The sequence below is a fragment of the Kryptolebias marmoratus genome, linkage group LG22 (genome assembly GCF_001649575.2).
Source record: "Kryptolebias marmoratus isolate JLee-2015 linkage group LG22, ASM164957v2, whole genome shotgun sequence".
Classification (NCBI taxonomy): Eukaryota; Metazoa; Chordata; class Actinopteri; order Cyprinodontiformes; family Rivulidae; genus Kryptolebias; species Kryptolebias marmoratus.
The window spans coordinates 6,972,735-7,097,655 of NC_051451.1; the positions used below are offsets into that span (position 1 = coordinate 6,972,735).

A 124,921-nucleotide genomic window follows, 5' to 3' on the forward strand; every position below is an offset into this window, starting at 1 on the left:
CACTCTTAAGCCTCCCTGGTAAGGTCTATTCGGGGGTTCTGGAGAGGAGGGTCCGTCGGATTGTCGAACCTCGGATTCAGGAAGAGCAGTGTGGTTTTCGTCCTGGCCGTGGAACACAGGACCAGCTCTATACCCTTAGCAGGGTCCTTGAGGGTGCATGGGAGTTCGCCCAACCAGTCTACATGTGTTTCGTGGACTTGGAGAAGGCGTTCAACCGTGTCCCTCGGGGAATCTTGTGGGGGGTACTCCGGGAGTATGGGGTACCAGGCCCTTTGATACGGGCTGTTAGGTCCCTATATGACCGGTGTCAGAGCTTGGTCCGCATTGCCGGCAGTAAGTCTGGGTCTCCCTGCTTAGGCTGCTGCCCCCGCGACCCGACCCCGGATAAGCAGAAGACAATGGATGGATGGATGGATGGATGTTTTGCTAGATTCAACAAGGGCCCAATGGGCCAGATACAGTCCTTTTTAAAATTTGATTGGCTCTCACAAAGTTGCCAAAGTTGGTGAGTCATTGTCCTTTGTCGACTTCCTGAATGAAGTGTTGTTACAGTAACAAAAAGTCTAAATAAAAGATGACTAAAAATAAGAAGTGGAAAACAAGCAAAAAACAACCTTTTTATCGAACATGTCTTTGTCCCTTACAGGTTATTTTGTTTATGTTTGCGATCACTGTTTATTATTTAAACAGTCAGCACATCAGCCACTACAACAGAACGATAAGTGGCTGTGTGGAGCTGACGACCAGTAAGCATTGCATTGGACCAAGATGCTTAGGGACTCCTGACTGAACTTTACAATGTGAAGAGTTGGAGTGAGAACATTTTTCAAGCTCTGAAAAGAAACTGACAAGAATCAGTTTGTGTACCCGGAAATTCAGCCAGGACACAGGAGTGGAGGAAAAACACCGACTTTATTACGTGACAGGGAGGACGAAACTCTTTGCAGCGGGAACTCCGGCCACCGCTCAGGGAGGTTAATGTGGTGGAGGGTGAAACCCCACAACCAGTGGGCAACGACAGCACAAAGTCCAGGACTCCACGAGCCCACCAGGTAAAGCTAAAAGTTAAGGTGTATGTGTGTTTCTTGACCCCACCCACTTGAGTCACCAAAATTAGCAGGGTTAAACTTTTTAAGCTTCTCAAACAGAGAGAATGATGGTGATGAAACATAAAGAGTAACTCCAGCACTTCAAAAACTGCCCCTTTAATAACCAATGTTACACCGATCGCCTCGGTGTGAGCTGTGTTGTGGCAGAAGCAGAGGAAGAGGAATCTAGCCTGAAAGAAGTGAATGAAGCAGAAGTGAGGAAACAGCAGAGAGTAACAAGTCTGAATAAAAGGGACAAACACTAAGCTGTGGAAGTGGGTGAAAAGAGAAGAACAAATCTTCTTAGTGCCCCTCCCCCCCTCAACGACCAGCTTTTCTGCCCTTAATATGATCCAAGCTGGTGATGATGTTAGCATCAGCCTGATACTCTAGTGTCATAATCTATCCTAAAATGTGCTTTGCTGTGAATAGAGGTCAGAACAGCTGCAGCTCACTGTGGTTGCCATGTTGAAGTTGTTGACTGAAAATGTTTTTACACTGTGGTGCTTTGTTGGGTGTCCAGCGTGCAGACACTGATTTTCCTGATTCTGACAGAAGTTTACCTTAAAGGCTTTTTGTTCTAACTTGTAAAAGTTGCGACTTTCTAAGGACAAGTCAAAGTGAAATATATTTCTGATAGATTTCTGCAGACCAAGTTCCCTGTCAGCGACAAAAAGTCTCCAGAGCTGTTAAAATGCCAGGTTTGTGTGATGTAAAAATGAAACTATGATAAATCATTTCAGACCTTTTTCCACATCCTGTACAATTCAACAAAAACAACAATATAAAAAGATGCTAATAATTAGCTTAATTGTTTAAACTAATAATTTGTATCTAGCACATTTTGATTTCATTCCAGCCTTCAGCCTTCATGGGATGGAATCTATCAGCAGCCACAACTTAATTCAGTAATGTTTCTTGACTTTTCTTTCCTGAAGTGCTCAAAATCTGTCAGAAACATCTGTGGAGTGATCTGAAGAAAGCTGTGCTCAAGAGACGCCCTCACAATCTATCAAATGCAGCTCTAGCCCATTGGCTAGGACATTCCAAAACTTTACTTTTCTTCTGTTGAAGACATTTGTTGTTGATTTGGATGCATGCTTGGAGCCATTGCTGTTTTAAAAAGTCACATTCCTCTACATCTTCAGCTTTCTAGCAAACAGCTGAAGGTTTAAGGCCAAAATAAACAGCTATTTAAACTGTTCAGGGTATGATGGAAGGTCGCAGGTTTGTCTCCCGACCTGGGGCTTCTCTCTGTGCATACATGGGCTTTCTCTTATCTTCTCTTAACATTTTTCTCAGTTGAATTGTTTAGAATGTCTGGCGCAGTAAAGGTGGGATTGTTTTTAAATATTTTATTATTTAATTTTTTTTTCACATTATAAAAATCTTGCATTTTAGAAGAGGTAGAGACTTTTCATACCCACTGTGTGTGGAGCAGAAAGAGTTATTTTAAATCTTTTGAATCAGCAACATTAACCTTGATTTCCTAACCTTGAATACAACAGAGTACTGAATTGGTAAACGGATCAAAAACAACAGAAACCAGCAGTTGTATTTGGTTATATTTTAATGAAGACATTCAGACAGCAGCAGAAGACGTTGAACAAGTTTTAAGAGATAAACACATTTTTAAAAGTTGAACTGCCTCCCTTTAAACTTGCTGCGTTCTGTTACAGCCATTAGGAAACAAAAGACAATCACAGGCTTTCCCAACAATCTGAACCCAGATCCAGGTGAAACATCAGGTGGAAATCAAACAGTGAAAAGGTCCACATTTCTCATATGATGCAAACAAACACAAAATACATTATTGCCAGCAAGAAGTAAACGTAAAAATTAGGGCAGAAATTGCATAAAGAAACCTGCATACAGAAATAAAGTTACAAAAAACAGACTATAAACCTATACATGTTGTATATGATGTATTTGATTCAACTTAAATACTTGGCTGTTCCAGGTTTAAAGGTAACGACGCTCAGTGTTACAGGAAGAAACAAAAGGAAGCTGCAAGACATCTAAAGCTGAAGCCAGAAAATCTACGACATAAATAGACATTCGAACACAATCAAAATAAATGCAAAATAAGAATCCTATGGATGTAACGCGTCAGCCTAATGCTGAAGACATAACAAAATAAAATGTTTTATTTTTAAATGCTGCAACCTCATGTAAACAATGGTTTGTGACCCACTAAACTGTGCAGTTTGCTCTCATGATCAAAACTCATCACTGTAGCTCGAGAGACTTTCTGTCAGGATGAAAAGTTTCCCCATTATTGCCTGCCAGCAATTATGTTCCACCTGTGACTGTGTGTTGCTATGTGTCCATTTGTCTGTTAACAAAATATCTCATGTACTCAAGTCAAGAGCACAGCTAAGTGACCCTTTAAAATACAAAACTTGCTATAACTCAGCCAATTTTACAGGTATTGGGCTAAAACCTGGTGTGGTTGTAGCTGGGAGTCATTTCCAACTGATACTTCGAGCACTGACTGATCCTGGAAAAAAATCTGTTTTTAAATCCTTGCCATTAGCTACAGTTGACAGACACATTCTCTGAACATTACACATTGCATGATACTTTCTCTTTAAAACTTTGGCATTAACTGTTGGCATCAACCCTGTCTGTTAGCAAAATGTCTCATAAACCACTAAACAAATTTGAATGAATCTCTCTGAAAGTGATTATTGGATGTACATCTACAACTGATTAACTTTGGAGTAAATCCAATTAAAGATGGCCACTACAGCTAATTGACCTTTGCCAAAATAAAGTCAGTTTTACAGATATTGAACGAATTTTGGTGTAGTAGACGCTGAGAGTCATCTTCGACACATACAGAGTGCTAAAACATCTTAGAAGACCTAGCAAGATTTCACAGAATCGCACGCGACTGACAGCATTTACAAGGTTTGACCTTGGAGCTTCGTTCCTCTTTAGCATGAAATAATCTTATATTAAAAGTCTGGCATGAAAGGTGGTGGGCAATATGGATTATTTTAAGGAATGCTAAATCATTAATTATAAGGGTGATGCAACAATGACCAAAACTTGGATGAATCTAAACAGCATCTCATTAAAACAACTCCTAAAGGCACCCTGTGGAGGTTTTGTAGCATCATGAAGTACATGAGCTGGTTTTTCTTTCTTCCAAATTAAGCAACAAGCAGACAAATGCACATGCACAAGGACATTTCTACTAAGACTTGGCAAGGTGTTGACATTAAAAACATCTCAGATAGTGAGAGGACAAAATTCTAGCTTCATTTTCCTCCTTTATATTAAGAAATGCAGAAACGAACAACAAAACGTCACATGGACCAATAAGTATAAAATATGGTACAGCAACACCATGGTAATGATTATCAGCAAAGCAGTAATTTTGACATCACTAATGTGGAAAAATAGGAGACAAATCAGCAAATTAGTCTTCACTGTGTGAGCTTTGGGGTCCACAAATCCACCATTTAAACAAGGAGCGGGAGCAGAAATGGCACATTTACAATCAAATCCCTTCCATGATATAAATAATTCTTTACAAACACAATAAATTTGGTCAATCAGCGAAAATCCCTCAACCCTGGGAAGGTGTGATGTCTGCCTGGTGCTTTCTCATTATGACAACAAAATGTCAAACTCCTCTCCTTCCGCACAGCGTCTCTTGTGCTTCCGCCCTTAACTGAGCGACAGCCTGCGTGGGTACCTCACTGGGACGTCACCCAATGATGTCGTAGAGTCTGCCGACCCGGCCGAGCCACTCGCGCAGCGCATGGCGCACGCGGGTGTCGGTCACGTGACAGGAGAGCTGAGTGAGGCAGGGGTAGAGCGCCGGCTGCAGCGCCAGGAACGAGGAGTCCGTCAGGAGGAGGACCTGATTCAGGAGAGTCAGGACCATGTTGGTCCAAGCCTGCAGGGGGGGGGGGAGAAAGGTTTAAACATCATTACACGATCAAACTGATCAATACCCATGCAAATATTATTTGTAGCACACTATTCCTGATTGATGGGTTTATTTAAATCTATGGGAGGAGATGCAAACTAAACTTGTAAAAAGAAAAAGGCAGTTTGAGACTTTAAAACTGTTTTTAGTAAACAAGAAAATTTCTGAAGAACTTCTGAAGTTACTACCCAACATACATCAACTTTCCTCTATAAAGATCAAAAGTATTTTTGAACTTACTTGTGTAATTTTTTAAGTCAACAAAATGCAGACATTTTGATGAGTAACATGTCAGAAACACGCAGGTCGTATAAATAAATCCACACATTTTTATGTCTACAGTGTTTTATGTAAAAGATATAACATGCTAAAAAAAGACCCTTCACTTCCAGTACTGAAGAGAAAATATTGGAGCTCCAATACAGTGGAAGTCTATGGGAGTTTGGTTGTGTGCAATCAGCATTCTGGAGGAACTAAGTCTTATAGCAGTGAGTAAATGAAGAAATAGTTTTGGAACATTTAGACAGCTCAAAAGTTAGTGCATGTGATATTACACCAAGTTAAACATTCTCAAAAATCATAAAACTTAAACTGTGGTTGTGTAAAAACTATAAAAGATAACAAAATGTTAGTTCAGTCATGTAAAGTTTAACTTTCTGTGACCTATTTAAACTTTGATCTTTCTGCTGTGAAGCATGTCGGAGCTGTGGAGCCTGAAAGACGGCTAGTTTTCTCACTTGTTTCAACAAAATCACCAAAATGTCTAAGAGGAAATTTTGTACAGTTTTTTGCAAATGTTATTTACAATTGACTGATATCAAAACTCAACGCACGCAGCACCTGATGGAGCTTTGATGGAAACAGAAGAATAATCATTGAGTAAGTTTGGTTTAAAGATGGACTGACACCTTTAAAAGCAAACTAACCTAAAATATAACCACAAAAGAAAATTTTCTGTATTGTTTATGGCTTAATATTTTTGTGACAAATTATTGTCCCTAGTTTATATTAAAACACTGTGGATTATTTTTTTACATACATGGATGCATCAAAAACCTAATACAAGTAGCGTAAAATATTCATTATATGTTAAGGGCGATAAAATGTAAGGTTAAATAATTGTAAATAAGATTTATAAAATCTTTGTATCCTGTTTGAAATGAAATTTCAATAAAAACTGTGATTATTTTTCTTCAAATTTTAAAACCATTTCTTTTTTTTGCCATTTCAGCAAAATATCTCAGTGCATGATACATGGGGTTAAAACCTAGATGTGACTATTTAGATATTTTCAAGAGTTAAGATTTACTTTTAGTTTTCTGCAATTAAAACATTAAACCTGGAGGTTTTATTATGGACAGATTTTCAGCGAAAGTTTTAGAAAACAACTATTCATTGTGCTCTCTACTTCTTTGTCATCTTATAAATACTTCCACTTTTCAAAAACAAAAACCTGACATGATTTTTTTGTTTTTTTCTTTTTTACACGCACCCAGACTGTTCTAGAGGAGGGGGTTCTAATTTATTTTTAAATGCATAACATTTCAAACAGATGGTTCTGAATTGATTTTCAATGTCAAAAATTGATTTTGTTACCAATAATTTAAATTTTCAAATCAGTGGAGTAGTTGCTGCACAGTGCTGTTTGTCCTTGTAGATTTGCCGTAGTTGAAACAAGCTGCAGTGTGTTGTTATATCTCTTTTCTACCCTGAATAATATATGTCTGTAAGTAATGGCTGAAGTTATGAAAAAATGATTGTCTTTAGTAAAAATATGAAATGTTTGATTTATGTAAATATGACCAGAGACAAACACAATGCTCATCACAATAACTTTTCTATTGTTTTTCAATATTAAGTTAGCAGCAGCCTGTCATTAATAGGGTTTCTCACATATGTTATAGTGCATTCATTGGACATGAAAATATATAAATTAGTGTTTATATATGTAAAAAAAGTCAGTTTTTTAAGGTTGTAAATTTGTATTTCTGTTTCTGTATTTCAGTTTTGCAGTGTTTTGGATAAACATCACAAACTTTCCAGCATACTTTTGGTGTTTATTTACAAAGGTGATGATCACAGATAATTGAGATGCATTGATAATAATTGTTTTATAATTGCACCACAGCCCTCTGAATTGTAATCAAATCAAACGGACATACCTGTATCTGAGCCTCGGAGTCCCTCAGAGAGATGCTGTGGGAGATGATGGTGGATCCCGACCGCGGCCTTTTCTCCTGCCTCAGCACTTCAGGGCCAGCGCTGACCGAGTGCCTCAGAGGGGGTCCCTGTTGGTCCACCAGCTGCTGGGGTCTTTGCAGCTCCACAGGACCCCTCCTCTCCCCTCCTCCTGTCGCCGCTCGGCCCTGCTCCTTCATGAACAGGTTGATGTGGCTCTGCTGCACCTGCTGCTGCTGCTGCTGTGGCTGTTTCCTGCGTTTGTACTCCATCATGAGCTTGCTGATGGTTTTGTCTGTGGCAATGGTGTACAGTTTGTTACCAGCACTTTCCCACCAATCCTTTCTCCTTCCAGGAGCAGCACTGCTGGGAGCTGCTCCTACTGAGTTTCCTGCAATGCTGGAATCCCTCTTTTCTCCTCCGATCTGGAAGTGATGGGGCAGGCTGCCTGTGAAGCTGTAAAAGACAGAAAAAACATCTGATTTGATCTTTATGAGACAAGTGTTTTCAGTGTTGCGCTGAAAGGCCAAATTGATAATTAATCATCATGATTACTTTAGACTGATCTCAGACCTGAATCTTGGACTGGGTGTGTCTCCTGGTGACGCTGAACTCAGGTCCACTCCCTGACCCCTATACCCGCCTTCTTCTGATGGAGTCCCCCTTGCTGAGAGCCCACCTGCAGAGGTCGGTGTGGAAGTCTCAGACTGAAAGAGGGGCAAGAAGAAGACATGATCTCCTCCTCCTCCTGCACTTCCTCCTCTCAGCAGCGATGTCTCCTCCAGCGTGCTCTCGAGGTCCCGGTGCATCTGGATGTAGCTGTTGCACAGATCCATGCACACCTTGTAGAGCCGTTTGACCAGCCAGGCCCAGTCGGCACTGCCCAGAGGCTGCACGCTGAGCAAGGGGACGGGAGTCTGCCATGGGTGACGCTTCTCCCGACCACGAGGGGGGCTCACCTACCAGAACAAACACAGATGTTCCATGTTAAACTGGAAAAAACAAGAATTCACTACATCAAGAAGCAGGAGAACTAACTGGGATCATTTTTTTAAATGATACTTTTTCCAGAAATAATTTCCTTTGATCTCTTGGGGTTTAAAAAAAAATCAAATGTTCAAAACAACTCATCATTTTTCTTGGTTTCCAAATGTTAAAGTTTATGAACAAATTGGTCATGTGCCTATACAGCACAGCAATTATAACCATCACAAATGTGTTTAAAACACAACCTCTCCACCACCATGGGCAATGTTCAGTAATGGTCAAAGAACATCGGGAACCAGATAGTAGATCTGCACAAGGCTAGAAAAGAGAGCCAAGATCGTCAGCCATAAGCTTGTTAGAAGGTGACACCTGCTGGTGGGATCATTGGGAAATAAAAGAAATATAAAATAATCATTGATCGCCCTCAGTCTAGAGCTCCATGAAGATCTTGCTTCATGGGGTGAACATGATGATGAGAAACGTGAGGCATCAGTCCATAACTACACAAGAAGAGATCATTAAAGGGATGGTCATTTTTGAAGTGATGTTTTGTCAAATAGTTATCAGTAGTTAGTACCTTATCAGCTGTGACATCAGTCATAGAATACAGGAGGTGGCCTGAAATCTTCCAGAGAAATGCTGAATATAACCCGAAGAACACTGTCCCCTCAGTCAAGCACAGAGGCAGACACATCCTGCATTGGGATGTTTTTTTCTGCTAAGGGTACAAGACAACTTCACACCCCTGAGGGGCCAATGCATGGGCCTACATATTGTACACTAAAGATGGGTCATGAATGGGGCTTCCAGCATGACAATGATCCAAAACATACCACCAAGGACACAAAGGAATGGCTAAAGTAGTACATTAAGGTCATGAAGTGACCTAGCCAGTCTCCAGACTTCAGTCCTTTAGAAAATCTGTGGAAGTAGTTGAAGCTTTACGTTGCCAAGCAGCAGCCAAGAAAATGAAAAGATTTAAAAAATTTCTAAAAGGAGGATTGTAACAAAACCCTCGTAGGATGTGAACAAACCTGGAGACCAACGACAATAAGCTTTTGCCATCTTGCTAGCAAGCTAGCAAAGGTTTCTCCGTCATGTAAAAGTATTAAGTCCTGTTTTGCTTGGGAATAAAATACTTATTTCATTCAATGACACAGAAATCAGTGTGTACTGTTTATGTAATGTGTTTTATCTGGATTTTTGGTTGATATTCTGTCTTCAACTAATAAGAATAAACTACCACAAAAATTAAAGACACCTTATTTCTTTGTAACTGAGCAAACATACAAAACAAGCGGTGGATCACTGCAATTTAACTGAGAACATCTTTGTTCTACAGGTTAAGATCTATGTGTTTGTGTCACCTGTGCTGTTTCTTCAAAGATATCTTCATCCTCAGAGGAGCCGGAGCCAGGATGTGAGGAGTCAGAGCTCCCCTCCTCTTCCTCATACAGGATCCTCTTCACCTGAACACAATGAAAGAATGTGAAAAGGAGTACTATTTTTAATACAAACAATGTGTTAGTAGACTTTTAAAAGTGTCAGCTAATTTGTTGCAAGGTCATCACCAAGATGCTTTTAAATTGTTAATGTATTTGACAAACGGGTGCCAAAGTATGCAGGAAATTAGACATTTTAATAGATGAGTTGAATTCATATTAATCTGTTATTTTTTTTCTGATGCGTATAATCCAAACGTGAAATACCTGCACTGACCTTCTTTCATTACACCTAACAAACACACAGAAATATCAAAGTAAAACTGGATTTTAACATTTGTAAGGTAAAAAAAGAGAGAAACCAAGTTTTTTAGCTACAAAAACTTGCACATGCTTGATTTTTACATCATATTTAATTGAATTGTGTTACCATCTCCAGCATAAAGAGACATTATTACATCAGAGAGACAAAAAAGCATCAGCGAGTGTTTACCTCTCCTCAGTGGCATAAAACAATGTTGATGCACTACATCTTAGAATTTACCATCTCAAAACCTTTATGTTTTAATGAACATGTACCAAACTATATGAACTGTTTTTCAAAAGTACTTTAAAAAATTCTACCTAGTCATCCTAACGATTTTATGTGCATGTTCCTTGACAACATCCTTTTTTTGTAAAGTTTTGCATTATTCTTAAAAAGGCCATAAATTTCTTTAAAAAAAAAATTATTCGATATTTTAAGTTTGTTGCAGCTTTTGCAACATGTAAAAAGCCTGCAAGGATACAAAGTCTTTTAAAGTCTGCACCATCAGGGGGTCATTCTTTTCCACATATCACAGTGCTCCTAAATGCCTCAAATTCAGTCCCGGATTTTCCTTTGGTTATATAATGACATCAGCATGCAAAAAGTTGGCATTATATCAGCCTTGTTTGGCCCAATCTCAGTGTGCTACTTCTGACCAATCTGTCAACCAATCAGACCATACTGGGCCTTTCAGGAGGGGAGAAGGTGGTTTAAAGAGACAGGAAGTAAAACAGAAAGTTTCAGGCTGAAAGTGACAAAAGGTGCTACAACGGTTAACAGCATCAAAAAAATAATGTGTTTTAATTAGACTTAATGTGATGGACCTATTGAGTGTAATATAGGCTTCTACACAAAAACTTTAAAAAATGGCTCCAGAACAATTTATCCGTCTGCCAGGTTTTTTTGTAGTTTTCCTCACTTCGTACTCTGACTTTGTGGGTACAAAAAAAAAGTTCTCTCTGTACCTGCCCCAACTCATTTCACAACCACTTTTGTCCACTTTGAATGTACATTGGCCCCGTTTACCCATCCTGGCAGCTACTTCAACAATGAGAATTTAACTTGGTAAGAAGACACTTTTGTTGAAGAAAAGCAGACTTGGACTATTTTTATTCTTAAAATTGTGAAATTATAATAAAGTTTATGTTTACCTGAAAACAGAAGGTTGTGATTTCTTTGCATTTCATATAAGCTCAATACATCTGCACTGAGAGTCTCTGCCTGACACGTGTAATTTTCACACCACGATTAAGCCATTGTGTGTCCCACAATGTAGATGACTGGCGCCTTTGCATGCATAAATGTATATCAGGATGTATGCATACGTTTTGTGCATGGGTGTACAGTAGTAGCTATTTTGTATGCAATTTGTACAAAATGACAACTGCTGGGTATAACTGAGGGTACAATCTGGCAGAGGTATGATTTGAGGAGCACTCAAAAAATGTAAATTGCCATCATTATTTAGAAAATAAAATAAAACTAAGTGCATATAAGATTACATACAGTACTGGTACACATTAAAGCATAAAAAACTTCCTATTTATCTTGTTTTATTTGTAAAGCAGTACTCCACAACAGATGTCTCTTCATTACAGAGAAACCAACTGAAATTTGTGTCCAACTAAATACAACCTAATTTAATTCAGTTCTATTTATTAGAAATAAATACAAATCATTCACACCACTTCACTTCAATCTAAAGTAATTAAGTAAACTTCAGCTCAATCCATTATAATAATGTTAGCATACAGTCCAAAAGCCAATTATTAGCTCTGTTAGTCAAGCTGAAGATCACGTTTTAAACACTTTATAGTCATATTAAAGGAATCAAATTTCCTTCACAAAACCTTTTTTTTAACACTTTTTTTTCCCATATGTTGTTTGGTGCTGCGAACTGTAGCTCATTAAACCTTTATGTTAAGTAGTCTTATCTGAGTTTCTTTGAAGACTTGAATTATGGCTGCTAAAAAACACTGACCTACAGCAGTTCAGTTTGTGCAGTGAAACAATAGGCTAAATATGTTAAAACACAAGTTTAGTTTAAAAGTGTGATTATTTAAACTAAAAGCAGAGTTTAATTTGACACAACAACATTATTCTAAAACCACTAAGACATTTTGTTGATTGGTTCCCACCTGCTGTGCTGTCATGCTTTCAGCCTGGCTCAGCGTGGCGCACAGTAATGCCTGGAAGTAAAGGTTGAAGCTCATGGCAGACTGACGGTACAGATTAGCTGCTCCACAAACACCTGACACTTTCATCAGCAGGTACTTCAGACCCGGACGAGTGTCAAAATCCCGCGCCGTCCTGCAGATAAGAGATCAACACACTGCAAACTAGTTGGCTAAAGCTTTTCAACATCAACATTACCCATCTGAATTTAGTTCTAAAGAAAACAGCTGGATCATGGATCCCTAGTGACCTGTAAGAGTCCAGCAGCAGATCCAAGATTATGGCTAAATTAGTCATAGAGATGTAGCGGAGGAAGCCAGCTGTGGGTCTGCTGGGGTCAGAGGTCACAGGTGTGATCCTCTCGTTAGCTTCAGGCTGCTTGACGAACTCTTCCAGCAGGATGTCGTAGAGATTTTGGAGCAGAACCTGGTGCGACAATAGGCTCACCACGATGGTCCGGAATGGGATTCTGCATGGAGGTTAAGATCACATTCAATCAGCATTTATCATAAAAATAAATAAAATAAAAAATATAATCTTTTAGCCTTGGTAATAATACACTAATACAATACTAATATTCCAAAAAGGTTTGGAAGTTTGCCCAACCAGTATACATGTGTTTTGTGGACTTGAAGAAGGCATTCAACTGTGTTCCCCGGGGTACCCTATGGCGGTGCTTCATGGGTATGAGATTGGGGTCTGTTGTTGTGGGCCATTCAGTCCCTATGCAAACAGTGCAAGAGTCTGGTTTGCATTGCCGGCAGTAAGTCGGACCTCTTTAGGGTGACAGTTGGACGTCACCAGGGCTGCCTGTTGTCACCGATTCTGTTCATGACTTTTATGGACAGAATTCTTTGGTGCAGCCAGGGAATGGAGTGCGGCCCAGTTCAGTGGCTTCGGGATTCCTTCTCTGGCATTTGCAGATGTGGTCCTGTTGGCGTCATTGTGCCGTGATCTCCAACTCTCACTGGATGTTTGTAGAAGAGTGTGAAGCAGCTAGGATGAAAATCAGCATCTCAAAATCTAAGACCATGGTTCCCAGTTGGAAAAGGGTGGACTCCTATCTTCAGATTGGGAATGAGGTTCTGCCTCAAGCAGAGGAGTTTAAGTATTTCAGAGTTTTGTTCCTGACTGAGGGAAGAATGGAGAGTAAAATTGACAGGCGGATCAGTGTGGCTTTGCAGTATTGCATACTTTGTACCAGTCTGTTGTGGTGAAGAGGGAGTTGAGCTGCAAGGCAAACCTCTTTGTTTACTGGTCGGTCTACCTTCCTACCCTCACCTATGATCTTGAACTTTGGGTAGTGACCGAAAGAATAAGATCTGGGATACAAGTGGTCAAAATGAATTTTCTCTGCAGGGTAGCTGGGATCTCACTTAGAGATAGGGTGAAAAGTTTGGTTATTCAGGAAGCACTCGGACCCCTGGAAGGGCTGGAAGAGGTGGCTATAGAAAGAGATGTCTGCGTCTCCCTGCTCAAGCTGCTGCTTCCGTGACCTGACTCCGGAACAAGAAGAAGATGATGGATGGATGGATGGATGGATGGATGGATGGATGGATGGATGGATGGAACAAATGATCATTAAAGTCAACATTTAATGCTGCAGGCAGGAAGCTACATGTAACACTTAGAACTATACAGTAAAATGTCTACAAAAAGGATTGTGTTGCAATGCAAAAACCAACAAACAATGTAATACATGTACAACGCCGCACAATGCTTCTTCCTTGTACAACTAAAGCAATGAAGCCTTACTGTACTTCCTTACAGTTTGAAAACAATGACTATTGTAAAACAATTTTATGGTGCTCCAGATATAAACTGAAGCAGCATGCAAAAGCTGCATCCATTCTTGTACAAGTACATCTACATATTATGGTTCCTACAAACAGTTTTTAGCACTATTAGTTTACAGACCCTTGGAGACTACTATCCAGGGCACTGATCTATTTCCTAGTACTAAAACCAAGTACACCAATTAAGAGGGACAGCTGCTGTGAATGAGAAGTGCTGGTAGTTACAACAGACTCATAGGCTATGTTGACACTGCAGACAAAAGCCTCCCAAATCCATTTTTTTGCCCATATGTAGCCCATATATGAATTTTTATGACAGTCTGAATATGACAATTTAGACTTTTTCATAAGCAACCCAGATCACGTTCATATATGGTACTAAACTGGATACGTATCTGATGTTTCTCAAAACAGTCTCAGTCTGAATGGTAATGTTGCTTTTTTCCTGGCAGCTGCATCTCTAACATCCTTCTACCAATATACCCACTATCCCTCCTCTGCACATGTCCAAACTATCTCAGTCTGGCCTCTCTAACTTTACCTCCCAGTCCTTCAACCTGTGCTGTACCTCTGATGACCTCATTCCTAATCCTATCCATCCTCATCACTCCCAAGGAGAACCTTAACATCTTCAGCTCTGCCACTTCCAGTTCTGTCTCCTGTCTTTTTGTCAGTCCCACTGTCTCTAAACCATACAACCATACAAATTTTCTCCATCCACCCCATCCTTCCTGGACTCTCTCCTTCACCTATTTACCACACTGTAAATACTTGAAGTCTTGCACCTTTGTGACCTCTGCTCCTTGTAGCCTCACCGTTTCACCTGCCTCTCTCTCATTCATACACATGTACTGTCTTGCTACAGCTGACTTTCTTTCCTCATCTTTCAAGTGCATACCTCCACCTCTCCAAGTTCTCTTCCATGTGTTCCCTGTTCTCTCCACAGATCACAATGTCATCTGCAAACATCATAGTCCATGGGGACTCCTGGCTGACCTCATATGTTAGTCTGTCCATCACCAGAGCAAACAAGAAGGGGCTCGGAGATGATTCTTGATGCACTCCCACCTCCACATTGAAGCTATCTGTCACTCCTACAGTGCACCTCACCACTGTCCTGCTGTCCTCATACATGTCCTGTTCCAGTCTAACATACTTCTCTGCCACTCCAGATTTCCTCATACAACTACAGCTCCACCCTCAGCACTCTGTCATTTGCTTTTTCTAAATCCACAAAAACACAATGAAGTTCTTTCTGACCCTCTCTGTACTTCTCAATCAGCATCCTCATAGAAAAGATGGCACCTGTGGTGCTCTTTCTTAGAATAAAACCACACTGCTGCTCACAAATAGTCACCTCTTGTCTAAGTCTAGCTTCAACAAATCTCTCCTAGATCTTCATTGTGTGGCTCATCAGCTTAATTCCCCTCTAGCTGCTACAACTCTGTACATCACACTTGTTCTTAAAATGGGCACCAGCACACTTCTCCTCCATTCCTCAGACATCTTCTCACTCTCAAAAATGCCATTAAATAATCGAGTTGAAAATCTCACTGCCATCTCTCCAAGACATTTTCATACCTCCACTGGTATGTCATCGGGTCCAACTACCTTCACCTTCTTCATCCTCTTCATAGCTTTCCAAACCTCATTCTCACTAATCTTTTCCACTTCCTTGTCCATAGTTTCTATGGCCTCTACTCTTCTTCCCCTTTCATTCATCAGCTACTCAGTGTACTCCTTTCATCTTCCGATCACTCATAACTCGCCTCTCTTGTTAGAGCATTACCATTTCTATCTTTAACAAGCCTATCGTGCTGCAGATCCTTTCCAGCCTGGTCCCTCTCTCTTGCCAGTCAATACAAGTCCTTCTCTCCTTCCTTAGTGTTCAGCCTCTTGTACAACTCATCATACACCTTCTGGTTTCCCTCTTTGCCCTGTGTTGCATCTCTCTATATTCACATCTACTCTCTTCAGTCCTCTCACTGTCCCATTTCTTCCTGGCTAACCTCTTCCTCTGGATAACTTCCTGCACTTCACTATTCTACCACCAGGTTTCCTTATCATCTTTTTTCTGTCGAGATGACATACCATGTACCTTCCCACCTGTCTCTCTAATCACTGTGGCTGTAGTAGCCCAGATATCTGGAAGGTCTTTCTTACCACACAGGACCTTTAACAGCTCCTTTCTGAACTCCTCACAACATTCTTCGTTCCTCAACTTTCACCACGTGGTCCTCTTCTCTGTCATTACTCTTTTCCTCATCTTCACCACAACAGTGGTGAATAGCTGTAGTTCTACTGCAGCAAATGGGGACCTCAATAAACAAATAAATGAAGAAACAAATACACAGTCATTGTACACACCACCATCTGATCTTGTCTGGCCACAGTCTCCCCTGCCACAATGTTATAGTACACAATCTCCATCAGGATACCTCTCATTCAGTTTACCTCAAAACAAGCATGGCAGACAATAATTTAGGTGGCTCTGATTGCACATCAACTTCAAAATTGATACAGACACACTTATATATGTAGTATCCACATTTCTTCCATAAACACAGCATTTTATGTGTGATGTCATGTCTTTTTCTGTGCATTTAGAACCATAGACTGTTTACACTAGATTCTGACAGTGGCATTTAAATTATAACGTGAATGACCACGGAACAAAATTGGATCTCAGCAAAAAATTGGAATTGACCATTAAGACCTGCAGTGTAAATGCAATGGTAGAAGCACTCAATTGCCTTTAATGATCAGAGGAAGCAGGGCAGGACAAAAATGTCTTACCCTGAAGAAATCTTTCTTACCCTAAGCAAGTCGCCTCACATACAGGTGCATAGCAATAAATTAGCATATTGATTAAAAAGATAATTCATTTCAGTAATTAAATTCAAAAAGTGAAACTTATAGGTTATATAGATTAATTCCACACAGTTCTAAATTTCAAGTAAACTTTGCATTTCATTTGGACATTAAGGTCCCAGAGTCTGAAGGAAAAATGTTGAGGCACAGAGTCCAAGCTGCTTGACGTCTAGTGATGAAGTTTTCACCCAATGAAGATTTGAGGAGCCATGTCATCTTCTATTGTTGGTTCAATGGGTTTTATCAAGTCCAAAGTCTGTGCAGCAGACTACCAGGACATTTTAGAGCACGTCATGCTTCCCTCTACTGATAAGCTTTATGGAGATGCTGATTTATTTTCCAGCAGGACTTGGCACCTGCCCTCACTGCCAAAAGGACCAATACCTGCTTTAATGATCCTTTTATCATGTCTGACCAACAAACTGGTCTGACCGAAACCTCACAGACAATCTTTTAGGTTTTGACAAGAGGAAGATGAGAGACACAGGACCCCAAACTGCAGACAAGTCAAAGGTCACAATCAAAGCAACCTGGGCTTCCAGAAGCCCTCAGGTCCACAGGCTGATGGCCTCTATGCCACGCCACATTGATGCAGGAAATCATGCAAAAGGAGCCCCAACCAAGTATGTAGTGCATACACTGTACATGATGTGAACACACTTTTCAGTAGACCATTTCTTTAAAGAAATCATTTTTATTGGTCTTGTGTATTTTTCTAATTTTCTGAGAAACTGAATTTTGGGGTTTGCACTAGCTGTAAGCAAACACCAAAAATACATCGCTCTGTGTGGAATGAATCTTTATAACAGTTTCACTTTTAAAAGTAATTGCTGAAATTAATTAATTTTTTAAAATTTTATTCTGATTTCCTGAGATGTACCTGGAAACCAAATATCAAATTATTTAAATTCTTTCTTCCTGTATACAATGTGTGTGCATCATAACTACAGTAGAACATAGATTCATGTTTATTTTTAAGTACTATGAGGTCAAATACACAAATATTTTGTAAATTTATCTTTCTGGTTTGTTCATATTCCATTCTAATTAAACACAACTGATTATTTGTGTATTTTCTCCACATTGTGCAGCTCTGTTGATGAATGACGCAGCGTGATTACGAACATGCTACAGATGGATGCTGCAAGTGAACATCTCTAACTCTAATAAATCTCACAGATACAATGTCAAAGATGTCACAAAAAGCCTTACCCAATTTTTCTGCAACACAGCAGCAGAAGGACAAACAAAGAGAGTGAATGAGACTTTATTCAGACTTTTTCTATAAAAAAAAAAAGTTTAGACTTATCTTGAACAAAAAAGAAAACAAATCTGAGACTAAAATCCTGACATAAATTAGACAATTTTATAAAGGAGCAGTGGAATGCAGGTTTAGTTTGAGGTTTGAGGATGAAATCACAAACATCAGCTATGATCATTCAGAGACAAAACCATGCAGCAGTGTGTGCTTTTGTGTTCACCTCTTCTGAGCGTGTCCATTGGACTGTTGGTCAGACGGCAGCTCGATGATGAGCACACAGGACTGGGCATGCTCAAAGCCTTCCTTGCTGTTGGGCGTCTTTGGAGAGCACTGGGTATCCAACATGAAGACCTGGGACAAACAGAGGAAAGAAAACATGTTAAACTTTTGACATTTTAGGTTATTAAAAGATAAAAAACAGTAAACATAATCAAACCGACACTAAATTCAGACTAACCTGCTGAGCCATGGCTTTGACCCGCCAGTACTCTGCTTCAGCTGATGGAGAGTGAGATGGAGCCGCCACCTTCACCTCACAGGCATCTCCAGAAAAACTGTCTGAACCACTATGAAAACACACTAGAAGGTTCTACAAAAAGAGGATAAAAAGAAAATACCCATTGTGTGTTCGACAAGATAAACCAACTATCTCAGATTCACTTTTAGAGGTCTAATGTAGATGTATAATCTTTTGCTCAAACCTCCCCTCCAAAAAAACAGTAACACTAATATTGTTAAATCATTTTTGTCACATATATGCACAAAAACTAATTTACTTGGATTTGTATATAATAAATACTATTAATAACAGGTTTATTATGTGTGTGTGTGTGTTTTCATTCCTACTGGTAATAATTGTTAAATAAACAGTTTTATATTTATACTGCGTTATCACATTCTTTACATGACAGTATCTATTTCAAACACAAAAATTGGTACAACTCAGCAATTTTTGTGTGGTAGTAGCTGAGAGTCATCCCCAACAATACCCCAAGTGCTAACAGATGCATTAAATCTTTGTTTAAAACTTTGACATGTGGTGTGGTAGTGCTTCTTTTATTAATTCTGCAGCTTTTCTCAGTCCAAATAAAATTTTCTTGATTTAGTTTCTGTTTGGAATAAAATTAGGCAGACAGATTTGTGTGAAATTTTGTCAAATGGTATACAATGACAAATCATTTGGCTGCTTTTCTTCAAAAATATTGAACAGATATGTGCAGAATAAGTTCCCCAATAGTTATTAGTCATCAAAGTCTTATAAATCTGGATATCTCATGTGATTATGCAATTTTTACCAAGAGTACCGTCAAAGGAATATAATATGCCCGTCAGTACAATCTGGGGAATAAAGGGTTGAAATTTTTGGTACTCGCATGTCAACCTGGAACACAGACAAGGTTTTAAACATAGGGGTCACCTTCTCGAGCACAGTCAGGGTTTTGTGACTTTGACCTTTGACCCTGTGACCTTGACATCAATAGGGATCATGCTCAACTCATGAGGTGTCCAGCTGTGCAGTTTGACATTCCTACGTTATACAACTGCAGAGTTAGAGCACAGGGTGACAGAAAAAGCAGCATAGCATCTATGCCATACTTATTATACATGAATGTAATGTTAGACACTGTTTTGTATATGTGGGGTTGGCAGAAAAGCTCATAGAAGGCTTCAGTGATTTTACTCAAAGTATTATAGATTAAAGTAGCGCACATTTTGGATCAGATGTGACCTGAGTGAGTTGGGTAGAAACAAAAGCAGTTTTTTTATAAACCCATTTGAAAGGTCACGTTTGTTTGTCTGAAGCATAAGCTACATATTAAGGATTGTATATGTAAGTGAAAGACTGACAGCAATCTCCAAACATGAAACATTTGTTCAAATTTCATTCCTACCCAAGTATAATGGCACATGGGCTTGTCTGAATGTATATATATATATATTTTTTAAAGTCAGCGCTTATGCTGAACATAATATTTAAACATAGCTGTTCCTGGATGAAAATGGAAAAAGAAAAAAACTGTGTATATCATTTAAATGTTTTTGAATTATTATGCTAATAATAATAATTATTATTTATTATCTAAGCACAAAGAGATACCACTGGTGCTCACAGGTCAATATGCAGCATTTGAGAAAAAGCACAGAATTTGTCGTGACCAAGGAAGTATTCAGTCGACTTACTGGATCCTACTTTTACACAAATGTAGCACAGTAGAATGGGTTTGATTACTTATACATTAAATTCAATTTATTCCTGTTGCTAGAAATGGTGGCTTCTTCAGAGATCAGTTGGCCACATTGAACACAGAAATAAAGTTACTAAAGACTTACTAAGAAACTTACAAAAGCTGATTAAAAATAAATGTTCCCCAATGAAAAATTGGAAAGACTTTGAAATCCCATCATCTACAGTTCGTAATATTATCAAAAGATTTCAAGAATCTACAGAAATCTCTGAGCTCCAAGGACAAAGCTGAAAGTCAGTATTAGATCTCATGATCTTTGGGCCCTCAGGGGCCGGTGAATTAAAAACAGGTCTGATTCTGTTCTGGACATCACTGCATGGACTCAGGAACACAAATCACTGACTGTAAACACAGTTCACTGTATCATCCACAAATGCTGCTTTAAGCTATATCATGCAATAAAGAATCTGGAATATAAGCTGTATGTGAACAGCATCCAGAGCTGCCAGTGATTTCTCTGGACCAAAACTTATTAAAATCTGAGGCAATAGACATTTTATTTTTTTATTTATTTATTTTTTGTACTACAACCACTTTATATTTAAGATGAACTTCAAATAAATTGTTTGATTAGTAACAACCCCATTTCTGAAAATGTTGGGACATTGTATAAAATGTAAATAAAACAGAATAAAATAATTTGCAACTCTCACAAATTTCAATTTTATCAGAGCAACACATTTTTTTTTTAAATTTGGGATGTTTCCCACATGAAGCATCGCCTCTTCTTTTAACATCAGTCTGTAAACATCTAGGAACTGAGGAGAGCAGCTGCTGGAGGTTTTGAGTAAATGTTCTCTCATTCTTGTCAAATAAAGAATTCTTGCTGTTCAAAAATCTTGGTTGTTCTTTCCCAATTTTTTTGTGTTTCATGATGGAAGAAATTCTACAAATTCTACAATTTGTATGGATGGAAGAATATATTGTTCTAAAACCTGTATATATAGTGCCTATATGGATCTTTTCTGCTTTTATTGCTGTCCTAAATCAATCTAGGTCAATAGAAATTGGCCTTCTTTACAAAAATATTAATAATAAAAAACTTTTTCAATGTCTAATGGCCCTTTTCCATGAGCTTAACTCAACATGAGTTCCGAGTCTTTCCATTTGATGGTCCCTCCCACTTTCAGCTCAGTTCTTGGAACCTATTTAGCTGAGGTTCCAAGCGAACTGCGTCAAACTAAAGATTTGACATCAACAGACTTCAAGTCATTGATTGACCAGAGAGTGACATAAATCACGAGAGTATCTACTTTACAAGAAATTCACCATTTTTTAAATGTGGCAACCACAGCATTAATTTTTGTAATTTACTTTAAAAGAAAAAAAACAACAACAACATATCCGTTAAAATGGCAACACGTAAACCAACACCATGGTGCTATGAGGAGGTGCAGATGCTTCTGTACTTTTTGGCTGACAACAGAATTCAGAGCGAGCTAGACCCAAATGGACTCGATTTTCCAGTTCTGACTGGCAGAGGGAGGGTAGCTTTGACTCGGCCACAGCATTTTGAAAACCATGGTAGAAAATGTTGAGTGTTTTGTGACTTTGTTTCACTTATTTACCCTTTGGTGGTAAGTTTTGGCCATGATGGCCCGCCCACATCAAGGCAGCATTCAGATATATAGAAAACTACCGAAATCACGTAGAACCGAGATGGGTTGAATTAGAGTCATGCTGAGACTGGATAATGGAAAAACAGCTAAAGCGAAATCAAATTTCTACAGAGTAATACTAATTAAATAAAAAATATGTAAGGTAAAATAGGTGGCTGTAAAAACTGTCACTCCCTTCAAAGTGAGTGTCCTAATTTAACTCACAGAAATGATAATTAAAATGTACAAGTCAAGGGATGAAAAAAAAAGATTTCTAAGGCCCTCAATTCCCCAGGAGTTCTATTAAATATATGATCAAGAAATGAAAGGAATATGGGACGTGTGTAAATCTACCAAGAGCAGGTTGTCCTCACAAACTGAGTGACCGCGCATGGCGCACAGACTTGAGCGAGTGGAGGAGGCATTTATTTTTGGTGCAGTATTCTTCCGTGAGTTTTGAACCATTTGAGTTTCTTTGTGATCTCTCATAGAGGGATCATATAAATGCTGGTACAGGTGAACCAGCTCTGCCAGAGCACCGAAATCGTTCATTTTGAATGAATCGCGGTGCACACGGTCCGCACGAAGTTACAAAAATTGGGAGGTGCACAACGATGTGCCGTATAGTCCAGTGCACTATATATATGACTAAAGTTTGAAAATGGACCATTCATTGACAGTACGCCTTATAATCCAGTACGCCCTATAGTGCAGAAAATATGGTAGTGAAATGGAAGCAATAAATGTACCTCAAAAGTTCATTGAAACTGTAAAGTATGATTTTAAGTACATTTGAAGGGTTACTTTGAACCACAAGTGATTTGTTAAATAAACAAGACAAAAACCTAAAACTATATGATGCTCTAATATATTATCCTAAGCACCACATGCAGAAAGTTCATATATTACATAAAGAAAGTTGCATATCTCATGCTAAGCATATATTGAGCATTTGAGCTATTTCAGATGGATGCTTTAAACCAGCAAAGTCCTTAAAAGTTGCAGAAAAAACAAGAAAATTGAATAAATCTTTCTTTTTCAAATGTTTTTTATTTTTTATTATTAGGTAAGTGCATAGTGAATATTACCCAGAAATTAAAATCATTCAAACTGTTAAGAACCCTGGAAAGAGAGCCTCAAAAATCTGTCAGTGGCTGCAGGACAGTCATTATTATCGTCTCTCTTTTAGTACCACACACACACACACACACACACACACAATTTAGGCATTAAAGCTGCTTAGCTGCAGTCCAGCAGAGCTACAGGAATACTCAACATGCACCAGCTAAACGCCTGATGAAGTCACCTCTATTAACCAGAGCCAGAGATGGGACTTTTTGTCTGAAAGGCTAAAATGGATCAGTGGTGGTTAGACTCCCGTTGAGGATGTTCTCTGTAAATCTACTGGAACACAGCAGGTGCCGTCATCAACAAATTAACACAAAGTCCTTGAAAAGGTGAGCAGGCTCGAACAACACATGCACAATGACTCAGGCACCTTCCGAAGTATCAGGTATGAGTCAGATTAAGCTTGTCCAAATGAAAAATCCATCCTTTTTTAATACTAACAGCAGCTGAGTTAAATCCTTGGTTCTTTCTAAAGGTGTCCTTTAAGTAGATACTGGGAGCAAACACCTACATTATTTTAGATTGAGTAATTATGAATAACAAATTTGTGTCTAGTTAGATGGCAGGAGAAGTAGCAAAAACAACAAATTTCTGATTTTTTCCTCTCTTTTCTCCAAAACACTTCTAATAAAACGTCAGTGTCTTAAAAGAGCGAAAACAAAATCCTAAACTTTGCTGTAAATTTTGATATTTTAAAGTCCTTTATTCAAAATAATCTACATGTTTTTAATCAAAGAAACATTTATTTTTGCTTCTTTTTATCTGATAACAAATCAGTTCATGTATTTTTCTCAAACAAAAGTACAAAAGTAGTCTTCTTGAGGGAATGCATATTTCCTGCTGTTTTCCAAAGTTTTAAACAAAGATGTGACTTATGTTAGCTTGAAGCATGTGTTGGGGATGAGTCTCAGCTACTACCACACCAAAACTTAGTGTCATATCTGTAAAACTGACAGAGTTATAGACATTTTTATGTTGGGTAAGTTGTTGCAGTCATCTTTAATCAGTTGCAGATGCACATTCAAGACTTACTTTTTGAAATGTACATTTAATGATTACTTTCTAAGAGTTTAATTAAAATCAGTCCACTGGTTCATAGAATATTTTGCCTACAGGGTGTGTAAGCAGAGTTATCATTGCATTAATACACATTCAACTTGACCAAATTGTAAACCTTAAACCAGCTGCTGTAAACTTTTTCTATTTCCCTTATATTCATTAAAGGCTTGATAAAACTGGGACCAAAAACTTTCAAGAAAAAGGTTTTAATCTCCCAGTTTGATCTGCTAATGAGAGAGAAAGAAGATAGAACAAAAACAAACAAAAAAAACTGACATAATGAGCAGATAAATCCTTGTTGCTCACAACTGCAGGAGTGTGTGAGAGAGAGTGTGTGCGAGAGTTTTCTACAGCCTGATGTGAAATGTCAGCTTGGTCACAGTATTACCAGTGAAGGTTTTTGTACAGTTTTCGGTTTGATGATGTGTGTGATGGTTCGTACCTTCACGGGCTCTAATGTAGCAGAGAAAGCATCCTGCAGAGCACAGCAGGCCAACCTCCACATTTCCTCTGTAAACACTGGACCTACGGTGACCAACACATACCTGCAGAGAAAACAGATAAAACACAGACTGATGTAAATAAAAAACCTTCTGTCACAGTCTGGGCATGCAGGATGATAACTTAAAACCATTTGAGCACCTTCCTTTCGAGATTTATCATTGAAATAAAAAGGTGCAAGCTCATGAACATATTTTTTCATTCTCTCAATTCTCTCATGACTTCAACAGCCTCTGTACATGTTTCTTATGCCAAAAATGATTAAAGTCAATTTTTAAAAGGACTTCTGTTCAGGAGGATAGTAAAACAAACTCAGCTCTCAGCGTGCTGAAACACACACAATGAGCAATCTGCAGTAAAAATAACTCTGGCTCCCTGTTTAATGTTTTTCCAAACCTGTACTCCAGTTTGTGCATAAAAAGTATTTTTAGTGCATGCTGTTTACTTATGAATTCTGCATCTCATTGCTGGTTTTATTGTTGAAAGCGAGTATTTCTGGGAGGCTACTTTAAGCCAGTATCTCACTGGGCTATGACTGTTGGCAGCTATTTAAGAGACAAAACTGTGAGAAAATATCCTAGTTTTCTCCTGGAATCTACTAGGAAGTTTGGGTCAAAATTTGCCAGGAGTACTCATAAGTACTGCAGAACTAGTGCACATCATTCTTGTGATAAAACTGTAAACTCTTGGTTGGGTAGTTATATTGGACAATTGAGAAATCTGGAACACAGAAATATGGGCTCTCCCCCCAAACCAACAATCATTTTGTCATCAGACATCCAGCAATATGGAGCTCAGAGAAACAGGACACAAGCTGCTGGATAAGGACCAGACTGACCTGCTAAAGATGCATCACATCCCCTCGCTGCTGCTGAGGTCGAGAATGGCCGGGTCACGTGGAGCTGATTTTGTTCGGTTGTTTCTAATCAGTAACAATTTAGTTTAAAAGGTTACCAACCACTCACAACGTTGTATCACATTTTCACAATTTGTAATCTACAGAAACTATACTGAGAAGAGTTTGAGATGGGTTCTAGAGGCCTTTGACAACTTTGTGACTATTCTGAAAAAAATTTTGTCTCAGTAATTTTCTTGAACATGTCCAAAATTCCAGCAAATTGAGAGCAAGGCCCTGTGACTCACATCTGGAAATTAAGAACCCCCATGAATGTTTCGAGACATCTTCCCTTGCCATCTGCAGTTTTTCCACTTACAGTCACAGCCCAGTCAGATACTAGCTTTTACTTGAGGATGCATGAGTCAAATGCTTCAACAAAGATGAACAGTAGAGATGCTTTGCCAAGATATGTTTTTCATTGGTATAAAAAAATAGATCCTGTCAATACAAAAGCAAACCAAACTTGATGGTTAACAGGTTTAATGGTTTTCATTCTCTAAGTTGTTCATCCACCCATCCACCCATCCATCCATCCATCCATCCACCCATCCACCCATCCATCCATCCATCCATCCAACCATCCATCCATCCATCCATCCATCCATCCAACCCTAACCCAACCAGAACATGAAGAAAATCCTTTTATCCCTCTTTCCAGAGACACTCTCCAGCTTCTCCTGTGGATCTCAAGGGGTTCTCAAACCAGAGAGGAAATACAATATTCCCAATCTAGTTCTGGGTCTCATCCCAGTGGGAGGAAAACCCCCAGAAACTCCAGAGGGAGGTGTCCAGAATGCCTCCTAATCAGATGCCCGAACCACCTCAGTTGATTCCTTTTAAAATGGAGGAGCAGCTCTAAGCTTCCTTCACTCCTCACTCTGTTTCTAAAGTCAAGATCTCACTGAGCTGCAAATGTTGGCAGTAGTTGACCAAGAGATTTTGTAAGGAATTCTCTAAAATGTCATGAAGCATTTTCAGGGATTTTCATACTTTGATACCAGTAAAAGGAGTTCTCCTTTGTCAAAAAGCATGTCCAAATCTGGAAACCACAACACTGACGAAAAATCATTTATAAACTGGTCCAAATCTGTTGATTTTCATTTCTTAAAATGTAAACGTGTGGGCAGCTACCACATTGGATACAAAACTGTATACAATATGGACGGACATGGACAACAAATTAACGTGCATTACCTAGAATCTAGTTTTGCAAGCTGTGCATGCAAAAATAAGGCATCATTTTCAAAAACCGGCCCCTCAAAATGCAGCCACACAAGTCACTGGTCAGATGGTTGCAAATACTGAGAAGTCAATAAGACTACAACTACAAATTTGCCTAATTTCTCGCAATTTGAGTTGACAACTAGTCTCCGACAGTCACAATCCATTGAAATACTACCTTAAGGCTCAACCTGTCATTTAAGGGGTAAGAACCTCAAGTTGGGACCCACTGATCAGGATTACCACTAAAGATCCTAGTATTTTACAGTATTTTTATGTTGTTATGTTGTTAATAAGCATTTCTAATTTTCCTCTATTTTTGGTTGGACGACACATTGAACACACTCACCTCTATAAAATTAGGCTTTAGAGAATTCAGTTATACAATTATTCACTGGGAGGTTATTACAGATACAACTTCAAAGCTTCCCAAAAGCATATTCAAGAACTTGAAATGTTTGACTGCTTGTTTTCCCCTCATGGAGAGGTGTTTGAAAGACAAAGGCTTGGTCACCTGATGCAGGAGCAGCCCACTCTGGAGATGGTCTCTGCAGGTTCAGACACACAGGCCACCAGCAGCTTGAAGAGATCCTTCAACATCAGGTTGATCAGTGACTCATAACCAATATCTGCAAAAACATCTCAGTTGGTAAACACATGGGAGAGGCTGCAATTCAATCTGCCTAAAGAGGAGGACAGGGAAACAACAAGTCATCAGTCATGCTCCATTTCGCCCTGATCAAGGTCTCATCACGCACGAGAAAATCTGTAACAGTTCATCAGATCTGTGACAGCCCGGGATGAGTTTGGATTATCAAAGCACAGCTGCAAAATAAAAACCAAACAATCTTCAAACTGAGGGTTCAAGCAGATTTTAGCTTCACGAACCTGCTTTTGCTTATCATTGATTAAAGACAAAGTTATCTGTCCAGACTTTCAGACACTAAACTCTCATCTTCAATGTTATTACATAAGAAGTGGAAAAAGATTAAACGATGTTAAAGATGAAAAAGAACCCACAAACCTGACCTGTGATCAAAACTGATCTACAATCACACATGTGGTGTTTTACCTGAGTGTATGAAATTGTTGACATGCTCCACCACCAACTCACACGACAGGCCTATAGCGTGCTTAAAGTTTGCCGCCGCCACGTCCCAGTATGAGTGGTCGCCATGACTACGCTGGAGCCAGAGTGACATCACAGGAAGCAGCAGCTGGATGACAGCGAAAATGGCGAATCCCGGACCTCGAGAATTCAAGGAAAATTGACTGATTATTCTTAAAAATTAAGAACAAAACACAATAATACAGGCCTCAGGAAGTGAGGTAAAAAAGTCAAAATGTGGGTTTTCAAGAGAAGGGAGCTCAGGACAAGTACATAAATTGGTCATCTATCAGCTGATTCTTTCCATCAGATGGAGAGAGTTAGGATTGTTTTATCTTCAGTCATGGGAAAAAGAAAGTTCACTCTCTTTCAGTTCCAGGATTTTACATATCAGGACTTAATAAAATGATTTGGTCTTTACCAGGTTCTGAAATTATTCTACTATAATCTAAAATGTACAAAAATACAAAACAATTTCCACTGCATCATATTTATATAGAAAGGAAACTATATCTAAACTAAGTCCACCCTTGCTGCTTCCAGAGGATTTAAGAGGTTCAGTAGCAGTCAGGAGCTGCTGATTAAATGTATCGATAACCGGATCAGCAGCAGTGTGATTACCTCTATAAAGGCAGGAGTTTTGTCAGTTTGCTGCTCTGGAGCATACAGGTGTGTGTTAACTTAATGTCAACGTGGAAAGACATCAGCAATGACCTCAGAGAAGCAACTGTTGCTGCCCATCAACCTGGGAAGGGTTAAAGATCATTTCTAAACTATTTGGAGTCCATCATTCTATAAAAAGAAGGATTATTCACAAGTGGAAAACATTAAAGACAGCTGTCAATCTGCCCTTGAGTGGATGTCCCAGCAAATTCACCCTAATTCAGCCATGAAACCAAATGATTCTAGATTCAAATGTGAGACCATTTGTCTGGCACATGAAGCTTGGACCAAACTGAATCGTGATGCAACAGAATAATGATAATGATGTTGGCGGAGCCTCCCTCCACCTACATGTGGGGGACGGGTCCTGACTGTTGTTTGCGCTTATGCGCCGAACAGCAGTTCGGATTACCCGCCCTTATTGGAGTCCTTGGAGGGGTTACTGGAGAGTGCCCCTCCTGGGGACTCCCTTGTTCTGCTGGGGGACTTCAGTGCTCACGTGAGCAGTGACAGTGAGACCTGGAGGGGTGTGGTTGGGAGGAACGGCCCCCCTGATCTGAACCTGAGTGGTGTTCTGTTGTTGGACTTCTGTGCTCTTCATGGATTGTCCATAATAAACACCATGTTCAAACATAAAGGTGTCCATATGTGCTCTTGGCACAAGGACACCCTATGTCGCAGTTCAATGATCGACTTTGTTGTCGTTTCATCTGATCTGCGGCTGCATGTCTTGGACACTCAGGTGAAGAGAGGGGCGGAGCTGTCAACTGACCACTACCTGGTGGTGAGTTGGCTCCATTGGTGGGGGAGGATGCCGGTCAGACCTGGCAGGCCCAAACGTATTGTGAGGGTCTGTTGGAAACGTCCGGTGGAGTCTCCTGTTAGGTGGAGCTTTAACTCCCAGGTCCAGGAGAACTTCAAACATGTTCTGGGGGAGGCGGGGGACATTGAGTCCGAGTGGGCCATGTTCCGTGCCTCCATTGTTGAGGTGGCTTATCGGAGCTGTGGCCGCAAGGTACTTGGTGCCTGTCACAGCGGCAACCCTTGAACCCGCTGATGGACACCGGCATTGAGGGATGCTGTCAGGCTGGAGAAGGAGTCCTTACGGGCCTTCTTGGCCTGTGGGACTCCAGAAACAGCTGATGGGTACCAGCAATCCAAGCGGCATGCAGCTCGGGTGGTCGCTGAGGCAAAAACCCGGGCATGGGAGGAGTTCTTAGAGGCCATGGAGAAAGACTTCCGCAAGGCTTTGAGGCAATTCTGGTCCACCATACGACGTCTCAGGAGGGGAAAGCAGTGCAGCACCAACACTGTTTATAGTGAGGGTGGTGTGCTTCTGACCTCGACTCGGGACGTTGTGGGTCGGTGGGCGGAACACTTCGAAGACCTCCTCAATCCCACCAGCACGTCTTCCATTGAGGAGGCGGAGCCTGGGGACCTTCGGTCGGGCTCTCCAATCTCCGGTACTGAGGTCAGCAAGGTGGTTAAAAAACTCCTCTGTGGCAAGGCTCCGGGGGAGGATGAGATTAGCCCGGAGTTCCTTAAGGCTCTGGATGTTGTAGGGTTGTGTTGGTTAACGTGACTCTGCAATATTGCGTGGACATCGGGGGCAGTTCCCCTGGATTGGCAGACCGGTAGTCTCCGTATTCAAAAAGGGGGACCGGAGAGTGTGTTCCAACTACAGAGGGATCACACTCTTAAGCATCCCTGGTAAGGTCTATTCAGGGGTCCTGGAGAGGAGGGTCCGTCGGATAGTCGAACCTCGGATTCAGGAAGAGCAGTGTGGTTTTCGTCCTGGTCGTGGAACACTGGACCAGCTCTATACCCTCAGTAGGGTCCTAGAGGGTGCATGGGAGTTCGCCCAACCAGTCTACATGTGTTTTGTAGACTTGGAGAAGGCATTCGACCGTGTCCCTTGGGGAATCCTGTGGGGGATACTCCGGGAGTATGGGGTACCAGGCTGTTAGGTCCCTATATGACCGGTGTCAGAACTTGGTCTGCATTGCGGGCAGTAAGTCAGACTTGTTTCCGGTGAGAGTTGGACTCCGCCAAGGTTGCCCGTTGTCACCGATTCTGTTCATAACGTTTATGGACAGAATTTCTAGGTTTTCTAGGTGCAGCCAAGGTGTTGAGGGGATCCGTTTTGGTGGCCTTAGGATTGCGTCTCTACTTTTTGCAGATGATGTGGTCCTGTTGGCTTCATCAGAGCGTGATCTACAGCTCTCGCTGGAGCGGTTCGCAGCCGGGTGTGAAGCACCTGGGATGATTAGTGCCTCCAAATTTCGAGGCCTTGTTCTTGAGCTGGAAAAGGGTGGAGTGCCTTCTCTGGGTCGGGGAAGATGTCCTGCCCCAAGTGGAGGAGTTTAAGTATCTTGGGGTCTTGTTCACAAATGAGGGAAAAATGGAGCGGGAGATCGACAGGTGGATTGGTGCAGCGTCTGCAGTGAAGCGGGCGCTGTACCGGTCTGTCATGGTGAAGAGAGAGCTGAGTCAAAAGGCGAAGCTCTCGATTTACCGGTCAATCTACGTTTCTACCCTCATCTATGGTCACGAGCTTTGGGTAGTGACCGAAAGAACGAGATCGCGAATACAAGCGGCTGGAATTAGTTTTCTCCGCAGGGTGTCTGGGCTCTCCCTTAGAGATAGGGTGAGAAGCTCGGTCATCCGGGTGGGACTCAGAGAAAAGAGCCACTGCTTCTCCATGTCGAGAGGAGCCAGTTGAGGTGGCTCGGGTATATGGTGAGGATGCCTCCTGGACTCCTCCCTGGTGAGGTGTTTCAGGCGCATCCCACCGGGAGGAGGCTCAGAGGAAGACCCAGGACACGCTGGAGGGACTATGTTTTTCGGCTGGCCTGGGAATGCCTTGGGATTCCCCCGGAAGTGGCTGGGGAGAGGGAAGTCTGGGTCTCCCTGCTTAGGCTGCTACCCTCGCGACCCGACCCCGGATAAGTGGAAGAAGATGGATGGATGGATAATGAAGACATGGTGGAATCTACTGTGTTTTTGTGCACTTGAGGTTAGATGTGAATCATTTTAGGGCCTGGTAAAGACCAGATCATTTTTATTATGTCTTGATACGTAAAAACCCAAAACTGAAATCAGGAGGGTTTTCTTCTTCCTATGACTGCAAGAAAACACATGATAAAATATGACATAGAGCTCTTACTTCATTATTCAGAGAGAAAAAAAATCAGCAGCTTTCAGTAATCCATTTATCCTGCAGGTCAGGTGGATGTTTTACAGATAAAAGTCTGTCAGATTAACTAAAATCCACAGATTTAATTTATTTCTGAGCATCACCTGGTATGGTGGTGACCTCTCTGAGCAGGGTGAAGAGCAATTCCAGGGTTGGAGGCTGGTGTTGTCGGGGGCAGTTTGACACGGCTGCCGTGAGCTGCTCCAACAGTAAAATCCACACCTGGATCAGACCTACGGGACACAACAAAACAAAGTGAAGCTTGGAGCTAAAAAAAAAGTTGTGAAGGATGTTTAATCATCTTTACCTGTGTCATCATCAAACTCCTGGAGGACACAGTCGATCCCGTCCTCACTGCTGATCGAGCGCTCCTGTGATCTCATCGGCAGGCTGGCCAGACGAGCCCCCAGGAACACCGGCTTAGACTGCATCCTGTAGATCTTTGCCAGCAGCTGAAACAATTAAACACATCTGGCTTCGTTAAGGAGAATAAATACTAGCAAGCACATTGTTTCTGCAGAATGAAAGGCCGAAGAAAACTGATGTTTAGCGATCCTACCTGCGAACATTTGTGCAGGTAGTCGAGAGCAGGGACACAGAGGTCGGTGGAGCTGTGACCTGAAACATGAACACAGTCTCCAATCTCTTTATAGTCCACTTCTCCTGCACACAAACACATAGAAAATAACAATTAAATAACATAAATACTGAAAAAGTGAAGTGAAGTGAAATTTATTTATATAGCACTTTTCAGAAACAAGGCGATTCAAAGTGCTTTACAACACAGAAACAACAATCGGGTACAAAATCAAATACAGCAGGTACAATCAAACACAGAGGTACAGCAAACATCATAGAAACATCATAACCAAATATAGATCAATCATGTATAATCAAAATGAAATATAGGATAATCTAAATTAAATCATGAAACTAAACATATCTAACAGACAGAGAGACACAGAGAAAAGAAACACGTCCACCTTCCACCAGGAGCACAGAGAGAAAAAGTTGGACAGTAGCAGGAAGTTGGACAGAAAACACTTGGACAAACTAAAAGATGTGATACAAATAAACAGTTATATCTAAACATAAAAAAATCTAAAATACTGAGAAAAGTTAAGCCCTACAGAAGAAGCTGAGTGTTTGTATTAAAGATATGACATAAACCCAGAGTGCAAATCCAAAAGCTGAATCTGATTCCAGCAGAAACAAATCTACGAGGGCAGATATGTGAATGTAGCAAAGAGGGCGATTAACAGTGAGACGAACCCAATCCTTTGACGAACTTCATGAGGCACATGATGTAGTCAGTGGCAGCGTTAGCAAAAACCTGGATGTTGTCTGTGTTGATGAAAGCCTCAAAGACGTCAAACACTGGCGCCTGAGACTTCCCTGTGGGGGGAAAAAAGAAGGGAAACTGGAAAAGAAACTAAACATTTCCTGAAGACATTTTGAAGGTTTACAACACAGCCATTTCGTGAAATTCAACTGTAACTTTTTCTATAAAACCCAAAAGCAATTTGGGATTTACTTTTATTATTAAAGGCCTAGCATTCCTTGAAAAAATGCATATCGTCCGCTTCCTTTAATGACAGTTTAGATGAAAAATGGTGGCCACAGCTCGTGAGAGGTGCTAATACTCAGAGTATGTGTTGCGGATGATGCTCAGCTACTACCACATAAACTTTACCTCAGTATCTGTAATTCTTTTGAGTAAGTTATAGCCATTTTTGTGTTGATGAGCTGCAGTAGCCAGCTTAAAACTGGTTGAATTATAATGTTCTAGAAGTACATCCAATGATTACTTTCTAAGAGTTTCATTAAAAGCTGTCCAATGGTTCACAAGATATTGTGCTAACAGACAGACAGTATTGGCTGTAACAGTTAACAACTGTGCAATATAAAGTACTCAGAATATGTGTCTCAGCTACTAGAACCAAATTTAACTCAATATCTGTACAATTGACTAAGCTTTAGCCTTTATTGCGTTGGCTAATATTAATTAGCTGTGGCAGCCATCTTGAATTGGGTTGACTCTAAAATTGATTCAGTTGTAGAAGTCCATCCAAAGATAGTTTTCTGCAAGTTGTATTAAAATCCATCCTGTGGTTTTATGAGATATTTTGCTAACAAACAGACACAGTTGACCCAGGTCATTGCAAGGTTTTGAAAACAGCTTGATTGAATGTACGGATTTTTCCAAAGCTGCCGTTGGAGTTAGAAATCAAAAAGCTTGATGAGAAAGTAAGAATATTGGGCAAATAGTAATAATGAAGTTTAAATGTGTATGCATGCATATCCTCATTTAAATATTATGGTTGAAAAATTGTCAAAATTTTCAAAACCAAAGCCTCTCAAATTTACCCATGGAGTATTCTCCCAGCAGGTAGTCTTTGGTGTCTGTTTTACTGCCATGTACGGTCCTCAGAGCACTAAACAGAGGCCTCCATCCTGACAGGATCTGAGGGGAACACATCTCCACCAGCTCTCCAATTGACGTCACCACCTGCCGGGAGGCAAACGTGCTACTGGATCAAATCCAACAGGAAAGAACCCCATAGGCTGCACTGGATTTGACATTACCTGGTCCTGCACGTCCTCGTCACAGAGCTCTAGCTGCATGATGTGCTCGAAAGGTCTGAAGAGCGCCTCGTTGAAGTGGAAGTGTGGAAGCTCCACCCAGCTCACCAGCACCTCGGTCAGAACATCGTGGATGAAGGAAACAGCCTTCTGGGATATGTGGCGCTCTTTGTGACATGCGGCCTGGGGAAGAAAATCATTGGCATTTTAAAAAAATGTATAACAGATATAACATGACAAGCATCTAATAATCTGAGCGTACTGTATATCACTAACTCATAGTTTTAAGTAAAAACTTAAGAAAGATTTCCATCCTTTTTTTAAATTCTAGGTACTTAATATCATCTGCTGCCATGTGTCCATGTTTGTGTGTCTGTTTGTTAGAAAAATATCTCATGAAGTGCTGGACAAATTTTTTTTGAAACTCTCAGAAAATATTAACTAGATGCACATCTATGTATACTTGAACTTTTGGAATTGACCTGAATCAAGATAGCTGCCACAGCCAACTAACTGAAAAGGGCCAACAGATTGTGCAAAATTTTTGTTTAAAATTTGTCATTAACTATTTGGGTCCAACTTTGTCTGTCCAGCAGCAAAATGTCTAATGAACCACTGGATGGATTTTAATAAAACATTAAGATCTTATTTTTATGTTCATCGAAAACTAATTTATTTTTGGCGCCAACCCAGTTCAAGATGGCTATAACAGCCAACTGGTGTTAGAAACATAAAAATGGCTATAATTCAGTAAATTTTAGAGATATAGTACTATAATTTTAGATGACTGTAGTTGAGATTCACAACATTCACAACACATACTCTAAGTTCTACTCACTTTGTGGGAGATCTTTGTTTCAAACCTTAGCATTAACTGCTGGAGTTAACCTTGTTTGAGTTTTAGCAAAATATCTCACAAACAATTCGATGGATTTTAATGAAACCTTCAGAAAGTAATTACTGGATGTATACCTACAACTTTTTCACTTTTAGAGTCAGTCCACAGCTAAGCCACCTTAGAAAACAAAAGAATGTTTTAACTCTGTCAGTTTTACAGACACCAATCTAATATTTGGTGTGGTAGTAGCTGAGTGTCCTTTCTAATACATACTCTGAGCACCAACAAATCTTATGATATCATGTCAAATTGCGCACAATGTTATTTTCAAGGTTTGACCAGAGTAGGTATAATGTAATCAATTTTTACTGTCTGCCATGAAAGGCTGCCAGTGTGTCCCTTCAACCAATCCTAGGCCTTTAATGGATAAAATAAACTTTATCGTGATCTAAAAAAAAACAAAACACACTTAAGCTTTAAGTTAGTAGTTTCTTACCTCCACCAGATGAGGCGCCACCACGCTCCAGGCCCTCATCATGTGCAGCAGGGGTCGGTTCTTGTTCCTGACGATTCGCAGCATGGCCTCACCCAGTCGAAAAAGATGTAGAGCGCTGCGTCGTTCCAATGTTGACTTGGCTTCTCCTGCAGACACACAGAAGGTTCTTTTCTAACTTCATGCATGTCTTCAATAAATATTTGTTTATTACAAAATGCTGTGTATAGAAATGTGAAATCTGAACAATTTAAGGCCCTCAATTGGGGGAAAAAAAATCTTGGAGATTAATTTTGATTAAAAAGGTTATGTTGTTTATTTTGAGGACAATAATTATTGTCCACTTTGGTCTCATTTGTTTTGCCTCTCGTTTGTAGTTTTATACAGATACAACTTTAAAAATCTAAACTGTACAGCCATGCTCCTTTTAGGGAGAAAAGACTTTCTCCTACAACCCTTCCAAACATTATTTAAATGAACTATCCAACATCTTCTGCTTATTCGTGATCAGGTCACAGAGTCAGCAGGTCCATGAGGGAAACCCAGACATTCCTCAGGGATCCAAAGATGTTCTCAGGTCAGAAAGGATATATAATACCTCCAACAAGTTCTGGGTCTGTCCCAGGGTCTCCTCCCAAAGGGACATGCTTAGAAAACCTCCAAAGGGAGATATCTAGGAAGCATCCAATCAAATGCCCAAACCACCTCAGCTGACATGTTTCAATGTGAAGGAGCAGCTGCTTTGTTGCAAATTTCCCCCCAGATGAGGGAGCTCCTCACCTTATCTTTAAAGCTGAACCCAGTCTCCTTACAAAGGAAGCCTATTTCAGCCACTTGTATTCAACATCTTGTTCTTTCAGTCATGATTCAAACCTCATAATCCTGAGTGAGAGCTGAAACATAGGCAGACCAGTATATCAAGAGTTTTGCCTTTTAGCTCAGCTCCTCCTTTACCATGACAGACCAGAGTAATGCTCTCATTACTGCAGATGAGGCTCCAGTTCATTGATTCATCTCCCACTTCTTCCCACCATCACTTATGAACAAGACTCCCAGACACTTGAACTCCTCAACTTGAAGCTCAGCCCTAACCTGAAGGGAATATTCAGGTTTATTCAGGAATATTCCAGGAAATGAATAAAAGTGAATGTATTTTTTTAGCAGAAGTGATGGGAACAGGTCTATAAGTGTTTGTGTGTGTGTACCTGGCATTGCCAGTGAATAGTCTCCAGTTTCTGTAACAGAATCGAACAGCTGATACTGAGAGGCTTTCCTGAGCTGGTGCAAGAAACCAACCAATCCAACCAGGTTCAGCTTTGTAGCTGCTTCTTCAAACAACCTGAAAGACAAACACACAGAGACAAAATCATTACTGTCACATGAACATATGTGATACAAATACTGATATTATATGACCCTAAATTATAAAATAATAAGGGTATGCTAACTGTAACTCTTAGCTGATAAATAAATAATTTAGCTAAAGGCCAATACAGATTGTTGCAGTCATTTGTTTCCTCTTTAACAGCAGAAAAATGATTACATAGGCTTTACAATTACAAACTGAATAGTTTTCAAGTATTCCAACCTATTTTTTATGTGCAAAAATTAACTTAAACACTATCCATACTCATTCAAAAACGTGTGTAAAAAGATTTACATTGTTAAATCATTTAAATCTCACACTTTACAGTGTTTTATAAACCTTTTTTAAATGAACAGATATATTGTGTTAGTTTCAGGATTAAAATGAAGCTAGTATTTCTTGAAGGAATGCATAAACCCCACCTGCGCTATCTGTTAGCAGTTTAGTTATATGTTGAGCATGAGTCTTGGCTACTACCACTACAAATTATAGCTTAGTATCAGTAAAACCTGCTGAGTTATAACAACTTCTGTGTTGGCTAAGGTCGATTAGCTGTGTCAGCCATGAAAATCTGTCCACTGGTTCATGGAACATTTTGCTAACAGACAAAAACACTCAGACACACAGACACAAGTAATTATATGATTGCTTACTTTATATGGCAGTGGGTGATAAATATCAACCATCACCACCGTGATGTTCTACAACCCCAATACCAATAAATTTGTGATGTTGTGTAAAATTGAAAAAAAAAAGCAACATGCAATGATTTGCAAATTTCATAAACCCATATTTTATTCAGAATGAAACACAGTAAATATATCTAATGTTTTAATGTACTTTTTTTGACAAATAATTTTCATTTGAAAACATCTCAACAACGTTAAGACAGGGCCATGTTTCTCACTGTGAAGCATACCATCTTCTTTTAACAACCTGTTAATGTTTAGGAGCTGAGGAGAGCAGGAGAGTTTTTGGAGGGGAATGTTGTCACATTCTTGTCTGATTCTAGGATTATAATGTCTGGTTTCCAAAAATCATTTCAAATTTAGATTCATCTGATCACAGAACAGTTTTCTACTTTGCCTCAGTTCATTTTAAATGAACTTCAGTCCAGAGAAGATGTTTCTGGACAGTGTTCACGTACAGCTTCTTTACTGTATGATAGAGCTTTAACTGGTGAACTGTTTACAGACAATGACCGACTGAAGTGTTCCTGACTCCAGAATGGAACCAGACCTGCTTTTAATGCAGTTGTCCCTGAAGGCCTGAACATTACAGGCATCCAGTATTAACTTTCACCCTTGTCCTTTGAGCTCAGAGAGCTCAGATTCTTGATATCTTTTGATGACATTATGAACTGTAGATGATGGGATGTTCAAAGTCTTCCCAATTTTCCAATGAGGAACATTATTCTGAAATTCTTCCACTTTTTTTAGACGCAGTTTTTCGGAGAGAGATGAAGCCCTGCCTATTTTTATTTCTGAGAGATTCAGCTTCTCTAAAACGCTCTTTTTACACCCAGTCCTCTTACTGATCTGTTTCTGATTATTCTAATTACATACAAAACAATCCTCCAGCTATTTCAGGCCAACTTTAAGATGTGTCGCTGCCATAAAAGTAAAAATTACCTTATTAAAAAAAAAAAAGTACAATTTTTAGTTTCCACATTTGATATGATCACTATGATTCATTGTAAATAAAACTTGCTAGTCTTTGCATTCTGTTTTTATTTACTTTTTATACAATTGGGGTTATATTTGATGTTACTAACTTCACACTCATATCTGTGCATTTTTTTACAGAAATCTTTACATAGATATTACACAGTAAATTAAAATGAAATGAGATGGATTTAGATGAATTTAAACAGTCAACAATGTCTGACAAAGTGTTGTACTATTTCCACTGAAAGTTGTGTGCAGATGGATCAAGGATCCACAGCTGAAATTCAGTGATGTTGCCCTTTAAGCTGTGCTCAGAGCTCGCCCTGCTCGGTGTTTACTATGTTTTGGCACCACATTCAGCTTGTAAATGTGTTCAGTCCATCTGTTCCAAAAGATCAGAGAAAATATTTTTTATTCCCTCCTAAAGCAGCCTGGATAAGTGGTTACATAAGAGATCATCCTCAGAATGAGCGCACACACACAAATCCTGCATTTATTTCAGCTGTGTGTGTATTAGAAAAGCTTGAACAAATGCTCACTAACACAAACATGATGTTTGTATTTGTCCATGTGACTGAAGCACACAAGGTGAAATGTCAGACAGCTCTTAGACAAACAATCTGACCCAATTTCTTCATTTCTTTTGGGGCTTTAAAAGAACTGGACATTCAAGTTGGAGATAACACACACACATTACCATACACTGGTAGCTCTGCTCTGCTGCCACCTTGTGGTTACAAAAACAAACTCAGCAGCTCTTGATGAGCAGATGTTAGAGAAATGGGAAAGATAAATTTAGTCATTTTTCTCATTTTAATTTCACAGTCAGATCTTGGTGTGAAACCCTTTTGTCTTTCACTATTATTCCCTGAAGGAATACATACAACCTGCTGCATTTTCTGACAGAGTTTAAACTAAGGTAGACTTATGTTAAGAATTGACAAGTTTGTAGCCATTTTAATCAAACCTTAAAAATAACATTTTGCATGCTATCGCAAGATCTGGCACTAGAAGTCTGTGATGAGGATGAATTTCAGCTACTACCATGCCAATGTTTAGCCTTTTATTTGTAAAACTGACAAAGTTATAGGCATTTTTGTGGTTTCTAAGGCTAGTTGGTTGGGACAGCCATCTTGAACTGGGTTGACTTTAAAAGTTAATCAACTGTAGATGTACATTTAATGATTATTTCCTGAAAGCTTCATTCAAATCTTTTCAGTGGTTTGAATACATGAATACATGAACACAAATGTTTTATATAGTAAATGAGTGTTAAGAAAAAGAAAACGGATGTTTGTATATGAAATATTTTAGACTTTTTTCACATAAATTATTTTTAGTGAACTGATTCAACCTATTATAAAATACCTAATAATACCTAATAAACATCATTATTGATTCTTTATGCTTTATTGTTTCAACATAAAGAAAATGATAATTTGTCAAACAGTCACCATGATGATTGCTGCAGGAATCAGATATTTTAGGCTGAAGCAGAGCTACAATAGTTTTTCTCATTCAGGAAACGTTTTCATGATACTTCTCTGTCAGTGTGGATTCAGTCTCACCTGTCAGCCTGTGTGGACAGAGTGCATACGGCCTTGGCGGCACTGGTCCCCGTCATCAGGCTGCCACTCTTCAGGTCTAAACCTCGGCCCCCCCTGCTGCTCTCCCTCAGCAGCTCCTGGATGGACAGAGGCTGGATGACCGGCTGGCTCAGGCTGAGTTCTGCAGCCTCTGGGCTGGGCTCGCAGCTCAGCTCCAGGCCCTGGTCGATGCCGGCTGCCTGCTGGCTCTGCTGGCTCTGCTGCGTGATCGTGGTCAGGGAGGACGGCTGCGCTGAGCCGTCGCTGAAGTGGGTGTGCTCCAGGGAGCTGATGTACTCCGTCACCCTAACACAGATTTGCAGAAAAAGACACATTGAGTGTGTTTTTACCATTTTGGGACAAAGACAAATGACGTACTGTGCAGTGTGTACCTGAAGACGTGCGGCCAGCAGTCATGGTTGTGGCTGCCCATCTCTAAGCCCACGTTAAGGATGGCGTCCATACACAAGACGTGAGCCGTGTGGAGATGAACTCCCTGAGGACGGCTAATCTGCTCCAGACGCTGCTCAACACGCTGCTTCACTGCAAACGCACACAGAGGGCTGACTCTACATAAAAAACACTTCAAATAAAGGTACAGCATCTCTAGAAGGAATGCATACCATTCACACATTTCATGACACAGTTTTAGACTAAAATATACTTATGTTGAGAAATGATAGCCGTTTTGGTAAAACCTTGACAACAATCTTGTTTCCAATCAGGCAATATCAAAGTATGTGTTAGGGGTGACTCACAGCTACTACCACACCAAATTATAGTTCAGTGTCAGTAAAACTTACTGGGTTATAGCCATTTTTGTGTTGGCTAAGGGTAATTAGCTGTGGCAAATGATTACTTTCTGAAAGTTTTATAAAAGTTCAGTGGTTCATGAGATATTTTGCTAACAGACAAATCAAATCAAAATCAAATCAAATTTTATTTGTATAGCACATTTCAGCAGCAAGGCATTTCAAGGTGACAAACAGAGTTGACTCCAACAGATGATGCTGAAGTGACTGACTCTAAGCTACAACCCCAACCAAATCAAAATTTAGGTCAATATCTTTAAAAAGGGACTGAATGGTACAGATTTTTCTGTTTTCTAAGATCAGTTAGCTGTGGCTGCCATCTTGAAATGAGTAGGATCCAAAAGTAGCAGCTTCATTTCATTGACAATAAGACTCTCAACTCAAATGTAGGGTTTTTATTGTTCATCAACATTTTTTATTCTGGCTTTAATTGTATTTTATCATTAGAAGAAATTTAGTTTTAAGCCGCTGTTATTTTGTTACCAATTTTAAAATTTTAACTTCAGAAAATCAAAATTAATTTTAGGCCTGTATGACAGAAACGTTATCAACAGGTAATTTGACATTTATAAACAAATTATAATTTTTAGCTTTTGTTGCATTTGTGGATTTATAGTTTATGTTTTTTTCTGTGTCTACTGATCTGTTGTTTGATCTCTTTCTGTATTGATCTATTTATATTTGCACTTACTCTGGCCTATAAAAAACTAATTTTATTTTATTATCTTTTAAATACACCTGGAGGAACAAAGTAATCTTTAATCTTGAATTAGTTAACAGAAAAAAAAGCCAACTCAGCTTCTCTTTTTTTAGCATTTTTTTCAAGAGTATTATTGCCTGCTGCAAAACAGCAAAAGGCGGGTGATAATGTTCTTGCCTGTGTGTGTTTGTTAAAGTTTCTCATGAACAACTGGATGAATTTGAACAAGACTCTTTTTTTTCAAGTTTTTTTTGTTTTTCTGTTTGTTTTTTAAATATAATAATAGATAAACTAAAAGACCAAACATTATAACAGTAGGGATGTTATGACCTGGCCCATTTCCTTTATTAATTATTACTAACAATAAACTAACTTTTGACTTCTATAAACTTTTGTATTTACACTTGGCTTCTAAACGATTACTTTTAATAATGTAGTCCATCAATTAAGACTCAGAGTCCCTAACCAGTCTAACCCTGTGTGATTCATTGCAGCCCATTACTATCAACTAACACTGATTGATGAGTTGTTGAATCAACTTACAAATGTGTTTCTACTTAACAACATAATTGTAATCATTTGAACTGTCACCAAAATATACCTTCTTTAAGACTGAAGAGCTTCTGGACTTTAAAGTTGTGAGAAAATCTCAATATAAATATTCAAACAAAGACGTAGATTTAAGATATCTTTGTAATTTTACCAAGACACCACTAGATGACAACAAAGCTCCATTTTGAATTGAACTCCTCTTTACACAGAATGAGACATCATGAGTATGTTAGTGAATTAAAAATATGAGTTAAAACTTTTTCTTTATCATTCTTTTTCATCTTTCAGATTTCAAACCATGAATTTTTGTGTGAAGCCGACACAGTCAACGCAATCTGTGTTGTGGTGCTCTCAGTACCTTGCGTGATGGCGTCTCCCATCTCTCCCGCCTCTTTCTCATCCTTCTCCTCCTGCACACAGGAAGCAGCAGCCATCTGGGCTAAAGCTGATGCGCAGTTGGCAGCCACACCTGAAAAAAAGCACAGAAACAACAAGAACAAAAAAACAACCAGCAAACATATGTGATGAGTTTCATTCCTTCTTTCAATCACACACACATGTAGAAAATACTGGTAGCAGCTGAAAATCCAGTCTCACGACACCATTTCGCCCTGCAAGGCCACTTTCACTGTAAAATATCAACTCTTCTTCAAATTACAACTTCCACTCAATAGATAACATATTTTATATGTGATGTGGAGTTTTCTACTCTCTGGCAGCATGAGTCCTTTTGTGTTGATAATACAAGAAAATAAAGATGTGTTAGATATTGTCAATAATAAAATTTGCTTTGTTGTATGAAAATGTTCCTACAGCATCAGAGGTTTAGGTTTCAGGTGGAAAGCCTCCGTGAATGAAAGCGTCAATTTGAATTAATGCGAAGCTAGAACGACAGCTTGAAGGGTCAAGCATTTCCTACCTGAGTATGTAGTATTTTAAAAGACAATGAAGACAATTTTTTTTATTAATTTTTGAGACTGTGCTTTAGTGGGGGTTTATTACCTTTTTATAGAATGTTATTTCATGTTAATTAAAAGGTGTATAAAACCTCCCAGGAGGTCTAAAGCATGCAGCTTATTATCCCTCTGCTCTGTTTGGAGTTAAAGGAGCAGAACTGGCAGTCACCTGAGGAAGGTAAATTTTCTGTAACAAGAAGGATAACAGCACTGGTTTCATCAACCCATTAGTCTTCACTTTGACTCTTTTTGTTGAGGAAGGTCCAGTAGAAAGTTACCCCAATTGCTTCCTGTTTTGTCATTTTAAAAGATGATGAATTTAGATCAAACAGGCTAAATGAGGAAGCTCTCCATGAGTATCTGAAGGGAGAAGAGTGATGATCACAGCAGGAAGTGGTGCTCTGTGCACAGTGTCTGTGTGGGTGTCTTTGCACAGCACCACCTATTAGTGATGGATGAGACAGATGTCAATCAACCCCAGTTTCTGCAAACTGAGGCTCCTCTCATGTCTTTTAGTATCTTGATGAGGGATGCAATCAATAAATACACATGGAAGTAAGAGCACTGACAAGACTAAATGCAAGAAGAGTTTAACTTGTTCCATTTCAAATTCTTCACTCCGATGGACAGGACCAAAGAGCTGTCAAAGGACATCAGGGACTATATAAAAGATCTCCACAAGGCTGGAATGAGCTACAAGGCCATCAGCAAGAAGCTTGGTGAGAAGGTGACAAAGTGTTGGTGTGAATGTTCAGAAATGGAAGAAAAGTATAATATTCATCAATTGCCCTTGGGCTGCAGGTCCTTGCAAGATCTTCCTTGTGGGGTGAGAATGAAGATGAGAAAGGTCAGGGATCATCTATTAACTACACAGAAGAAGCTTGTTGATGATCTGAAGACCATTGGGACCACAGTCAACGGTACAAGATTATTTCACTGCATTGAGGGGCCAATAAATGTAGCCATGCACTGTAAAATCTTTAACAAAAGTTTTTGTTTTTTTTTTTACCTCAGACAGAACATTTAAGACAAGTCATGGATGAAAATATGACAGCATGACAATAGGCACTTTCACAGAACACTTCAAGTGACATGGACTGGTCTTTACAGCCAGTTCACAGCACTGTTTTGTGAAAGTGCCTAATAACATAAAACATACAACCAAGGCAACAATAGGAGTAGCTAAAGAAGAAGTACATTAAGGTGATGGAGTGGCCTTGCCAGTCTTTAGACTTTGATCCTAAAGAAAATCTGTGGAGGAGCTGCAGCTTCAAGTTGCCATGTGGCAGCCAAGAAACTTGAAGGATTTAGAGTTTCTATAATCAAAATTCCTTTTGACATGTGTGTGAACCTGGAAACCAACTACAAGAAAAGCCTTACTGACACACTTTTTAACAAAAGTTTCTCCACTAAGTGCAGTCATGTTTTGCTATAAAGTAAAATACTCATTTCACTCAATTAAATGCAAATCAATTTGTGAATTACTGGATTTTTACCTGCTATCCCATCTCTAACCATTAAAATGAAACTATCACAAAAATAATGACTGTTCCATTCTTTGTAAGTGAGCAAAGTGTAAAAATCAGCAGAGAATCAAAGAGTTATTTCTCCTCATGTAAATCTGTGCAGTTTTAAATTCTAAAACTGGAGCTCCTTGTTTTAAAGGAATGCAGAACAGAAAGATCTCCACATAGCTCAGTAACATCCCATTTCCTCATTTTTGCAGACACAGGTGACAGGTTCCACCCACCCAAAGCACAGCTGAGTGCCGCAGCTTTACGGAGGCCGTCTAAACTCAGACAGATTGTGTCCCTCTCCCTCTGGCTCTGCTCTTTCAGCCCCTCTGCCCCCAGGATGAAGGCCAGGCCCTTGGAGCTGCCCGCCATGCGGCCCGTCAGTGGCATGGACAGCACATCGATCAGGTTCTTCCACACACCCGTGAGGATGAAGCGGGAGAACACGGCTCCTAAAAAAGGCATAATGTAAAATTTTCAATCATATATATAAAACAACAAATTAAATGCCACAACACTGATTTCATTTTGATGCAATAAAGTGTCAACAAGTCAAGTATGAGAAGTGGGGCTCACGATTATATCATCAGGAGTGACTCAGCAGCAGTTGCTATGGTAACTGTGGTCAGCCTTTACTCCTGCGTGGGGTTTTAGACGGAGCACAGGTGGTCACTGACTCATTCCTTTCACATCTGCCCTCTTACTGCACATCTGCGCTGTTGTTTATCTGTTTCTGTCACCTCTGAGCTCCTCTTCAGCCTCTTTTCTCTCTCAGCAATACCATGTGAGAATAGCTCATTCGATGTGTCTGTTTTATTATTTCAAAATACTGAATCACCTGTGCTTTATTCAGTTTGAACAGAGTCGTGTGACTGAGTGATGTGTTGATCAATTTAAACCCTTGTTAAAGTATTTATTAGCAAAACAGCAGTTCATTTTTAGAATCACAAGTTTTATTTGTGCAAGGAATATTGATTTTTCAATCCTGCACTGATTAGAGTAAGAGGTGCTTATTATGAGAATAAAATGGCTGATTTCTTAATTTACAATATATTTATCAAATTTATTAGGATTTTTTGCTCCTATTTGTAGCAACTGATTTACTTTAACTTATCCATTAGCTGTGGCCTGGTTCATCTCTGCACCACAATCAAAGCTAGCGCGCTCAACCACGCTGCACGTTTCTGTGATTTCTCTGTGATGGATGTGCAGTAAGCTCAGCAGTTTTAACTGTTTGACACAGCAATTGTTCAGCAACAATCTCAGGGTCAGACAGCGCCATTTAGGACGGAATTGCAGAACCAGAGCTCTTTAGGTTAGCATCCTGACTTTAACCTGAGTCAGACAGTCGTGGTTACCCAGGGAAGGTCAGTGAGTTGAGATGTAATGTGTTTGTTTAAGTTTATCCATCATCAGAAGTGGTTTTACATGCTGCAAATGTGTAAAATTCATCAATCTAATGAAATATAGAAACCAGTGAATCCAAAAGTACAGTGTTGAGTTACTGACCTGCCGTCACAATGTCACTTCCTGCTTTCTCACAGCTGAATGGTAACTGGCTTGATGGCCTCCTGATCAGCTGACCTCCAATCGCACTGCTGCCCAGGCCGTCAATGTCTGAGAGGAACAGAGGAGAAGGGGATAGAGGGGAAAAAACAAACAAAAAAAGATAGAGCAGAGTCATAAATCATTTTGAAATCTCCAGTCAACAATAAACTTTTATAATTATTAATCTGATATTTTTTCTTCTTCTACAAATGCTGGATATAGCAAACACTGAGCTGAGTGTGTTGGTTCAGTGTAAAAATTTACCTAATTTACTTCTAATTTTTGGGTTGTTTTTTTAGATAATGTCAGTCATTCCTAAGATTTCCTCATATGAAATCAATATTATAATAAAATAAGTGAAAATTGCTTTGGTTTGAAGTCTAAAATGTTGTAGCTACAAACAATAAAATTGCAAAACAAAAAACATCCGCAAAAGGTAATTTTTAATTAGTACAAATATGACTTACGTCAGGCAGAAACCAGTCAGAAACCCCAATGTTTCTGAGCATCCTTTGAGCAAAATAATGAGGATAAATGACAATTTCATTGTTATGCTGATGACACCCAGTTTTATTTATCGATAAAAACAAATTTAATTAAAGAGAAACTGAAGTTACAGACTTGTCTCTGAAGTACAAAGAACATCTGACATAAACACCTGGATGAGATGTAAGTGCCTACTTTTCAATTCAACTGAAATTGAGGTGATTGTTTTTGGACCTATGAAACTTAGAGATATTATCCAACCAAGTTTATACTCTTGAATAAATTATTTTCACTTGTAGTGCTATTTTGAAGAACTTCAGAGTTATTGGGACCAGGACTTGTTTTTTAATTTATGTATTTAACAAGTCTCTAATGTAGCTTTTGTTTATTTTCTGTATTATCTCTAAAATCAGATGCATCTTGTTGAAAAGCAATGCTGGAAAACTGGGTCATGCATTCCTCACACATAGGCTTTATTATTCTAACACCATCAGAGGAATTTGGGTACCCAAACAGCTTCTAACAGAACACTATGGCCAGAATAATGTTGTACAATACTGCCAGGACATCAAATTTATCCTGTTTTGGCTTCTCTACACTGGTTTTCTGTAAATTTCTGAATACAGTTCAAAATACTGCTTAAAATATAGAAATCTTCAATGATCCTATTTCAGTTAGGACTCATTTTACTTTATGAGCCCACTAAAACACAATGCAGAATTCAAGCTGACCAGTTGTTACCAGAATTTCCAAGACTAGAATGAGGAGCAGAACATTTAGTTTTTAGGCGAGTGTTGCTCAATTCAGACTTCCGCCAAATTGTGGAACCACCTGGTACCCAGCAGTTGCCATTTAGTATAAAGTGAATATAATTTTGTACACAGCAGTTGATGTACAAAACATCAACTGCTGTGTATTTGTATGGTACAAAATAAGTTACCACTTTGGCCAACCAGCCAAAGTGGGTACCAAATGGTGACAAGGTGGGTTTGAAGCAGACAAAAGAGGGTACAAAGTGGGTGGAGGTGGGTTTAAAAAAAACTTGTGACAAAGCGTTTCTTTTTTATCCTAAAACACATGGTTACAAAGAGACCAAACCTGCAAAGGTACATATTGACAGAAGGCCGAATTGACCTGGAATCTTTCTGCGCTTTTGGAATCAACTCTGTTCCAGTTCACGACACAGACTATTACATTACACAGACATTATTTTTGCATATATTCTTTATTTATTCAGGTAAAAGCCTTTTTCAAGAGAGATCTGATCAAGAAGCCAAAATACTTTTAAATCTAAACTTTAAAAAATACCTCTTTCAAAGTGCTTTTGTTTATAATCAGTACTGGTTGCTTATACTTTGCTTTGAGAAGTACTTCTGGTTACATTTATGTTTAATAAGTGTGTCCTCACCTGTAAGCATGGTGATGAGCGGCAGCGTGCGGTCCACTGAAGAGCCCCAGGATCCTGCCTCAGCCAGCAGGTTGTGCTCTAAAACCTGGTGGTAAAGCTCCTCAATCCAGGCCTGGGACAGAACCACGAGGACTCCGCTGCTCTGGATCAGACGTACAAACTCCTTCTGCAGAAAGCAAACAGCAACATTCAGCTGTGTTCAGACTTGGGAAGGGTTTGATTCCCCACCCCCAACAACCCCCCCACCCCCACTCTGCTCACCAGACTGAGGGCGAGTGGAAGCTCTCCTTGTCTGTAATAGTCGCAGCAGCAGAGCTTCAGATTGAGCAGCAGAGCGTAGTACGACACCAGGTACAGACCGTCTGCGTTCATCAAAGACTGGCAGCTCAGACTGTCACCTGCTTCGAAACCTGGAGAGTGAATCCCACCTGAGAAAAAAATGACATCTGTAAATACAAACATAGATGTACAGATTTAAGTCTGCCTAAACACTAAAACTACCTTTAGAACCCATACAGAGATAAACTTGTATTTAGAGGGCTAGCATTTCTTGAATGTCGCCCGTTGTCTTTCATGGCAGAGTTTTAGACTGAGCCCATCTGATGTTGAGAAATAACAGAAGTGCAGCCATTTTGGTTAAGCCTTGAAAATAACTCTGTGACCTATATCGTGCAATACTGCAACATCTTGTAGGATCCGGCATGACCTGTTAGTGCTTGGGGAATGTGTTGTGAGTCTCAGCTACTACCACATCAAGCTTTAGCTGTGATATGGCAAAATTTATTGAGGTATAGGTATTTTTGTGTTAGCTATGGTTGATTAGCTGTGGTGGCCATCTTGAATTGGGTTAATCAGTTGTACAGCAAATAACTACTTTCTGAGTGTTTAATTTAAATCCATTGAGTGGTTCATAGGAAATTTTGGCTAAGAGACAAACAGGGTTGACTCCAACAGTTATTGCCAAGATCTTAAGCAAAGTTGTTGTGCTCAAAATATGTATTGGGGACAATGTTCAGCTACTACCACGCCAGATTCTAACTCGATATGTGTAAAATTGGCTGAATTAGAACCATTTTTTGTTTTCTAAAGTCAGTTGGCTGTAGTAGCTACATTGAATTGGGTTTAGTCAAAAAGATCATCACTTGCAGATTTGCATCCAATGATTACTTCTGAGAGCTTCATTAAAAGCTGTTCAGAGATTTAAGAGATATTTTGCTAAAAGGTAAAGTTTTGAACACAGATCTGTAAAACTGACTGAGTTATAGCTATTTTTTTTTAGCTAAGATAGCTTTGCTGTGGCAGCCATTTTGAAACGGATTGACTCTAAAAGTTAATCAATTGCAGATGTACATCCAATGATTAATTTATGAGCATTTCCTTAAAATGTGTTCAGTGACTCATGAGATATTTTGCTAAAGGGTGCAACAAGACATACACACTGGCAAAACCATCATTACTTCAACTTCAACCTTTGGCGATAGGATGAAGAAAGAAGAAGGTGATTTAAAACAGATGAGTGATGAAAGAAAGTTCTGAAGATGTTGGAGGAAATATAAGCAGTAAAAGAATATTCAGAGAGAGGAGACGAAAGAGACAGCGGGGAAAAGGGACAAAATTAAATTAGTAATCTGCTCTCTGGTGATGAGTCAAGAGTTTTAATCAAAAATGTTCTCCAGGGATTTAAACGTGCAGACAAATTCATTAAGTCAGTTAGGTGGAGATTTTAGTATCATTCATATTTCTGTGCAGCTTAGGCTAAAAACTCCCAGCAGGCTTTCTGTTTGCAATCAAGGATGGAATGTGGTTTGAAGGTAAAACGTTTTATTAAATGGTTCCGGATTTAAATAAGATAATACAGCATTGTAATTGTTGAAAACATGATTACATCGTCTTAGAAATCCTGCAAGTTAAAAGGACAATGTGATGAGTTTCACAGGTCAAAGATAAAGAAAAGTTCTTAAGATTATCAACCATAAAAATAAATTAGAGTAAAACAAAATAATCCAATTAAATGAAGAATATAAGACAATATGCATAAAGATGTATTATATTGTATTGTATTCTTGCCATTGGGTCAGAATAAAAAAAAAAACGAACCTTTTATGATAAAATTCTAATTTAGTGTAGATATGAGCATATGAAATTTAGCGACTAAAGTATTTGAAAGTACCATTAACCTAAAATTCTGTAGTGCATCAATGTAGCATTCATTGATGTTCTACTTGACAGACAGACAGACAGACAGACAGACAGACAGACAGACAGACAGACAGATAGATAGATAGATAGATAGATAGATAGATAGATAGATAGATAGATAGATAGATAGATAGATAGATAGATAGATAGATAGATAGATAGATAGATAGATAGATAGATAGATAGATAGATAGATAGATAGATAGATAGATAGATAGATAGATAGATAGATAGATAATCTCCTCTCAGCTGGGGAAAGACTTTAAAGGGTGTGAAAATGTTAAAAATAGTGATGTTTATTAGGATTTAGTTCAGGGATCAGAAGGCCACTTCAAACTAGACCAATATTTTGTTCTAAGTCATTCTTAGTGTTTTTATTTGTGTGTTTTTGGTCATTATGCTGGGTCATGACCAGAACATTTAGTTCTCTAACGTCTTGATAGTCTTGACCTTTATTTGACCCTGTACAGGTTCAGGACACCTTGTGTCAGATGCAACAAAGCAGCTCCAGAACAGAACATTGTGGTTTGTCAATATACATTTTGATTGTTCAAATTATTGGTTGGCTGGTTTGTTTGTTCACAAGATTGCTTTAAAACAGATAGTGATGAATTTTCAGAAAATGTTGGTGTTGTCACAAATAACAATTACATTTTGGTGGTGATCCGGATCACGATGCACATGTTTATGTCTGTATGTTCCCAAAACTGCACTTTGTGCTTTTGCTCCTTAGCAACCTAAATTTCTCGTGAATTTCAGAGAATGATCACACTAAATAAAACTAAATAATTAAAGTGGTAAAATGTTTGTTGTCTGTTTATTCCTTGTCCTAATAGTATCATTCTGTTACAAACATTGTATTCACATATTGCAGAAATCTGGAAAAGAGAACTACAACAATTCAATTCCATGTTAATTTTGAACAAAGCTACAAAGAGTCAGTGCAGAGGAACCAGTGAGCTGTAGTTTGCAGACCCCTGATCTAAACAAATGAGTTGCTTTTACCTTTAAATATTTTAACTTCACAGTAAGGTTTTCTAGTAAGATTATGCTTGCTTCATCTTCTGTAGACTGTGTTGGTTTTTGAACTCAACCCTCCTTTCTCTTACCAGCCTGCAGTCCGGAGCAAAATGTGGAGGAGAAGTTCTGCAGCGACATGTCCACCTCTGAGGCTGTGGCCAGTCCCAGCAGCCGGGGCAGCAGCGAGGCCAGCGACTGCACGAACAGCCTGGCACTCTGCTGGTCGGCCTCCTGGTTGCGGAGCAGTTTGAGGGACAGGGCGGCAGCGCGCAGGGAGCGGTGACCCGGGCAGTCGCGAGGCGTCTGCTGCTCCTCGTCGACAAGAGAGACGTTGTCAGAGCCGATGTCGGACACGTCGGAGCGTCCGGAGTCTTTCTCAGCTGCCATGGAGTACTGATCACAAGAGTCAAACTCAGTCCGGGACAAGTCTTGCTCCTCGATGCTGCTGGACAACACATAAAAACATAAATAAACTAGGAAAATATATAATTCATAATAGAATTCCTTTTTATACATCAAAGGGCTTGCAGAGTCTTAATTTGTTGCACAAATTTTTATGTTTAAGTTAGGAGGCCAAATCCCCACCTAACTTTAGCTCTGTTTGGTCAGCTCAAATGGAAGAGGCAACATTTAATATTCATCATGAGTTCTTCCTAAATCTGACATTTAAATAAAGCATTACATTGAATGACAGTTTTATGAAGCAACTCTGGGTACAGCCTGAGTTTTGATGATAAAAAAGGATGCATTATATTTTTGAAAATTGTCACTAAACTGTGCCAGCGTCTTAATATAAGAATATTGAGCTTCAAAAACCTCAAAGAACCAATCATTAAAAGCAACTCCAACAAACATCAACTTTCTTGTTTAAAGCCCAATATTAATTTGGGACTTACATTTGTAAAAATCTAAGATTTGACTGAGTCAGATTTTTATTTTGAAGAGTATCTATAAACTTTATTTTGAAACTCCAAAATAAAACTTGTATCCGTTATATATTGAAACCAACCACAAGGGAGCACAAGTCAGTGCATCTCTTGTGCTGGACTAACTCCTGAAGTCTGACAACTTTCTCTATTCTCCTTAACATGAAAGGTCTCATTAATGACAGAAACTCTGAAATGCTACAGGATCTGAGGGGGTGGCCATGATGGAGGACTATAAGAAAAAAAAAATCATGCTGGGTAATATAGAAGCCAGGGACCCAGAATCCTCTGAGTCACGTCAGGTTTTGTATGGTTGTTGACAAAAATGCAGGAGGAGATGCGAATCAAAAAGTGTTAAGAAAACAGAAGAAAATGGAGTGAATGCTGGCACCTTTAATTTAAACAGATGAGTAATGAAACCTTCACATGGTCCAGCACAAACAACTCTACCTGAAATTGCTCTCGCTGTATCGTGAGCCTCCGTGGTGCGACTTCGTCCTGGACTCCACTGACAGGAAGTTGGTGATGTCGGGGTAGACAAGTGCATGACTCCTCTGAACCACGTCAGGAGGAACACCTCCTCTGTCTCCAGTGCTTCTACCTTTTGTTTCCTGATTCACAACCTCCCCCGAACCACCTCTTCCCTCCTCCCTCTCACCCTCAGGTTTGGGCCCGAGGCTCGTCTCACGATTGGCTCCCTCCTGTCCTCCAAAGGCAGGAGGTGAAGTGAACCGAGCGTCCTCTGCGCACTCCTCAGGAGTGGTGTGGCCCTGACCCAGGCCAAGGTCCCCCATCTCCAAGTCTAAGGTGGTTTGGCCTGTTTCTGTGGTGATACTGATGCTGATGTCAGGGCTGCGCTCGGTGGCCACGTTGGAAGGGGAACAGCTGGTGTCCCACTGGGGCTGCTCCGAGGACAAGATGTGTCTCTGCCACCTGAAATCGGCCTCATTAATCTCCATGGACTCACGAGTTGACTCAGATCCCTCCTTCAGGTCGTCCAGTCTTCTGAGGAGGAGCCGAGCCTGCAGGAGAACACACAGCTGTAGTTACTGATGTTTCTTTGGTTCATCGTATATTAAACTGCTCAACCGGTCTGTCAGTTGCTTGTTTCGGCTTCATGTCATCTTCGTACCTGCTCAGGCTGGAGGCCACGGCCCTGCGACAGTTCATCCAGTGCACCAAGAAGAGCACAGGCGCAGGAAACAGAAGAGTAACACGCATCGATGCCTCCCTTCATACAAGCCTCTGTCATACCATCCATCACTCTGCCACAGTAAGAAAACACAAACCCACCGAATAATTTACCAAAATTGTCATTTGATAAGAGGAAATATCAGTCAAGATTTATACTTTATGCAAAGGAGGAAATACTTATTTTATTCCCCTGCAGTTTCTAACTTTTAGGTTGGTTTTGTTTTAATGGAGAGAGACAGCATATCAACCAAAAATCCAGAAAAAAAACATTACATAAGTTATAAATTCATTTGTGTCCATGAGTTAAAGTAGTATGCACATGTAGGTTTCTGCAATGTCCCAAATGCTCAACAAAGCACATATAGAAGCCCATCTTAAGTTGGCCAGGGAACATCTAAATGATTCAGAGATTGCTTAAGAAAAATGCTGTTTGTAGAAACAGAAATGCAGAATATGACCCAAAAACACTATCCCCACAGTCAAGTAATTAAAACAAGGGTACAAGATAACATCCCCACATTGACGGGTCAGTGAATGGGGCCAATACCATAAAATCTTGGAGAAGAACCTTCCCTCAGCCAGAACACTGAAGATGGGTCATAAATTAGTCTCCCAGGACACCAAGACAACAAAAGAGTGGCTAAAGAAACTTCTTTAGCCACTTAATGACCTTAATGTACTTGTATATTAAGGTCATGGAGTGGTCTAGCCTACTCCAGTTTTGTAAATGTGCCATTGTAAGTCTTACTAAGCTGAAATATGAGACCTTCCAATATAGAGGTCAGAACATTCCTCTCTGCATTGAACTGCAGACACCACACCGCTCAGTTTGTGTTCGGGTGTTTTGTCCTTAGGATGGATGAGTATTTTTGACCTTTGAAATCCTTCCACTATGAGTGTATGAGAGACAGACTTGGGACTGTTGATTTCAGATCACGATTGAGGGGAGATTTTAAAGAGAGCTCAAAGATCTTTCTTTATATATATATATATATATATATATATATATATATATATATATATAGTAACGTATCAGAATCCAGCGTAATAGAATCGCTTTGCTTTGTCTATTCACCTGCTTCATAATGATAGTTATTTTGTAATTTAACAACTACTGCACTCATTGGTTTTCTTTGTCTCCTACACTTTTCATTAGTTTGTTAGGATTAGGTACCAGAGTGAGAGGTGCACATGTGTGGGTGTCTTGAAATAAATAAATAAATAAAAAATGCAAACAATAAATAAAAATAAAAACAGAAAGAAAAACATTTGTAACAAAATTGTAAAAATTGTTTTTCTGAGTTAGAAAAAAGCAAGTACACACTAAGCTTATGTTTAGGTCATAAAAAGAAATGGAAATAAAAATCAAACTGACAGCTTCAGTAAGTCCAGGTGGGACTTCCTCTTTGAGAAGGAGCGCTTCCTGGTTTCAGGTTCAGCCACACAAGGTCCAGCCAGGTTGTAGAGCCGCTGAGGGCTGCCTAAAATCTAACACAAGGACAAAAGATCTCTCCTTTCATTTCTCATCATTTTACATCTCATTTCTCTTAAGGTTTGCAGTCATGTTCCTCTAAATGTCATCTTGATCCTCAATTAAACTTTGTACAGAAAGAAAAATACAAAGGAGAACTGAAAAGAAACAAAAAAAAGGCTGAAAGATGCACAGAAAACAACCTCTTTCATGATGCGAATGGCCTCAGTTCGGTGCTGAGGGGGCGGGTACAGCAGGATTCTGTGGTACAAAGACTGCAGCACCGGTTTCATCGACTCCACGCAGCTCACTAGGCGTACCAGCTCTGCCGCAATGTAACAAACCGTCCGAACGATGGGCGCGATCCTAGCAGGGGCACTGGAGGAGCAGCCCGACCCTCTGCCGTGATCGGACACTCCTCCACTGGAAGAGTCCACCTCCGCATTGATTCCTGGGAAGGAAAAGCAAGGAGAGAAATGAGGCTCAACATCTAAATTGAAGTTGAATGTATAAATTAAATCTGCCAAGAGTTCAGTAAACGTTTGATTAGCTTAGTGGGTTGAATGGGCAGATTAATACATTCAGCAGCCTCACCACAAACAACACAATAAACACCGACTATGCACCCACATACATTTGCAGAGTAAAACAGACATTTTTTGGTTGAGAAAACAGCGACAGACAAAAGTAAACAGTCATGCAAAAGTGTAAAAGTTTTTTTTTTAGCATATGTAGCATTTTTTCACACTAGGAATGACATTATTGAGAAAAACTTACTACCTCTATAAAATGATTTAAAAACAGGCCCTTATTTGGCTAACCACTGGCCTGGACAAAGACTCTTGCCCTTTTCTCCACACTGACTCCACATTGTCACTGATCTCATGGCTGATAAGGTACTAACTATTAATAACTATATGACCAAACATCATTTTAAAAATGACCAGACTATTGCTTTAAGACTGAATGCCAACATTTTCCTAGACTAATGACGACAATTATTTCATACATTCTATAAGAGGCTCCACTGAGTCTGCTTACCTTGATTGAGCCTTTCTGAGATCCGATCCCGGTCTGGTGCCACCATGTAGCTATAGTGTGAAGTAATGGTTTTGTCATTGACTGGATTACCCATAATCACCACCAGAGACGGACACAGCTGCTTCCTGGAAAGACAAATAGTTGTTTGTCAGGAAGGAAATCAGAACACTGTAAAATACATGAAACTAGAATCAGGAAATTTAATTTTTTTTCCAAATTATTATGAGTTGGCTCTTAAAAATTGTCTTGTTGAAAAAAAATCAGCCAAGTAAATACAAACAAGAATTATGGTACATAATACCCTCATCAGGAAATTGTCAGAGCAATCAAAAACAAAGCACGAATTCCCTCACACAACAATCCTGGAGACGTGTCTATTAAGTTGTGGTGGAGTGAAAGTTTAATATAACTGATAATGACGTTGTCCATGATGTAAATTGGCAAACAGTTCAATATAAAGAACATGTAATTGTTTCACTAGACTGGACAAATAAGACACACCCACGTAATGAAAGAACTTAATATTAATTTTTTAATCACCTGATATCAAGACATGGAAGCCATTGAGAAAAAAAAACATTAATTCTTTTTAAAAATATTAATAAAAAATTTAAAATGCTTTAAAAATAAATACAATTCGGTGTATCTTATTAGTCCAGTCTAGTGAAACAATTCAACAATAACTCTTGGTCAGAAATCCAAAAATAGGTTAAAACCAAAAACAACTGGACTTCTATTCTGTAGCTGGAGACGTTTTGCTTCTCATCCAAGGAACTTTCTCAGTTCAAAAAGCAGGGAGCGTTTTGGTCAGAACTTCACTTGACATGGAGATTATTTATTTTTTGTTTTTCCAGTGTTGTTGGTTTGGTAATTTGTTGATGGTCCCCAAAGAAAACCAACATGTTCAGGAGGATGGAGCACACGGAGGTGGGCTGCACTTTTGTTTTGTGGAATGAGTTTGCATCTGTTTTCTTACTTGCTGGTGTTTTTGGTATTTGCAGCATTTTTCTTTTGCACTTGTTTTTTGTGTTTGTGTGTTTTGGAGTTTGCATCATTCATGTGCTTGCAGCCTGTTTAGCTGTTTGCTGAACGTTTACACCTGCTGGCCTACGTACTAACAGTCCTTGAAGGAATGCATATTTCCCTCCACCTTTCTTGCCAGAGTTTTAAACTAAGACCTTCTTATGCTGTGAAACCTTGAAAATAACATTATGCAAGACCTTGCACAGCCCATTATCGAGTATGAGTTGGGGATGACCCTTAGTTACAACCACATCAAATTTTAGCCCAATATCTGTTAAACTGACTGAGTTATAGTATTTTTCTAAGGTCATTTAGGTGTGGCAGCCATCCTAAATGAAGTTGACTTCAAATTTTAAGCCAGTTGTAGATATGTTCTCAATAGCTACTTTCTGAGAGTTAAATTAAAATCCACCCAGTGGTTCATGAGATATTTTGCTAACAGAAATACAAATGCACACACAAGCTGAAGCATTCAGTGGCAGGTGGAATACTTTAGGTATTTGCTTCATAATTCTGCACAAACATGTTTGTGAAAACTTGTGAGGAAATAAAGATGCATTAAGAAGTTGTACCACACAAGGTCGGTGAAGCCTCTGGACAGGTGCATTGTGGGAGGACAGCTGCTGAGCATGGAGAGGATGCACTCCAGGTAAAGGAGCTGCAGGAGCTGATTATCACTAAAGAAGTAGAAATGAACAAATTAGGAAAGATTGTCACTTAGCAGTTTTCAGCCACCAGGCAGCCTCTGTTTGATGTATCAACGTTACTTTAATCAGGAAGTTTACTTGATCAGCATAAACTATAGATACAATTCTTATCAATGTTTTTGTGTGCTCACTGTAGTTCAGTTAAAATGCAAAAGCATAGCAAAGTCTAGTGATTCATGAAACACCCTAAATTATTCACTACTGGTACATACTTTTAATAGTAAAAACAGACAAACAAAAAAAGAATATTACATCAGGTTATAAAAATGGTCAGTGTTACCTGTCCACTGACTCTAGTTTTTCACAGAACACTGTCAGAACCGTCACCAAATCTTCACACAAAGCCTGGCTGGTTGGGGAAATATCTGCAAACACACACCCTACAAAGTTGAATTCATGGCTGCTAGTTTATTCAATATGAACATAACGATAAAAAACTCATTACTTCTCTCCGTCTGTCACTCGATCTATCCATCCATCCTATGTGTTTGAAGTTGAATATAAAGTCAACCTTGCTGTAAGAAACCAGCCACAACAATGGCCTCCTCACTCACTTCTCTTCAGAACAGAAAGTGTCAAGTTTACCCAAGTTTTGTCCCTGGAGGCACTGAAGTAGAGTTTATGCATAAATATAAAAAGTTAATCCTCTATATTAGGAGTTCTCAAGCTTTATATTCAAAGGTCTAAATCTGGTAGATAGGGTCAAAGGTCTGGAACAACAATCAATAAGCAAATCCTTTCTTTAAATGTGCTTACACCTTACAACCTAAAAAACTGTATGGTTTCCTTATAATTGCTTGTGAACCTAGGCTGCTCAAAATTTTCATAGTAAAGCTTAATGTGCTGTGTAATTTTATATATGTAAAAAATTATCCTTGATTAACTTAATGAGGAAAAAATGGAGCGGGAGTGCAGCGTCTGCAGTGAAGCGGGCACTGTACTGGTCTGTCGTGGTGAAGAGACAGCTGAGTCAAAAAGCGAAGCTCTCGATTTACCGGTCGATCTACGTTCCTACCCTCATCTATGGTCACGAGCTTTGGGTAGTGACCGAAAGAACGAGATCGCGAATACAAGCGGCTGAAATGAGTTTCCTCCGCAGGGTGTCTGGGCTCTCCCTTAGAGATAGGGTGAGAAGCTCGGTCATCCGGGAGGGACTCAGAGTAGAGCCGCTGCTCCTCCACGTCGAGAGGAGCCAGTTGAGGTGGCTCGGGCATCTGGTGAGGATGCCTCCTGGACGCCTCCCTGGTGAGGTGTTCCGGGCACGTCCCACCGGGAGGAGGCCCAGNAGGAAGACCCAGGACACGCTGGAGGGACTATGTTTCTCGGCTGGCCTGGGAACACCTTGGGATTCCCCCAGAGGAGCTGGCCCAAGTGGCTGGGGAGAGGGAAGTCTGGGTCTCCCTGCTTAGGCTGCTGCCCCCACGACCCGACCCCGGATAAGCGGAAGAAGATGGATGGATGGATGGATGGATGGATGGATGGATGGATGATTAACTTAATAACCTTTCATGTTTTAAAATGCCAACAAAATGTCTTTGTTTTCACACAAAAACAAACATATTCAATAAATTCACTGAACTTGAAGGCAACAGGACACTAAAACATTGCAATGATTGAGGTTAAAATTAAGATGAGACAGTTCAAATGCAGAATAACCAAGTGTGAAAAATGGCACCATCTGACTTTAATAAGATCCCTAAACCTTGGGACAAAATATGTTGGTATCAAATAAAGTAACTGACTCATTGCAATGTCATGATGACCAGTCAAAAACAAAGTCATAAAAAAGGAAAAAAAAACTGCACTTTTTTTATATTCATGGTTATTGTGTAGGCAAACAACAGCGATGTCCATGGAAGATCGTTTGGGATAAACAAGTCAGACAATTTGGATGTAATGGTATGTATTTACACTCAGATTTGTTGAGTAAACTATGCAGATAAAACTGCTTTGTTTACATTTATTTTGTATCTGCATTTCAGAATTACATATCAAGACAACTGGAAAATTAATTTTCAAACTGCACCATTTGATAAAGTACATGATAATCTTGTTTTAATTTGATTCCATAGTTTGCAATGAGTACCTGTGGCAGATTTTCCAAAATAATGGTAGAATAAGAAACTTAAACAAGAAAATTGTCTTTTGTGGCAATTTAATATTATTTTAGCTGGTTACAAGTTCAACAGAGTACTTAAAGTCTGCAGAAGTTGTGGTTCAACGTCAAAAATGCAAAACAGAGTGTATATTTCTATATGGGGGCTTGTGATTTGTGCACATTTGAACCAATGAGCCAATCATTAAAGAGGGGTTTCATGACCGACTGCCTAGTTTAGAAGCCAAAACATACAGACCTTATGATTCAGTAGTCAAAATGAAACAACCTTATTTGCAAGTAGTTATTCCCCTTTCCATCCCAAAATATGTTATTTTGCATTTAGTCATAAAATTATATAATCTTGCATTCACATTCCTCTTCTCTGATCATTCATGATCACAAACATGTAGATTAAACACATAGGCTAAAATACTCAACTGTGTCAATGTGATATCAAAAAGAGATTACCGTAGTAAACTCCCTCAAGGAGCATTTGTTCACTAAGTGTATTGAAAATGTACCTGGCTTACACTACTCAAATGAAATGGAGAGACAGCTTTTCTTGTGAGTTGGGAGACTCTGAGCATATAGCAAAGGAAAGCAAAGGAGGAAACATTGAGCTAAATGATATGTATGTATAGAAGATATTTATAGATCGGGATGGCATCCTCAGAGTTATTGCTGTCAGAGTAATAAGAGGGAGGAAGAATTGTGGTTTTAAAGGACCTGGGGTCAGACACAGATAGAGCCTGGTGTTGAAGAAGTGTGGTGGTTATTAAAGAAGGAATACACCTTTTGATGACTATAATCCCACAGTAGGTGTAGGAAAAACACCAGTTGAAAAATGTAGGTGTGTGAGAGACAGCCAACCGGTTTGTATAAAGCAACCAGCCGAGTATATGGTGAAACAGGATTTATGTTAAGTCCACTAGGTTTTAGTCTTGTTGGGTCACCAGAGAAACTGCTTTCTGTGTTTTGGGTGCTGTAGGTGTCTTTTCAGGGAACACCTACATGAGAGAAAGGTGTCTTGTACATGCAGAGATGTTCAGGTTACAGTTGATCACTGGCCAGAGCTTTTTTACTATGTAAGAACACTGTGGGCCATCTTGAATCTCAATTCTTCGACTGTTTGCCGGTGTCAGGAAAAAATCATTTAGTGAGATTCTTTACGTGGTGTTCTCACTGCCCAGAGTTTTACTCGGTCAGGACAGTGTGGGGTGTGTCTTCAAATCTCTTCGACCACTCGCCAGGGGTCAGCAAAAGTTCATTTAATGAGATTCTTTACCTGCTGTGCTGTTATTTAAGTCCTTAGAAGGTGGGACTTTTCTGCAGTGGCTGGCATGGATCAAAATCATTCTTTCAGACACTTTCACTGCTGGGTGCATCCTAAGTAGGACCTTGAATGGACCGTGCCAGCAAGGCGCCCTTCATTTCTTTCGTCTGAAGTCTTTCATCACAACAAAATCCCCTGTTTTCAGGTTGTGGCTGGGCTGGGCTGGGCTGCCCTGCCCCAGCCAGTTGGGGCAGGGCAGCCTTTACAAGCCGCCTTCTGATGACATTAGTTGTTAGTATACATGTAGCATATGCACTGAAATGTTTGTCAGCATAGCAGAGAAGCCAACAGTGAACCAGAACTGTTGTCCATCATACCCACTTTTGACACGTGGTCCCACCTATTTATTAATTTGTCAAAATAAAGGTTATAGTTAGAAATATATGAATTTGTCAAGCAGCCACAATATGAGCTTTTTACCACATTGCTGAAAAAGGAGACTCACAGTGCTATGTAGAAACATGGTGAGGACAAAAAAACATGTTTCTCAGTTCACTCATCTTTGTAAACTTGTTTTTATAAGTCTACCTTTCTTTTCTTGGTGCATTTACATAACTCCATGGAAACGTGACATACCACCTTCTTCTCTGCGGCCTTCGTTTTTGATAATGACACAGACAGAGGCTGAAGCTGCAACTTGCTTTGCCTGCCATGGTGGATACAAAGCGAGCTGAGGCTGGTACAATGTGGGCAGAGGTGGGCAACAAAATAGTGTGCACAGTTTAGTATGCAGTTGAGCAAGCTGTCCACACAAAAATAGGCAATGTTTTTTAGAAATTGGTCAAGAAAAACACAGCCACTCTTGCTGGTCACACAATTCAGTTAGCTGCAATGGAACATTCTACTATTTTTTTAGTATTTTCGAGTCGCCAACTAGACTTAAACAGTCACTGTCAGATACTACATATACAGACATGGGCTTCCTCCCCATGCACTCTGTCTCTGTAACTTAAAGAAGCCACACCATTCTTTATTGCATTGTATCAATGCATTTCAATGCAATGCAATGCAATGCAATATAACATGAAGGCTGGATCCTGGTTGATTTATCGTTTGGTCCGTTTCTGAACCGGAGTCAGGACTTTGTCTATATTGCTTGTTTGCCTTTTCTCTGTCTCCATTAGTCTCAGTTGAACTTTTTGGTCTCAGCTGTACAAACGCTTCATAAAAAGTGCTGACTTCCTTTGACTTGCTATCTGGGAATCTGTTTGTAAGGTCAGAGTGCGTTTAAGATTGTTCGGATAAACAATTCATGAAGTCAAAGAGGGACTTCTACACCTGCTTTAGATTCTGAGTTCACGCTTTTCTCTGAAAGAATTTGGATACACAAACTTGCACTTCACATGTGTATATACTGACTATATAAGGATTATTCGACAGAACTGATAAAAAAAAGTGCTAAAACCTTAAATTTTTCAGAGGGAGGCTACAGAAGTAAGAGAAAATAGTTATTCACATACCCCTTTTCTGCAGAGGCATTGGAGTCACCTCATCTCCTTCTGCACCCTGAAGAGGAACGAAGACAGGCTTTTTATTTGTAAATTGGAAAGAAAGATTTGTGTTAAAAATGAGTAATCACTGTAAGACTAGGTAACTGAAATGCAATCATGGTAAAAACTAAGTACACCACTTTCAAGTCTAAACAAGATTAACTAAAATGAATGGGTTCTTGACAGGTATTACAATGGGGATAAATACAACCTCAGATGAACAACTAAACAAGTTTGCTGCTTCCACAAGATCTAAGAGGGAACATATCAGCCAGGTGCTGCTGATTCAGTGTATTGAACTGGTCATTATCAGTGTGAGCACCTCTATAAAAGCGCCAACAACAACAAATGCTGCTCTTGAGCATTCATGTGTCTGTTAACACAATGCCAAAATGGAAATACATCAGCAACAACTTTAGGCAAGCAACTGTTCCTGCCCATCAATGTGGGAAAAGTTAAAGATCATTTCAAAACTATTTGGAGTCTATCATTCTTGTTCATGACAGGACAGTCAGAAAAGGGCTGAACAAGTGTGGCTTGTTTGGAAGGGTTGATGGAGAAAACCTCTTCTCTCTAAAAAGAACATGACAGCATGGCTTAGGTTTGTAAAGTTTCATATAAATGAACCACAAAAAGCTCTGGAACAATGTCATTTAGACAGATGACATTCAAGTAGACTTTTACCCAAATTGCACACTGTTATGCTTAACAAAAACCAAACAAAGCATATCAGCACTAACATCCTATACCAACTGTCAGCCTAGTAGTGGAGGGCTGATGATTTGGGCTTATTTTGCAGGCACAGGATCTAAGGCAATCTGCAGTCATTGAGTTGACCGTGAACTCCTCTGTAGACCAAAGTATTGTAGAGTCAAATGTGAGTTTATCATGACTCTACATGAGTGTTCCAAATGTATAGGATCTTTTTTCCCCCTAAGTTTGTACATGTAGACGTGTCCTATGGCCTTTTTAGTGTGCGTGACATGTCTGACCTCCTGTCGGTGCTGCAGCTGTAACGCCAGGTCTCCCAGTATCTGGCTCAGGGTGGCTCTCACCGCTGTGTTGATGCTGCGCTGGTGACAGCTGGACATGAAGGTCTCGATACACACCTGAACACACACAGAAACACACACATATGCCTTGTCAGTGAGTGTGTTTTTAACCCGCCTGCATCACAAAAACAGAACAACAGTGACACACAGCTCACACAGAGAACATCTTATAAAAGGCACTGAACAGACAGAGATTTATGTGAAATTTCCATTGTGTCACAGATCACTACGGTGACTAAACTGAGGAGCGGCAAGGAGAGCAGGGATATATTGTCCACCTATAAAACATGTTCTGGTCAAGTTAGAAGGTCATACTATGGATCTCTGGAAGGTGAGATGTCACAAGGGAATAAAGCACTGTGTAAAAAACAATGTATCCCACCAAATCTTTACAACATCAAAAATCCAGAGTCTGTGCAGTAAACCTGACTTAAAACTGAGAAAAAGCCTAAAATGAAATAGACAATCAAATTACATTTGCTGGGTGTGGGTTGCTGGTCTGATATAAGAAACAACACTTACAGCTACTGCTGATTTTCAGAGGTCACAGTAAACACAGATTTTATTTAACATGAGCTCATAACACAGTATGATTAAAGCTTGTATTTGCTGGGCTTCAACTATTGCCAACAAAATATAAATGACCATCATGAGAGAGTTTTCAAAACGCTTCAAAATGTTCACGAGAGTTCTTATTTTCCTCAAGTGGGAACTGTGCAAATAAATTTCAGATTCAGACAGAGTCATTGCAGGCATCTGGAGCTCTTCTCAATTCAGTTACAATGAGTCAGAATGTAGTCATAATTCTCACTCTTTGGAGAGTGAGAACAACTCTTTTTTGTGCACTGGTGAAATAGCTTTCTTGCCTTGTGTATAGCTAGCCTACTATGAGGGCACTGCAGAGTTTCATTCAGATCTTACATGGTGATATTATCAGGTCTAAGATCTAACGTTAAACCTTTGTTCATAATGCTAAACAAAAAAGGCAAGCTTTTGTTCTTCTCTCAAATGTTTTTGGACCACTGCAGCTACTCTGGTAAAGCTTAAGATGGTAAATGGCCTTTTTAAACTTTTTTTTTGTCACAGTACATTTCAATAATCATGTCGACATTGCTATCCAACAGCTCGCAGCTCATAAGTAATCTCAGAAGTTTTGCTGAATTGGTTTGTACACTGAGGCCGTGTTTACATGACAACAGCGATTGGATTCTCTGATACAGAAACCTTTTGAACCCAGGCCTCAAAGTGGAGGTTTTTGGAAACACCCGGCATCAATGTGAAATTGCACATGTGCACTATGAATGATTGCAATCAACATTTTTTCTGTGCTTGTGCGAGTAGATCAACAACAGTAACAAAGCCACTCCCCCTTTTTAACCAACCTCACTGTAGGTCCAAACAAACGTTTGTGTATTTACCATTTTAGAAGTAACTGTTTTTGATGGTCAAGAGACTGAAGTGTCTGTGCGCATGAGCATGTTGTGAAATACAAAAATCCCAGCTCCAGCTAATGATCTGCCATGGAAACTACAGCAGATTCAACAACCACAGTAACACCATGTCAACTTTTCCACCAATCAACATTAGAACATCTCTTACTTTTCCAGGATATCATTTCTGTGTAAACAGGGCCTGAGATAAACTATAGTTTAAACTATAGCTTTGTTCCCCATTGTCTCTTTGTGTTGCTGGCTTTCTCACTGTTCAGACTCTTTGAGGCAACGGTCTTTCGTGATCAAACTGAGGAAGATTTCTGACTGCATGACCTCTATTAGATGGTGCTATGAAGCTAATGTGGAACTCTGACCTTTACTCAAATGAGCCCAAATTAGTCAGAATTTATAAAGGCCAGATTTAACATTTCAGCTCCAACACCGTATCACAAAACTTTTGCCAGATCAGGAAAGCAATCTATACTTTGCAATGATGGTACGTGACTTTTATTAAACATCAGGACATGTTTGAGGAGGCAATTACTGGCTCTACAAAAAAATTGATTTAATCAGTCTCTGATTCTGCCTACAGATATAGTTTTAGAATATACATAATAATCAGGTTAGAAATAAAAGTACAAACTTCCAGCTGACCATTTCAAACTGAATAAATCCCTGAAAGCTGCCAATCTATTATTGTGTTATGCATTAAGAACCTGTTTCTGTGGCATGTTAGTGATAATGGAGTGCTGCTGAGAACCTTTCTGGTCACTCTGAGTTATGACCAAACAGAAAGACACATGCAGCAGATGGCCAGGCCTGGTGAGCACAAAACCCATTAACACATTAGGAAGAGCAGGTTTTATGAGCTGTTAACAGAGACTAAACATCTCCTGCGTACAGGAGCTGCTGCGGCAGAAAAACTGACACTACAGTAAAATACTCAAACACTGAAAGTGTAAACCTCCACAGAAGGCAGCATTTATAGTATTTTTTTTTCTCAAACGAACAAACAGTGGTGAAGATTCTGTTGTAAGAAAAACTTCATACAAGGCTTTTAACCACAAATCTGTGTCACTTCAGTTAGAATGTCTCAGTCTTCACCAATTTGTCTGCCTACAAACAAACAAGCTATAAACCTGTCACAATTTAAAATTTTGATCCTCAAAAAATATAGTATATATATATATATATATATATATATATATATATATATATATATATACACACACAATATAGTGTTACTTCAGCACACCAAGATCTGGACAAACCTCTACACAATGACCTACGCATATTCATGCAGCCTCTGATTTAAAGAGAAAGATTTTTTTTTTCCTTAAAAAAAAACAGTTAGGAGCAGTTGGTATCTTAAATGCCCCATCTAAAGCGATCAAAAAAAAATATTTTCAGAAAATGTTAAATATTTTTCCTCCTTGTCAGTTTTGCATGAGACAGTGTATCACTATGTCAAGATTTTTCCAACTGAACAACATTTGTTGCTCTAATTTTGTGCAATGAAGCTGCTCAAAGCCTAATTCAAAGACAGTTTAAGGCCTCGCATTCCTTGAAGGAATGAATATCACCCACTGTCTTCCACGCCAGAGCTGAAGACAAAGATCCTTTTGGTTGAGAAATGAAGGAAGTTGCAGCCTTTTTGGTCAAACCTTGGAAATAGCATTATGTGCAATGTCATGTAATATTACAAGATGTCACACTCGGAATATAAGTTGGGGATCAGTCTCAGTCTCTCTGTGTTTTCTGCTGGATAAACTTGTATGTTTTTGATAATGAAGCTGAAAACCATGTGTGGCCTTTTTACCTGAGCGATACGCAGGATGGAGTCTCCGTTAATGTCAAAGTTTGGTGAATAGGTAATGCACAGCATGACCTGCACACAGCAAAAAGTTACAGTAAGTTAAAGTTCAATCCTAAAACAACTTAAAACATTTCAAAGGTTCTGCATAATAAATAAGAGAAAAGTAATGAATATAGACTTCATTCTAAATATAACCCCTGTCACAAAGTTAGTTCATGCTGTATTAAACTGGACAAAAACAGAAAGATCACTTTTTGCAGAATTTAGTGTTTTTAAAACCTGTGCACAGTCTGAATTCAGCTACCAAAAACGTGGGTTTTATTGTGTGACTACTGAGTCAGCATTCACACAATTGTTGTTTTTTATAGTTTCATTCATATGTTCTTGGCGATTAAATGACTTCTGAATATTTTGTCCCATTTTAACCATTTGTATATTGAAACAATTGGTTTAACTGGGAATAGTGTGCCATGACTTTTGGTTTATATAACTTTTATACTAATTAAAATATTTACTATTTTTAAATATTTTACTGGAGAATGTTATAGCAGTAAGAACCGTTTTCTACAGAAGCATTCTTGTGTCAGTTATTCTTAATCAGCGTTGTGGAATAACAGAGATTTTATATAATATATAAAGTCACAGTTACACTTCATAACTGGGTATACATCAGCACCAAACATTATAGTGTACATTAGCTGGCATTTAATACAGTATAGTAATATTCAATTCACAAAATAAAAAAATGTTCATTTTTCTTGTTAAAACTGTAAACATATTTTCTGTTTGTTGATGTTCTGAATAAAAATATAATTGGTTGTTAAAACATTTACACAGTAAGGTATCTGTTAAATGTGTCCAAAAATGTGGAAAAGCAACTCAGGTTTTGTTAGCTGTTTGAGAAATTTTGTTCTCGCCCACTACGTTTGCTCACATCCTGAGCATCTCCTGGGGGCTAAGCCCCCCTTGTCCTTAAAACCTAGTGACCCCCCTGCTTTTTATATTGTGTTGTGTGTTTTCATGATGACTGTATTTTTGTGTTTTTATGCTACAAAGCATTTTGAACCACCTTATTGCTGAAAAGTGCTATATAAATAATTTTCACTTGACTTGACCTTTATTTAAATAAAATTCTCTTATATAAATACATCAAAATCTGTTCCATTTCTTTAAAAACATTGTTCTCTTCACAGTCTGCTTCTGCGTACTGGCTTTACTTTTGTGTTCTTATGCAACTTTTAGTTTTTAGCAAAGCATTCACTACTTTTAGCTTTTAGGTACCATTTTGGTACAATTAGCTATTGACAAGTCATTTGCTACTATTAACTTTTAGCTACTATTTTTCTATTTTTTTTGCGTTTAGCTACCATTGTGCTCTTCTTGCCTTTTAGATTCCATTCTGATCTTTCTTTAGCTCCTGTTCTGCGTGTTTTAGCTCCTGTTCACCTTGTTCTAACGTTAACAACTTACTTTCAGCTTCACAAATCAAATTTCAGCTGTCATTCAGCACTCAGCATTCACATTGCATTTTTCTCAAAAAACAAAATTACTCCAATTCTCTTCATGGTCTGCATGCTGCAGATTTATAAGACTTTAAATCTAAATGTGGTCATGACCAAACAGGCCTGTCTGTAGATGTTTAGCTCTTACCTTCATGACTTCCACCTGCAAGTCTTCATGCAGAGATGGGGTGACTCTGAGAGCCTCCAACATCTGGCTCAGCAGCTGTTTCTCCAGCACCTCCACATCCGTCCCAACCCCACCCACCAACCTGTCATCACACAGGAGCTTCTGATTGGAGACAAGCAGAGTGTACACTTTAGGAAAAGCAAAACAGCTCATATAGTGAAGATCAAAAGAAAGATCAGAAGGAAAAATAATCTTCATTTTTCTGTACCTGCATCCCAGCAAGGGCAGACTGTCCCAGTTTGGTGTTTTTAGACTCCAGAGCCATCTGGAGAGGCAGCAGACAGCACTCTCTGGAATATACAATTACATCTAACATTACCTCCAAACCAATCAATGATGAGTGATGTAAAACCTGTTATATGTCATTTATTTTGAACACACATTAATGATTACATAATTCAGACAAAGAAACTGGTAGGATGAGATTAAAAATAACTTCACTTTGTTCAACCAACTCTTTTCCTCTAAGGATGAAAGATGCAGCTCAACACAGTGTCTGTTATATAACCCAAAAAGTGAGTTCAAACAAAAACTCAGAGTCTCTTCCTATTTATCCACACTTCCTTTGTCTTGTTCTGTTACAGTCACTGGAACTGCGTCTCCTTCTCATTACTTGTGGTTGATTGAGTCGCCAATTCTACTGCTGATAAATACTGGGCTTTGTGTTAGCGCTCTCAAACTGAACTGCACGCACATATCATTTCAAACAGGCTGCAGGGAGCCTCAGCCAGCAGGATACTTCTCAACACTTTGATCAATTTGTAGTCTATTTATGGCCAGCCAATATGTGGAAAACAAGAACTGAACAGCTAAGAGACCAACGAGGAGATCCAGAACAGAAAGAGACAAAAATCAGATAGAAGATAAGCAGCATTTAAATAAAAACCATAATCCATCCATCTATTTTCTTTACCCACTTTTATTCACAAGGTCCTAGGAAGCTGGTGCCTATCTCTAGAAATCATTTGATGAGGTGTGGGTACATCCTGGAAAGAACGCCAGACCAGGGCCACATAGAAACAAACAATGCAAGCACTGACTAAAAATGTACGATTACAGACTCTTCTTTTACTTCCATTTCACTTCTACACACCTGGGTTGTGTTTCTATGTCATGTCTAAGAAAATAACACCACAACCTTTCCTCTTTGCTTATCTGACACCCTAGCATGTAGTGTGATCTCCAGCAACAGCAGGTTGGTTTATTTTATAAGGAGCGGCTGTGGCTCAGTGGTTAGAGCAGTTGTTCTCTAATGAGAGAATTGGAGGTTCAATTCTTGGCAGCAGTCACATGTCAAAGTGTCCCTGGGCAAAACACTGAACCCCTCACTGCCTCAGATGTGTGCCCCATCATTGTATGAATGTGATCTAAAGCACTGATTAGACTATGTAGAATGATATATTCAGATTAGCTTTGCATAGTACTTTATGAATGTGTGTGTGGATGGGTAAATGAGGGCAGATTGTTTTGCAAAGCGCTTTGAGTGGCCTGGTTAGCTAGAAAGGCACCATATGAGTACAGTCCATTTACCATTTATTGGTCATGTAAAAAAATCTGTAACATAAACTTTAAAACATCACATCTACCTCACATATATACCATTAAAAAGAAGCTATGAAGCAATGACCCAACAATAAATCACAATAAGCTATGCTAATGCTCTGTCTGCACTGCCACAGTACTGCCTATACCTGTGGTGTTTTTATCAGAAATAGGTACTGCCATTGCTTGTCTTTCTTGTTAAGCTAAAGCTGCATATCAGTGGTGTTTTTGTTTGTATTATTGGAAAATGTTCTGCATAAATATGATGTTCACAAAGTTATGTGGTTGCTGCTACATACACATTGCATTCTTGGAGTATAGAAGATAAGTTAACACAAATACATTACAGTAGATGTGCACTAAAGTTCTACAATCCAGCTGGACCTTTCTGCATGGAGTTTATATGTTTTCCCTGTCCATAAGTGGGTTTTCTCCAGGTACTCCGGTTTCCCCTCATAGACCAGAAACATGCATGTCAGGTAAAGTGGTAACTCTAAAACAGGGGTGGTCAATCCTGGTCCTCGAGGGCCACTATGCTGCATGTTTTACTTGTTTCCTTGCTACCAATGTCTACACAATAGTTTTTTGTCTTTTAAGTGGTTGCATACTGTGTCCAGTAACATGTGTTCCAATGTGAACCAAAACATTTTCTACTTGTCATTCATTTTCACAAACATGGATCTAGACAACACAGTTGTGCAAGTTGCGGTTGTGGGTTTGGTTTGGACTTTACTTGAAGACAAGGAGAACAGAAGACACACTGGCAGACTGAGATCTGCCAGAGTAGAGGAAAAGAGAGCAATTAAGAAGAAGAAGAAAATAGCAGATAAGACCATGGCTAGATGCTGACATTTAGACATTACCAAATGGTCATGGAAAAACAGACAAGAAGATGCTACTGTGCACCACAAAAATGTTGCAGGACATTGCACAAAATAAATTGCCACAAAATTAGACAGTTAAGTCACAACAACGTAAGACAAGCCTCACAATGCATAATGGAAGCCCCTCGTGAATGAATGTCATATACATCATAGACATCAGACTTAACTTTTTAAAACACACAAAATACATTCTTTTATCAGATTGAATATAAATTCCAGATATCTATAATTTGAACAGGAAACAGGAAACAATTTTTATCGTCAAAAGCATAAATGATTTTATTGCATAAAAAGGATTAAAATCATTGAGTTGCATTTAGACTATAACAGAAAGAAAATATAAAATACTTTTGTTAATACTTCCTTTATTTTGTTGTTGTTGTTGTTTTTTTTCTTACTTTTCACAATGACAAGAGAGGCTTCAATTCAACTTTTTTGCCTGCTTTTTTACAACATAGTCATGTGACTGAGTCTTTAAACAATTTTAGGAGCTTGATCAACTTACACTTTATTACATGGTTTCTGTACATGACTCACTCAGAAGGGAAGATGTTTCTGGGGATCATATATTATTTATTTTATCAACATGCCTCACTAGTAAACAGCAGTTGATGTTTAAAAGTTTCTTGTAAAATGAACTGAGAGAATACAGATACCTAATGAATCATAGTCTGACTTGACTTCAGTGCTGGAGTACAACATTTGCATTATCAGCTGATAAATTATTGGATCATTTAAATAGATTCAAATTGTACAACTTATGTGCAGTTTATGTAGCTGGAAGGCAAAACTAACTGAAAGTAAACATTCAATTGTCCTAACAAACTCAATATAAGGGCTTTTCCTGAACGGCTGCTGGGCATTTGGGACAATAAAACACATTTTAATATAAAACAAACACAGAAACATGCAGTTGAAAGACTGACACAAAAAGCAAACAGCCCATTTTGTGTTGTTACTAGATCTGGACTCGACAAGTGGGGCTGTCCTATGAAGATCAGCTCTGGTCTACTCCAGTGGTTGCCCAACACTTTACACTATGTCCCACCTCAGTTTATGTTCATTTCTCCAGGTATCACTGTTTTAAACTGATCTTAAACCATAATCTGAAGACAAAATGTCTTTATTGTACAATTATAGGGGCCTCCAATACAAGCACATGTACATGTACCACATTTTGAGAACCATGGACCAATTAGGAAAGTGTTTCAGACATGTCCCACTGAGAGGAGACCCCAGGACAAACCCAGGACTTGCTGAGACATCATATTTTGCAGCTGGCCTGAGAACGTAGCTGGGAAAAAAAAGATCTGGGGATCTCTGCTTAAGCTGTTGCCCCCACAACCTGGACTGATGGATGAATGGATGCAGTAATTCTTTTAAAACTATATATTTGGCAAAAAATTTAAGTCAGCCAATTGGCCTACCAATCAACTATACACAAGCATCTGCAGATGAAAAGTTGCTTTCATCAACGAGAAACCATCAACCAATCATCACAGCTCTGGGCATTTAGCACCCTCAAATTAAAGACCAAAGTGGTCAGTTGCTACTGTAAGATAGCATTTTGCTTTGATTGAAATGCTAATTAGTAGCCATCAGTTATATAGTTTGGAGAAGAGGTAAGCTATTTATTTTTTAGCTTATCCTATTGGCACTTGTGGCAACGCTGCATCAAAATATAGTGTTTTACCCAACAATTTGGACTTTTACCTTTATGTTACTTATCAGCAGAAATTGTCTTCACTTACTAATTTATTTAAAGAACATTTTGTAGCACTCTACTGTCAGTAAAGCTTATTTAATGCCAAATGAGCAGTGACTGGTTGTTGATCTTGGGCTTGTGCAATAATATGCTGACCTATCAATGGTCAGATGTTGCTTTAAAACAGGATGTAGTAATAAGTTACTCTTCAGCTGGTGTGCTGTTTGTATTTAAATACACAACCAGCACTTCAGCAACTAAAGCCACTTGACTGACGATTTTTCTGCTCTCGACTTCAGTCACATTAGTACTGATTAATATTTAATATATAGATACATTTAATGCTGCTTTCAGATTTCTGAATCCTTGGACTGTCACACAGCAGAGCTACAGTCAAACCCCATCAAACAGCATTTTTAAGTTGTTCAACTTTTCTTCTTCACTTTTACTCATGATTAGTGAGGGAATTAAAATTCATGACCTGGGTTAGACATCAAAACACTGCCTAATGAAAACAATAGGCAACACAAACCACTTTATCTCAACATTTGAGACTTTCTGCCTTTTGTACTTGGAAAACCATGATATTTTCCACTGTAGGCAAAAACATTGGTTAAATTAACTGATGGAGGTGACAAGACAAGGAGTAAAAACTAGAAAAGTTCATGGAGAAACTTTGAAGGGGCCTGCCACTTGGTGCATTTAGCTTTGGCAGGTTAAGATAATAATTTAACTTACCGAAGTCGTGAAGAGGAAATCTTGGCTGATCCATTATGAGACTCGAGAGTTTCTGTAATATATAAAGGAATAAAAAAGGGAAACATGTTTACTAAACTTTTTCAAATTAAGTATTACTCATACTGTTGTGTCTACCCTTTTCCTAATACTTTTAGGTTTTTATCTTCAGTTTCAATAACAAGATAGATTTTGAGTAAATACAGCTTTCTGTTTTAATAAAACTAAATGTCTGAAATTCTCTTAATGAATTACTAGACACAAGGTGACATAGTTTAGTGCAAAATGTAACCAACTGCAACAATTTTTTGATACAGAACCTTGTACTATGAGACTTGCTGACATCTCTCAGACACAGCGTCTTCTATTTTCTGTACAATCTGTTATGTCGTGTTATGTGTGTGTTGAGATTTTTGTACAACAGTGTCTCTTTGACCTTTATCTTTCCATAAAAGTACACTTCATCTGTGTGTAGCAAAGGTGTCACTAGTCATAAGTTGCACACTAACTAATGCTATAGGTGTGTTTCCATTTGAAGAGGACACCAAATCATATAAAAAGTGAGACAGGAATTTGCCTAAATGCATAATAACAAGCCACAAAACGTCTGGGAGGATGTCGTTTGGACTGATTAGACCAAACTAAGAGTCAGATCAGCTCTATGTTCACAGACCCAAAAATGAAACTTACAAAGAAAATGACATGGTACCTATAGTGAAACACGGAAGAAGTTTGTTTTGTTCTGAGGCTTCTTTGTTGGCACAGGGTGTCTTGAATCTATTCAAGGTACAATGAAATCTCAAGACTATCAAGGCATTCTGGAGTGAAATGTGTCAAAAAGCTTGGTCTCAGTCGCAGGTTAGGATAATGACCCAAAACACACGGCTAAAAACACTGAAAAACGGCTCACAACAAAACATTGGACTATTCTGAAGTGGACTCTGGGCCCTGACCTAAATCCTGTTGAACATCTATTGAAGGAGCTGCAACATGCAGACGGGAAAAGGCACCCTTCAAACCTGAAACAGATGGAGCAGTTTGCTCATGAGGAGTGGGCGAAAATACCTGCAGACAGGTGCAGAAGTTCCAGAAAGAGCTACAGAAATCACTTGATTGAAGTGATTGCCTCAAAAGGTTGTGCTAAATATATAAAGTTAAGGGTACTATCATTTTTGTCAAAGCCACTTCCATTGGTTTATTTTTGTTTACAAAAATCTGATAAAACAAAATGTAAAATCAGTGACTGATTTTCATTAGTTAATTTTTATTAATTTCTTTTCTATATTTTTTTCCATTTCAAGTTATTTCAGTGGCCTTTATGGGTTTTTCTTTCGTTACAATAGGTAAAAAATAGGGACTGGTTTTATGCTGGTTGGAAGGTTCAGATCACTGTGGTGAGTCCAGTTAGAACTCCAAATAAAGCAGTCTCACTCCCGGGTGTTCAATTAACTTGAATTTGCTGTTTATTCCTTACTTGACAGAACTCTGGGTGTGTGTGGTTTCTAGAACAGATACAGAATAATGATATAACATCAGTATTTAAATAATCCCAAATAACTAACTGAAATTCTGTCACAGTTACATTATGACTGACTACAATATTAATAATTTTCCATACGTTGCTTCTAAATAACGTAACACACGAAACCCGCGTTGGTAGCTCTCATTAAATGTTCGCAGGAACAAGCATCTCAACAAACATCAATTAAGAGTGAAAACGGCACGTTCCGCTAAATAAACTACATTCTTAACTTGCAATGTTACTTACTTCTATTTTCACGCACACAAGTCGAATGAGTTGGCAAACGAACTGTAAACAGCAACTAAACAACACAAACTTAGGACTAAACTCCGGTGCAGCTTCTTTCTCATCTCTGCTCTTCCTGGTCTGCATGCTGCTCACTGGTGGTCTAGGCTCCGCCCCTTAAAGGGCAAGCATGACAGTCTCCCTTTAGGCAGCCTTTTCCACAGCCGCCCCCGTATTCACTTGTGAATACGAATAACTAAAAAGGCTGAGGTAAAGGGGGTGATTAATCGTCCGTAGGCAAGGCAGGTAGGTTGACAAGTCTTGCAACTGGTCGTACATACGTTCTTCCCTTTACAGTTACTTCAGCTGATCTGATCCGGGTGTCTGGTCCAGGAAAAACTTGAGATACTTTACCCACAGGCCAAAGGGCCCGCGGAAGCTGATTGTCCACAATCATGACCACATCTCCGACTTGTAGATTGGCCTATTCAGTCTGCCATTTTTGACGGGCTTGGAGTCCTGGCAGGTAGTATTTTAGGAAATGATGCCAGAAATGGTCGGCTAGATTTTGGCTGTGCCTCCATCTTCTCCGCCCGAGAATCTCTGGACCGTCATAGACAACTTGTGGCAACGAGGCATCCCGCCGCCCCATGAGAAGGTAGTTAGGGGTGACGGGGTCAGGATCTGCTACTTCAGATGAAGTGTAACCCAGAGGTTTTGAATTGAGCATCCCCTCGATTTCGATCAAAACTGTGTGTAACACCTCTTCAGTGACAGTTTGGGCTCCAAGAATGACCTGAAGAGCAATCTTTAGTGAGCGGATTTCTCGCTCCCAGCAACCTCCGAAGTGGGGGGATCCAGGAGGATTGAAGGCAAATCTGATTTGCTGGTATGCGAGCCGCTCTTTGAGGTCGGGATGAAGTGCTTGAAATGATTCCTGCAGCTCACGTTCTCCTCCTCTGAAGTTCGTACCCTGGTCACAGAGAATCTCCTTAGGTTTCCCACGTCTGGCTATAAAGCGTCTCAGAGCCATTAGGAACGCATCTGTGTCCATACTGGGAATCAGGTCAAGGTGGACTGCTCTTGTAGTTAGGCATTTAAACAATATTCCCCACCTTTTCTCGCTACTGCGTCGAATCTTGATGATGTATGGGCCAAAACAATCCACACCTGTAGAATAGAATGGTGGCTTAAACAGACGCAGTCTGGCTGGAGGGAGGTCTGCCATCCTGGGTGGATTTGGGCGTCCCTTCCACCTCTTGCACTCAACACAGGATCTCTGATGGCGGCGTACTGCTTCACGCCCACGTAACACCCAGTATCTCCTTCTGATCTCAGCAAACACCCTTTCTGGCCCGGGATTCTGAAGCTTATAATCATAATCTTGTATGATGAGTTGGGTCAAAGCATGTCTGGGGTCCAGAACAACAGGGTGCACTTCCTCTACTGTCAGGTCAGGATTGCGGCGTAAACAGCCTCCTACTCTGATGAGTCCTGTTTTCTCATCAAATTCAGGTGCTAGTAGAAGAAGGCGACTAGATTTGGAAATGGGTTTACCGTCTTTTAACTGGGTGATTTCCTCAAGCAATGACTCTTTCTGGGCTTGTTGTAGCGCCTCTAGCTCAGCAGCAGCGTAGGAATCAGCAGTGAGGGGGTGGTTGGGGTCAGCCGCCCCGTAAAGCTGATGTGCAGTGGCTTCTAAGAAGTTGTCCCAAGTCCGGTACTGGTGTGGATCTGGGACACTAGAGCTGGACATAGATAGACAAACAACTTGTCGCTTCAGCTCACCTTCAGGTTCACTCTGGTGTGGGGGTGGTAGATCAGGCCAGTTACTTGGAGCTAGTTTCAAGAATACAGGTCCATCTGTCCATCTACTACCTGTACTGATGTCTTGGATAGTGAGGCCACGAGTGATGTCGTCTGCTGGGTTATCTCGTGATGGCACATACCTCCATGTGGCAGCTTCTGTCAGTTCTTGTATCTCCGCTACACGAGTGCCTACGAAGACCTTGTATCTGCAGGAGTCTGAACCCAACCAGGTTAGAACTGTGGCCGAATCAGACCAAAAGATGCAGCTGCGAATGGGAAGGGTCAACTCAGTGCTGATGACCTTGTAGAGCTGGGCACCTGTTAGAGCAGCGCACAACTCTAACCGAGGAATGGATTGTTGCTTTTTTGGGGAAACACGAGACCGAGCTGCAAGGAAAGCTACCTCAACTTCTCCCTCTGGACTCTCTGTCCTCAGATAGGCCACTGATCCATATGCCTGTTCAGACGCATCACAGAACACATGGATGTCTCTCTTACAATTGGGTTGGTCCAGACCAGGACTAGTGTAGCACCTTGGTAGGGTGATCTTATGCAGCTGTGCCAGCTCTGCTTCCCATGCGTACCACTTCTGCAGGAGCTCCTCAGGGAGTTGTGGGTCATCCCAGTCCCTCCTTTTCTCCCATAGGTGGCGCACAATAACTTTGGCTCGGGTGGTATAAGGGACTATGTAGCCAAGAGGGTCATACTGGCTAGCTAAAACTCTATAGATGTTCCTCATAGTAGCCACTGAGCAATCGATGTGTCTGTGTTTGTAAGTGAGGGTATCAGACTTACAATTCCAGTGAAGTCCAAGGGCTGGCTCTTGGATATCAGACTGATCTTGATTGAGCCACAACTCACAGCTAGTTGACTTGGTGTCTGGAGGAAGATGGTGAATGACATTGGGATTGTTACTCGCCCACTGCCTTAGCTCGAATCCCCCGCCCGCCAGAAGATGGTGCAGTTTGTCCACGAGTGCCTTGGCGGCTACTGGACATGGGAGACTCTGTAAACAGTTGTCCACGTAGAACGACTTGTTGATAGCAACACACATGTCATCTTCTGGTTGGCTGTGGTCTGTGACGTGTTTCTGCAATGCAAACGTTGCACAACAAGGACTGCAAGTGGTTCCAAAGGGAAGTACCTGCCACTCATAAACATCAGGGGGATTGTCTCGCTTCATGTCCCGCCATAAGAACCGCAGCAGGGGTCGATCTTTAGGTAGGAGCCTCACCTGGTGGAACATGCCACGGATATCGCTGCTGAAGGCCACAGCATGCTCCCTGAAGCGTAGTAACACTGGTAGCAACGCAGGGCCAAGAGTGGGACCTGGTAGAAGGAGTTGATTCAGGTTGTAGCCTTGGTACTGAAATGAGCAGTTGAACACTACCCGATTCTTCCCATTATGTTGAACCATATGATGGGGTATATACCAAGCTTCAACACTGGTCTTCAATTGGTGGTCCCCCAACTTCACGACATAGCCAGCTTCAACGAGCTTCTCGATCTCCCGCTGATAGGCCGCAGCTTGCCCTGGTGATTTGGCTAGGCGCTTCTCTATACCTCTCAGGAGGGGCAACACTGCTTCTGGAGTGGCTTTCAAGGGAGGCATATTTTTAACTCGAAGAAGGGGTGTGGCATAACGCTCAACACCACTGACATTGACTCTCACTGTCTGTTCTTGCAGGAGTCTGACTGCCTCTTGGTCTTGTCGTGACCTAACCGCTAACTTCTCACTGCGGTAAGGGAGCACATCCATCTGCCATAACTTCTCTACACATGAGAACAGCTCTGCGGGGGATGGTGTAGATGTGAAGAGACAGTGACTTACATTCGTGATGGACTCAATGGTTTGAGCTGGGCCCTGTAGTGTCCATCCAAGGAGCGTCTTCACGGCTGCTGGCCCACCGGGTGGTCCTAGTCTGACTGGCTCAATAGGTGTAATGAGGTGTGTACAGTCAGCGCCAATCAGCAACATGGGATGGACTCGGTTTAGAGGAGGGAGTGGCAAACCTGACAGATGCTTATACTTCTGCTGGAGTGAGGCAACTGGATGGGAATGTTCTGCTAAACTCAGTTGCTCAGCTGTAAAGGCATTCTGAATATTGTACGTTTTGTCAGGATTGGCTGCTGGAGAAATGGTGAAAGACACGGCCGCCCCGTGGAGCTTCTCCACTTCCTGTCTGACTGTACGGAGATCTAACACCTCTTTACTTCCCTTAAGGCCCAACAGTTTGGCAGCGGACTGGAGCAGTATTGTCCGCTCAGATCCGTCGTCTAAGACAGCATACGTCTCGAGAGATTTGTCACCATTCCTCAGGAGTACCTTACTGATTTTCAGTAGTACCTTACAGTTGTAGACCGGACGGTCAACGTACCTGACTTTGTTGGCAGTATTAACGAGACAGCTTTCTACCGAAGGTGGTTCTGGTGCTGGTCCTTCCTTTACTCTCTCATTCACCTCGTGCAGCACAAGCAGATGTCTCCTACCACAGGTCTTGCAGGGAGCTTTAAGTGTACACTTTGCAGCTTGGTGATTACGTCCACAACGCCAACATTTATTATTCGTTTTAATCCATGTCACCTTCTGTTCTTTGGTCAGGTTCTTAAAGTTAGAACAGTTGTTCAGGAAGTGCTTGTCATTATCACAGTAGGGACAGTAGGCCGTTACCTTATCTTCGCGTTTAGATTTGTTGGCTGGCTGTTCAAAGGCAGATGGGGCTGCCACACTGCTTGATCTTAAAACCTTCTCAGTGCCCAGGAGGATAGTAGCAGTCTTACCTGGGGGTTTAGGAGTGCGTTTGGTGTCAGGCTTCTTATTAAACAACTCCTCTCGTTTGGGAGGCTTCATGCCATCGTCCTGGACTTCTAGCTCGTATTCTAGCCAATCAGCAAAGTCAACGAGGGTGGGAATGGCCAGTCTTAGGGGGTGGATAAACCTCTTAAAGCTGGCGTTGAGGTCATAAGGAAGTTTACTTACGAGCCTTGAAACATGAGAGCCACAAACTAACTCGACTTGTCCTCTTTGCCCCAGCTGTTCTAACATGCCTACTAATGAGCGCACGTTGAGGGCAAACAGACGAAAGCCTTTCACATCACCGCTGCGTATGTTTGGCCCATCCATTAACTCTGCAATCCGTTGCACCGCAAGTTTGTGGGGCTGTCCATACATCTTGGTGAGAGCCAGCATTGTATCTGTGTAAGGTTGCCTGGAGTTGCAATACGAGTCTGCCACAAGTGAAGCTTCTTCACACCTAAGGTGGTCTGTAAGGATCTGGTACTTGTATCTTTCCGTGGCATCAGCTGGTAATAGATTCTCTAAGGCAATCTTCATTCGTGCAAACTCTCTGGGGTCTGGTGATGTAAAACTGGGGATGGTGGGCTTCGGCCCCCGGTATGTGGTCTCTCTCTGTGGCTCATTAAAACAGGGTGTCTGGAGAAATGAGGGATCTGTCCCTGCATAAGAAGGTGCACGCTGTTGTGGTGTGACGGCGTAGTACGGGTTATAAGACAGACCACTATAGTGCTGAGAAACTCTGTGAGGACCAAGATCTTGAGGTAGGTTTCCTTGGGGGCTGAGTGTCGGATATTGTAGCTGCTGGTATGCTGGGGTGTTGGTTGGGAGTTGATAGTGTCCATATCCACCACCACTGTATACACCTTGAGGTGGAGGAGGCGGGAATAAAGGCTGGTGGGCTGCTGGCTTGGGCTGTAAAGCAACCATCAGACTCTGGAACTGTTTACGGAGCTCAGCGTTCTCTTGGCGTATCTCGTCGAGAGCAGCATTAAACTCAGGAACTTGGTGGGTCCGCTGCTCTCCGGTGGCCTGGTCCATAGACTGACTAAGCTCCTGCTCTTGTTCCTCATCATCCCTCAAATTCGCCATGTCGAAGCTCTGACTAAGTGGTGGTGATGGAGATCTTATGGTTGGACGCTCCGGTGTTGTTGGCTCTGCTGAGACTCCCAATGCAGCTGGAACTGCTGTCCGTAATTTACTCTGAGCCCCGAGTCCACTTAGGTCATAATCTGATAGGTAGGAAGGCATCGATGTTCGCCGTTTCGGTCGCGAGTCCATTACTGTTGACTCTGGGTTTATATCCTAAAACAGCAATCTGCTAATCCGGCTCGAAGGACCATTAAAAAATAGGGACTGGTTTTATGCTGGTTGGAAGGTTCAGATCACTGTGATGAGTCCGGTTAGAACTCCAAATAAAGCAGTCTCACTCCCGGGTGTTCAATTAACTTGAATTTGCTGTTTATTCCTTACTTGACAGAACTCTGGGTGTGTGGTTTCTAGAACAGATACAGAATAATGATATAACATCAGTATTTAAATAATCCCAAATAACTAACTGAAATTCTGTCACAGTTACATTATGACTGACTACAGTATTAATAATTTTCCATACGTTGCTTCTAAATAACGTAACACACGAAACCCGCGTTGGTAGCTCTCATTAAATGTTCGCAGGAACAAGCATCTCAACAAACATCAATTAAGAGTGAAAACGGCACGTTCCGCTAAATAAACTACATTCTTAACTTGCAATGTTACTTACTTCTATTTTCACGCACACAAGTCGAATGAGTTGGCAAACGAACTGTAAACAGCAACTAAACAACACAAACTTAGGACTAAACTCCGGTGCAGCTTCTTTCTCATCTCTGCTCTTCCTGGTCTGCATGCTGCTCACTGGTGGTCTAGGCTCCGCCCCTTAAAGGGCAAGCATGACAGTCTCCCTTTAGGCAGCCTTTTCCACAGCCGCCCCCGTATTCACTTGTGAATACGAATAACTAAAAAGGCTGAGGTAAAGGGGGTGATTAATCGTCCGTAGGCAAGGCAGGTAGGTTGACAAGTCTTGCAACTGGTCGTACATACGTTCTTCCCTTTACAGTTACTTCAGCTGATCTGATCCGGGTGTCTGGTCCAGGAAAAACTTGAGATACTTTACCCACAGGCCAAAGGGCCCGCGGAAGCTGATTGTCCACAATCATGACCACATCTCCGACTTGTAGATTGGCCTATTCAGTCTGCCATTTTTGACGGGCTTGGAGTCCTGGCAGGTAGTATTTTAGGAAATGATGCCAGAAATGGTCGGCTAGATTTTGGCTGTGCCTCCATCTTCTCCGCCCGAGAATCTCTGGACCGTCATAGACAACTTGTGGCAACGAGGCATCCCGCCGCCCCATGAGAAGGTAGTTAGGGGTGACGGGGTCAGGATCTGCTACTTCAGATGAAGTGTAACCCAGAGGTTTTGAATTGAGCATCCCCTCGATTTCGATCAAAACTGTGTGTAACACCTCTTCAGTGACAGTTTGGGCTCCAAGAATGACCTGAAGAGCAATCTTTAGTGAGCGGATTTCTCGCTCCCAGCAACCTCCGAAGTGGGGGGATCCAGGAGGATTGAAGGCAAATCTGATTTGCTGGTATGCGAGCCGCTCTTTGAGGTCGGGATGAAGTGCTTGAAATGATTCCTGCAGCTCACGTTCTCCTCCTCTGAAGTTCGTACCCTGGTCACAGAGAATCTCCTTAGGTTTCCCACGTCTGGCTATAAAGCGTCTCAGAGCCATTAGGAACGCATCTGTGTCCATACTGGGAATCAGGTCAAGGTGGACTGCTCTTGTAGTTAGGCATTTAAACAATATTCCCCACCTTTTCTCGCTACTGCGTCGAATCTTGATGATGTATGGGCCAAAACAATCCACACCTGTAGAATAGAATGGTGGCTTAAACAGACGCAGTCTGGCTGGAGGGAGGTCTGCCATCCTGGGTGGATTTGGGCGTCCCTTCCACCTCTTGCACTCAACACAGGATCTCTGATGGCGGCGTACTGCTTCACGCCCACGTAACACCCAGTATCTCCTTCTGATCTCAGCAAACACCCTTTCTGGCCCGGGATTCTGAAGCTTATAATCATAATCTTGTATGATGAGTTGGGTCAAAGCATGTCTGGGGTCCAGAACAACAGGGTGCACTTCCTCTACTGTCAGGTCAGGATTGCGGCGTAAACAGCCTCCTACTCTGATGAGTCCTGTTTTCTCATCAAATTCAGGTGCTAGTAGAAGAAGGCGACTAGATTTGGAAATGGGTTTACCGTCTTTTAACTGGGTGATTTCCTCAAGCAATGACTCTTTCTGGGCTTGTTGTAGCGCCTCTAGCTCAGCAGCAGCGTAGGAATCAGCAGTGAGGGGGTGGTTGGGGTCAGCCGCCCCGTAAAGCTGATGTGCAGTGGCTTCTAAGAAGTTGTCCCAAGTCCGGTACTGGTGTGGATCTGGGACACTAGAGCTGGACATAGATAGACAAACAACTTGTCGCTTCAGCTCACCTTCAGGTTCACTCTGGTGTGGGGGTGGTAGATCAGGCCAGTTACTTGGAGCTAGTTTCAAGAATACAGGTCCATCTGTCCATCTACTACCTGTACTGATGTCTTGGATAGTGAGGCCACGAGTGATGTCGTCTGCTGGGTTATCTCGTGATGGCACATACCTCCATGTGGCAGCTTCTGTCAGTTCTTGTATCTCCGCTACACGAGTGCCTACGAAGACCTTGTATCTGCAGGAGTCTGAACCCAACCAGGTTAGAACTGTGGCCGAATCAGACCAAAAGATGCAGCTGCGAATGGGAAGGGTCAACTCAGTGCTGATGACCTTGTAGAGCTGGGCACCTGTTAGAGCAGCGCACAACTCTAACCGAGGAATGGATTGTTGCTTTTTTGGGGAAACACGAGACCGAGCTGCAAGGAAAGCTACCTCAACTTCTCCCTCTGGACTCTCTGTCCTCAGATAGGCCACTGATCCATATGCCTGTTCAGACGCATCACAGAACACATGGATGTCTCTCTTACAATTGGGTTGGTCCAGACCAGGACTAGTGTAGCACCTTGGTAGGGTGATCTTATGCAGCTGTGCCAGCTCTGCTTCCCATGCGTACCACTTCTGCAGGAGCTCCTCAGGGAGTTGTGGGTCATCCCAGTCCCTCCTTTTCTCCCATAGGTGGCGCACAATAACTTTGGCTCGGGTGGTATAAGGGACTATGTAGCCAAGAGGGTCATACTGGCTAGCTAAAACTCTATAGATGTTCCTCATAGTAGCCACTGAGCAATCGATGTGTCTGTGTTTGTAAGTGAGGGTATCAGACTTACAATTCCAGTGAAGTCCAAGGGCTGGCTCTTGGATATCAGACTGATCTTGATTGAGCCACAACTCACAGCTAGTTGACTTGGTGTCTGGAGGAAGATGGTGAATGACATTGGGATTGTTACTCGCCCACTGCCTTAGCTCGAATCCCCCGCCCGCCAGAAGATGGTGCAGTTTGTCCACGAGTGCCTTGGCGGCTACTGGACATGGGAGACTCTGTAAACAGTTGTCCACGTAGAACGACTTGTTGATAGCAACACACATGTCATCTTCTGGTTGGCTGTGGTCTGTGACGTGTTTCTGCAATGCAAACGTTGCACAACAAGGACTGCAAGTGGTTCCAAAGGGAAGTACCTGCCACTCATAAACATCAGGGGGATTGTCTCGCTTCATGTCCCGCCATAAGAACCGCAGCAGGGGTCGATCTTTAGGTAGGAGCCTCACCTGGTGGAACATGCCACGGATATCGCTGCTGAAGGCCACAGCATGCTCCCTGAAGCGTAGTAACACTGGTAGCAACGCAGGGCCAAGAGTGGGACCTGGTAGAAGGAGTTGATTCAGGTTGTAGCCTTGGTACTGAAATGAGCAGTTGAACACTACCCGATTCTTCCCATTATGTTGAACCATATGATGGGGTATATACCAAGCTTCAACACTGGTCTTCAATTGGTGGTCCCCCAACTTCACGACATAGCCAGCTTCAACGAGCTTCTCGATCTCCCGCTGATAGGCCGCAGCTTGCCCTGGTGATTTGGCTAGGCGCTTCTCTATACCTCTCAGGAGGGGCAACACTGCTTCTGGAGTGGCTTTCAAGGGAGGCATATTTTTAACTCGAAGAAGGGGTGTGGCATAACGCTCAACACCACTGACATTGACTCTCACTGTCTGTTCTTGCAGGAGTCTGACTGCCTCTTGGTCTTGTCGTGACCTAACCGCTAACTTCTCACTGCGGTAAGGGAGCACATCCATCTGCCATAACTTCTCTACACATGAGAACAGCTCTGCGGGGGATGGTGTAGATGTGAAGAGACAGTGACTTACATTCGTGATGGACTCAATGGTTTGAGCTGGGCCCTGTAGTGTCCATCCAAGGAGCGTCTTCACGGCTGCTGGCCCACCGGGTGGTCCTAGTCTGACTGGCTCAATAGGTGTAATGAGGTGTGTACAGTCAGCGCCAATCAGCAACATGGGATGGACTCGGTTTAGAGGAGGGAGTGGCAAACCTGACAGATGCTTATACTTCTGCTGGAGTGAGGCAACTGGATGGGAATGTTCTGCTAAACTCAGTTGCTCAGCTGTAAAGGCATTCTGAATATTGTACGTTTTGTCAGGATTGGCTGCTGGAGAAATGGTGAAAGACACGGCCGCCCCGTGGAGCTTCTCCACTTCCTGTCTGACTGTACGGAGATCTAACACCTCTTTACTTCCCTTAAGGCCCAACAGTTTGGCAGCGGACTGGAGCAGTATTGTCCGCTCAGATCCGTCGTCTAAGACAGCATACGTCTCGAGAGATTTGTCACCATTCCTCAGGAGTACCTTACTGATTTTCAGTAGTACCTTACAGTTGTAGACCGGACGGTCAACGTACCTGACTTTGTTGGCAGTATTAACGAGACAGCTTTCTACCGAAGGTGGTTCTGGTGCTGGTCCTTCCTTTACTCTCTCATTCACCTCGTGCAGCACAAGCAGATGTCTCCTACCACAGGTCTTGCAGGGAGCTTTAAGTGTACACTTTGCAGCTTGGTGATTACGTCCACAACGCCAACATTTATTATTCGTTTTAATCCATGTCACCTTCTGTTCTTTGGTCAGGTTCTTAAAGTTAGAACAGTTGTTCAGGAAGTGCTTGTCATTATCACAGTAGGGACAGTAGGCCGTTACCTTATCTTCGCGTTTAGATTTGTTGGCTGGCTGTTCAAAGGCAGATGGGGCTGCCACACTGCTTGATCTTAAAACCTTCTCAGTGCCCAGGAGGATAGTAGCAGTCTTACCTGGGGGTTTAGGAGTGCGTTTGGTGTCAGGCTTCTTATTAAACAACTCCTCTCGTTTGGGAGGCTTCATGCCATCGTCCTGGACTTCTAGCTCGTATTCTAGCCAATCAGCAAAGTCAACGAGGGTGGGAATGGCCAGTCTTAGGGGGTGGATAAACCTCTTAAAGCTGGCGTTGAGGTCATAAGGAAGTTTACTTACGAGCCTTGAAACATGAGAGCCACAAACTAACTCGACTTGTCCTCTTTGCCCCAGCTGTTCTAACATGCCTACTAATGAGCGCACGTTGAGGGCAAACAGACGAAAGCCTTTCACATCACCGCTGCGTATGTTTGGCCCATCCATTAACTCTGCAATCCGTTGCACCGCAAGTTTGTGGGGCTGTCCATACATCTTGGTGAGAGCCAGCATTGTATCTGTGTAAGGTTGCCTGGAGTTGCAATACGAGTCTGCCACAAGTGAAGCTTCTTCACACCTAAGGTGGTCTGTAAGGATCTGGTACTTGTATCTTTCCGTGGCATCAGCTGGTAATAGATTCTCTAAGGCAATCTTCATTCGTGCAAACTCTCTGGGGTCTGGTGATGTAAAACTGGGGATGGTGGGCTTCGGCCCCCGGTATGTGGTCTCTCTCTGTGGCTCATTAAAACAGGGTGTCTGGAGAAATGAGGGATCTGTCCCTGCATAAGAAGGTGCACGCTGTTGTGGTGTGACGGCGTAGTACGGGTTATAAGACAGACCACTATAGTGCTGAGAAACTCTGTGAGGACCAAGATCTTGAGGTAGGTTTCCTTGGGGGCTGAGTGTCGGATATTGTAGCTGCTGGTATGCTGGGGTGTTGGTTGGGAGTTGATAGTGTCCATATCCACCACCACTGTATACACCTTGAGGTGGAGGAGGCGGGAATAAAGGCTGGTGGGCTGCTGGCTTGGGCTGTAAAGCAACCATCAGACTCTGGAACTGTTTACGGAGCTCAGCGTTCTCTTGGCGTATCTCGTCGAGAGCAGCATTAAACTCAGGAACTTGGTGGGTCCGCTGCTCTCCGGTGGCCTGGTCCATAGACTGACTAAGCTCCTGCTCTTGTTCCTCATCATCCCTCAAATTCGCCATGTCGAAGCTCTGACTAAGTGGTGGTGATGGAGATCTTATGGTTGGACGCTCCGGTGTTGTTGGCTCTGCTGAGACTCCCAATGCAGCTGGAACTGCTGTCCGTAATTTACTCTGAGCCCCGAGTCCACTTAGGTCATAATCTGATAGGTAGGAAGGCATCGATGTTCGCCGTTTCGGTCGCGAGTCCATTACTGTTGACTCTGGGTTTATATCCTAAAACAGCAATCTGCTAATCCGGCTCGAAGGACCATTAAAAAATAGGGACTGGTTTTATGCTGGTTGGAAGGTTCAGATCACTGTGATGAGTCCGGTTAGAACTCCAAATAAAGCAGTCTCACTCCCGGGTGTTCAATTAACTTGAATTTGCTGTTTATTCCTTACTTGACAGAACTCTGGGTGTGTGGTTTCTAGAACAGATACAGAATAATGATATAACATCAGTATTTAAATAATCCCAAATAACTAACTGAAATTCTGTCACAGTTACATTATGACTGACTACAGTATTAATAATTTTCCATACGTTGCTTCTAAATAACGTAACACACGAAACCCGCGTTGGTAGCTCTCATTAAATGTTCGCAGGAACAAGCATCTCAACAAACATCAATTAAGAGTGAAAACGGCACGTTCCGCTAAATAAACTACATTCTTAACTTGCAATGTTACTTACTTCTATTTTCACGCACACAAGTCGAATGAGTTGGCAAACGAACTGTAAACAGCAACTAAACAACACAAACTTAGGACCGTAAACTCCGGTGCAGCTTCTTTCTCATCTCTGCTCTTCCTGGTCTGCATGCTGCTCACTGGTGGTCTAGGCTCCGCCCCTTAAAGGGCAAGCATGACAGTCTCCCTTTAGGCAGCCTTTTCCACAATAGGCAACAAAAAATATGACTGTCTTTATGCTCAATTTTCTTCCAATATGCTGCTGCGTGTTGTAGGCAAATATCTCTACTTTGATTTCATCTGTCCAAAGATGAGACCAAAGATTGTTCCAAAAGTCTTGTCGTTCATTCAGATGAAACTTTACAAACCTGAGTCGTGCTGTCATGTTGTTTTTAGAGAGAAAGGGCTTTCTCCTGCAACCCTTAAAAACAAGCCATACTTGTTCAGTCTTTTTCTAATTGTCCTGTGATTAACTGAGGCCTGTAGACTCTGGGATGAGCTTTTGTTTTTTTTTTTTGTTTTTTTTTTTAAATTACCTCTCTTTTTGCAGAGTTGTACAATACAAATAGTTTGGAATAGATTATTGTTGTTTTTTTTTAAATGAACTGTTATATAAAACATGAGAAATTACTTATTTTTCCCCCCTTTACCAATACTGCATGTTGGTGGATGCTTTGGACATGCTCACTGAGTTGTATAACATTTGTGTATTATTGTTGTGTGTTTAAGAGTGTCTCCCTCCATCAGCACATCCTGAACCTATTCTTTACTTGCTGTCTCAGTGAGATTCACTGGCCACCCAAAGGTCATTCTGCCACATCATGTCTCCAAATACAAACAGCATCTCTGCTGACATCAGAGGAAACCTTTTTTTGCTTCTACTTAATTGTTGTTTTGGGCCAGACTTGGTGTTAGTGTTTGTCAAAGAGGGGAATTATTATTTCTTCTTTATAAAGGATACTCTAGTTTATTAGGCTGAAATTTGTTTCCATTTTTGAACAACCCTACAGGGAGCACCAATAAACCAGTTAAATGTCAGCATTTATTGCTAAGATGCTAATATACTAGAAAATCTTTTACAATTTAGCTTAAAAGCACAATGTATAATAAAATAATAGGCAGCTGCGCAAGGATTGAAATTCTCATTTGTCTGTCTGTAAAAATGCTTTTGTCACAGGAGAATGTATTCTTTATAAATGTTGCTGTCTGAAGCAGCATTCTCCAGTATCAACAGCTTATGAAAAGCATGGTGAGACATTTATTTAAAACAATAGGTTGATTTGTTTTTAGCTAGAATATCTTTTACAAACTTATATCTATAAATATAATTATGCAAAATGGAACTATACTAAACCAAACTGGAAAACAATGGGTTCGGTCATATTTTAACCATATAAAACAGGAATGAAAGCAGTAGCTCTTGCAGTGTTGCATATTGCCTGCCACATTGTAAGCCAGAGTTTTAAACCCATTGCTTGAGTGATCTTTTAGTGCTTGGAGTATGTGTTGGGGATGACTTTCAGCTACTTCCACAGCAAAAATTAGCTTAATATCTGTACTGGCTGAGTTATAGCCATCATAGTGTTCGCTAAGGTCAATTAGATGTAGTGGCCATCTTGAATTGTGTTTACTTCAAAAGTTATTCAGTTGTAGATGTGCAACCAATAATTACTTTGAGTTTCATTAAAATCTGCCCAGTGGCTCATGAAATATTTTCTAACGTTTGTTTTTCTGTCCTTATGAGGACCATGCATTGACCTCTATTCCTCTTCCATTCATTTTTGTAGCCTAACCCTGACCCTTACTCTTCTGAATCCTGACAGAAGGGGTGTGTGTGTGTTTGTGTGTGTGTGTGTGTGTGTGTATTTGTTACCTTTTTAGGACCCTTACACACCAACTTGTCAGGACCTGCTGCTACTTTTAGGGACCTCATTTGTTCAAATGCCATTGTTAAGTTAGTTGGTTAGGCTTAAGGTTTTAGTTAAGTTAAGGTTAGGCTTAGGGTTAGACATGTACTGGTAACGGTTAGTATTAGAATTAAAACCCTGAAAAAAGTATTTCATAAATAACTGTTGCTGCAAACTCGGGTGCCATTCAAAATATACAAATAGGATAAAAACTAGCTTCATTTTCAGCTGTGCAGATTGATTTTTGTATTTAAAACAGTTATAAGAAAGAGATGAAACGCCCCTCTCTCTACAGTTGGCCACATCATCATCATCCTCATCAGCATTAACTCTTAGCTCCTAAAAACGTGGCTTATTCCTAAACATCTGGACTTATATCGCTCCATTATTTGGTCTCAACCGTATGAGCTGTCTCCTGCCTGATCTTTGTTTACTGAAGCTCAGCAGGTGCACCCAGCCCCAGCAGATCCTGCACCCCCTACGGGGTGGTGACGGGCACTCACCGCAGGCGGACAAGCACGCGTCGCGGATCCCTTTGTGTTTGTGTCCGGACGCGTCTTTCTGCAGCTTTCTGAGGATTTCCTCCATCCTGCTGCCTGGTGTCGGTTCACAGAGGGCCAGCTTCGGTGGGTTCTGTCCGTGTGTGGGAGATTAAAGGCGCAGCGACGGTGACAGCATCCCTCGACCCCCCCTGGCGATGAAGACCGAAGCGATGATTCATTCCCAGCGAGCGGCCGATGATGATGATGTCAGGCCAGCCGTCAGCCTTCTGACGGTGGGAACAGGAAGGACGCAAATCCGCGATTAAACCCCCCAACGGGACCACCTAACATTTAATAAACAATCAGCAGAAACGGCCACGATCCTACGCCATGAATATACGCCATTCGCCCCGTTTCCGTGACTCGTTTCTGCCTCGGATCTGACGCGTTTTAGAAATCCGTTCCAGCTGATCCTCGCGCTCCTCCCAGGAACCAGATCCGGTTTTCCTCTGTCCTTCAGGCTGGGCTTCCTGCACGGCAGGAACACGCAGCGTCAGAACAGCCGCTAAAAGGCGGCTTCCTCTCTTACCTGGCAACACACTGTTTACCCTCTTCCACCGGTTTTAACCGGGAGGATGGGGACTCACCGGACTGGACTCTCCGGACCGGGATCTGGTGTCCGCAACAGGCGACAGGTGCAGGAAGCTCAGAGCTGATTGCAACACATTAAAGGGATACTTTCAAGTGGGCTTCTGTGGAAAGCTTATGAACAATTAAAGTGTTTCCTGCCAAATGCAGCGTGAAGGCTGAATGACTGCTGATTTTTTTTTTGGGAAAATGAATTATTAACTAAATTGTTAAAGTAAAAACAACAACAAAAAACAAACAAACAAGATAACTGGACTTCTGTTCTGTAGATGAAGACATTATTTGGCTTCCCATGTGGGGAGCTTTCTCAATTAAACCTGGAGAGTTTAGAGTTCCAAGCTTTAGACTACATGAGATTCTCTGTTTATGTAGCTAAACTTACATGCAGATTAATCTCCACCCCCTCCCCCTGAGGGTCATTAGGGTCTTTGCTTCCATCTCTCTCCAGACCCTCCAGGATTTCGCGATGTTGCAATCGCAACTATTAACGCAAAATCAAGCAAACCCCGCGAAATCGCAACTTTGCCCAAAACACCACAACTTAAACCCAATATTTATTGTTTCTAAAGAGATTCGCCACGGTTTCTGCGGTCTAGTATCTTCTTTGTGGGTTTGTGTAGTGTGGAATACAAAATAACCCCAAATAACTCACGAAGAAGACGTGTGAGGTCAAATCCTGTTCACATCAGAATGCCGGGAGCGTGCAGGAGCAGCGACCGAAACGAAAATGTGCGCTAATGCTTCACATTTGCCCACAAAGATTTCAGCAAAGGACCGCGCAAAACATCGCAGTGAAGTTAGTTTTAAGTTGGATATTTGCGCTCCGTGGAGTTAGCTAGGTCACGGCTGACTCGAAACAGGAACGCTAATGTCGGCCAGCCTTCCCTAAGTGAACCATCGCGCATGAGAGAAGGCTCCAGCAGAGAACGGCTGGCCGACATTAGCGTCAAGCTCACATTAGCGTCTAGCTCACATTATCTGTGAGCTAGACGCCGCTAACTTCGCAGAGCGCGAATATCCAACTTAAAACTAACTTCACTGCGGTCGCAAACCAGTTTCTTACCCAGCTGCACGAGAGTGGGGGGAAGCTGTTTTGCACGTCCTGCAGTGTAATCATCAAACATAAACGCAAGTCATCCATCGACAAACATTTTGTGTCTGCAAAACATGTGAGGAGAGCTGCAGACGGGGGACAATCCAGAAATGGTCATGAATGTGAGTTTATAAGCTATCAAAGTTCTTAAATAAAGCACATTTTGATAATGTTAATGTTTGTTGGTTATTATCTTACAAAACTAGTAAGTATTTTTGGTTTATGTATTAAAAGTTATGTTTTTTTATTTATTTTAGTAAAAAAAAAAAATTGCAACTTTTCATCACAATTTTTAGGAAAATGCCCTGCAAAATCAAGCATTTTAGCCAGCAACAATTACAAAAAATGTCCGCGAAATCCTGGTGGGACTGTCTTTCCAAGTGCACCAAACAGTCCAAAAAAGGCAGCTTTTTGTCATTCGTGAACTTGTTGCCAACAGATTTGATGTGTCTGGTGAACGCTTTTACTTCCCTAGCTTGGATTATGACCCAGTATTGTCCACATATCTGAACCAGTGGTTTGGTGTTGTTCCCTCAGAGGAGTTCAGTGCTCTCTGTTCTACTTCCTGCATGTAGAGACTAGCATACCAGCCAATAGTCCCGATTTGGCCGAGACAGTTCTGGAATTTGACCCAACATTCCACTTAAGGTAGGGTGGGACACCAAAATGTCCCACATTTGACAAGTGCTGGCTTGGCTAACCTGTTTATGCCAATCTTGCTACCATGCGGCAGCACTATGCACCTGAGCCTTACTGGCTCATTAGTATTCATGAACAGCTAGCCTGGCTGGCCTGGCCTTTCACCGGCTCATTTGTGCACAGACTCTAGAAACGCCATTACTGATTTTTCTGATGGTTAAAGACAAAGCTGATTGAGAACTGAAAGTGTTGAAAAGGACATTTAAAAAAAAAAAATACAGATGGTAGTGTAAAGAAGAACGGTTGTATGTAAATTGTGCCTCATCACTGCAACACGTAACACTTAAGGTATAATTCAAGTACAAAACATGTTCACAGCATTGACATTGAAGCTACAAGCGTCCTGCCAGTAGGAAATAAATGTTGGCAGGTTTGGATTGACCATAATCAGTGAAACTAGAGATCACATGGCACGATCATGCTTCTGTCTGTAAAACTGCCATTATATTTGAAATAAGTGCTGGAAAGACACTGCTTAACTGAACATACAGCAAAAAGGTAAGAGCTACACGAATTAACAAAAAAATCAACACCTGTAAACATTACCTGAAGATTTTTTTTATTTTTTTTTTTAGTCTGGTAAATGTCCCATTCATTTACATGGAGAGGCGGGACAGCCATCCACAAGGGGGCACTCATTCATTGGGGCCTCAAATCCAGCTCTGGTTCTCTCTGGTTATATACTAAACAAAAGTACAAATGCAACACTTTTGTATTTTATGAGCTGATCTTAGACTTTTTCTATGTACACAACAGGCCTTTTTCTCTCAAATATTGTTTATAAATTTGTGTAGATCTGTGTTAGTGAGCACTTGTCCTTTGCTGAGATAATCCATCCACCTCACAGGTGTGGCATATCAGATGCTGATTAGACAGCATGATTACTGCACAGATGTCTTAATTGTTCATATTTTTGGTTAGTATATTATAGCTCGACAAATAAAATTAGCAAATTAGTAGCTAAAAGCCACTGAAACTGTAGCTAAATCTAAAATCTAAAATCTAAATATAAGCTAAACTTTAGTTAAAAACTGTAGCCAAAAGCTGAAATTAACAAAATGTAGCTAAAATTTAAATTTAGCAAAACAGAAGCTAAAGAATAAATGTAGCAAAACTGTAGTTAAAAGATAAAACAAGATAGTAGTTAAAACATAAAAGGAGTAGAAGACAAAAATAGTGTAGGGATCTGAAGTTAGCCCCGCCTTGGGGCGGCTCCTTTAACTTTTTGCTTCACAGGTGATCCAGATTGTGTTTATGAGAACTGCCAGTACTTAAGCCTCCAGCTGAGACCAGACCATCGCTGGAGCATCGAACCTCCTGGGTTAGATTCTCAGCCATAGTTTCTAACTTCAGTATTGATGCTCTGTTTACTAAGCTCTCTTTGCGCCTCGATCTTAGGTTCTTTGCCACGTTACGGATCTTCAGACCTCACGGAAACTTACCTTGGACAATTGGATACTCACCTGGACAGGACTACTGGCTTCTCGTCTCCTGGATCACCAAGAATACCTCTTTCATCTCCTCCACGCTGCTGGACACCTCCTGGACCTGTAAGAGCAAAAACACTAATTCAACCACTCAACAGTGCTCAACTGACTGTAGGATTGGTACCCGAGACTCACCCTGTTCCTCTTGCCTTTCAGACCATTCCCGGACCTGATTCACTGTAGATAACTTGTCACCTGTAAATAAATTCACTTACCTTTAGCTTTGTCTCTGTGTCTGGTTTTGGTCTTGCTCCTGGACAAATTACTCCTGCGTTCTTGTCAAATAGACCATGTCTGGTGAAGTATGTCTCCAAGAACAATGTTTTTGAGAGAACCACACGGATCTCAATGCATTTCTATAAAGAAAATATCTGTAAACATTGTTAAATAATTCAAAAAGTATAACCGCTACAAATAACTAAAAGTCATAGCCCACTATTCCTGATTCATGCAATAAGGATGCACACATATTTGGTTCTACATACTTGTTACACAACTAAACCCAAGTTATTTCTTCAATAATTTTTTTTTTATTTAAATAATTGCCTCATTAAGTTCAGTTATCAAATACACATGCTACTTCAAAACACAGCTAAAAAATGTTAACTAAATTTAACTTTATAAATAATTTTGGTAATAATAATGCATTTGTTGTGATTACATAACATATTTATTAAATGTTCAACAACCCAGTAGACAGAGTACATGTGTGCGAATGAGAGGGAGGCAGGTAGAACAGTGTGGCTACAAGGAGCAGAGGTCACAAAGGTGCAAGACTTCAAATATTTAGGATCAACTGTCCAGGAAAACGGGGAGTGTGGTAAAGAGGAGAAGAAGAGAGTCCAGGCAGGATGGAGTGGATGGAGAAAAGTTTCAGGAGTGATTTGTGACAAAAGGGTGGCAGCAAAGGTCAAAGGAAAGGTTTACAGACAGTGGTGAGAGCATATATGTTGTATGCTTTGGAGACAGTGGCACTGACAAAAAGACAGGAGACAGAACTGGAAGTGGCAGAGCTGAAGATGTCGAGGTTCTCCTTAGGAGTGACGAGGATAGATAGGATTAGGAGTCAGAGGTACAGCACAGGTTGAAGGACTGGGAGGTAAAGTTAGAGAGGCCAGACTGAGATGGTTTGGACATGTGCAGAGGAGGGACAGTGGGTATATTGGTAGAAGGATGTTAGAGATGCATCTGCCAGGAAAAAGATAAAGAGAAGACATATGGATGTAGTTAAAGAGGACATGGAGGGAGTTGGAGTGAGGACAGAGGATGCAGAAGACAGTTAGATGGAGGAGGATGACTTGCTGTGGCGAAAAGGGAATGGCCGAAAGAAACAGAAGCTCAATAACCCAAAATACTTCTACAGAAGGTTCAATCTGCTCATATTTCCCTCTTGAACTTTCAACAACACTGTCTCCTTTTGACCTCAGTGTGCTCATAAATTAGCTGCCTGTCGCCCATCCCACTGCTTTCCCATGCAAGTGGCCTTGAAGAGCCTCCTCATTAACTCCTGGCTGCTCAGGCGGGTGTCCAGATGTAATTCCTGCTCAAATACATGTTACCCATTTAACACAGACACACAGAGACTCAGGCAGACAGCACACAGATCTGACACACATCCTACATGGCCCAATCTCACATACACACAGGAAATAATTGCACACAAACACACAGAGGGAAACTGTTAACAACAACAACTGATTCCTTTTCGGAGGCAACCCTATTTAAGGTAGATGCCACTAACCAACCTTAGCAACTATAAACAAAAAATACTCAGTCAACTTTACAGATACTGAGCTAAAATCTGATGAGGTAGTAGGTGTCAGTGATTCATACCCACTACTCATAGTAGTGCTAACAGAGCGTATGAGATCTTGTGATACCATGTGACATTTAACACATTATTTTCCAATTTTGACCAAATTTGCCAATAACTCCATAATTTTTCAACATAAGATGATCTTAGGTAAAAACTAATGAATACTAAGCTTTTAATTTATTTTCTATTTTTTTTCAGTATTTTTTCCGGTAAGAGACAGCAAATAAACTTCCTGAACCAGAAAACTTTTGCCTCTCCTTGAAAAAACTGTTTTATTCATCGAACTGTGCAAAAACATACAGGAACTGCAGAATATGTCGTTCAAAGCACTATTCGAAGAGCTATTTTCGCTCCCCTATTCTTTAATTTGAAGATGATTTTATTCAAGGAATGTTTCCTCTCTCTTTAATCCTCCAGCTGAAATTCTCAGAATGGGGGAAAACATTCCTTGACATTTCCTTCTGAGGGATTATAAGTATACACTACACGAACCAGCTAATTGCCTGGAGTAAGAAGATCTTTTATGTTGCCTCGGAGCAACATCTTCCCAGCTACAACGACAGCTTCTAAACAAGTTCTTTAAAAAATGCACAGGTTTTACGCTGAGAATTTTAAAATAAAAACACGTGATCTCTTGGTGTGGAAAATAACCTCCTTATACCAGGAAGTTGCGGCTTACAGCCGCTTGGAGGCGACATTACCTAAAGCTACAAACGACATGGAGCATTTTCACAATAATTAGGCTACGATTAATGAGCAACGAAATTGTTTAGGAGACGATTTCAGTTCCATTTGTCACCTACTACACAAATTACATAAAGGCCCACTGTGCCTCTTGCATCTAATCTATTCAATTACGCAAGGTCTAAAAAACACTTGTAAAATTTTACATTTAAGGATAAAAATATCTAAACTGTAAAGTTATCTTTTGATAAACGTTGAATAAAAGGAGATCTGAAAGCCAGCCAAGACCATGCTTCCTCTAAAAGCAACATATGAATGGATGTTTTTGAGTTTTCATGCATTCCAAACACATGATTACACAAACATAATAATCAGCAGAGCCTTCTCTCCTTCTGCGCTATTACGCGCAGCCATTCAGGAGCTCCCTTTGTCCACATTCAGGAGAATGAGCTTCGAACATTCAGATTTTGGGTGAAATGATTCTGCCTGTGAAGATATAAGACAAAACTGCTGCCTGCTCCAGATTGCCTTTTTGGTGTTAGCTTTTGTGAACCGTGTTTCCGCGCGGCTGGCTTCCAGTGTCTGTCTCCCTACACGTGATGAAAACGGCTCAGATATGTGCCAGCTGTGAACGCGGACCGCAGGAAACAGAAGCGTGTTTTATGGGTCAGGCGTTTTGGGAACAGGCTCTGGGGCGCGCCACGTGCGTAACGAGGAGGAGAGGTTACTCCTCTGCCAAGAGAAATGCCAAGTCCGGGGAGTTCATGAGACGAAAACATGATTGGGTTCGGTCTTGAACGTGGAACGAAATGAGTCAATCTTTACACCGACGCCGGCACAGCTGTGCGCGTCCGTGTCACCTCAGGACAGGTCTCCAGCTCCATGGATGAAAAGAACCCGCAGGGACCAGGATGGTTGTCCTCGCGGCGAATAACGGAACTTTCGGTGGTGACGGCGTGAGGTCTTCCTCCATGATCGAGGACAAAGTGGCAGGGGACGCTGGGATGTCCACCAGCAGCATGATGATCTCTGAGGCTCTCGCGCCCCGGCTGCTGAAGTTTGCGCAGAGCGCCGCAGAGGCTGCAGCAGCAGCAGCGGCGGCAGCATCCGCGTCTCCGTCCGCCTCCAGTCAGCCGCAGGTCATGGAGACGAACGGGACACGGTGCGGGGAGCAGATCCTGAGCTACGGCCGCGCGGAGAAGGTCCTGATCGGCGGGGTCCTCACCATGCTCACCCTGTCCACCATCTGCGGGAACCTGCTGGTAGTCATTTCGGTGTGCTTCGTCAAGAAGCTGCGCCAGCCGTCCAACTACCTGATTGTGTCCCTGGCCCTGGCGGACCTGTCCGTGGCTCTGGCCGTGATGCCCTTCGTGAGCATCACGGACCTGATCGGTGGTCAGTGGATATTCGGACAGTTTTTCTGTAACGTTTTCATCGCCATGGATGTGATGTGCTGCACCGCGTCCATCATGACACTGTGCGTAATCAGCATTGACAGGTGAGAGAAACTTTTGTGTCACCGAAACAAAGTAATTGTCTTTGTGAAACTAAAAGTTAAACATTTAGAGTCTATAAAGCTACATATTCATTATTTAGACGAACAAAAACCCCACAATAATGTCGTTTTTGGAAGCCAGTTTCCACCACTCTGGTCAAAGAACAAATATCCATCAAGCCATAATTATTATATATATCAAAACTACGATTTATCTAATAATTTTGTGATATTATGTCATAAATAGGACTTTGTATCTTATAATTACCGGATGGTATGTTAGAATGTAATATAAGTAAGTATCTCATACTTATGAGGTAAAACAAAATTATTACTTATAATCTCATAAATTGGTGAGACTGTCACAATTAGGACTTAGTATCTCATAATTAGGAAAATGTATCTCAAAATTTTGACTTAGAATCTAACAGGTATTTTAAAATTACAACTAGGCATGGGCTAAATATGATACGGTATTTCAAAATCTTAAATTAGTAGCTCATAATCATAATATATTAAGTCATAAATTTAAACTTAATTGAATAAATATGACTTAGTATCTCATAATTAAGAGATGGTATCTCAAAATGACGACTTAGTACCTTGAAGCTACAAGATACTCATAACTGAAGTGAAATCTTAAAATCAAAGAATCATCTCATAAATATGACTTAGTATCTCATAATTATGAGATAATATCTCAATTGTGAGATAGACAGTAAATCATTATTTTGACACAGTAACTCATAATCTAGATTTCGAGGTATCTGTAATCAGATTGGTTGAACTGGATTTATTAACTCTACAACTGTCACAAAGCAACTGCCCACAGTCTTCTTTTGTCAGTTTCTCATTCCTTTAATCCCCAGCTTCTACAGGAAATAGGGATTATTAATCAGTTTTGTCTCTGACACTGAAAGGTGGAATCAAGGTTTTTCTGGGGAGACAAAGTGGCTGCTGTAATGAATCAGCTTGTCACCTCTCTGTTCAGCTTTTTGTGCTCTGCCAACTAGATTCTTGTCTAACCAAGCATCCAGTTTAAATCGATTAAAAGGGTCAGAATGGGAACATTACAGATTCCTTCCTTTATCCTAAAACCCACTTATTCAACACAGGGGCCTTTTCACTTTCCCCAAATTAAAAAACTGAGCAATATTCAAGGTATTTTAAGGGATATTTTCAAGGTTTTCCAAATATTATGCTCCTAAAAAGGAATAATTAATGCAAAATGATCATTTTAACATCCAATGTTACAGGCTTCAAACAACTAAAACTAGATGTTTTTTAATCAAAAACATAAATAAAAACTAAGCTATTTAATCAGATAACAGTTTAAAATAAAACAATACAAATACAAACAGTTCAAGCAGGTTATTTACAATTAAAGTGATCATTATTTCTTAGAAACGCACAACAGAAGCATTATGAGTATTATTTTGTATTGGAACTGCCTCTGCTGTGGTCTGCCAGCTGGGTACAGGTTGTTCCTGGGATTTTGTTTTGCACGTTGTTTGGGTGAGAAGATGAGTATCTTGACCTCAGTGCACTGTGGTCTAACTGTAACCTTTAACTTCAAAGATTACATATGCTTTTTCTCAGTGACCCATGGCTTTCTCATTCATAAAATCTCCCACTTTCCATTTGGACCTGTGTATAGCTTACACAGATTATGGTTAGACTCTATCTTGAAGGTGGGATGAACATCAAGATTATGTTTCATTTTAATTTGGACATACTTTCTGTGCAGGTATCTGGGCATCACCAAACCCCTGACATATCCTGTTCGCCAAAACGGCTGCTGCATGGCCAAGATGATCCTGTCAGTGTGGCTCCTCTCCGCCTCCATCACCCTCCCCCCTCTGTTTGGCTGGGCACAGAACGTCAACGACGGCAGAGTTTGCCTCATCAGTCAGGACTTCGGCTACACAGTCTACTCCACAGCTGTGGCGTTCTACATCCCTATGTCGGTGATGTTAATCATGTACTACAGGATCTACCGAGCGGCCAAACTCAGTGCAGCCAAGCACACCATCACTGGCTTCCCCAGGGAGGGCGAGCACCGTGCAGGGCAGGCTCACAGAGGGGGGAGAGGGGTTCACGAACCCCAGCAGCCGTCAGAATCAGGAGAAACAGGAAGTGTTGAAGGGACAGAGGTTGAGCAGTATGAAGATGAGGCTGAGGAGGAGGAAGCGAGCTTGGACTGCGTGGCAGCTGCGTTGAAGCTCCAGCGGGAGGTGGAGGAGGAGTGCAGCAGCCGTGTCTCCCGCCTACTCAAGAGCGGCGAGCACCACCAGCGCCGGAAAAGGAAAAATCAGTCCATCTTCAAACGGGAGCAGAAGGCCGCTGCCACGCTGGGCATCGTGGTCGGTGCCTTCACCTTCTGCTGGCTGCCATTCTTCCTGGTATCTACCGCCAGGCCATTTGTCTGCGGCGTGGAGTGCAGCTGCGTGCCGCTCTGGCTGGAAAGGACTCTGCTGTGGCTTGGCTATGCCAACTCCCTCATCAACCCCTTTATTTATGCGTTTTTCAATCGTGATCTGAGGACCACCTACAGTAACCTGCTGAGGTGCCGCTACAGGAACATTAATCGGAAGCTGTCAGCTGCTGGCATGCACGAAGCCCTGAAACTGGTGGAGAAGCCAGAGACCGATGCGTGACATTGTGGATCTGCCAATTATCCGTGCTGGGAAAACACCCAGAAGATTTCAAAGTGTGGCACAAGGCCTCCAGACAGATTTTCCCAAACACGTGTGAAGATTCCTGAAGCAAGAAGACACAGGATGCTAATAGATGCACATGGTGGTGCACAGAAGAAATGTGAAGATTTTATCAAGAATTCAGAGGAAATTGAGGAACACACTGACTCTCAAACCCATGGTGAAGTCCAGCAATGTCACAATTGCCACTTTGGTGCATTTTAAACAGTCTGGTACCTGGTTAAACTGTTGTTTGTACCATGTTTGTACTCCACTCTTAGGATGAATGGAGATCGGCCAGTTGACTGGCTTGAGTCTTATTTTCAATTTGAGCCAAGGAGAACAAAAACCCGAGCTGGCCCAATGGACTACAACTCCAAATTAATTCACCAGCCTAGTTTGTGGTTATTACAGTGATGCTAAAATGACATCACTGCCTCTAAATTGACTACTTCAGTGGACAAGCTAAAGAACCAGTTGTGATTAAAAGTCATAGACATGTATAAATGACTGTACTTTTTGATGTTGCTGCTGTGTTTTTGGACCTGATTCCAATTTATATCTATTGTCACTTTGATGAAAGAGCTGAAATGTGCTCCTTTATTATCACATCGCATCCACCTCTTTATTTAGACTGTAATTATTGATCATTTTTGCAACAGGCAGCTCACTCGTGATTTTAGTAAAGGGAAATATTGTGAAAGTCTAAGGCCAACATTTGGTATACAGTGAGAGAAATGTAATGATTTCTGACATTTTTTAACATGCCCGTGCCTGAGTTTCCCGTTCACGCTTCAATTGCAGCAGCAGTTTCATTTCAAACTATGCGCCTTTTAAATTTGGCTCCATGTGGAACAGCTCTTTGGTATTCTTGTGTTTTACACCACAGGTGAGGAAACAGGCAGAATCCAAGAAGGAGTTGTTCCCCCTTTAGATCTCTTTTTCTGTTTCCTTTTTTCCAATCATTACAACTGGACTTCAACTACATTTCTCTCATTATCCTTAACTTTTGCTATTTTGGGGGGGAGGGTGGGTTGGTAACTATTAAAATTGTCGGAAAAAGAATTCACCATCTGTGAAGAATCTAGTTGAACTTGTCCAAATGCAGTAATGGTGAATTAACACAAACAGCATCAGAAGAGCTGGTATTTCCACATCTTTTAACAATTTTGGATGGTACGTAAATCATCCATCCATCCATCCATCCATCCATCCATCCATCCATCCATCCATCCATCCATCCATCCATCCATCCATCCATCCATCCATCCATCCATCCATCCATCCATCCATCCATCCATCCATCCATCCATCCATTTTCTTTACCTGCTTCTCCATTCCGGGTCGCAGGAAGCTGGGGCCTATCTCCAGCAGTCGGTAGATAAATCATGACCCTGTAAACTTTCCACTTTAGTTTGAAAATCTTGAGCAGTTTTCAGTACTATTAAATGCTGCTGGGAGGTAACATTCTTGATACCACAACTGATTACATCTATATGTTCTGGTGAGGTGTTTCTTGTGTTCTTTTGTTTAGAGCAGCATAAGTGTGACCTATTGAGAAGGTCTACAGATAAATACTGGAAGGTTAACCTCTAAAATGGAGGTTTTTCTTGCATAGTTTTTGACATCTAAAACTAGCCGACATCTAAAACTAAATTACATTGTAGAAACCCTTTAGGAGAGACAGCAAAACTGAAACAGGAGGAATTGTATTACTGGTGGGGATCCTAGTAAGTTTAAACAACAAAAACTTCTATTGATTGGGCTTTCTGCCCGAAGAGTTTTGTCAATTCAAACTTTGAAGTTCAGAGTTTCAAGTTTTTAAACTGTGTTGGTGAGCTGAACTCATAGGTTCTCCCTCCTGAGGGTCATTAGGGTCTTTGTTGCTCTGGTCCACATGAAAGATGTTTTGCTCACATGTATTAGATTTTAAACTGAACTGTAAGTTCTGGAAACTTGAAACCTTGCCTCAAAATTTTGAAACCTAGACCTTGTCCAGTTTGTTACTGCTTGGAGTATGAGCTATGAAGGACACTCATCTACTACCACACCAGGTTTTAGTTCAACAGTTGCAAAATTAACTGAGTTGTAACCATTGTTGTGCTTGCTAAAGTCAAACAGCTGTGGCAGCCATCTTGAATTGGGTGACTCCAAACAGGAATGTACATCCAGTGATTTTTTTCTGAGAATATTTTTTTTTTTACTAAAAATCTGTCAAGTAGTTCATGAGCTATTTTCCTAACAAATGAACACACATACACTCACAGGCAATTACACAATCACCTGACTTTCATGGCAGCAGGAAGTACTAAAGATTAACATTTAGCTACTCTAATGTTGATTGTAGAGTCAACTTCTCTGTGAAAAAAGAAAACTAAGCCCTTTATGAGAAAATTAAACTGGTACATATTTATCCGGCTCTGAGAAAGCTACCATTTAATTCTGTGCTTGTGCAAAGAAGTTAGCAGCAAAGGATGTGTTTTGCCTAATTTATTTCTGTAAGAATACAGTTGTGTTTTTTTGTGTGCAATACTTCAAAGGGATGGAGCTTTACCCCCCACTGTGTGTGCCGCTGAACATTTGTCCTCATTAACGGGACATTTTAACTGCATGAGATGAAGCATTGCAGGTCAGGAAGTGCTCTTTTTGCTGAGGGAGTAAAATGCAGTTTCTGCCATCTTTACTCTTTCTTTAATCATTAATTAAAGCTGTTCTGTGTGTGATTTTAGAACAAATACGGAACCCGCCGAGCTTTAATCACTAAGTGGAACAGAATCAAAGATGCTGCCAAATGATGCTGCTTCTGGAGATCTCCTTCACTGTAATTCAGTCCATTGAGAAAAAAAATGAAACAAATTCAGAGATTTTCGTTTCATGTATTTCACCAGGTTGTCGACACCACAGAGCAGGGTGCTGGCGTTTTTGAAAAAGCCTGTTGTTGCCTGTTATTGGTTCGACACATGGGGAGCAACGTTGCTCCCTCTAAATTCATTTCATACTGCATGGAACTTGTGCAATGAGGTAACAATCGCTTGACCTCCTCCAGCCGAGCAACCAGTGAAATTCGTGCATGTGAAATTTCAAGCTTGTACACGTAGACGTGCACACATGGGCAGATGACGAGACAAAACAAAATTGAAAAATGTTCAACTTTTGTCGCTGTTGCATGGCACTAAAACCAATCAGTGAGGGTTTCATTGACTGACCAATGAGTGGAGAGTATTCTGCACTCTGCAGTCTGCAACCACTTTCAACATGGAGGAAAGCATCATTTTAGCTGTGTTTGCCTTTCCTATATTATATGACATTTGATTATCGAGATACACACAATGACACGGACTGCTTTGAAAATGTCAAAATCCCTCCAAATGCATAACCAATCAAATTTTCTGGGAGACAAGTTGCAAGAGTGGGATTCACAATGCTGCCGTCGCTATCACATCCTGTGTGTTCGGTTTCACCCCAGCGGCGATGAGGACCATTAGTCGCCGTCGTTTGTCGCTCTCTGTGTGTCAAGCCCATTATGGTTTGTGAAATTGTTTATTGCTCAGTCATGCTTCAAAACCTCCTTGTTACACGTACTGTCACAGTTTCGAAAAAGACATTTCCCAACCACATTGTTGCACCATCTTGTTCAACACAAAAACCTGTTTGGAGAAAATTTATTTACAAGCTAAGGGTAAAATTATCCTAACAACAGGTCTGAATTTGTGGAACATCACCAAGTGTTAAAAAGGAGGTGATGTGTTAAAATGTTAAACTAGAAAATTTACGAAGTATACAGCTACCACCTGAAACTCCAACATTCATCACCCTTCTTCTCTTAAGCGCAAAAAGTAAACATGCACTTATGGTTTTTTCTAATAATCAAATAATCTGACAAAATGCCATTGTTTTGACCTATAAACTGTATGAGAAGTTAAAAGAGAATCAAGGTAAAAAGAAATGGTAAAGCTATTACCTGTAGGTCCACCATGGTAACCACAAACCTGTGTCTTTTATGCCATGACAACATTCTTAATAAAACAGACAAAAACACAGAGCAAAAAAGTAGTAAGCCTCAGACAAAGTCGCTACATGAAAAATAAAAGTTGTTTTGAAAGAAATTCTTGAACTTTAAGTGGCAGAAGCAGCTGGTCATTACATATAGAAATTTATGTCTTCTTTTATCAGCTGTTTCCTTTTCAGGGCTTGCCACAGCAAGTCATCCTCTTCCACCTAACTCTGTCTTCTGCGTCCACTGTCCTCACTCCATCTACCTCTATGTCCTCTCTAACTGCATCTATATATCTCCTCTTTATCTTTTTCCTGGCAGATGCATCTCCAGCATCCTTCTACCAATATAACCACTGTCCCTCCTCTGCACATTTCCAAACCATCTCAGTCTGGCCTCTCTAACTTTATCTCCCAGTCGTTCAACCTGTGCTATACCTATGATGACCTAATTCCTAATCCTGTCCATCCTCGTCCCTCCCAAGGAGAACCTCAACATCTTCAGCTCTGCCACTTCCAGTTCTGTCTCCTGTCTTTTTGTCAGTCCCACTGTCTCCAAACCATACAAAATATCTAGTCTCACCACTGTCTTGTAAACTGAACTTGTATATGTCTAGTATGTTTAATGTAGCAGATATGACAAGTTTAAAAAACTCATCAGTTACAGTTTCGAAGAGAAATTTCTGAGCTTGGACACAATAGCACTCAATGAGAGTTTGGGTGTGTGCGCGTTGAGGCGGATCTGAGAGAAAAACATGTCTTACAGCAATGAGAGATACACTGACAAAAGGCCTATGTTTTGATGTATAAACTGTATAAAAAGTGTAAAGTTTGTGGGAGTAAAAATTGTATGCGAAAGTTTTCTTAAAAGTTTAAACAGCTCAAGGTTAGAGTGTGTGACATCATCACACATTCTGAACATTCTGCAATAAAATCTCCAAAAATCATGCAACTTAAACTGTGATTGTGTAAAATCCATTTAAGATATCAAAACACCAGTTCTATCATGTAAAGCCCAACTTTCTGTGACCTGTTTGAACTTTGAATGATGATTCTACTGAAGTATACCTGAGCTGCAGCTCTCTAAAGAGCTCTGTAGCTCACTTGGTTCAGCAAGATCTTATGTTGTCTATGGGTGAATTGTTTTTTAGCTTTTTGCAAATTTCATTTACACTGTTTGATGTACTTCTACCAAAAAGAGCACTATTCTCAATCAAGCCACACATTTTGATGTACTTCTTTGTTTTTGTACATTTTATTTTTTTAAAAACGTAGGAAGAGACATAAATCAAAAATTGTAACAAAAACAAGAGAATAATAAGCAAATAGTATTTAGGTTGTTTTAGTGCTTATATATTGTCACTCTGAAGAAGTGTGAGAGTAACCAGACTTGCGTTTACTATCTGTCTATGTTAATGACCAAATGTTGACACCTGTTGGTAGAAATCTAGTATAAGTGCCTTTATCTGCACTTTCCTTTTTGCGCAGCACTCATTAAAGTATAATTTCAGTTTTATCCTCAAAGATAACAGCATCACACACAGCTGGCTTGACAAACTTTCCCCCCCTAATTTTATCTCCTTTTTAAATGGTAAATTATTTGCCAAAAGTTTAAAGTTGCAATGAAATCAAATGAAATATGTATTGTAATCGTAATGTAATATGTCTGCACTATCCAACACGCCAGTATCTGGTCCTACAATGATTAGGGAAAAGAAAGTGGCTCTGAAGGTACTCTTAATTTAATTAAAGAGTTTTGTCATTTATTGAAAAACTATGGAAAACTATTAAACATTTGTGGTGACTTACACTGTATATTGAGTTGCTTTTGAATCTTTTGATCCAATAAAAGTCTTTTCTGAATGTGGTGAGGGTGTGGCCTAATCCAGGGCACAGAAGCTGACCAATTAGACTAGACCAGGCTTTTTGAGAAGAGGCTTGCTTTTCTAGTTTCAGGAAATAGTAAATGATCATAAAATAATAGCTTTTAAGTACAATTGCAAGGTTTGAATCACAAACTGCATTATGATGCTAGTTATTTATTGTGTGAATGCTGAGTCAGCATTTACACATTGTTTTCCTCTTTTATTTTGGACTGCAACTACTTCAGCATACTTTTAGCTATTTTGACCATTCATGTATCAAAATATTCAGATTATTCAGGATATTGTGGATTTGATGTTATCATACACATTTTTGGAACTCTTCAGATACTTAAAAATTTTTGTGCTCTTTGAAATCCACAGTCGATATTTGGATAGATTGGCCCAACGTTAACAAAATGCCTGTGCAAACAAAATGAAACATGGTTGTAATGTTCTTATTCTTCACTTGAATAAAACATCGAGAAGTGCTGCTTATGCTAACGTCAGCTAGCTCTTTTATTTTTCTTCTTCTTAGTCCTTATGTACATCCTAGTTTCCAAACTCCCCCTAGTGGTTGATTCTTTAATAGCATTATCATTACATCCCCTTTTCTAACAGGTTGGTTATAATAACCTAAACTCTTAAAGCACTGTCATTCTGGAAAGTCCTAACACTCCTAACATTCACCATGTAACCGTTAACACAACAACTAAGATTCTTAGCAAGAATGTTTTTTTTAACACAGTATGAATAAAATAAATTCAAGTGTCTACTTTACATTTCAACTTGCAAACAGCAGTCTAAAAAAAATTAAGGTTCTTACTGGAAATTTTAACAAATAATTTTTCACAACAACAATTTACAGTTGTTCTATGAGTCTCTCTGGAAGTTTCTTGGGTTGGGAAGACCTTCTCAGTGTCTCTGTCATAGGTGAAGGTGAAAGAGGTTCACTGTGGTGTCCATCTGGTGTAACACACTGTTGTTCTGATTCAGCCTCTTCGACCTGATGGTTAACATCCTGAGTCTTTAACAGACTCCTCCAATTTCTTCTTAACACTTGTCCATTTTCTGTCTTAACAGCAAACAAACTGGGTCTTACTTCACTTAGCACTGTTGCTTTTCTGTCCCAGAAATCAGGACCTGCAGTCTTCACAACATCTCGTTCCTGAAGAGGTTCCAGACGCCTTGCTGTTCTGTCATAGTTCCTTTTCTGTCTGTACTTGAGTTTTATCATTTTGTCCAAAAGCTTGTTGTCACGTTTATCACTCTCCTTTAAAATGTGTGGAAGTGTGGTACGAAGCTTGCGATGCATTAGAAGCTCGGCAGGTGATGACCCACACTCCAGAGGTGAAGCCCGATAGCTTAGTAGAGCCAGGTAAGGGTAAGTCTTACTGTCTCTGGCTTTCTTAAACAGTCTCTTTACTATTTGGACTCCTTTTTCTGCTTGTCCATTCACTTGTGGATACAAGAGACTAGAAGGGATATGCTGAAATCCATATTGCTTTGCAAAGTCATGAAATTCTCCACATTCTTAATGTGGACCATTGTCATTGACAACACAATGTGGGATCCTATGTCTGGCAAAAAATCCCTTTATGAGTGTGATGACAGACTTTGCTGATGTACTGGAAAGCTGTGTAACTTCTGGATAATTAGAGTAGTAGTCAATCACCAGAAGAAAGTCTTTTCCATCTAGATGAAATAAATCGGTGCCTACCTTTTGCCAAGGTGTAGTGAGTAGGTCTGCTATCATCATTGGCTCTTTTGTTTGCTTGTAGTGATGTATGAGGCATGTTTCACATTTCTGTATCATTTCTTCAATATCCCTGTTGATGCACGGCCAGTAAACCGCTTCCCTTGCTCTGCGTTTACATTTCTCTATACCAAGATGTCCCTCATGAATACGCTGAAGCATGTCCTTTCATATGGATTGTGGGATGACAATCCTGTTCTGTCTCAGCAGCAGTCCATTGGCCAAACACAAATCTTTACAAACAGAGTAAAACCCTGTGCGGACCCCCATTGACCAACCATTTTGGATTTGGTGGGACACTTTTTGTAGCAGAGGATCTTTTGCTGTTTCCTGCACAATTTGCTGCAACATGACATCTGATGCTGGGAGTGAAGCAGTTACCATGTTTACATGTGTTTCAGCATCCTCAGATACAGAGCTGCCCAGCTTGTCACAGCTTGGTGCTGGTGCTCGTAAGCGCTCATGTGTGCATCTGCCAACACAATGTACTTTCCTGGCGTGTAAATGAGGTCAAAGTCATAGCGCTGCAAAAACATCATCATGCGCTGGATCCTTGGTGACATGTTGTTTAGGTTCTTTTTTCTGATTGATATAAGTGGTTTGTGATCAGTCTCTGCAATAAAGGTTGGTAATCCATACACATAGCTGTGAAATTTTCCACAACCAAATATTAGACCCAAAGTCTCCTTTTCAATTTGAACATAGCGCTGTTCAGTTTCCGTCATTGATCTGGATGCACATGCTACCGGTTGCCATTTATCTCCATTCATTTGGAGCAGCACAGCACCCAGACCATCTTTTGAGGCATCTGTGGAGATCTTTGTTGGTTTTGATGGATCAAAGAAGGTGAGTACTAGCTCTGTAGCTACAGTTTCCTTTAACTTTTTCCATTCCTTTTCATGTCTGGCTGTCCACTTGAACACTGTTTTGTATTGTAACAGCTCCCTGAGACATGCTGTCTTTAAGGTAAGATTAGGAATGAACTTACCCAGGAAGTTGATCATTCCCATGGCTCTTAAGACACCTTTTTTGTCAGTGGGTGCAGGTATGTCCAATATTGCTTGCACTTTGGACTGATCAGGTTCAACTCCCTCACTTGTGATCTTGTCTCCCAAGAAGGTCATCTCTGTGACCCCAAAAAGGCATTTGTCTCTATTCAGTTTCAGTCCATTCTTTTTGACTCTCCATAAAAGCTTCTCCAGCCTGTCGTCATGTTGTTGTTTTGTATTTCCACAGACTACAAGGTCATCTATGTAGACTCTGGTGCCTTCCAGTCCTTCTATTATGGTCTCCATTGCTCTGTGGAAGATCTCTGGTGCTGATTTAATACCAAATGGAAGCCTCAAGAAACAGTAATGCCCAAATGGTGTGTTGAAGGTAGTGTATCTGCTGCTTTCTGGGACCAGCCTCAACTGCCAAAAACCATGTGACGTGTCCAGTTTGCTAAAAAACGTAGCCCCTGCCATTTCACTCGTTATTTCTTCTCTCTTTGGGATATGATAATGCTCTCTTTTAATATTTTCATTAAGATCTTTGGGATCAAGACAGACTCTTAAAGCACCTGTGTTCTTTTTCTTGACACATGTAATGGAGTTCACCGAGTCTGTAGGTTCCTCTACTTGTTCAATGTCACCCATTTGAGTCATTCTTTCCAATTCTTTTTTTAGACTAGCCCTGAGTGGTGCAGAACTCTCTTTGGTGCATGCACCACCGGTATGGCATCATCCTTGAGCTGAATTTTGTAAGCGTAGGGTAATGTTCCATGTCCTTTGAAAACTGAAGGAAACTTACTGACAATGTCCGAACTTCCTTCAAGCTGTTGGTGCTCCAGTCTTTTGTCTTGTTTGACTACTTCTAGGTTGTCAGCATTAATCTGATAGACCCTCTTGACCAGTCCTAGGTCCTCAGATGTTTTGTCTCCTAAGAGTGACTCATGCCTATTAGGCACAATGGTGAACAGAAGGTTATGCGTTCTGCCTTTTACAGTTACATTCAGTCTGCATCCACCCTTTGTTTGTATTGGCTGGTTATTATAAGCCCTCAGAGGTGAGACTTTTTTTGAATGTATTTTAGGCTTTTCCGTTAGTGTATTAAAATCTCTTTCACTGATCAAGTTAACTTTGGCCCCTGTGTCAATTTAGAATGTCACTATTGTCCCATTAACTAACAGTGGAGCTGTCCATTTGTCTTCTGTGACCACATTTACAGTTTGACCAGCGTCTACTTTTGAAGACTGCGTGCTGGCATCTTCATGGTGTGACACCATCTTAATGTAAAATGTTTCACTTAACGCATCACTGTCATCTGTGTCTTCCTGCACTGTGTGTATTTCTTGCCCTCTTTTCTTGGAGAGATACATTTTTGTATAATGGTTTTGTGCTTTACATTTTGCACATTTCTTTCCAAAGGCAGGACATTGTCTTGGTCTGTGTTTCTCACCACATTTCTTTATGATTAATTTTGCTTTTAATGTCATTATTTTTAAATTTGTTCCAAGGCTTTCTTTTCATCACAGCATTGAAAAACTCGTTTTCTTGGCGTGCTGTTCCCTGGGCAGGCTCACTAAAACAGAGTACATGTTGCTGCGCTAACTCGCTGGCTTGACATATTTTTATAGTACAGTCCAGTGTTAGCTCCATTTCTCTCAATAGTTTCTCCCGCAGTTTCTTCTCATTAGTTCCAAACACTATCTGATCTCTTGTCATTGAGTCTCTGAGGTCACCAAAATTACAGGACTGAGCTTTAATCTTCAGGTCCGCGAGGAAGGTATCAAATGACTCACCCTGATGCTGTAAGCGTGAGCGAAAGATGTACCTCTCATATGTTTCGTTTTTCTTTGACAGACAATGCTCGTCAAATTTCTTCACAACCTCATCAAACTTATCTTTGTCCTCGGGTTGAGCAAACACAAAAGTGTTGAAGACCTCTATAGCTTCTTTGTCGGTGATGGTTTGCAGCATGGCTATTTTCCTTTCGTCTGCCCACCGATCCACTCCGACAGCCGCAATGTACTGCATGAACTGTTGTTTAAAAGCCCTCTAACTTGCATCTACGTTTCCAGTCAGTATCAACGGACTGGGCGGTTTTATTGCATCCATCTTTGTGTTGCTTCTTGTTCGCTACCTGTCTCCTGGTACCATGTAATGTTCTTATTCTTCACTTGAATAAAACATTGAGAAGTGCTGCTTATGCTAGCTTCAGCTTATTTTTCTTCTTCTTCTGTCTTTATGTACATCCTAGTTTCCGAACTCCCCCTAGTGGTTGATTTTTTTATTAGCAACTATCATTACAATGGCTTGTGTGACTGTTGAAAGCTAAAGGCAGAAAACCTGGAGTGACACAAACCACGAACGAAGCGAGAGTTCAGAGCTGCAAACAACAGGAAACTCAGTTTCTAGCAGCAAAACTGTCTGAAATTATTAAGTAGTTTTGTGCTATGTCTGTATAATTTGTACCACATTTCTGATCATAACACCATGAGCTTGCCATGTTGAGGCATTGCATTTTATTAAGAGAATGTAAAAGTTGTATTTTTAAATACAAAGTCTGCCAAGTTCTACAGTTTTAGCCATAAGGTTATGCATGAGAAAAATGTATTCCTTTAAATTTTTAACACTAAGTGAAATATTTTCTTTACTTTTTTTCAGGTCAGCCATAAACAAACAGCAGTGTAATTTTTTTTTAAATAGCAAGAAGTCAAAATACTAAGGATTCTTTTCTTGAAAAAAAAAACTGATATACAACCAGAAACATAGGGTTTTGTCAGGACAGAGGACAGAGCAGCAACAACACTGACCACTCTGAGCTTTGCAGTTTAAGGTATGTGTGAAAATGTAAGTGTAAAATGTGAGAAGAACACAGGCCCTGTTCACATTTGTTTTGTTTTTTTTAAACATTTTGCCTCTGCTTCAGGTGATTTGACTCTATGTGGTCAACTCTGAAGCCTCTGTTCACATTCGGTGGTAAAATGTGGTTTGGATCGGATGTCAATTACCTGTGCTGTATGCAGATACAGATACAGCCACGACACACAGAGGGCTGTCAGTGAGAAACAAACAGGTCTGCTGATGTTTCTGTAATAATGACATTCAGACATCTGGATTATATTACTGGTTTTTCATTAACACAGCTCAGAGCCATTTGAGTTGCATTTTCTTTGAGTTCTCTCCTAGTAAAACACAATATAAGCCAAATAAAAGAGTAAAATGATTAAAGGTTTTACAGAGCTCAGTGTCAGAGCAAAGACTGAAGATTTTAATCTGTAAATCTCCACAGCTGAATGGTGCACTGACAGCCATCAGCTGTTTTACAGCTTTACTGTGAACATAACTACTGAGCCCCACAAGGGACATGGAGGGGAGAAAAATGAAGATGTCTCTTTTGCTAGATCCTACAAAATTTTTTTTTGCAAGATTTGGAGTTTATTTAACAGTGGTTCAGTGGTTAGAGCAGTTGTCCTCCATTGAGACAGTTGGTGGTTCAATTCCTGGCAGCAGCCACATGTGTCAGTGTCCCTGGCCAAGACACTGAACCCCTAATTGCCTCTCATGCGTGCCCCTTTGGTGTATGAATGAGGTTTAAAGCACTGACTGACTCAGTACAATGATTTATTCAGATTGACTTTGTAGAGATGCAGTGGGGTGCTGTGTGGATGGGTAAATGAGGGAACAGATTGTGTTATACAGCACTTTGAATAGACTGGTTGGCTAGAAACGCGCTATATAAGTACAGTGCATTTACCATTTCTTCCCTGCTCTGCACTCTACTTCCACTGTGTTGGGAGCCTCTTCTGTTCTGAATCTGTGCCCTCCTCAAATAACTGACAGAGGTTGACTAATATCAAAGTGTTTTAGTTTATAAATACTTCTCATCGTGACAGATTACTCTGGTGATTTTGAAAACGTGCGAAGAAAGGCTCACACTTGCACTCAAGTTTGGCCCTGGTTGCTTTAATACAGAAAAGAATGATCTGTCAGGTCATCAAAGAAAAGCTCTTGCATCATATTTACAAGGAAGATAAAAATTAGAAGTAGTACTGCAGGTTTAACTTTTTAAACTCTTTCAGCATCAGCTTTTGTCCAAAGACTACCCTGTGCGCACCTTGACGCAGAGGGCAGTGCACAAACAACACTCACAATAAATTAAAATGTGTAACTATTTCGAAGTCTACTTGGCTGAAATCTATATGAGTAATCATCCAAATCTAATTTTCCTATATTCCCCGACATTGACACAAATTCTGTTTGGGGTAATTACCTTGGCGGAACACCATGCATGACTGTACTTAAAAACTTTATCGGTATATCACAAAATAAACTCAGGATTTTCAGGATTTAACCAAGTAGTCAAAAGCGAGCAGCTTGGTGACAGACAGACTCGGGAGTCAAAGATAAAGGCAAGTGATTTTATTTACAGTGTATAGTGAGGAACAGGGGCCAAGATCTGAAAGGGAGGTTGAAGGCAAGTAGTGGTTTGGTTGAAGGTAGGCGGTGGTGATAATTGAGTTTGATTTGGATATGGTTGTCTTACAGGTGGAGAAGCGATTCCAACATGGAAAAGTGAGATAGGAGTAGTCACAGGTGGAAGTTTCCAGGTCGATTGGTTCCCATAGGCACCCAGTAACGCAGACCAGACAGGACCCAGGAGAACAGGTAACTCTGGGAGCATACAAGAAAACAAAATGTTACAGAGCACATGAGTCTTAGATTAGTTTTTGGCAACGAAGCTTTACCTAGGGTAAGCAATACTTCAGCACTGATCTGGTCTACATGGCAGCCTTAAGTATCCAGCCACTCCAATGAACCTGATGCTTTGCAGCTGTGGGTGATTGTTTAGCCAACCAATAGGAGATCAGGAGCCAGCAACCAGAAAGTAGACTTGCAGAACACCACAAGGATCTTGCAAAACCTTTGTGGGATTTTACAAAAATACGTCTTGTTTTTATCCTTGCAAGGAACAGTGTTAATCAGTCCCAGCTGAGTGGCCTTTTTTGTTTTTCGCACTGAGATGTTCGCTCTGCTGCCTGTGTGTGTCAGTTCAGTTGGAGGTCCTACATCAAAAATTGATACGAGTTGCTGCCAAAGATACGCACAAGAAGTCCAAACCACCTCCAAAGGTGGTTTAAGTGAAAACCATTTCAAGGCACATTGGAGCAGTTCAGACCTGTATTTAGTGTTGTCCAATCACAATCAAACTGCTAAAGACAGAAGTTAGCACCAAATGTGAACTGGTCCTGGGAGAGGTTTAACACTGAAACCATTGTTTTTAAAAACATGGAAGCTTAGAACTTAATATTTCCAATTTTGATGCAAGAATTGGAACAGCATAAAGCTGCAGATTTATTCACAGTGAAACATTTTACATGTGCCAGGACAAAAGCCTCAACACATTAGTATTTACTAAGGTAAAAATTGTTTTCTATCATCACAATGCAAAACCATAAAAAAATAATACAGGAATTTACATCTTAGTTGTTGTCAACTACTATGTAAAATCTGAATTTTGTAGCAGGCACTTCTTTACCTGCTTTTTACCTTACCTTTACCTTATTTGCAGTGGTAATAAACAAAATTTGTTCAAGTTTTATTTTTAAATTTTATGTTGCAACTCAGTTGCAACTCAGTTGCCACATTCTTGTTTGAAATGTTATTTATGACAATGCAGGCACATGACATCATGACAGGAACTTGAGACTTAGATTGACAATGGCCAAACATTAGACAAAGTGGAAATGGCACAAATGGAGGCTGAAAGGAAGCCGTGGGGTTGAGTCCTGACCAGGCTGTTGGCCATCATTCAGTCACTGGCAGAGCAAAATATTGCCCTTAGGGAGGGCACAGAGACACTTTACTAACCAAATAATTGTAGTGTTTGTTTGTGTGTTTGGTCAACAATTAAACCTTTAAGGTCTGTCATATAGCTGTTCAGTAATGTTTCGGGTGGTGTGTGCTCACTGAGGGGTGAGGGAGCGTCAAACCATAATCTCTCCTAGGGCACCAAAATGGCTAGATCTAGCTCAACAAAAAGAAAGGTCAGGTGATACCATGACTGTAAATGGAGGAGCAGATGGCACTTAAAGCCCCACATCCATAGTGTGCAGACTCTGGTTCCAAAAGTACAACATGGCAGCTTCCGTAAAATTAAATCTTGTGTCTACAATTCCCAAAAATGAGAGAAGGGAGGGACACAAGGTTTTGTACAGTCATTCTCAAACTTTGGAGAAAGAAAATTGTCAGTCTTGGGAAGCAGGCTTGGTACTGACACTTTCAGTTCACGCTCAATGTTCAACTTCAATCTGAAATTGGTTTTCAGAGAGGCAACAGCAGAAAAGCCAATCTCACAGAGGTATGAAGTAGGGAAAGATAGTAAAATGTTCACAACCTTCTGCCTGATGAGTGGATCTTCCCTCTCAACATTAATCAGAACTCGCCCATCTCAATGAACTGTTCCTCTTCAGCAGAGCTGGAATCAGCAGGTGCTGCTGCACTGAAGGGATCTCTCACCCAGTCAAACTGAATGCTGTTTTCTGGGAAGTATTTTAGAAAGAATTCTCTCATAAAGAGATGTTCTCCTTGAGACATGGAATAAATGTAACAGCATTCAAATCATTGAATTCCACAAACTCACTCAGATTCACACATCACAGGCATTTGTGCCACATCTAGAGCTGGTTGGTTACTGATTTTCCCGGGTTAATAATCTGAATTCTAGCACTGAATCAGAATTAACAGGTCCAAGGTCTCAATCAACCCAGATCCTACATGTCCTCTGGCAGACTGCTGCTAAGTCCACAAGTTAGTGAACTCCCTGTAAAAACAGTTAAATCCCCGCAAATGCTGTAGACTCTCTGATTTGGGTTTAAAACTCACCAGAAACATGCCAGACTCAGATGAGTCATACATACATGTTTACGTAAGTTTTACATAAACAGCATACATTTAAATGGACATTTTGGGTAACTTATATTTGATTTGCACTTTTTGTATTTTTGTTCCATTTGTTGTGGCTCATCATTTGTAAGTTGTTTATTGGTGTATGGAATTGTAAAAAAAATAAATAAAAAAAAATCTCTGAATATTTCAAATCCAGCGCCAACTCAAGTGAACTGAATTTACCAGCTCTGGCAACATCTCCAGTTTCTTAGTGAAGGAGACGATTTTGTCAGCAAGATGAAAACTGTGTTTGTCTTCGCCTTGAAGTTTTAAATTTTAGTCATTCAGCTTTCCAAATAAGTCACAGAGATATGCCAGTTCCATTATAAAATGTTGAACAGTAAACTTGGCAGCAAGTTCGTTGATGCATTTGTCTTCGTCTTGAACCTCAAACAATTCCATCATGAGATCCACTGTGCTTCACTATGCAACAGAACAAAGCACAGGGAAAAGTCAAGCTTTTAGGGTTTTTGTCTTAATAAATTGACAATGCTAACATCGATCAGAACAGTGTTCATCTCTGGACTCATCTGCCTTGCTGCCAGCGCTTCTCTGTGGATGATGCAGTACATCCATTGTGCATTTGGAGAGACACTGTTGATGGTCATATGCAGCTCCTTATTCTTTCCTGCCATGGTCTGTGGTCCATTTGTGCAAACACTCACACAGTCAACAATAGCAAAGAGTTCATCAGCAGTGGCTCTTTTTGTGATGTTCTTGCAAAACAGTAAATCCTCCTAGAGCAACTCTAATGTGACATAGCAGATGAAATAAGGAGACAATCTTTATTACGGACAGTATCTTCAGCCACTTGCAAAGCGAAACAGGTGTTTTCTTTTGAGGGGATCTTCCAGGTCCTGTAAAATATCGCAAATATGCCTTGCAATGGTTGTCATTGGACAGTGGAATGGATTTCAAATCCATAACAGTGGGTACAATGAGCTCCTCTGTGATTGTGTGTGGTTCCTTGAACCATGCAATTCTGTATGCGACTAGATAGGAGACCAGTTCTGCTCTGTTGTTTAAGAATATTATTTGCTTTAAGTCATTTTTCTGCTGACAGTATTCACAAAGTTTCCTCTTGAGAAAGTCCAGTGGCATGCTTTCATGACTGGGGTGTACAGTCTCTTAGTGTCTCTTCACTATATTAGGTTTCATACGGTCCTCTGCCAGAGTTTTGAGACATAACACACACAGTCTTTCCTTATCTCCTACCACTTTCACTGTGAAGCCAAGACTAAAATATGCCTTATCATATTTTCTTGTCTTGGGTTTTGGTTGTGAATTATCATTCACAACGGGCAACACTATCATGTTTGTTTTGGAAACATTGCTCATTTTTATTTTTGCCTCAGTAAGTTACCTCTCAGTTTTACAAATTTACACTACTGATCCTTCATTATTGCCCAGAATATGTGTTTGAAAACACTCAAACTTTAATTCAATGTCTGTAAAATTGATTGAGCTATAGCCAGTTTTGTATTTGCTAAGGTTGACTCTCTGTGGCAGCCATCTTGAATTGGGTTGACTCCAAAAGTCATCCAATGATTATTTTCTGAGAGCTTCATTAAAATTCATCAAGTGGTTTATGAGATATTTTAATAACAGACATGCAAAAGAGCACACATAAACAATTCCATGAGCACCCTCCTTTCTAAACAGCAGACAAATTCTTAGGTAAATCCTGATCAACTGGATGTTAGAATTGCAAAATACTTAAATTTTAAAAACTAATTGTATTTGATTTAAATTATAGACAGCACAAAAACAATGAACCACACTGAAACTATGTAACCATTGCTCTGTACATATATTTTCTAGCCCAAGGCTTATTTGCAAACTTGTAGTCCCTGGTTAAATTAAAAGAAAAAAAATATTTAAACAGTACCAATACAAAATACTTTACATCTAAAATAAACAATAAAACCATATATTTCAAACATATACACACACTTAAATATTACAGATAAGGACAGGAGATAGTATATTTTATTTCCTAAAAAGCTTTTCCACAGTGTACCAAAAAAGTCATTACAATAAAAAAAAAAAAAAAAAAAAAAAAACTTTTTTACAGGGTTATTCATGCATCAGAGATACAGAAAGCATCCTAAAATACAGGTTTTGCTTGCCCATGCTATTAATCCACAAAGATACTGTAAGAAAAATGTTATGTGTTTTTAACTGAACAAAAATGATAGATCACTGAGTTTTATTTATGGTGACAACAGCTGGGCTTCATGACCCATAAAATTAAGCCATGCAGGAGAAACTTTATTAGGTTTATTTCTGCAGATGCCAGGAACTTTTGCTCAATCTGACAAGAACGCAGGAGTAATTTGTCCAGGAGCGAGACCAAAACCAGACACAGAGACAAAGCTAAAGGTAAGTGAATTTATTTACAGGTGACAAGTTATCTACAGTGAATCAGGTCCGGGAATGGTCTGAAAGGCAAGAGGAACAGGGTGAGTCTCGGGTACCAATCCTACAGTCAGTTGAGCACTGTTGAGTGGTTGAATTAGTGTTTTTGCTCTTACAGGTCCAGGAGGTGTCCAGCAGCGTGGAGGAGATGAAAGAGGTATTCTTGGTGATCCAGGAGACGAGAAGCCAGTAGTCCTGTCCAGGTGAGTATCCAATTGTCCAAGGTAAGTTTCCGTGAGGTCTGAAGATCCGTAACGTGGCAAAGAACCTAAGATCGAGGCGCAAAGAGAGCTTAGTAAACAGAGCATCAATACTGAAGTTAGAAACTATGGCTGAGAATCTAACCCAGGAGGTTCGATGCTCCAGCGATGGTCTGGTCTCAGCTGGAGGCTTAAGTACTGGCAGTTCTCATAAACACAATCTGGATCACCTGTGAAGCAAAAAGTTAAAGGAGCCGCCCCAAGGCGGGGCTAACTCCAGATCCCTACACAATCAAATGGCTTAATTCTTTGTACATTAACTTTCAAATGTTAAAAGTGGACCAATAAATACAATTCTGTAGGATGATGATGCCTCTGTATTTTTATTTAAAGATATTTATGTATTTATACTTAAAATGACATGACAGTAAGTGGTAAAACCATGAAGCACATTCAAACGCTATGAAAAATCAATAAAACATGAAACAAAATGTTACAATAGCAGTGTAGGACATGGCAATCTGTGGTGAGAGCTTACAGTTCATTAACCGCACAATGGTAAAAGTGTTCAAATGAAAATACATTTTACAGTCCTTACAGTTTTATCATGACATAAAGTGGGGTGCAAATATGTAAACTGCATAAAAGTGGATGAAGTAAATGAACCAATAAATGCTCTTGAAACATAAAACGCTCTATTTCTTTCAGTGTAAATGTGTTCTGTTCACATTTTCCATTCAGGCAAGATCATTCCTCTTTAATTTGAATAGAAACATTGTATTGAAATTCTCTTCCTTATAAACCTTAAACCATTTTATTTATGTTTCTTTGACAAAAAGTAAATCTTTTTAAAGAATGTTCTGTTTGGTGTAACAATACCACTCAGAAGAGAATCTATAATGTTTCATCTGCCTTGTTTTTCTGCACCACATTCGATTAGACAAGAATGAAACAACTAGGTCGTAATCTGCCTGTCTAAAAATATAATAATCGAAAGACCTTGTGTCTCCTGTATGTTGTGTGCTAGCTACCATATTTCAAAAGATAAAACTGCTTTTAACTCTCATGGACAGTCAGTGGTCTTTTTTTCCAGCTCTGACTCATTTCTTTCATGTTGAGAAAGTGTGAACAGCCTGGAACTGTGACACACATTTGAACAGCCACATAAGTCTGCAGGAAACCTGGGACTACTGGGAAAATGCCTGCATAGCTGTTTTGATTTGATTTTCTTGTCTGATATGTTTGAATTTGGCCTGAAATAATGGAAAGCAGAGCAGCACTTGGAGGAAAAAAAAACCTTAATAGTTCCTGTCTCACTTTTATGTATGTTTCTGCTTTGTATTTCCACTGCATATTGAGATACGTAGCTGTAAGGAAATAGGGTTTCCAGCTGTCCCTTAAAATAAAGAACTGTCCTGTATTTGAAAGTAAAAAAGATGGGTCCTTTTTAAATTGATAAGGAACCCACTTTGTTCCTTATTTCCGTGAGCCAGTGCAAATCTGGCAGAGGGAATATAGATGGTAAATGAAACAGATGAAACTGTTTTTTGTCTAACCAGCACCAAAGAGCTCTGTATTTTCTGTAGGTGTAAGGATTTGGGTTTTGTTTTGTTTCTTGGTTTATTTTGTTATTATATGTTCTGGTTTTGTCATTGTTGTCTTGTCATTATTCACTCCTCCTCTGTCTGCGCTTGTTTCCTTGCCACGCCCATCCCCACCTGCCTTCACTGCCAGGTAATCACTCACCTGTGCCCACTTCTCATAATTATTCCTCTGTCTTTAAAACCCGGTCAATTTCTCCATTCCCTCGCCAGTTCATTGCCTCAGGTACAGTCTGTGTTGTTCATTCCATGTTAGTCCATGTTTCTACCTGACCTTGCCTTGCTGTTTTGTATTTAGTTTAGTTTAGTTTTTGTTTCCTTTTGTTTTTTGTAAGTTTATTTAAAATAAATTTCCTTAAGTATGAGTCTGTGCTCTGGGTTCCTCTCGCTCTCCACCTCTCATGACAGTAGGGAAAGATGTTGAAATCAGAAATATATTTTAGTTACTTGAAGCTAAAAAGAAACTTGTTGTTCAAGCTGTTTTTTGTCAATTATTTTGGACCACTTTTGTTTTTAAGTGACAGCAGATTTCAAACAAAAACTAGAGAAACTGCATTTTCTGTAAAACTTCAGTGTGACTACTGAGCACTGACTTTAATGACTTGATGAAGAAGCTAAAACTGAGTCACTAAAGCTAAAAGAAGCAGAACACCAGCTAAAAAAAAGGCAAAACACTAGCTAAAACATAAAACATGCTGGGTAAAAGCCCAAAGTACTATAATGCTACTTTAAAGTAAAAAATAGGAACAGGCAAGTTAAAATAATAATAATAAAAAGACTAGCTAAAAGCTAAAACTAGCAAAGTTGTAGATAGAAGCTGAAAGTAGTCCAAGGTTAAATAAAATTACAAGTATCAAAACACTAGCCAAAAGTAGCAAATTTGACACCAATTCCTCTTCTGTGTCGCCATGAATCAACATGACCAGAGAACATCCCTTGTCTGCTGCCAAACTTGCCTGGCACCCAACATAAATAGTCCTTCTTGCAGGTGGTGGGCCCACATGGATTTGGCACATGTGATCTATCAAGCCTGGCTGAGCCTCAGGTGCCAAAACCCCTGGATCCAGGGGGAGTGCCCTGATTTCCCTTTCTCAGGTGAGGTATCCAGATGCATACATGACAGATCTGGGCCTCGTCTGCGTTAATGAGGGTGTTGCTTTGGTCAGTTGTGGTAAAGAAAGAGTTGAATTGAAAGGCAAAGCTCTCCATTTACTTGTCCATCTATGTTCCAACTCTCACCTATGGTCATGAGGTTTGGATCATCATCATTTGTAGGGTGGCCAGACTCAGTCTTAGAGATAAGGTGAGGAGCTTCATCATTTGGGAGGAGCTGCTGCTCCTTTGCATCGAAAGGAATCAGTTGAGTTGGTTCAGGCATCTGATTAAGATGCCTCCTGGTTGTCTCCCTTTGGGCATTTTTGAGGCATGTCCCACTGGGAAGAGACCTCGGGGCAGACCTAGATATTGCCAGAGGGATTATGTACTCTCTCTGGCTTGGGAATGCCTTGTGATCCCCCAGGAGAAGCTGGATGCTGTCTCTGGGGAAAGGGATGTCTGGGTTTCTCTCCGTAAATGTCCTTGATAGCATCACTCCTAGTAGTCTGGGCATCTCACAACTGAAGATTTTCTGGGCAAAAAAGTGCCTCCTCCTTTTTTGCCACCAGTTAGTGTTTTTTTATTTCAATTTCTGCAAGTTGGCGACCCTAGTCTTTAGATATCTGACACCAGCATTCACAACGTGCTCTCCAGCATCACCAGGTTGACTGTTGATCATGTTGGTTTCATGATCATCATAAAACCTCAAAAATACAGAAGTACTACTAAACAATGAGACAGTAAAATAAGGGTGAAAAAAGTGAATTTGAAATTATACTTATTTCCACTTACCTATGTATCAATTTCAACAAGCCACAAGTCATAAGCTAATAAACGAATGGCACTTTTACCTTCAATAAAGTGGTAACCTTGCTTCTTTCCCCTCTTATCTAGTCCCATTAAGGATGATGATAGACAGTTTTAGCTGAAAACAATCTTTACCCATGTTTGTTTTTAATGCTTTAATGCAATGTTACACAATATACAGCAAGTTTGTTGGCTTGATTTTTATCTCAAACTAAAATTTGCATCTGACAAAAAACATTGATAGAGATGATAAATCTTTAGGAAAACAGAAGGTTCTGAAGGTATACACTTCCAGTAGTGCATTTAAGCTTTACAATCCCAACTACAAAAGTCTATTTATTGTAAAATTGTAAAGCCTTTCTGCTACTTCTATCCATTAATACTGTACATTAATACTGTATTTTAAACAACAACTATGTCTTAGAACACTAATATGAACCACTAAAAAAATCACTTTATATTGAAAAACAATTTATTATTGAAATATGACTTTATAAAAGACTTTAAAAAGACCTCACTTGATATATTGTTCAATCTTACACATACCGTGGATCTTCCTGTCACTCACAGGCCTATCTATGATGGACTTTGGTATAATAAAGAATCCAGATTTAGGTGAGGCATGTAAGAAAGGGAACGCAATTTCAATTTAAAACAACAACCAAGGGCGATGCAAGGTAGGATGTCCAAAACTATAAATCTGATTAGACGACCCACAATGCAAAAAGAATTAAGACAAAGAAGCAGCACAAAGTGAGAGAGCGTTGTGTGAGTTGAATGATGGTTTAACATCAAACAATCAGCATGAAGAGTGTAAAGACAGAATTGCCTCTCAGATCAGTCTAACAGATGGATTCAAGAAAACACACAATTATAATAGTTGCACAAAAAGTACAGTTTAGTGTGTAGTGGTGATTGAAAGCTGAATAGATTTTTGTGTCTTTATTGATGTATGTGATGTATGCGCCGTCGTGATGCAGTTTAGTGTTTGACCCATTCATTTGTTTTGCCTGGGGCAGAGCTTCTGAACTGCCGCTATTGATCCAGCCTTCCCACATTCAAGCCTCTTCAAAATGCTGTGGACAGCAGGAGAAAAGAAGAACTCACACCTACTGTTGTGTCTTTTCACACCGAAGACGAAGTTGATTCTGGCAAAGTTCAGCTTTGTGGGATACAAAGCTTGAAGTCAAGAAAGTGAGTGGTGTTCAATGCCTGGTGAGACGGAGACGAGGAGTGAGAAAGAGCGAAGGGGGCGAGACTGAGAAAAAGAGACTGAGATGGAAGAAGTGAGGAAGGAGTGCAAGAAACAGTGAGAGAAAGAGAAAGTAGAATTGAGAAAGAGGGAGATGAGGGAAAGTAAAAGAAAAGGAGATAAAACTAGTGCAGGGAGAAAAAAGGGGAAAGCATCAATCGAACTCTATATAAACTGAATCATTAGCTTTTAGTGTTATTACCATGACATGATCCATCTAGCCATATTATGTGATGAGTCAAAGACATGAGGACCACAATGAGTCAGTGTTTGAGGAGGTGGAAACTAAATGCTGGTGACATCGGCTGGACAGACAAGACGGAGGATGTCCTAAAGTCTGCAACGAGGACAAAAATCCACCTCCGTCCTCTCGAGTACTTACATGTCCTCAGAGAGTCCACAAAGCTGCACAGAAGAAATATTTACAGACTAAGAGGCAGATTTATTTAGTTAAACCATTGTTTTTCTGCCCGTTCTTTTCTTTTCTTGGCTCTTGTCAAAGTTTAAACAACTGGGCTTTTTTTTTTACGCTTGGGAAAAATGTTACTAATTGCTCTTGGCATGGATACACATGTAACGACATCCCCTGACCACCTTTCTAAATGTTTAAAAGAATATATACAAATAATTACTCTTTTAAAGATAATGTATAAAACAAGATTACCCCCCTACACACACCCACACACCAGCAATTAGACGATTCCCCACCTTTCATGATAGCAGGTGAGAAATACAAATCAATAGTAACAGGTTTTTTTATAGCTTTTTAAATGTTATAATGTAATACATTATAGTTTGTAACACTATTTTTGTCATGAGCTGGGGTGAAGGAGGCGAACCCTGAGCGCAGACTCATGTTGAAAAAAAACTAATTTATTTAGAAATAAAAGGCAAACCCAAAACAAAGGCTGACGTGGCAGCAAAACCTAAACTAAATACAAAAAACATTAACTAACTAAACAAAACCTGAACAGACCTGAGACAAGAGATGAATCAAAGGGAGACGAC

General features: G+C 40.4%; 2 protein-coding genes and 2 long non-coding RNA genes across 7 annotated transcripts; 2 read left to right on the top strand and 2 right to left on the bottom strand.

The window, feature by feature from the left end:
* Positions 1-3,795: 3,795 nt before the first annotated feature.
* Positions 3,796-91,180, bottom strand: arfgef3 (ARFGEF family member 3). Of its 4 annotated transcripts, none has more exons than XM_025009972.2 (42): positions 90,402-91,180; positions 73,537-73,588; positions 68,876-68,957; positions 68,629-68,769; positions 66,982-67,050; positions 63,670-63,786; positions 62,648-62,693; positions 58,037-58,121; positions 57,622-57,726; positions 56,027-56,151; positions 55,189-55,436; positions 54,890-55,002; positions 53,453-53,585; positions 52,771-53,342; positions 51,484-51,839; positions 48,437-48,603; positions 48,176-48,341; positions 46,243-46,350; positions 44,970-45,185; positions 42,622-42,732; positions 40,592-40,742; positions 40,182-40,505; positions 36,786-36,919; positions 35,584-35,729; positions 34,253-34,432; positions 34,034-34,175; positions 32,939-33,061; positions 32,226-32,329; positions 31,974-32,118; positions 31,771-31,899; positions 27,772-27,948; positions 27,214-27,328; positions 24,522-24,624; positions 18,506-18,637; positions 18,269-18,399; positions 18,000-18,008; positions 12,371-12,589; positions 12,084-12,255; positions 9,564-9,665; positions 7,783-8,168; positions 7,194-7,665; positions 3,796-4,998 (listed from the first exon to the last, which is right to left on the bottom strand). In XM_025009972.2, the coding sequence occupies exons 1-42, from the start codon at positions 90,484-90,486 to the stop codon at positions 4,807-4,809; spliced, it is 6,885 nt and encodes a 2,294-aa protein (XP_024865740.1). In that variant the 5' UTR covers positions 90,487-91,180; the 3' UTR covers positions 3,796-4,806. The 4 variants fall into 4 exon arrangements, with proteins under 4 accessions (XP_024865740.1, XP_017289156.1, XP_024865741.1 ...); XM_017433667.3 differs by having other exon boundaries at positions 51,484-51,836; positions 90,402-91,179; XM_025009973.2 differs by lacking the exon at positions 18,000-18,008 and having other exon boundaries at positions 90,402-91,179.
* A 2,953-nt stretch (positions 91,181-94,133) lies between these two features.
* LOC112451256 lies at positions 94,134-94,527 on the top strand. Its single transcript, XR_003040044.2, has 2 exons — positions 94,134-94,370; positions 94,464-94,527. It is a non-coding gene; the product is annotated as an uncharacterized LOC112451256 (long non-coding RNA).
* A 2,894-nt stretch (positions 94,528-97,421) lies between these two features.
* On the top strand, positions 97,422-105,325 carry LOC108246227 (5-hydroxytryptamine receptor 7). Its single transcript, XM_017433657.3, has 2 exons — positions 97,422-98,305; positions 100,050-105,325. Exons 1-2 carry the CDS (start codon positions 97,719-97,721, stop codon positions 100,957-100,959), a joined length of 1,497 nt encoding a protein of 498 aa, XP_017289146.1. The 5' UTR covers positions 97,422-97,718; the 3' UTR covers positions 100,960-105,325.
* Positions 105,326-118,917: 13,592 nt separating this feature from the next.
* LOC112451255 lies at positions 118,918-119,363 on the bottom strand. Its single transcript, XR_003040043.2, has 2 exons — positions 119,075-119,363; positions 118,918-118,981 (listed from the first exon to the last, which is right to left on the bottom strand). It is a non-coding gene; the product is annotated as an uncharacterized LOC112451255 (long non-coding RNA).
* Positions 119,364-124,921: the final 5,558 nt, after the last annotated feature.

Excerpts from the sequence above, each read along its gene's own strand:
- arfgef3 (XM_025009972.2), bottom strand. The coding sequence starts at position 90,486 with ATGGAGGAAATCCTCAGAAAGCTGCAGAAAGACGCGTCCGGACACAAA. Across the intron at positions 55,437-56,026 it reads CTCAGAAAGGCTCAATCAAG|GAATCAATGCGGAGGTGGAC; the intron begins GTAAGCAGACTC and ends TTTCCTTCCCAG. Across the intron at positions 8,169-9,563 it reads TCTTTGAAGAAACAGCACAG|GTGAGCCCCCCTCGTGGTCG; the intron begins GTGACACAAACA and ends TTGTTCTGGTAG.
- LOC108246227 (XM_017433657.3), top strand. The coding sequence starts at position 97,719 with ATGGTTGTCCTCGCGGCGAATAACGGAACTTTCGGTGGTGACGGCGTG. Across the intron at positions 98,306-100,049 it reads TGCGTAATCAGCATTGACAG|GTATCTGGGCATCACCAAAC; the intron begins GTGAGAGAAACT and ends CTTTCTGTGCAG.